General features: G+C 41.2%; 4 protein-coding genes across 5 annotated transcripts; all 4 read right to left on the bottom strand.

Annotated features, from left to right (window-relative positions):
• Nucleotides 1-2,633: 2,633 nt before the first annotated feature.
• LOC142372813 (carboxyl-terminal PDZ ligand of neuronal nitric oxide synthase protein) lies at nt 2,634-56,167 on the bottom strand. 2 transcript variants are annotated; one of them, XR_012768327.1, is made up of 12 exons: nt 55,676-56,167; nt 54,019-54,090; nt 29,236-29,328; nt 29,035-29,093; nt 27,931-28,039; nt 27,173-27,314; nt 24,558-24,733; nt 20,909-21,070; nt 18,998-19,193; nt 17,000-17,312; nt 8,518-8,805; nt 5,443-5,496 (listed from the first exon to the last, which is right to left on the bottom strand). XR_012768327.1 is itself a non-coding variant. In XM_075455791.1 (11 exons), exons 1-11 carry the CDS (start codon nt 55,778-55,780, stop codon nt 4,932-4,934), a joined length of 1,992 nt encoding a protein of 663 aa, XP_075311906.1. In that variant the 5' UTR covers nt 55,781-56,167; the 3' UTR covers nt 2,634-4,931. The 2 variants fall into 2 exon arrangements, 1 of the variants encoding a protein (XP_075311906.1); XM_075455791.1 differs by lacking the exon at nt 8,518-8,805 and having other exon boundaries at nt 2,634-5,496.
• Nucleotides 56,168-60,272: 4,105 nt separating this feature from the next.
• On the bottom strand, nt 60,273-67,715 carry cacfd1 (calcium channel flower domain containing 1). The gene is made up of 5 exons (XM_075455682.1): nt 67,104-67,715; nt 64,532-64,604; nt 63,742-63,867; nt 63,466-63,573; nt 60,273-63,102 (listed from the first exon to the last, which is right to left on the bottom strand). Exons 1-5 carry the CDS (start codon nt 67,210-67,212, stop codon nt 63,012-63,014), a joined length of 507 nt encoding a protein of 168 aa, XP_075311797.1. The 5' UTR covers nt 67,213-67,715; the 3' UTR covers nt 60,273-63,011.
• A 1,022-nt stretch (nt 67,716-68,737) lies between these two features.
• ptcd2 (pentatricopeptide repeat domain 2) lies at nt 68,738-72,913 on the bottom strand. Its single transcript, XM_075455503.1, has 10 exons — nt 72,778-72,913; nt 71,857-71,949; nt 71,622-71,751; nt 71,337-71,454; nt 71,133-71,211; nt 70,961-71,052; nt 70,732-70,845; nt 70,541-70,615; nt 70,312-70,425; nt 68,738-69,658 (listed from the first exon to the last, which is right to left on the bottom strand). The coding sequence occupies exons 1-10, from the start codon at nt 72,911-72,913 to the stop codon at nt 69,437-69,439; spliced, it is 1,173 nt and encodes a 390-aa protein (XP_075311618.1). The 3' UTR covers nt 68,738-69,436.
• A 4,722-nt stretch (nt 72,914-77,635) lies between these two features.
• map1b (microtubule-associated protein 1B) lies at nt 77,636-99,449 on the bottom strand. Its single transcript, XM_075455536.1, has 7 exons — nt 99,053-99,449; nt 96,745-96,846; nt 88,869-88,951; nt 87,940-88,080; nt 81,118-86,302; nt 80,790-81,019; nt 77,636-79,841 (listed from the first exon to the last, which is right to left on the bottom strand). The coding sequence occupies exons 1-7, from the start codon at nt 99,234-99,236 to the stop codon at nt 79,686-79,688; spliced, it is 6,081 nt and encodes a 2,026-aa protein (XP_075311651.1). The 5' UTR covers nt 99,237-99,449; the 3' UTR covers nt 77,636-79,685.
• Nucleotides 99,450-129,797: the final 30,348 nt, after the last annotated feature.

Genomic DNA, 129,797 nt, shown 5'->3' on the forward strand with positions numbered 1-129,797 from the left:
GAACAGAGAATATGAATATGTTCATATAATTTGCAAAAGCGTCAAATATTCAGCGGGGTGTCTTATTTTTTTTTTCAAATTCTCACAGTACTACAGTAATACATCCGGCTACTTCAATAAAACAGTGTAAATGTTGTCATCAGAGGGTGTAGCACAAGGTTCTACCAAAAAGAGGTCTGTACACTTGCCAATTTATTGAAACTTGGCAGATTTTCCCTGGATATGATTTGCACAACGCAAGCCCCGGAGATGCTGATCAGCTGAGAATTTATGAAGAGTTGTTTTCCAAGTACACCTCAAGTCACAGCTATAATAAAAATACTATACTGTATGTCCACGGGCCCCACAACAATCTGGGTGTATTCTGTACAGATTCAACAAATGTTCAACCTGTATGGCACACCAATGAAGCCAGAATTAAAATCTAAACGCGCTATTATTATATATTAATTTATCCTCAAAATACAGTATGTATTTTGTGTTATGTCCTGACACATTTATATGCATCAATACGAGGGGGAAAAGAAAAACAAAGATCACAGAGAAGCAACTACTTCCCATCATTCTGGGATGAGTAATAAGGTGGTTTCTGAGCAATTAGGAGTACATCATTATTCACAAGTAGAAAACGATCGAAGACAGCTTCTAATCTTCCCCCCACTGGATCTCCCAGCAAGTTTACTCTAAGGTCAAACCGTGCAATGCTCAGAGGAACTACATAACATCCAGGAGCTACATTTCAGACTCTACAGGCCTTAGTTAGCATGTGAAGTGTTCAAGTTCATGACAGTAAAACGTATGGCTTGTGCTGCCAGGAGAAAGCTTCTTCTAGCTTAGGTTTTCATAGTTGCATCTGAACAAACCACAAGACTTCTGGAACACTGTGTCCTTTGGACACACATGAGATAAAACCAAGCAAAATGTGCTCTTGATGAAGGCAGGTGCATGTTCATCTGCCTGGTGCATTGTCACTCCGCTGTCAGGAGCGATCCCCTGCTATGAGTGTGAGGATCTGCACTCTTAATCCTGTCTTTTTAATTACTTATCAGTAGCCCTTTGAAACAGCTGGCCAAAATTGCTCTTGCCAAGGAAAGATGATAGAATTATTAATGGTTCCCAGAATGATTAATGCCATCAAGTAAGGCCTTTTACATTCAAAGAATTATGAATATAAAGCCTGAACTAATCACCAAACCAGATAATTAACTAAACATTTAAGTTTAACATTCTGTGCTGAATTTTAGTCTTTACTCCCCTGTGATGTAGATATCGGGCTTAAATTGCAGTTCATAAGCATTTTTCAATCGTTTAGAAAAACAGTAACAAGAAAGCCTCAAGATCTGCCGTTTTATCTTTAGTCCAACTGGCAGCAGTTAAGGGCAGCAAGATTAGTTTGTTCCTGAGTGATCACCAGCCTCACAAAAAAGCTTTGATCGCTAACAAGGCTCACTCGTGACTTCACGCGTTTTCAGCAGCACTAATGAGTACACACAGTACAATGGCCGTGTGTTTAAAGCATCTTTGTAAAACCACGAAGCCAACGTTTCAACGTCTAGCTGCCTCGTGGCTCTTAAGAGCTACATTACCCTGCCTGCAGATCAGATGCAGTTTCACATTTAACAGGCTCACCGAACAGGATGGAAGCCACCTTTCAACAGAGAAAGAAGAGGGGAGGAGAGACGAGACACACATTATCGATCACCCAGTTGGGGAATACCATGTTGAAGGTTGGCACGAAGGGAGAACTGGCTTCCTGTGCCAGAAATAAGACACAAGTTCCTTTTTTCGAGTTTTCTTTCTGCACCAGGTGTGGTGTTTGCACCTCTGAGATCGAAACAGTTCACGGGGAAATGACAGCTCTAATACTTTTGAGTTGAGGGATTTCCAATTTGCCTTTTTTCTAATAACGGCATCCCACCGAGGCCCTGAGGGCATCAAGCCTGTCAGTCACATGTTCCCCGCCTTGCAGCGGAAGCATTTGCTGCAGATGTAAGCTTTGAGGGCTTGGGAACAACAGAGAGGAAACAGCAAACCTTTAAGAAAAAAAAGAAAAGAAAGCACCTTGGGAGAAATTGACAAAGTCTCACCAAACCTAGAAAATGTTATGCCTGTCGGAAAGTTTGACAAAATTTCTCATGCCGCGGGAATGTAATGAGGCATGATTAACAAAGAAAAAAAGGGCAGAGGAGGAGAGTGGACAGATTATTCCTGTTCCCATTCATACTGGAGAGATAAGGCGAACAGCATTTCTTTTTAACAGGCCCGTGGCAGCACTGTAAGACTATGATTTGAACTCAGCTGCGAGCTGCTCCTCGGCTGCACCTGTGAATACTGCGTGTGAATGCTTTACAGCTTGGAAGCCTATCTCTTCCCGACACATTCAACTCCATCTGTGGATCAAATTATGCAGACAGTGCTGCAGTTAAGGGAAATTATACTGAACACTATCAACATGGACGACGAGGGAATAAAGTGCATGAAATGATGGGCAAGTTCAGCAGTAAACAAAGAAAAAGAAACAGTCACCCTGTGTGGAAAGTAGCGTAAATTAGTCTGACCTTGAACTTCTTTGAATATGATGTAAAAACAAGTCGAAAAGAGACACAGTGAAGTGCTGCCGTTTTTTTTTCCAACGATCCCTCTTTATTATTACTTCACCCATGTGTTATTGCTGTTTAGCTCGCTGCCACATGTAATGTTGGGAAAAGCCTCACTTCTGGGTGTAAAACGTTTTGCCTTTTTACACCCGCACCCCAAACCCACCATATCCGCTTCACCTCGCATGTCCATTTATTTTCTACCTCTAATCATCAAAGGCTACACCAGTGCACTTCCTTAAACATCACGAAAAAGCAGCGGAATTTCTTTCAAGTGTAAACTTCAACAGCTACTGCTCTCATGGGCAAATTGCTTGGGTCAGTAGTTGATCTATAGATCGTTTTCTCAAGCATTGTGCTGCTTGATGTGACAAATGTTTGATACTTGAGGTAATTCAGTAAAGTGAATATGTGAAATAAAATCAAATATTCGTATTTGAGAAACTGGGACTAGTACATTTGGGTATTTATTTCTTTTTAAATATATTTTATATTCAGCAGTTTTATTACTGCACTCTGCACATTAAAACTGATGCATCTTCAATCTGATGGCAGCGACGCGTCTCAAAAAGTTTGGGCAGCAAAAGACTGGAGAAGTAAGGGGTACGAAACAGAAACAGCTGGATGAAGACGTTGCAACTAATAAGGGTAATCGAGCACATGTCTTAGAAATAAAGATAGAGAGAGTTTGGGCAATCTGCAAAAAAACGGTGTCTCGTGTCTGAATATTCCATCATCTACAGTACATAATATCATCAAAATATTTAGAGATCCGGGGAGACAGCGCAAGGAATTTGGCCGAAAATCAATATTTGATGCCTGTGATCTCTCCTCAGGCTGCGCTGTTCTCTGGGCAGACTAATCGAAATGACCAATTCTTTTTTTTTGGAAATCACATATGCCGAGTCCTCCAAACTAAAAGGAGAGGCACCATCCAGCGGGTTTTCATCACTCAGTTCAAAAGCCTGCATCTCTGATGGCACAGCGGTGGATTAGTGCCTACAGAACTGGCAATTTGCACATCTGAAAAAGTCCCCATCAAAGCCGAAAGGTATATGCAGGTTTTAGGGCTCCATATGCTCCCATCTTCAGAAGAGGCTTTGCAAATTTGCAAAACATTTGATCTACTTACAGCTAACAGCATGGTTTCGTAGTAATGGTTGTCCAGCAACTGGTCTCCTCAGTTCTCATACGTTCACAGACTGTTGTTTAAAAAAAGCTCTTTGAGACGTGTTGCCGTCCAATTCAAGATGACCTGATATGTTCCACGAAGCCGTAAAATGTCTGACTTTCAGCATTCGATGTTTTCTGTCTTGTTTGTTTAAGAGATTTTCAAATCATTGCATTCTGTTCTTTTTTTTTTTTTTTAACATTTTACACACTGTCCCAGTTTTTTGGGTAATTGGAGTTATACAAACATTTTTGTTTTGTAGGGAATGTATTAGTTCATCAGAATTTTTTTTTAAAAAGAGGCGGTGATCAGAAAATCTCACATAAATCCTATGTCTTTCATCTTTAAATTGAGTTATTTATTACTTATGTAATAAACTTATGTAATGATGGGCAGTAGGTATAAAGCTTGAATAGCTAATAGCTTCTTATATTGATGTTAATAAAAAGCAGAAATCCCAAGGATTTTAACCTTTCAACCAATCAATTTAATACAGAAAACACTACATTTCCCAGACCTTTAAGTCTGAAAAATCCCTAAAAACACGTAGGAGATAAAACTCTGAAACTCCCTTTTCTTCTGACGGCATAAAACCATAAATTACTAGCATTAATGACTGTACATGACTGCTCGCTTCTATCTTCCTTTCATCCCTTCACCGACTTTCTCGTTCTTTCCTTTCCACCCATCATCCTGTCGGGTGCTTTCCAGAAGCGGAGGCTCTTCCCAACATCACCTCCGTCTGCTTGATCATCCCGTTCCCTGGGAAATCAGCAGAGCGTGGCGTTTCCACAGTAGTTTGAACCACAGTGAAGCATCATACAAAATAAAGTTTGGATATTGAGCACTAGCAAAAATAAAACGTGTTCCCATTCACTTTGAATTCTACAGTAAATTATGTGTCATCAACAGTGCAACAATCGCTACATGCACTCTGCTTTGTATTCTAGTCCCTAAAAAGTAACTTCATTACAAAAATACTAAATCTGTCCATTGGCTAATAATTTATACAATTAAGTATTTTTAGTCACAGGTGCACTGTGTCACAAGTGAATGGAACAATTTAAGTCTTGTAATGGAGCCCAGTGCAAATATAGGAGGTTCTGACAGCACGTGTTGGAGTAAAAGCTGATTGAGGAGCATGGAGACATCGACTCATCCTCCTAACTCCGCTGGGGGACATTAGTGTCCTCCTGGTTGCTCTCCAGCAGCTCATCCTCAGAAAAACTGATGTGAAGGCAGGTATCATTCATAGGAGCGGAGAGGGGCAGAGGGCGGTCACAGGTGTCCGAACGTGAGGTCAGGGTGTTGGATGCAGGAGGAGACGCCGCCGATGACAAGAGAACCGCTTCAACTCTCTCCTCCGGGGGACTCCCGCAGCCGCTGGACGCTGTTAGAAACGTCCCGCGGTCCCCGAACAGGTCGTCGTCATCGCGCAGGGGCGACAGCAGCGACTTGGTCTCGGAGCGGACGCCCGAGTCCTCGCTGGCCGAGGAGGAGCTGCTCTCGCCGTTGTTGAGGGAGTGGAAGTCGGCGGAGGACAGGGAGCTGGGGGTGATGTCTGGGAAGGAAAGGCTGCTGCTGCGGCTCGGGGCCACTTCGTTAGCGCCGACCTCTGCAGGCGTGGGCGAAGCTGGGACCTCTGTGCCTGGAGAGAATGTCCTGCTGGCCCTCTTGCGGTTCGTGGAGGGCGGAGGAGGGTCAAGTTTGGGTATCGTCTGTTTACACCTGCCAGTGAGAAAAAAGAAAAAAAGAAAAAAAGAGGCACTTGTTAGTGATAGAATGCCTTCACTGGTAGAATTAGAAGTTCACAATAGATTCATATTCATAGCTTTATTATCCCTATTTTGCTATTTCACATTCAGCATAATTTCCCTACCATGTGGGCGTATAAAAATAAGCCTCGAGCTAGTTTTGCTCTCCATCAGTCATATCATACCCCATTAACCTGAGTGCACCGAGATGTAAGCCGTTACTACACAAGCCACCGACTCTTTCTCTGGCTCCCTGTTGTTCTGCCTGTCGAGGAACTTATCTACATCCCACAGCTCCCCCGTTGTGAAAATAGAGGGGCAGTGGAGGAACAACAGCCAAAGCCTGGGGGATGGGGGCAAAGAAGCGAGGAGAGAGCTGCAGGCTTTGCTACGGACACACACACCAGAAACAGCAGTCAGGCGGTCACTGATTTCGCCACAATAATGCCGCGACAAGCATCAGCGCACACATCCACCCAGAATTACAGTCACTCTGTTGGAAAATGACTCCTGACCCAAACCCGATAACAAGTCTGGTTTCCTCCCTCACTCCTCCCAGTTACACGATGCTGACAGCGGCTGACTTTGTTCCCCCCGTGAGATCCGGTCCGTGGTTCTATCCTGTTCTGAGTAATGAACTTATGAGACTTCATGATGTCTTTACTGTCTGCTTTTGCTGGAAATGATGTGGAAGGCTGCGGTAATGACAGATTTGTAGAGGCGGGGAAAACATCTCAAGATATAATCCTCCATCATTTCCCAAACCAACAAATGGAGCAGCACACAGCACAGCAGGGCAAAAGGCAAGCTGAACTCCACTGACTCCGTTGCCACAAGGGATATCATTAGCTGTTGCTTGCCATTGTTGAGGCGTGGCCCGAAGAAGGCAATGTGATTGATTTTGTTCCAGAGGGAAAAAAAACGCCTCAACCACTGAGTGGATTGGCTCAAAAGTTTGTGGGGAAATATAACAACGGTGACATATTTCCATTTATTTCAGCCAAAAGAGAACCGGATCGGCTTCCTGTCAGAATCAGACTGAAACTTTGGGATTTTAGGTCAAACTACCAGGAGAGTTGTGCACGAAACACGGTAAACAAAACGTGAAGTGCACATTCGGTTAATATCTCAGCAACTTCTAGGCAAACTGCTTTAAGAATTCGTCACAGACATTCGTGTTTTCCCCGCGTCGAGTCGTAATAGATGCGGTGAACCCCCTCATTTTTCCACTTAACGCCATATTCAGGACAACATTTTTTGCCCTGTTTGCTCTTTGCTGCAGCAAAGGTGAAGTTTGCTCAAAAAGTTCTGTAAATGGAATTTCAACAGGAAATTACACTGAGTGCAAGAGTTGCCTACAAAGACACCCTGATGCAAAACGACACCCTTGGGATTCTCAAATGCTCTTTTTGTGCTCCTTCCAGAAGATGTAGCTTTTTTGTGGCTTATGAAGTCAAACAGCAGTTAAACAGAAGATTATGTTGCGGTTTGATGTTATTTTTTTTTATTGTGTGGGCTTTCAACAGTGAAATGAAATTCTCTTGTCATTATCATGACTCTGATTTAATGCACCTCAGTTCTTTCAGACTCACTTGTTCTGCAGTATTATACTCTTTCCATTATTCTGCTCCTCTTTTTAGTATTGTCTCGCCGTCTCTTTTAAAGCCTCATCCAGCCTACCTGCACCTCAGCTTGCTGCTGGTTTTTACCATCAGCCTTTCTTTCCAGTCTAGAGTCAGCATCAGAAAACAAATTTAAAAACAGATATAACTGTACAAGCAGCTTCTGTCCCTGTAATCTAAGAATATATACTGTGTATATATATATATATATATATATATATATATATATATCTTAGAATATATTCTGTCATTTCCTCATCAACATATGAGTGATGATATGCCAAATGTAGAATCACATGTTGCTTTTACATAGATGAGAATGCTTTAGCAGCTTTTAGAGATATTAGATCGTGCTTTGCCAAGAAAAGAGGGATTTCACACTAAATCCAGGCCAATGAGTTAAGACTGTAGTTCTCCTCTCTTGGGTGCTCAGACTGAAAGAGAACTACTTTTGACATGATCCCAAATACTAAAGCCATCCATAGCTTATGAAATCACACGTTTGTAGAACACAAGATATGAAAACTTAAAGGTCTTATTGGGACTATTTTTGGCAGTTTAGATACTGTTTGACTGTCAAACTGTATCTAAACTGTTTGATCAGCTACCGCCTTCAGTTCATTTCAGTGTTACAATTAAATTCAAAGACTTGTATTTTGCTTGAGATGCTGCAAGTAATCCATCATTTGGGATTAGATTAAGATAAAATTGTGGTAATAATGAAGCGGAAACTGCACAGGCATCACATGACACCTATTTGCTTATTTCTTTGTGTATTGTTGTGCTTTTCTTGGAAGATGTAGGATTCTAATAACTATTTTATTTATTTATTTTTCTAAATCAAATCAAAGACTATTTTCATGGCTATCACCGGCCGTTAATTCAAATGGCTTTGTTTTCTTGTGCAGCTCCTCTGGCTGCTGGTGAGACCTCTGAGGCATTATGAGGATGGGTTTATCACGTTCTCCATCTGGAAGATGCATGTGACAAAAACACACCCCTAAACGCTTTAATGCAGCAAAAGTAAGACAGGTGCGTAAAGACGTGCCTCTATTCTGCACAATCTGAACCTCTATTCATAAGTAATCTTGACAAGTCTTCGGGCAAAAGTGCAAGAGGCAAAACAGAGGCAGAGCAGCCATGCATAAAACACACCGACTGGCCGATTACCACAATGCTAATGTTGTTCGTACTCTGCACAACCACATCCGCATGTAAATGGAGGTTATTATGCAGTCATTAGCAGAGAAATCACTGGTGAGACCCACGCACGAGCCGAAAAACACCCACACTGTTCATCCACCACATGCCCGGCACCATGCTTGTGCCACAGACACCAGTTCCGCATGCTGGTTATCACGAGTAATACTCACATAGAGGGAGAAGGGGCAGAGAGGAGAAGAAGAGGAGAAGGAGGAGAGGAAAGGGGCTTAGGCAGTGGCAGAGAGCTCCCCAGGCTCCTAGGGAGAGGCAGGCTGGTGCAGCAAACGATGAGAGGGGCAGGGATGGGGACAGGACCATGAAACGCATAAGCTGTGGCTTTAAAGCGGTGGCTGCTGGCTGGGGGTTATTCTGGGGTTCACTTTGTTTGTTTGAGCTGAGACACAGACTGATGGGATAGCTAGATGAGGAAGAGGACGAGCAGGAGCGGGTCATCACACCTGTACCAAAGAGAGGCAACAGTTAAAGCACACAGAAACGAAAAAGGATCAGGATGCTCGGTTAGGGAGAAGTCAATTCAAAAGCCTGCGGCCAACATATCAGGGAGCTGTGGTCCAGTAAAGCCCCTTTGTGTTGAACATTTACAACTGTGGCGCCCTCTGTGGCGGCATCTAAAAAGACATCATCAAGGTCATGAAGTAAGTGGGCGGTGCTATTGGATTTTCTTTCCCTTTCTGCATTTTAATCGAACCTGCTACACAAAATAGAAACATACACGATGTGTGTGTTTTTCCATCAGTTTGCAAGACACATGATTGAAGCTGCTCATTAATTTGTCTTCGCAACAGTGAAAACTTTGCTCAAAAATCGTACCACTGGTAATCTAGTGTGAGGTTGGAGTTGTTGTTTTTGTTTAATATGAAGACAAAGTTAGGCAGGATTCACGCGAACAAGTTGCTTTTGCTAGCCTAACTTGCATTTTAAGCAGCAATTATATCACTATTTGAAGATGATTTTCAATCTTTTACTGCATTTTCCTTATTGAATGTATTTTATTGCCAAATTATGCAAATAATTATTTTGCCACGAAAGATCGAAGTAAGTCCACAAGCTGAGATGATTCTGTGGTTAAACTGCACCATCCGAAGGGGGCCTTCATGTTCCTCATTGCTGTCGCTACCTTTCTACCTTTTCAAGTTGTCATTACATTTTCAAGCCAACATATAAGTCATACTTCTACTTTGTGGAAAAAAATCAGTGGAGGTGTGCCTGTGAAGTTAAATATACAGCAGCGCTGGTATAATCATCATATGTTTCATTTTAATAACACCAGAGGAGTGTCGGGCTTTCACTGTGGGGAGCTGTTTATTTTTGGACTAATTAAATGTCACAAGAAAGTCAGTGGAGAGACCAGGGTAGCAAAGGTGCTTTGGAGGTTCCAATGAGTCATGCTGTGGTGTTAGATGTACAAATGACTCATGAGCAGAGCACATTTATCAACTCTGTTCAATAATTAAGAACAAAGCTAACCGATTAAAACAACTGTGTGGACACTGCTGGAGCAAGAGACCGAGTGGCAGCTGTGCAGATCAACAGGTAGAAACAAGAAAAGGGTGAAATATGTCTATTTGACTTGGATTGTGTTGCCTTTTCACTCAAGTTTTTGAACAAAGACACAAAGCAAGTTAAAAAAAAAAACAACAACACGCAGTCGGGGGTGGATTCAAATCAGAATGGGGACACTGGGTCTTTGTAAAAGCAGCTTTTTTTTTGTGGAGAAATTAGCGCGCTCATCTTAGTGTGTTGAGTGCAAGAGCTCTGCGTGGGATGTATAAGAATGTAGGTGGGTGAACATGAGATTCAGCAGAGTGTCTGCTAAACTAATTGACTCGAAAAGCACTTCCCTGCCTAACGGAGTCCTCGTCAATCTTTATTCTTACACCAACTTTCCAGCTCTCCAGATTGTCACGTTCAGCCCAGTAAAGGTCTGGAAACACAAGCAAATCTTCCTGCAAGTCCACGGAATTCACCTCTGAACAGCGGCGTGTAAAAGCCTGCAGCATATAGCCGACAGCAAAGGCTCTGCCTAAACACCAGGAAACGTCATCCATCACACTCTCATAACATCCCTAAAATTCAATTATCGTCCGACGAGATCTGCTCTGGCACACAGACCATGATATTAATGATGAAGGGGTAGAACAAAAAAAAGGGGGGGAAGGTTAGGAAGGGAATATCACAGATAACGTTAGGAAATTTGATTACGCAACGTTCAATACGGTCAGAGGGAAAGAGTGGAACAGAATGGAATCTACACTATGCATGACTCACCTGTGAGTTATACACGGCTTAGGATTCATATAAGCTGGTCACCATAAGTGTTTGTCTTTGCTCTGTGTGGGCATGCTGCAGTTTTTAGCCGTACCTTGGGTCCATAAACCACTTTGTTCCAGACTCAGATCTAAAAAAAACGAAGGAAGGATGGAGCTTTTGTGCAGACATGCGTGGCCCCAAGAGCCTGTACCGACTTCGGTCATTCTCTGACTCAGTTCAGTGCTTTAGCCGCAAAAAGTCGCTTCAGCCTACTATAACATCCTGTTTTGATCCCGCTTAGACTTCACTGTTTGTTGTGTAAAGTGTGACTCACTGGAGGGTTGGTTATAGTGGTCGGTGGAGGCACGCATTCCATGGGCGGCCATCACAGAGTACAAACCTCTTTCCAGAAAAGGTTTGGATGCTGTTGAACTATAAATACACAGAATGCGATGCCTTTCAAATAGTTTACAGCATCAAATTGGATCAACAGATTGTTTTCTTTTTTTCTTTTTTGAGAAATTTAAATGAAAAATTGAATTTGATATCCCCAAATTCCTAAAAAAAAAAAAAAAAAAAACACTGGTGGAACATCTCGGGACTAATTAGGTTGATGAGGAACAGTTGTGTAATAAACATGGTTTAGTACAAAATGATTCTACAATCCAGAGAAAGCTCTTTATGGAAGAGAAGAAGGCTGGAACCAAAACTGAAAGACTGTGATCTTCAGGCCCTCAGGCAGCGCTGAATAAAAAAATAGACCAGATTCTGTCACAGGAATCACGGCACGGGCTCCGGAGCATTTCTGAAAACCGCCGTCAGTTCATCACTGCTTCACCAAATTGCAGCATAAACCCCAACCATGCAAGCAGAGTAACATACAAACGAGATAAAAAAAACACTGCTGCTTTTCTCAAGGCAGGAAGGAGATCGCAAAAAAATTGAGCGGCTGGATACATCAGAGCGAAAATATATAAGAATATATCAGGCGAGAATGGAGAGGCTGTTCAACCACAGTAAGCGGTCCCCTCAGTTCCCAAATGGTTACAGAGTGCCGTTAAGACAAGTGACGCACGCAACACAGCAGCAAACATGTCCGTGTTCCAAGTTTCTGAAACGTGTTCCTGGCATCAAATTTAAAAACACACACAATTTCTGAGACATCTTCATTTCCCCCTTATCATTACACCAATCATACTCTATCTATAAATGTTCATTTCTTAAGAATATTAGCCAATATTCAGATCGTGAAATGTCTTACATTCTAAAATTTGGTACCCGCCCCCCTCAAAATCGACTATTCGACTCTACCATTGTTTTCCTTTAAAAATATTTTGTACAACATCCCAACTTTTTTGGAAGCAAGAGTTAAACTCAACAAAGTTGTGAGGGAATCTGCATGCAGTCCATGGCGGGAGCTAACGCGCACGAGAAGGTGACACGCAAGAAGAACAGCCACAATTCCCTGGTCCCGCTTGATGAAGTGTTGAAGGGGGAGGTCAGAGGAAGCAAGACAGGTGAGAGGAGACGGCGAAAGAGTGTCTGCTCGCAGAACATAAAATCTGGCCACTCAGGCGGTAAAAACGTGCTCCAGTGGGGGAATCCAGAAAACAAAAGAAAATGGAAGCAATAAAATGTGCTGGGCGGCGGGGGAGGGCAAGCGCAGGAGTCTGACTGCAGCAAAGGTGATGTAAAGGAGTTCATGAACACAGTAACACAAAGGAGATAAGTTTCCATTCCTCCACAGCTTTTCATCCCCCTCTATTTCCCCTGCGCCGTAGTTGAGGCACTGCATCACATTACCAAGTCTAAAAAGGTCACGATTGTTTGGCAGCAGATTTGCTTCCCAGTTTTCTCTTCAGCTAGAATTTCATTTAGTTTTTTTTTTTTGTCTGTGCAGTTATAACCTGGCATTCCACTTCTCTTATCTACCGTTTGTGTATAAGCTCAGCATACAACTTTTGGAGTAATATCTACGTAAAACGTTTCTCATGAGAGGAAGCAAAAGGAACCAACCGTGGTAGAGAAATGAAAAGTCACTTCGGTGAAAGAACACATAAATGTTCTGCTGGTACTTTTCTGTGCTTATGCATCTTTCAACGCTTTCGAAATGTAAAAAAAAAAAGAGGCTTCAACGGTAGAGCTGTAACAAAATCCGGGTTATCCGGTTTTCAACCCGGATAAATACGTCACCCGGGCAGACCGGATGGTGGCATGCATTTGATCCGCCTTAAAAAAAAATAATTAAAAAAAAGATTAAACCGGAATATATATATATATATATATATATATGTGTGTGTTCCCTCTTTAGTTGCCTACTAGGCTACAGTCTTTCTCTAGCATGGTGTTCAGTCACGAACACAGTCACAGACACACTGAGTGAAACGAAACCTAACTCCCGCCCCGTTTGTCACGAGCCGGTTAAGTGAGCCATGCCCCCTACTGATCCGTCCGGACTTGCGATCCGTCCGGACGGGACGAATCCCCGCTGACTCGTACTGCTCGAACGGCTCGCGGGCCAGTCTGGCGAATCATGCCGGCTCTGGGTGACTCACGGCCAGACGAGTCACGCGGCAGAATCGAAACTTAAAATGATCCGAGTTGGCATGGATCCGCTACTTGCCCGTCTGACCGCTGAGTCACCCAGAGCCAGCGATTCAGCGGTCAGACGGGCAAGTAGCGGATCCATACCAACTCGGATCTTTTTAAGTTTCGATTCTGCCGGCAGCAAGGATTGTCGACTCGTCAACCCATCTGACTGCTGAAGCCTCTGTAGCTCGCTACAGGCTCGGTTAGCGTGGCTTCATGCATCTTGTACAGTCGTTGAAAAATAATAATTTAGTGATATAGGGAGGGCAAGATCATTCCATGTTGTTTACTTGTAGGTCTAAACTCAGCATTGCCTCTCCTAATGCTACCACATTTGTCGCTGTGTAAATGCACACACTAGCTGTTGTGTCTGGCTTTCAGATGAAATGGCGTTGAATTATTACTTGACAAAAATAAATTAATGAAATTGTAGCCGTAGGCTGCTCTTTGATTTATCAAAATGAATTGATAAATGGGACAAAAAAAGGCGAGGCGCATAGCCACTAAACGGCAGAAAGTTTTTTTTTTTTTTTTTTAATAAGTGACTCAAGTGATTCAAGTGATCCGTATAACTCGAATCCCCTCCTCGAAATGATCCGATCAGCCCGGATCACCCAAAAGATTCGAGTTAAGCATCTCTATTCAACGGGCGCTTCAGGAGGAAGAGTGACTTGTTACATCATTTTCAATAAAGGAAGAAAGGGGGCCTGTCACGCAACGTGCATGCAGATTCAACTAATATCCAGATGGAAATGTACAGTCACAGGATGCCTCTCCTTGGAAGAGATCTGAGGTTTCCTTTTGTCTTTCCTTTAGCCTTTTCCTTGGGGCTGTGTCAAAAGAATACACTCCAACATACGTAGCAGGGTAGAGTTTCAGCTTGTAAAGGGATTGGCAAATGGTCAGTGCAGTAGGAAACCTCGGCATGTGAGTTTGGGTACGCTGCAGACGGACAAACACACATCCATGCACAGAGGAGACACATGAAATGACACACTGCTCTCTTCGGTCAAATCATACTCCAAATTTTTCTCCTCGTCGGCTCTGAAATCGTTTTTAGGAAGCGGTCCTTGGACAGTTCACTGTCGGTTACTTTCAGAGAGGAAAAGCCTGACAGCGAGAGAGTCTGAGAAGATGAGGGATATAAAAGAGAAACGGTTTGTCATGCCTGAGAAGTCTTCTTGATCTCATGCGGTACATTTTTTTTTATTATTATTATTTTTTTTTTTAACATAGCCAGTCTCTGTGACAGCTTTAAGAAGATTAAAAGCTCATTAAAAAGCCCATTAAAATGTGATTATAAGCTGTGGCTCCATAGATGCATTTAAGCCATAGTAAGAGCTGCATATTACATGCCACAGAATTCAAACATAAACTAAATCAAAGGGTGAAATATACACAACAGCAAGAAACAGAAGAGCAAACATTGCTAAAAAGCTAAATGCATTTATCATGAACCAGTCCCTCGGAAAAAAAAGAGATTCCATTTACTCTCTATGTGCGATTTAATAGCTTCTCCAAATTAGGTTTTTCCAGAGTTAAAGCCGATGGAGTTCCCGTGTTTCTCTTAAATCTCCTTCCCTTACACACAAGCTTCTCTGATTTCCCGCTTTCAACCTCAAACCTCATCCCCTTTTGTTTGTCTAACTCAAAGCTTTTTTTTTTTCTGTATAATCCCCTGATTACACTCGCTCTTTCATTAGCTGCAGGCGGTTTCTGCTGAGTTGAGCTGTTCTCCAGCAATAACACTAAAAGCTACAGGATGTGTACGTCGATGAGTTGCCTGGTCACCCCAAACACAAACTGACTGCTAACACAAAGGAGCACAAACTGTACACGGACGTTGAAGGGTTTCAACATTTTCTGAAATAACCCAGTAACATTAGATGTGAGGGCTGAAGCCCTTCACGACTCTCCCGAAATACGAAGCTAAGGCAGCAGGTGTTTAGCTTAGCTTTAACATTGGCACTGCAGGCCTGGTTCTGTCAAAGAGATGACAAAATCCACCTACCCGAAACTTAGAAGACCACAAATCAGTATGCTATCAGTAAGTTATATGTTGCCTGTTAAATGTGCCGGTTTGGGGTTTATTTAATAACTATTTCTTCGCTGGAATAAAAAACCTTGGTGAGAGCTAGTCTCATTATTTAAAGAGCATCATGTTTTGCTTTCTTTTTCTTTTTTTTTTTAAGATTAAAAGTTGAGCTTTACTTAGCCTTTAGAGGTGCTGGTGACCTGTTGTTTTTTTTTTTTTGTTTTTAACCTAAGCTAAGCAACCTGGCTGTTTGTGGTAACTTCACTGTATTTACTGAACAAACATACAGGTGTAACGGGTACTCGAGGGCAAGACAGAAATCATTATTTTTTAGAAAGTGGTGAGATGGTCTTGAGGTTTTATGATAGTGCTTGTAGAGGACTAGCATTGTAACTTTGGGTTCCCTGTAACCATGGCAACCTGTCCGACCATTTTACAGCTTTTACAAACCAAACAATAAACTGGAAAAGTAATCAGCAGATTAATTAATGTATATACACGTTGAAGCCCTTGTTTGAGTCCCGGTTTCACATCAATTCAGAAATAATATTAACTAATTGATCCTTTTTCTTTACTACTGTGTACTCAAGTTTTTTGCATTGAGTACTTTTATTTTTTCCCCGACTATACTTAGATTTCTTTTGCTTTGGTGATATTCTCAGTGCTGGACTTCGACTTCTAACATAGTGCTTTGCAGCAGTGTGGTGATTTAGAACTGTTAGATTTTTTTGAGACGATCGTTTTTTCATATAAATAATTGCAATTAATGATCAGTTTCTGTTCACTTTTAGGCCACAATTACACTATATTAGAAGGACATAAACTGTATCCTTCAGTCTATCCTTTCTAGTAAATCCTGAAAAACAAAGTGAATGAGGACCATTATGCCACCGTGACCACGGTTATCTCAAATGATTGCGAATACGCCATTTATTTGTTGACTGTGACATTATCTACACGGTCCAATACATGACCTTAGACAACCAGTGGGTTTTGGACAAGAACAAGCAAATCTGAGTCCTAAACAAAGAGAGCAAAAAAAGAAAGTTAAACCTAACTTGGAACCTTTCATAAATTTTCCAACAAAAGAGTAAAGATGGCTCTGGTACGGTCCCTCCCTTTGTTGGAGGCTTTTTAGCCAAACAAAAGGTATTCTGTGGCAGAACAGACTTCCACAGCGCAGAACACATGACTTCAATGTTTACCATCGGGTGAGAAAACGTGCTCTCTGATCATTGCAATGCTATACAACCACATAACAAAGAGTATTTACTCAGCTTTTAACAAGCATGGTTCGCAAATCCACCATTGACCTGCAAAACCTGATGAGTTACCCTTTAAAGAAGGTGGCCTTGTGGGTAACCCATGTTTGTGTTGTGGGAATTGGGTCCCTCCAGATATGTAAGAGCACTATCAGCATATCGCCACAGTCACAGATAAATTTATGCTTTGGGGTTAGTTTATTTACCGTAGTCGTTTATAATATTCCTAAATTAACGTGCTTTGTGTTGTGTTTGGTGTCACAGAGCAGAAATAAAAAGTCACATGCTCCTGTAAATACAGGTATAGTTCAACAGAAGATGGTTAGATGTTCATACATTCAGCTGGCAATGGCAGATAAACTTAATTTTTTTTTTTAAACTAGTGAAGTTTTGTTCAGGAACGATCAAAATTTGGAGGTGACCCAATTCTCATTGAGACTGTAGGGACTGTACTAAATAGCATTATTTCATGAAACATGAGGACAGCGTTCTTACTTTTCATCTGTGCTGGAAGGGTTTCTGGATGATAACGGGACAATCTCCTTGTTGAAGCTCTCCTTGTTATCGGCAGAACCGTTGGCCCGGATGAAAGGGTCCAGGTCAGTGAGCGAGTTGTTCTCCAGGTTGAGCAAGTTGAGATATGACTCAGCACAGTCCACCTGGGTTGGGGACAGCGCGGAGGTTTGGGGTGGCCACGCAGGTGTGGAGGTGATGAACTTTTCCAGGGTCTGACTGTAGTGATTCTTCAGGTTCAAGGACAGAGTTTTTGCTGATGCAGAAACAGAGCTGCATGCTGACAGTTGGCCATCTGGAGTGGACACAAAACACAAAATGTCACCCATAAAATCAACAGGAAGCATAATTAGTAGTCAACGGCGTCACAAATGTTGTCTTTTTAAAAAAAAAAAAAATTTGGCATCTTTGAAATAATCTCCCCCGAGTGCTGACTTAGCAGAAAGGAAGTGGCGGCATGGTGCCAGTCACTGCACTCAGACCAACCATGTCTGAGATCAGCACGCTAAACATTTTCTGTCTAGAGGCTGACAGGATTAATGCAAGCAAGTGTCAAATTAAAGTGCGCACACACATAAACAAACAAGTGAAAACACAGTCGATATGTAAACAGATTCAAACAAACAGACAGCTCTGCAAAGTAGGAACAAGCATGGGGTTATTCATTATTATTTGGCAAAATCAGCCATTCTTTTAGCTGCTGTAAACACTATTGTCCAAAAATGCTCCTTTGGGGGAAAAAAAAAACGTGTGTATGTGCACTAAAATAAAAACATGTTCACAAAATCAAAAGTCTCACTGAGAAAAAAAAAGCCTGTGTGAATTAATGTCGGTACAAAGCTGTTTTTAAACCCACTGTGCCCAGCGTGAATAGAGCAAGTGCAGAGATGCTATTGTGTGCCCAGAAAGGCGTGGTGTGTGCAACACAATGTAAGGTTGGTTCACAACCCAACATTTTAACTGTCAGGCGTTTGTAAAACCTTAACAATCCTTTCAAATTATAACTCCATCATGATACTCAGTCAGGCTGCCAGGCAGTGAATCCTTTTGACTTTTAGTTCTTGAGGATAACATCAGCCTCGTCTGCAGCTGGTGTTTGCTTCTCACTGGCTAATGTTAGCATGCTAACACCCCACTAACAGTAATCTGAAATTAAAGCTCGCCTGCCTTTCTGTTCCCATTGTGGTATACAACTGACCAAACTCACTTTCGGCTTCTCGTTTGCCACTGCTTGCCACTTAATTACCAGCGCCGACTTATCATTTGTCGGATCAGTAGCTAGCTTCCTTATGCATGTAGCCTCCTGCTATAGGTATATAGCATCTGGCCTAGTGCTCAATACTCCTTTTACTGCACCAGAATGACATCAATTCAGAATACAGCAAAACAACACCACTTATTTTTTGAATAGCACTATGAATATGATACAGCTGAAGCCTCAGATGTCTACTTCGAAGACCATCTTACAAAGCCGCTAACCAGCTAACCTTAACTAAGTGCTTGCAACTTAGAGCAAATGTCTTAGCTGCATGAAAATAGGTTCTATCAAAACTGACAAGTGTTTGAGCATAGTCATTTTGTTTCTGTAATCTTTATCATTACATCGACTAGGACTTTAATTTGGCCTTTATTATCACTTAAGTGTCTCCTTTGACACTGTGATCAAAACATTTTCAGCATTAAAAAAAAGCCTCACTACCATTTCGAGGCTATGTTAAAAGCTTTTGCTACAAGAGAACAATCTTTTTTTCCAAAGTTCTGATAAAAGTGAAATGCTGAAAGTGGTGCTCAGAGGACGCACAGTGGTTTCGTCCTCATAAGCCAGCATGGGATTGTGATTCGTGTCGTGACTGTCTGCTTCAGCCACAGGCCAACAGAGAAGTGAGCAATGAGGGCAGCAGCACCTGAGGAAGCTGACCTGACACTTGTTTGCATGAGGGAATTAGACTGTTCCCACCAGTCAACCCTCCAGTCACTCACCGTGTCCGTTAGCTTGAGTCTCCTGCTGCGGCTGGGTTGTTTTCGGGGAGCGGGCCTCCAGCTCTTTCAGCTGCTGCACCAGGAGAGCCAGGTGCTGCAGCAGGTCCCTGTTCTGCAGCAAGAGCTGGTGGATGCGAGCCTGAGCCTCCATACGAGCAGCAGTCTCTGCTGCCATCTGATCCTTTAACAGCTGCACCTGTAGTGGGAATAAAGGTTAGGGAGTTTGCATTTGAAAATTATATATTAAAATGCCTGCCTTACTTCCTCTGACCTCCCCCGCTTCACAGCACAAGTTTATACAGAATTACTAAACCATATCCATCACCGCAAACCTAAAACTGATATTCATGATGAAATGTGCATCCCATTCAGCGTGGTTTATTTTGCTTTGATGGTAGGTGCAGCTCGTAAAAACTGATATTGACATTAATATTGCCATCTTCTTAAGGACGGATGCTGTATTACATCACGTCTGTTACAAATATCTGAGCTTTTAGTACAGGTTGTGGTGCACCAACTGTCCTTTCATTACTGCATTAGTGCTGCCTCCCAGTGGGGCAGCTCAGTATAAAACATACACCCAAGCAGAGTTTATTGTGCATTCTGGGAAGGAATGCTTGCATGAAATGTGAATATTGTGACGAGACTGCAGCCCACGAATGCATCTGTGCTCAAGGGAAACCTTTAAAGAAGAGAGCGACTTTAGGATTGAGATTTCCATTCCACAGTGACACCACTAATGTGAAATCAGCCTGTCAGAAGAAGACAACGGAAATACTACAGCAAACGGTTCGTCTCGTTGACGATGAGTAAACAGGGACATTTGTAACTCAACCAGAGAACTCAAACTTAGGGCAAACTTCCCATTGAATCAACAAATTGATGGAAAAAAACAATTGATTTCACAATTACTATATACTCTAAATCGCTTACAGATTCAACTGTAATTCTATTTTCAAAGTAAATATGCAAAAGAAATTCTCTCATTCAAACTTCTCAAATGGGAGGAGTAAATGAAAGACCTTACTGGTACATTCTGGTATTTTTACACCTGGAACGTACAGTGTTTTCCTTCTTTTAGGGTCTGAATTATTAAAGGAGGCAAAAATACTTTAAAATGGTTTAAGATTCAGCAAGAACAAAAGTACCCATAGCTGCGTAACTGTACGAAATGAAAGGACTTCTTTTTGTTGCTGACAGGCTCTGACAACATTACGGAGTAGATTCTGACATAATCTCAACATGTGTTAATGGGTTGGTGCTGCTGGTGTTGCTAGTAGAGCATAGCTTAGTGTTAACTAAAAGATAACAGCTGACATCTTTGACCTTAAACAAGCAGTAGCTCCTGTTTGCACATGTGAAATTGCAACATAAAACTGCTGAGCCACACTTTGAAAAGCTTTCATCAGAGTGGTGGCTAGCTGTGCAATAAATGGCTGTAAACACTCCCGTCCACACAGACTCTCATCTGTCCAGCGACCGTTTTGAACAGCCCGTTAAACGGGTAAAGAAATCCGACACCAAAGCACCTTTTCATGAGGAGAAATTTCTGGTCCATGAACTGAGGCACCTGCTGCAGACAGAATGGGAGTAGCTGAAGTTATTTTGGCAAACTGGACTCTGCATACACAAATCCATTGCAAGATAACAGCAGAAACAAGCACTTTTTGACACAGATCAGGGCCCCTTAAGGTGAAACCCTTTTTGAAGTGCTGTTTCAGGTGATGCGGCTCAATATTGGACAAACTTCAAACTTTGATGTCGCTATTAACATGGAAAATAAGACAAAGGCCACTGAACCAGAAAGTTCTGACAGGCACTTTATCCCTCATTTTTTTCTTTAAAATATTCCTACATTTCCGTATGCCCACACTGGATTCTGCGTGCGGTCTGTCTGTGTGAGTTTGTTACCTGTGCGACGGCCACCTGCGTGTGCTGCTGTTGCTGCTGGAGCTGCTGCTGAAGAAGCTGCAGGTAGTGCTGCGATGCCAGCGGAGTGAGAGAGGGAGAACGAGGGCTGCCAGGAGCGATGCCTTGAGATGTCACAGTGAAAACAGACCTTCGATCGAAGTCCTGTTCACAGACAAAAAAACAACAACACAAAAACGAGACATTCTAATCATGGAAAACGACTCAGACTAAAAGGTTTGACATCTCAACAAAGACAATGTTTCTCTGTGTGTAGACAACAGCGCCCACTACCAGCTAGCCATCCTAGCTATATAACAGGACCTATTTTTATACCTTGGACACCAAATGAACCGATTAATGAACCAGTAGAAGAGAGGCTTTCCTCTCTTCCGAGTCTAAGAGGCCTTCACTGTGACCCACTGATCTAAAGCTCCCCGGAGCCTCACAGTAACTACCTACCACAAATGGATTAATCTCCGAGCTCATTACCAAGTAACACATTCTCCTCCATCATCCCCCCCCCCATTCTCCCGACTCTGCAGATTTTCAGAAGATTTTATAGATGATACTAGCACAAATATTTCCAGGAGATATACGACGCTCTTTAAGGAGCTTTTTACTTCAGCCCCTCTCTCACATACTGTACGGATGGACAGGAGTTGCATTTTTCGGTGTCTGGGATGGTACCAAAATGTATCATTTATGTCTGTGTAGATGGCTAAATTGAGAAAACAAAACAGGAAATTCATTTCGACACAGTCACACCACTTCTTTGTGTTGTCATACAAAAAGTGCATCGTTAAAGCCGCACATGGTATAGTGTAATGCCCATACTCAAACACTAGAGGGCAAAGTAGCTCAATGTAAAGTAAAACGCATTCAACTCGCAAGTCTCAAGAGTGCAGCTCCGTGACAGAGCTCACCTGAAATATAATCAAACTAAAAGTTTTAACTTCATCTTAAACTCTAGTGTTGATAAATATAATCTTTGAGGTATAATCACATATATGCCCATGATTATTGCTGTATGATTATCAGTAGTGACGGGATGTTTTCAGACTGAGAACGTATTTTTGCATTGACCTCTAAAAATGAATAATAAGCCTCCGTATGAAAACACATGTATGTCAAAGTCTGTGTCCTTCTCTGTAGTTTTTGAATTCAGTGTCGACTGAAACCTTCTTAAACGGAAAACAATGAATAACCTCACAACTACCTCAAACTACTCGGCACACTAAAATCATTTTAAACTTACAAGGATATCTTGGGAGTATTTACTGACTGTAACAATTCAAATGGATTAGAACCACCAAGCATACATTTTGAAAAAGAAAACTGCTCCCAAAGTCAATACTGAAGTAACTGGCTCAGAAGTCAACAAACAACACAAACCACAAACCATCGCAGGAGCGATATGTTGCATGGTGGTGTAACCATGAGAATCTTAATTAAACCACACTTGAACAATACAAGGATGCGTTTTCAATCACTGACAATTTATATTCCACACACTTTGGAGCAGGACTCTATAATAAAGTGGGCCACAAATGGCTGGTTTTAACCCAGGCACAGAAACCAAATTGTATCAACATATCAAAGATGGTGACATTTCTGTGCTTCTTTGCTCCCATCGGGTGTAGGCTGTGGAATACCTGACATACCAGACAAGAAAATAATGATAATGATTAAATATCTGCTGAAAATCTGAGCTATTTCTCCATAACATCATTTGGTCATGACCAAGTAAGAAATGTTCACGGTTTAAGCTTTAAAAACGAACATTAGGTTGAAGATGTCAGATCCATGTGGGTGTGGTTTGATTCCATTAGACTGACCGCAAATAACTCAAATGTGATTGATCTCTTTCAGCCCCACACAGTTATACAGCTCATTCGGCTTATGTAGGCCCACTTTGTTTCATGACAATATTCGTAAGAAACTATCATTTTCTGCCCATGTGTGCCACCTTCACTTCCAACCATTACTATCTATTCTTCATCATCAAAACAGCATTTTTCCTTCCTCTGTCAGTTTCTTTGCTTCCGCCTCGCACTCCTTTGCTGCTTATCTTCGTACAGCAGATGTCCATGAACTTCACAGTGGGATTATGGTGGCATTTTCAGAAATCAAAGAGAACAGACTGGATTATTGGGATTAGGTGCCCCCCCTTACACAGGCAGCAGGAGCATTCAGGTTCCCCGCTCCAATACCTCTGCCTCGTTTTTAGCAGCATGATAACAATTCTGCCAACCACAGTGGCTCTGGTGACAGATCCAATGGAACACAACACGATGCACCAAAGCCTGTTCATCCTATCACCCGGTCCGTCACAGCTGCAACGATAACAGCCAGGTTTCAACTTCATAAGGAAGCCAGATCTAAAACACAGTTTAGTAAAAAAAAAATTAAAATCCTTTTTACTTTGTGTAAGAGAATCTTTTTAAACACGCGGCCTGCTGACACGTTGGAGCCATGATTAGTCACAGAGAGCTGCAGTCAATGATACGGTCAGGTACTGCAGCAGACGCCGTAGCTGCTTAGCTCAATGAGCCATTTGGCAGCCCTTTGCTCTGATTATGGTGTGAAACACCACTTAAGACAAAGCAGTGAATCAAGAGTGCAGAGTCGATGTCCTGTAGCTACAAAGGCAGAAGCAGTTAGGAACAAAGAAACCTGTGATCATTACGTTGTGGAGGCTGCTGCTGCCTCCATTCTACTGTCAGTGTATGTAATACAAGTGAGGAATGATGGAGGTCAACTTTCCCACGAAGGTGGAGTTTATGGTGCGACTTTGTGCAGGCGAGGATGTTCTTTCAAAATTATTTTTCTGCAAGGTGACAAGTGAGAACGACAAACACAGGCACAGTAAAGAGGCCCTTTGGAAACGACCTCACTCTGCACTTTTTCTGGGTCGGAATAAGAAGCGTTGCGTCTAACCATCCCTGAAAACGGATGGAGACAGATAAAATGGCATCTACGTCCGACTGGCAACAGTGAAGGAGAACAGACAACGATTCTGCGACTCCCAAACAGTCGGGATGCTGTGTGAAAGTTAACAGAAAGGCAGGACAACTTTTTGCGACTCACCGGCATTCAGTTCACAACAGAATAATGTCATGAAAATATCCGCTCATCTTGACTTTGATAGCAGCAGCGTATCTCATGTTGTCATGACAATTTTAACTCATTCCTGTGAAGAAATCAGTCCAGATATCCTCTCTTGGTTCGTGCCGATTTGGGAACTTGGGGGAGCCTACTAGTCAACTGCAGCGATAGTGCTCAATATTTTAGGAGTTTTAACTTTTACAGCCTGAACAACAGTGTAAAAGTATTGTTTTTTTCATTAAAACAGCATCTATGGAAGTGGGCACTAAAAATGCTTTGAAATGTCAAATCAATTCCAAATGCGACTGTTGCCAACTTACTTACTTACTTTCGGGATTTAGCAAATGCCACGACTTCCTTAGAAGTCTTTTTCAGCGACTTTTCCTTTTTGGCAGACTGTTGCTCTTCTGCCTGAAAGGAAGTGCCTAATATATCTCAGCAAATGTGCCCTCTGCGTGCTCGGTGAGTGGGATAGAGCAGCAGCAGGATGTTTCATCAGCCAGATATATATGTGTATGTGTGTGTCTACATTATCCTATCTCACCATAATAGTCTGTCCAGGTTTGACAACGTTCAGTTCAGCCAGGCTTTGCATTATCTCACTGACTGCTCTCTCGCATAGTGAAGCACCAGCTGAGGGTTCAGCTTCTCCCCCTCGTCTTCCTCCATGCTTGCTGTCCTCGTCTTCTTCCTCTCTCTCTGCACCCGTTAGTTTCCGACCTGTGGAGGAACACACCGGGACAAAACACCTTTGTTCGCTTTTGGATTCCTTTTTCTGTGTGAACATCTCATCTCATAGCCCGTCCGAAAGCTCAAAAAGGCATCCAACACAGCAGTCAATTAATGATCAAGCATCTATTAAACATGGGTGGCACATTAATGCTATTTTGAGCCCACAGTCTTTTACCCTCGCATGACGAAGAGGTCTCTGTCACCATGAAACTAATAATCAACTGCAAATTACAGTCTTTAGCGGAAACACTAATGACACTGAGGGTGATCCCACATGAAATATTTAAAGAACACTTTAGATCAACATAATCTCTGTGTTGTACCTTCGATCCGCTTACATTCCAGCGTAACCAGACATCTGTGCTGTTAGCAGTTTGATTACTGGTAAAAAATAAACGAGCTAGCAGACTTTGACGGTTCCATTTAAGCCCCTTAAAAAAAGGTAATGTGATTAAAATAATGACTTAGAGACCACTGATACAATAACCCTCTCAGAACAATGCATCCTATATTTTGGGGTGTTACTGCTGTGACAGTTATGATCACAAGATGGTTTAGGTTGAAAACAACAAGATTTGAAAAAAGATGGATAAAAATGAGCTACGGGGCAACTGAAAAAGCGTGGCCGCTGCTGTTCTTTATCGAGTCTTTGGGGTTAGTATTTTAAAATCTGTGCATGAAAGGGTAATTTCCTCTGTCTTTCAGTCCACCCTTTAGTTTATGCTGAGTTTAGGACGAGCACAGAGTTAGGCAAGCTGCAGCTATAGTTAACAAACCGTAATCTCCTCTGTGGTGATCTAAACGCAGCAGAAATCTAATCTGGGTGTGAGAGTGGAGAAACTGTTACTGTTTGAAAGAGATGAGAGAGATCCAAGCTTGTCAAATTCAGTGTTTCCCATATATCGGTTCATTCGTGGTGGCACTTTGCTTTGTCTCGTTAATATACGCCCAAAGATCCACATGCTCTGTGACTGCACACAAACGGCTTTGAGTTCTAATCTTGCAGTCTCATCATGCCATCTGAGATCAGTATGCATCTACGTTGCTTTGTTGTGTGCTGAATCAGCAGGAACTCACAACGTGAAATGCACGGTTGGTATGTCGGTAGCATAGATACTAAAAAGCCCCTCTTAATGACTAAATGTTCAACAGCTGTGTCTGACCGGATCCTTAAGGTTGCCATGGCAATGGTACCTGTCTGCAGACTGCTTCTCAAGACAGATGGGGAATTAATTACCATTAGGCTTGTTTCAACTCCCGCTATTAAGCAAAAAAATTAAATAAACTATCAAATTAATCTTTTCCACTGAGCAAGCTCCACAATTCTACTGAACAAAATGTTCTTTTTAAAAATCAGGATTTCTGGTATTAAAAATTTGGGGAATAAAATAACTGATAGTTATTTGATAGTCTGTGTTTCTAAATATCTCATTCTGATTGAGTCACTGTTGCTGGTGAATGGTAACTCATCTTAAGGCCTCAAAAACAATAAGTGGAAGTTTTTTGGCTTATAAAATTAGTGATTCTATTAGATTAATGGGCTGCTTTTCTGACATGTTTAGCAGGCTGACAAGGCAAACAGAAAAATGTGTCAATGAATGGGGACTTGTCTGGGATTTGGCTGTATCAGTATGCACTTCCTCTTTATTGTTTTTACAAAGAAGATGAAAAAACGCGTGCGCCTATGCGCATGTGAGTCTAGCACGAGTGATTCGATCCCCATCAGCATTATCCAGCTGCGTTAGTATAGTTGTGAGAAGCTCAAGTTTGTTAGATTTTAGTCTAACATGTTTTCATTCATTCCAATTACTAACACATTTTTTTAAAAAACATACTTACTCTGTTGAAGATTCACTCAAGTCTCACTAAAGTTCTAAATACTTTGTCCATTCATTCGAATGGGTTTTTAAGAAATTGGTAAATATATACTAGACATTACAACTTCATCTTATCATGCACAACGTGTCTTATGAACTCACCATACTGAGTAAATAAAACCAAAAATGGGGCAGAACTTTGGATATAAACCCTGTTAATGACGGCGGAGGACAAAAACACACACATTTGGCAGCCCTACAGCCTCATTCACTTTGTTCAACTTGTTTAAACAAAAACTTTGTCAAACTAACGACTTAAGCCCCAGCTTGTCTAAACATCAGAGTGTTGTCAGCAGCCAGGATTGCACACAAATATAGCAATTATTCCAATAACATCTGCAGGAAATTATGAGCAAACAAATGAGTCGGGGAAAATGACAAATGAAACCCATGACTTTTTCCATCTCTTATCATTATGTACAGGTGTACAAACAGACTCTCTATTGCAGCTACATTGAGCCAGAAAATAGTGACCCAACATGTGCATTTATCTATGTGTGTTTCAATGGTCAAATCAAAGATAACAAATGAAGAACAATCCTTTTCTCACCATTGCTGCTTGGCTCCTCTGTCGACTTGTCGCTCTCTCCGTCCGCCTGTCCGTCGGCATCCTGCTCAGCATGCTGCAGACTGAGCTTATGGCACACCTCAAACGCCTGCCCGACTGTCCGCACAATGCGCATGGCCTGTGTCTGGGAAAGGAAAGGAAGAAGGAAGGACAGCACTAAAGTTTAACCAGCAGAGCGGAGCGAGTGAAAGGGTTTGCCACCAAACAGTACAGCGATTTCAGCAATGAGCTCGTAGAGAAGGGTATGTCTGTGAAATCTTCTGATAACATTAGCGCATGAATTGAAGATATGCGCACTCAGTTAACTCCCCTGCTTTGAAGAAGGGGTATTTGGGAGATTAAACTGAGGAAAAGTACAGAGATGCTTTTCTGAAATGCACAGCTGTAATCTTTTGTCCTTGAGTGCATCTATTTGGTATTCGCTGCAGGCTGTGGAACAGCGGAGGGACTGAAGAGTAACTGTACAACTGGAAATTTAATTCAAAATCAAATTTAAAAGCAAAACCGATTAACTGAGATTAAATAACTGAAACAAAAAAAGGTTGACAGTTTGCTCTTGTTTCCAGTCTTTACAAATAGGAAAGCTAATCCTCTGCAGCCCCTGGCTTAATATTTGGTGTACAGACTGAGAACGGTATCGATTTTCTCATCCAAACAGTAAATACATAAACACGTGTATTCTCTGTAATCCACTGGGCATTTCAGTGGCTACGCAGTGTACGGACTAAATCAAGCTGCACCTTCTTCTTTGATTTGAAGACATTACATCTGAAGGAATTATTGGAGCCGTCTCTTGCAATGTAGCTGAAGATCTTCAAGTCCTGGGAGTCATGAGATACGTAGAAAATCCTGGAGAACATGGCACAAAATGGAAAATACTCAGTAAAAGTCACAAAGACTAAAAACATTTATGATGATCTATCAGGTTCTTCGTCACTGACTTTATACATCACCATGATGTGAGACTGATTCAAGAGGAGAGAACTGACCTAATTCAGAAGGAGTTATAAGGAGGATATTTACAGTACAATGCTATTTAAATGCACTCGTTGTGTCTCATACCGTCCATATGCTGCCTCTCTCTGCAGTAAACTGACAAAGAGAAGGGTCAGAGCTACATGCCCATCTGTAGCTTAACTGCTGTAAAATGTTCCCACTGGGAACCAGGCAAACAAATCATGACCTTCTTCAACTGAGACACACTAACGTGCAAAAACACAAGCAAGGATAATTACAATTTAAACACAAAGTCTCTTGACAAGGCCAAATTACAATAATTCATAATTCACAAACACACACATCTCTGAGTGCACCAGAGACTGGTTACTCAGTAGTTATAATACCACCTGACAATATCAACTAACTTTGTAGTTAAATTGCTATTAGTTGATAAGCAATGATTAACATTTCACTGTCCACTGATGGCTGTTTGACAGGCTCCACCATCACCATGGAAACAGAGCAGTGGATATATACAAAATAGTCCCAAAATAAAATGTAGCAAGTTCGTCTTTCAAGTCTACATATGCTCCACCAACTGCATTCCAAATTCTGAATTATTCATTGGAAATGTGACTACATGTTCCATATAAGATATCATGCAGATCATTCAAGAAAAGAAGTCCTATTTGACGAAATACATTAGAGGAACCTTAAAGTGCAGCTCAGCTTCATGTACAGAAGCTGAATTGGAGGCAATCATTTTCACAGAGATAGTGACACTGTGCCCTATTTGCTCTCACATTCATGATTTTTGGTTAAATGTAACACAGGCCGACTCCCTTTTATTCCCAGTTCCTCATTTGTTCTGTATCAATTTCTCAAAGTTTGACTTTGCAACTGACCTGTATATTGGATCTTGCATGATCAACATTTTGCTCTCATCCCACGTCCATTCTTTCCTCTGTGTATGACACAAATGATAATCATCAAGCATAAATACAAGGGACATACTTTTATCATAACTAATATGCTGACTATGCTCTAAACCCAGTAAAGAATCGAGCCATCATAGTTAGAGTACGGCTTTTCCACCACTGACATACCTTCTGTTTCTTCCTTAGCATCACCTTGACTCCGTCCACAGACACCACAATACTGACCTTCTTCTTCTTGATGTTCTTGGCCTTGAACTCATACTGCAACAACAAAGCAAAGCGTTGTACCGTTAACAACACATTTTAACAGCCTCTTTTTCCCGTGTGAAATGAATGCAGAAAATATCATTCCAAAAGAAGCGTAGCTTTTGGAAAGAGTGACAGGTTTTAGTGTCTGCTGCAAGTTGGTTGATTTCATGAAGGATGTGGTAGCAGCAGATTGCACGTACTGGAAGAAAAATGTGCGCTACAGAATGATCGATCAAAATATCGCAAGAGCTAAGAAACTAAGAACCGAGATAGCTGAGAGGTTCTTCATTTGTTCAATGCCATCAAAAAAAAAAAAAAAAAAAGACTGATTCAAAGTGATTGTTTACACTGAATAACTACATACAAATAAAATTCCCTTTAATATCACACGAGACAAAACAAATAAGAAGATACACTAACACTGGAGAGGCTGATATCAGCCATTTTTGAGAACTTGTTCCTGAAAATCTATTATTAATAAAGTCATCAATGATGCACACTCATTTTTTGTCAACTGTCAAATTTGAGTAACTACTTCTTTCACGTTTTCATGCAGGCATTCACTCTGACATACACACTGTGCACACTTACTCTTAACACACCACTCGAGCTCTTCACAGGTCTGACTGATATCCCACTTTGCCACGGGGACAGAATTAAGAGCACAATCTGACAATTACTGACAATCTGTCAGTATTACAACTGCAATTCAATATATCAGCTCTTTAATAAGTTGGAAGCTCACAGTAAGAGTTGAGGTAATGTCTGCTGAATATTTGTAGCTGAGCCAACTATGAAACTCTCAGATGACAGAGAAAGGTCAGCAGGAAAGCTGCATAAGGTACAAATAAATTTACCTACTTTGGTCAACTATAAGCTATATATAGGGCTATATAAACAGCAATGTCCCAAGAAACTAAGAAAAAAAAAAGTGTTTGTGTCCATTATGTTTCCTGAATGGAACAAAGGCTGTTTTTGCACTGAGTGACTAACATGTTTCCCCTTCGTCAGCTGGCCTGGTGCTCTGCTGAGGACCTTAGCAAGTCCGGCCTGTCAACTCAAATCAGTGTCCGTTTGAAACACAAAGCACAGTTCAACCAGCTATCAAGACCTACAGTGGGACTATCAGGATACAGCTATCTGTCATATCACAAAAATACATCTGCTGCATAAACATTTAATGTATTTAACGAGGAGAGTGATAAATAACGTGTCTGTGTGTTAAAAATGAAGCTATTGTTAGCGGGGAACCAGCTTGGCTAAGCAGTAAAAGAAGGGGGAAGCAGCTTGCACGCTTGTTAAAAAACAAACATCGACCTAGCAGCTGTCATAAAAGCTAAATATTACATAATTTATCTTGTTTGACTTTATCTGAGCAAAAAAAAGTTGTGCTTGTTTGGTCTTGAGTTACATCTTGTTGGATGTGTGATAGTAGACAGATGTTCATTACTTGCTCTAGGCTAGCTGTTAGTTTTCATGCTAAGCTAACTGTTAACTAACTAATGTGTAACTAGAAGCTAACTGCTTCTAGTTACATGTCAGCACTAAAGTAAGATGCTACAAATTTGTGAGCAAACAGCTATTTATTTACAGATCGACAGTTATGTAGTAGCATTATCATTCATTAGAAATTCTGTTTGCATCCTGCTGATTAATTCAAATGAGAATTTAGTCTATTTTAGCTCTGCGACTTGTTTCTACCAAGTATTCCTCAGGAAAACACCTGGCTGTTTGGCTGGTAGATGTACCACTATGCTCCCTAATTGATAAACTGATGAACATGTTGTATTGTATCATACATTTGTGTTATAAACCGAAACGATCACAGTTTAGTATTTTGTTCATCTTTTTTTTTTCTCTCAAATCTGCTGCAGACAAGATGGCGGCACTTCCTTATGCTGCTGACAGTTACCCAGCAAACAAATAATTAACCCTTCATTTACAAAAGTTTGCCAAATGTGACAACACATACCGTCTTCACACAGATGAATAAGTAAGGGGTATGGAGTACAGAAGGGAATGAGACCTGAGAATGCAAAATAAATGCCAGTATGGAGACAAGGAATGCTAAGAATAAGAAAATAGAAGAGAAGACGGGAAAAGAGGTGAGCTGATACAAGGAGACAGGAGAGAAGGTGGAGAGCTGTTATGTATGGACCTCCCTGAAACTGTGACCTTTTTATGTAGCAAAACAATCCAGCACAGCAACAATTAGCTGAGAAATATCAAGTCAAGACCTGCCAGATATGATTTTGAGGTAGTTTGTTTTATTTGTTTGTGCGAAGCTTGGATACGTCTACAATGTTGGTACAGGCTGAGCGCCAATAACAAATTGACAAAGTGATTTTGCCCTTCGTATGGCGTCTTACTTTCTTTCATGACCATTTTCTTCTTGGGTTGATTTGAAATACCCAGCTCTCCCTGCCCTGAATCCATGGTGATTAAAGTTTCCGTCTCTAATTATACAGAACTGAGTCCTGCGAGAGCTGATTAAATGGCGAATAGTTTTAGACTGGCAGAAAAGGAAACACACCATAGATACACAGAGAGACAGATGCCAGGGTTAAAAAGAAGGAATGGGGAACATGAACATGCTGCAAAGTGAAGTAGTGCTGCTGCAAGATGAAAGAAAAGTTTACAAATGTGGGAAATTGGAAAAAAAATTTAATTAAAAAAGGTACTTATATTTGGCAGGTTATGAACACGTGAAAACCTGCAGATTCTGAGGCTTTGATATTTTCTTTGAAGAAACTTAATGAGCTGTAGAAATTCAAGGAAAATGGACTCAGCAGAACAATGTTTTTTTTTATAAAGCACAAACTTAAGGGAAATATCTATTTCATCATTTTAGAATTCAATGTAACATGAGAAGTCTACTTGGTGTTTAGCAGGTTCAATATCTACCAAGTTCATGTTTCTACTTTAACTGACAACACTTGTACAAAGAACGTAACTGATACTGACTGAATCACTTAGACATTATTCCATCTATTTATTCCACCAATAGTTTTAGATTACTTTTATCACCATCTTTGACGGCCTTCGTTTTGCTGCAAATTCGACAAATTGCCTCCAAGTTATCAGGCTTTCTATTATCAAATCGACACTGAAGTGTCGGCTTTGCAATTTAAATGTATGATACCAATGTTAATAGATGATCTATTATCAACTGAGGTTGATGTGTTGTCTTAAATCCAATTTTTCATTTGATGATGGTGGGAGGAGAAACAAAGGATAGGTAAATCCTACTGTCTGTACCAATTATCATGAAAAATAATTTGACAGCCACCAGATAAGATGCTTCAAACAAACAAAAACCACCAACAAAAACAGATGCAAATGTGTTTGAAAGCTTTGCCATGTTATCCATGTGCATTTGCTAGCCTATGCAGTGTCTAACTTGAATTCAGTTTAGTTTAAACACAGTAGAAAAAATTAAATGACTCACAGACACAGATAACAACCAACCAACAATCAGGCAGAAGTCACTGTAAAACATACTTACCTGCTGTCTCATTGTTTTGAGGTCAGAGAGGATGTTTTCTTGATAGATGACTGTGCATAGCTGTTGTGCTGCTGTGTTATGCCACTTCCATTTAGTAAGGAGTGTAGAGCACTGTTTCATTAAGTCTCTGTTTAAACAACTCCCACACATTTTTTGGGGGGGTGGATGTGAACAGTGCACTGCGTTGATAAGGTGTTATGTAAATTCTCCAAAGTTTAATCTTGTTGCATCGATTTTTAAAACAATAAATTGTAAGTGTATTATAATAATGCAACTAAATTCCCAATAATATCCCGATTGTTTAACCACAGCGTCGTGAGACGAAAGCAGCATTCAAGTAACCTCAGAACAATGTCCGGCGTATTTGGCTGCACTCAATTGTACAATCTCCACAGAGAAAGTTAGAGGCGGCAGAATGTCTTGAATGTTTTCTCACACAGTCCACAGCATTGTACATTCTTTAGTCAATAAACCGATTCCCCTCTCTTGCATGTATATTGGGACGAGAATGGTGGTTCAATTAAATGGTCAAGTTGAGCTGTAACCATAGCTTGACTCCACTGCGCATGCAACTGTCCTGCCTGTTGTTATGCAATTGCCTTCAGAGGCCATTCTAGATCCTAAATGGTTTCTCATTCTGATTTTTTTTTTCCATTTCTATTTGATGGGAAACCCATGCATGTGTTACCAGACAGTGCTTCACCATAAAAAAAATAACGTGACAACTAATTTGAATGACAATCTGCTTGAGAAGCTTTGCTATTTGCAGCTGCTGCCGAGACTGGGGCTCCATCATGAGGTATCCCCGGTGCCTGCCATCAGGGAAAGGGGCAAATGGTGCATTAGGAAAAAAAGACGCTTGGCAAATGATGCGAGGCAATGAACAAACCCTAATCACCTGGCTCTTCAAAAGACGTATTACCAAGAGCTTCATCCATGGTTATGTTTACAGCTTTTTTCTTTAGCTGCCCGTCTGTCGACACTACGAACAAAAGGTTGAAATCACATAAAAGAAAAAGGTCTTCTCTGGGCAGCACATTTTCTTTCTCTACTCATGTTTGACCGAAGGTAGACTGGATGTGCAGTGACTCACCATTGCCTCTTGAGACATAAGGAGTATTATAAGACTTACAGTCTGTGGCTACCTGGTTAGCATGCTAACTGCAGGCGGCATCTCTACAATTCAGTACAAATGAATGAAAAACATTGTTATTTCACCACATTCTGTTGGTGAGTTTAATCATTTTTAAAATGCTTCAACATAAAACCTTTCGTACGACGTCTTCAATTAGTACAGTGTTAGTATGCTATGTGAAGATAATAAAGATTAGACTGGCTAAACATTTGATTTTCTTCAGAACAATCACCAACCTCTAGCCTCAACTAAAGCACAAAGATGATGTGCAGTATCAGACTGTTTCTGTACATGCAGCACTTTATACTCTCGGAACAAAAACAAATAGATTCATAAATGTAATGTAAATTACGGTATTATAAAGAAGAGCTGCTTTTTAACCTATGTCCATTATCAGTATGATTAGTACTCTTACTTTTTTATGTCATTGTAAAAAAAAAAAAAAAAGGACCCAATAGTAGGTTGTATAATGCTACCAAAACTCAGATAAAAGATCTAGCCAACATCTCCTTTTCCAACAGTGACTGCAGTTCAAGGAACAACGCTTCAAGTCATTCAGCTGACGTAGCCACACTGCAGATACTGTAAATAAACCCCATGACTCCACATAGTACCAGCCAACAATCTCTTGATCAAAGGCCACTGAGCTATACAGTTAATGTTCCCAGCATTTAATTTTTGCACGAGCCTTAACTGGATGAAATTCCAAAGGAAAAAAGGGAAAACAATTACCTTGTGTTTGCTGAACGCTGTTAATAGATACTTTTAGAACAAATAAATGTGGAGGATTTAGGAATAGCAAGCCACATCATGGCATAAGAAATTGGGGGGAGCCCACAGGACTCTCCAATAGTCCTGAAATGCAGTGGAATGCGGGTGCATTGTGGGTGACTGATGCTCCCTCTTCTACCATTGAATCCATATAGAAATCCACAATAGGCCCTATAGAATGGCACCTAGCAACAACCCCTTCATTAAAATCCAAAGGATTTGGGGAGTTCCAAGGAATTTCACTGCTTCCCCCCCAATTCACAATACAAAGAAATGACTGTTGGAAGCGGGACTGAGCTGGGAAATATAACGGCTGCCCCGACATCTGATTTTAAATCATTCAAATGGGAAACAAAAAAAAAAAGAGGTCATGGAAATCATTGTACTCCATCTCAATCAAAGTTAGCAAATTCCATTTTGTGTTTGTTTCACGCACGGTAAGTGCCCTTTTCTTCGTTTTCCCTTTCTTTCTTTCTTTCTTCAAAGAGGGAAATCACTCAAGTAGCTGCATCTTCCAGCATAAAATAGATATAAAAAAAAAAGGGGGGGAAAAAATTTGCTATAATTCCCGTTTACTCTGCAAGTGTTTTTTTTCCAGACAATGCTCTCAGCCTCGTGCCCAGACAGGGGGGCACAGAGTGATGCCCCCGACTGCAGAAACGCCCAAACCCTCCAGAGTGAACTGGCACATCGCACCATTAGTCAGCAGCAGTGTGTGTATGAGAAAGCAATTACCTTGACAGTCGCCACAGATGACGACCTTGGCCTCGATAAGAGGCAGCGGGGAGTTTGTTTTTCTGCACACTAACTATGTTATTTGTGAAAACCTTGTGAGGAAAAGATGAGCAGAAAAAAGGAAAACAGGTGTGCACCCGCTGCCTACTGTCAACACTGATGGGAGAAGCTACTCCTTGCGTGACAATATCACAAGCCAGCCTCTAGTTTGCAGCAGAAGCCGTCTCTTGAGGGCTCACAGCAAACAGCTCGCTGAAGGCCTGGTTAATGGGGGCTTCTCCATGACAGCAGGATTACACGCAAGACTGGAACTCACTGCAAGAGTGTAGAAAAACTGGGTCTGTAATAAAGTTTTTCTTTATTTTATCTTATAGAGTGTTGCTTTTCAGGGCTTTGTTTTTGTTGAGAGTTTACTGTAATTTGCTTTTTACAGTTCAGCAGCATGTTTTTTTATAGGTTTCAGTGAGCATCTTCAGGCTGACACATGCAGTACTGATGTTGCATTATCTCCATTTGGGAGCTACAGCTGTGAATTTTCCAGATAAATGACTTACATTACATACAAGCAGGTAAGTGGCTGACAGACAGAATTGATCGATCGTGGCCTGTGATATTACATTGGACGAGAAGCAGAGAAGAATCAAGCCATGGCGGTACTGTGATAATGTCCTTCAAAAGGCAGCAAAGTTAGGATGAAATCCTGCCTTGGACAGAAAACTGAAAATGGAAAGTGCAATGAGGACATCATTGGTAAAGAACCAAATACACTTGAAGTTTGCTCGTCAGAAGAAGCAGCTGAGCCCTGCCGCAAGCCCAGGAAGGCACTCCTTTAGCACGGATGTCCTTGGAGTAGGAATGGACCCACGCTCGAGTGAGTCGCTGACAGGCATAGTGAAAAGGCAGCCAGAGCGCCAACGGCAGCTACTCTGGGTTAGTCACATGGGGATTGGAGGAGTACAAAGGAACAACCTGAGCATGCCAAACACTTACACTCATAGACAAACAGAGGAAAGGTGCGCTTGTGGCTGCAATGATTTACATTGTTTCACAACCCACATCCAAAGTGATGTAACACCAGGGCGATAATCTCGTCTGCGTTTTAAATAAAAGAACACCAATGGGCCTCAACATGTTTTTTTTTTTGTTTTTTTTTAAAAAGGAGAATTAATCTTACATGTCCTGACATCTGGAATAATGGAAGAAACACTGAAGTGTACCAACATGCAGTGAGGACAGAAAAAAACGACATCTAAATCCTCTTTCCTCCCATTCTGACAGAGCGAGGGCTTCCTCCAAATGCAATTATAGCTGTTTCGACATAAAAGAAAACTAAGTAAAATATGTACCATGCATGTCACTGTATGTGTGTAGCAGGAAGCACTCACTTAAACATCTACCTCAGTAGGCTGGGTTTGTGTCATTAAAATAATACATATATATACTGTTTATTAAAAAGAAAACTGTCCCAGCCAGAGTCTTTAGTCCTACAACCTTTTTTGTAGTCTAAACTGGGAGATGAGTTGGGGTGCAGTTGTATAAATCAGAGGTCTTCAACAGGGGGTCCGAGGAGGCACTGCAGGGGGGTCGCGAAATCTTTGGTTGATTAGACGATTTTTTTTTTAAAAAATAAACATTTAAATTTTTTCTTTTTTTTTTTTTTTTCCAAACAGTTTTTTCTCACAAATTGTGTGCAAACATGTGCCATCCACAGATGGTTTGAGGATTCATTGTCCCATCTACATGCAAACACTCTGGAGTCTAAATCCCACCGGCGGGATTTTTTTACACATCTCCAAAAACACATCTGTAACTCTGTGAGTTTTTGTCATTGAAACATATAAGTGACACCATTAAAAACCTTGAAACTTCTAGTTTTCAAATATATATATATTAAAATAAATTATATAGGTGGCCCTTTTTAAAGAGAGTGAACAGAAATCTTTGGATTTTCTGTAGTCTCAGACTGCAGCAGCTTCCTAGGCCACACCTATCGCTATTCACATGTAAAGTACCAGGTGATTGAGTGGCTATTCACAGGTGAGAACACGCCCCATTCAGCCAGCATGTGGGGGAAGGCAGCAATGTCCTGCCTGTCAGGTTTGTGTGTAGAGAAGGGGAGGACACGGATGCGGACTTATAAAGAATAGGGTGATTTATTAACAAAAAACAAAGTACAAACAAAAGGCGCGGCTAAGCCGGATTCAGAACACGTGACTGTGGAAAAACAAAAACACTTGGCAGGGCATAGAATAAATAGGTACTTAACTTGGACGAAAACTTGGCGTGGAAACATGACGTGGAAACTAACAGCAACACAGTAACAGTACCAGTGACATCAACAAAGATCCGGCCAAAACTGAAAGGGGAGGCAGGAAACTAAATAGGGAGTGAGAGTGATTGGGGAGTGAGTGCAGCTGAGGGAAAAAACACAGGTGAAGTGAGTGAACTAATGACCTGAGTGAGGGAAGTGAAGGGAAAACTAAACATGGACTGAAAAGAAACATAACCTAAACATGAAAACTAAAAACATGAGTCTCTGGGTGTGACACTGCCAGTGACAGACAATTATCACATGGAGAGTGACAGGGGGGTGGGGGGGAATCAGGGGTGTTACACACCCATCTAATTTGTATTCAACTCTCAGAGACAATGCCTGGAGTCAGAATTACTTTTTTACAGTTTGTGTGAAAACAAAAAAACATTTCTGACTGCACTTTTTACTTTTATGCAGCCAACACTTTTGTTTACAAGGTTCAACCTTCAAAAGTCTTGGCTAGATGTATTTATAGTGTGTTTTCTTGCACTGTTTGAAGACCTCTAAAACTTGTTTTTTTGTACAGTTGTGTTTCCCCTCAGTTTAAATAAAACTTGTTTGTATTACATTCACTTCACTCTCATATTGTTTTTTGTTAGGCTTTTCCGAATACAACCATATGTGTCACTTTTGCATAGATGTTTACAGTTAGATGAAATACTTGAAAATGTCAAGGTGGTGACAACTGCCTCAAAGTCTCTGAAAAGGCCTTAGACTCCAGGGGGTTAACCCCCTGGAGTATTTGAATAGCTCAGTGTTGTATGCAAGATGTTTGTTTATAAAAGGCAGTGGCACGGCCACCCTGTACCTTGCACATGTTTAAAATGAAACATGAATATATTAACCTGTGTATTATTTGAATAGCTTAGTATTGAATGTACAATAACAGAGGACCTATGTTTATACACAGCACTAGGCCCCGTTAAATATAAAACACAATTGTATGCCACATAAATAGTAGGGGGTCCCTGCTCCAACTCTCCATCAGTTTGGGGGTCCCTGGCCTGTAAAACGTTGAAGACCCCTGGTATAAATGCATTATAAACAGTATAAATTGCCATCATGCCATTAAGGATGGAATTCAGTTTTGCCTTTGATCTACAGTGCTGGCAAATATGTTGTTTCAAACTAACTTTTGCATCATTTCCACAGGGATTATTGCCAATCCACTGAGAACAACTGGTCGGACCTTCATAAACATTCCCAGATGGGTCACAGATCTAAGAATTTGCACTTCTTGGATCATATGCAGTGGGACCAGTCAAATTCAATCAAGCTAAGTGAATGTTCTTGAGCCCCGATGGTGCCGCTGCACAGACAAGGCAGCGTACACCGTTATATGTTTCTCATTCAAAGTAAGAATACATTTCTTTTTCTTTTTTGTCCCCGTTGTGTGTCCCCATACCGGTCTGAGGCATGGTAGCTGGGGACCGCTATATAAACATATGCAGTGCTGAGTTTTTTTCTTGGTCGTGTCATGGCATTTCACACACACACGTAGACACAGACTTTCAACATCCACTCTTTCTCTATGCACACATTCTGAACTAAAAAATAAATAAATACATCAAACCTGGTAAGGAGCCCTGTTGACAACTTGCCCTGATGTAGCTAAAATTTCAGATGCCTCCAGTTTATGATAAAACAATCTGGAACTTCTGACTTTAAAAATTGCTCCATTAACAAAAATATCCTTTTTCTGAACCCATGATGACACTAACTTTGAGACCTTGTGGAGCAGAACCAATTCAAGAAATGAGCAGTGATACTCGGTCCTACTAATAAACAACTTCATCTGATGGATGATTTCACCTGCCAGCTATGATCCACGGCCGAGATGCACGCTCTCTCTCTGGGGCTTTCAAACAGTTGCATGTCATTTTCAAATTGCTTAACTCGCTCAGCAAGCGTGGCTGCCCAGATAACAGTTGAGGCTGATTAAGCCAAGGGTATATAATTACAAAAATTAAATGAAAGCAAGAAAGCAAACGCATAAAATCAAACCCAAAAGCAAACTCGGTGTCTAATTGACAGGCTTGTAGAACCAAGGGTAAGGCCAAGCAATGGAGAAAGAGAGCATTCTGCAGAAAGAAGCTGACAGAGAACACAGTGATGCGGAGTGCAGCTTTGGAGTAACAGTCAGAGTGACAGGATTACTGGGACAAATATTGTCAGATCATAGGTCCTAAAGTCCCTTTAACTGCCGGAATATGGATGCAAGCATCATCTCACTACATTCGTATTGTATGAACACTGCTTTATACAAGAGGGGTCAACATGATGTCCCAAACTAGTGGTCATAATTTTGAGGTATTGAAAGGAGAAACATTCAAAGACTGTTCTCATACAGAGTATAAGGAAGAGAACTTGAGTCTTTCATTAATTAAAGGGACACTATGTAATAAATTAAGTCATTTATTAGCTCAAATCAACATATTCATTCATAAGTTAGTCCTCATTGGTGTAAAATGATCTCTGTCAAAAATCTCACTTATCCTCCTGAGTGAAGAATAACTTGTCTGTATCTACATAGAGCAGGTAAGCTCTATGGAGGCTGCCATGTCCTTCCGGTCTATGAAAAATGACGAAGTGCCGAGAGGGACATAAAGCACTTCGAATCGCGATTTCCCCACCAGGCCTACAAGCAGAAATGACGTCATTGTGACGTCATTTCCGCCAAATGGCTTATTACAGCCGCTAATGCTAAATAGATTTTATTCCTTGGCACATATGTCTTTGTGTTCATTAGCTTTCTTTTTGTAAGTGCATCATCTTCTTCTTTTTATTATTATTCCTATGCTCCCCCTGGATATCTTCTTTTTGGCGTTATGCTCACATTTGTAAACTGTTATTTTGTTGATTTACTAATAAAGTTAAAAAAAAAAAAAAAAGCTAAATAGATTTTATCTCGTAAATGATCCCACTAATAATGCATTGATTGTTACCAAACTTCTGCCGTAGTACACATAGGCTCTTAACTCACAAAACGAGGCATTAGAAAGTTTGTAAGTTTACCGGGAGTTTATTTACCGCTGCTAATGCTCCTATTGCTAACGCAGGCTAATGCTAACGCTGCGTCGACGTCACTTCCGGTAACTCCCGGAATATGACTAATTGCATTGCTTGCACACCAAAGGAGATGTTATGTTATCTGACATGTTATCTGTCATCTGTATTCATAGTGTTGTTGTATGTGTGTTATGTAATCCTTTGTACTGTGTGTCTTGATTTCTTTTTGTTTGTATGGACCTTGAGTCTGAAGCTATAGCTTCTTGAATCTTGACACATTCCGCTTGCCGTAGTTCAAGAAGTTGCAGCGCACATTTGAAAACGTGAGGCGCTAGAGAGCAAATTCATTCAACTTTGCAAAATAAAATTGCACCACTAGATGGGGGAAGAAATTACATAGTGTCCCTTTAATTGATGACTGGAAATGAATCAGGAATTACTCAGACATTTAGCTAGTTATTCCAGTCCAGCTGTGAGGATTTGCAGCTTCTCTCTATAGCGCAGAAACAAAACATTATGATGACACAGTCTCTTACACCCTAATCAATCAAGAAAACAATCATGACATCTATCAGTAATTAATGGAATAATCAGCCATTTACCACTACCCTGCACTGCCCAAATGATTTGGATGAGCAGCCAGGAAATAAACTACACCAATCAAGGATTACCCATTCGATACCAGTGCTTTGAGCGAGACTAATGACCACCTCGAATCTGTAAGGAGTAGCTCATGTTCATCATTAACCTGGACATGTTGGCGCATGTATCTGCAGCTTGACATGGCGCCATCACAAGCGGAACATTAGAACAGATAGAACCCTGGGGAGGCCACAGGTGGTGTGAAGAACGATCAAAAGGGACAGATGCAACAACAATTAAGTAGGTGATAAACTATCAAATACAATGTCGGATTTGAGGTCAGCGCCTCACCAAATGTTAACCCTGTTTCAGGAGGGTGCGAATCGGGGTCGCCATCTGTGCCTTACCTCCAAACGCGTTCCAAAAGCCCCTTACAAGAGGCTTTGAGAAGTGTGGGAGAGCGTTCATAAAGCTTACACATGAGTAACTTAATCTGTGTCTGAGAGGTTCCTTATGCACACTAAACACACCAACTGCAACCTGTCAGGTAGAGCAGAATGTGTCATGACACAGTGCTGACTGAGTGATGAGAGTCTGATTTCAGCATTTCTTCCGGCCTCCCTGCTTCCTTCCACCTGACAAGGATCATACATATTAACACCCACGTGGCGTAAATTGTGTTACCGTTCATATGTTATCAAGATAATATCTACAAAGCAAAACAGCAGGGTGTCAAGTGGAAAGAGATTGATTTAATTCTTATTTCGTGTTTTCATTTAATGGCCCTTTGAAGCCCCGGTTTCCCCATCAGAAACACTCTGCAGCAGATTAAGAACATTCAGATGGATCAAAAACAGTGACGTCCGTTGGTGCAGAATCAAAGGACCACCTGGAGATGAGCACTGCTGGGGATGTAGCGCGATAACCAGCACGATCACTGCACCGCCTTTCCGTTATTTCCCTGAGGCAATATAAAGAGTGTACAGCCCTGTGGGATCAGCTGAATTTAAATGTCAACTCGAATATATGCTCACAATGACAAAACAAACGTGATGATGTTTAACAGATCGTGTTAACATGGTCATCACTCTATGTGAGTATAAAACTCATATCAATCTCATGGTGGCCCAGGAGTAAAACTATGAAGTATTTATCCACTGGAGGCCATTAAAGTTTGTGCAATATTTCATGGCAATGCATGTTACATCTGTTGAGATATTTTAGTCCTGACTGAAGTGGGAGACCAACCAAATGGCATCCAGAGGTCCATGAGGCTAGTGTGACTATAAATGTAGTCAGCAGCCTGCATGACTCTGCTGTGGGAATACCACTCATGGACGGATGCTTCGATGTTTGGCTGCCCAAAGGTGTCAGAGGTTTGGTGATGTCTCATTTATCTGTGACTTAACATGTTAGCGAGCCAAAAGAGCCACTGAAAAGTCACGACACCCTCCCGCACTTCTCAAACGTTCCTAAAGTGGGTGATGGCAACAGCGGGCAGATACAAACAGACGGGAAGAAGGACAGACATCTGAGGTACGCGGCTTTCATCAAAGCCTCCGAAGCGAGAAAACAGGCAAGTGACAAGAAAGAAACTACACTGAAATCCAGCTGGGAACAAATTATTCAAACGAAGTGGCAGAAAACATGAAAAAGTAGAGATTTTTGGAAACAGATTTTGCTCCACATAAAACGCAAATGCCCCCAGTGCATATGATTATGGGCTTATGAGCCGTCCCCTCCCTCATTATCCATTCAGTTCTTCTGCCCTGATGGGTTGATGTGAGTAGAGATAACAATGAATGCAGAAGCTTCTAAAACTTTCACAGTAAAGCAGTTTGTTGCACCGTCTTTATCTATATTTCCCCAATCGAATCAAATAGCATCTTAGATTTGAGCTCATCTGTTGAAAAGCTAATGTAATCAAATGACAGATAATGTATGGTTGGAGGCTGAGACATTAAACAAAAGGCAGCACTGAAAAGTTCTTCAGGAGGAGCAATTTGCTGTCATCATTTATCCAGCTGGAGTATGGCAGGAGGTTAATGGTGTCCTCAACTAATTACAGAAAGAAAAATCTCTCTGACTCTCATTTCCATGAAATGAACTAGAAATCAGTCTAAACACAGTTAAACATTTAAAGTGCACATGCTCCGATTCCACTAGATTAATATTTAGACTTGAACATATTCAGTGAATGGTAACACATCCATTAATAAGCGACAACTCGTAACTCGAGGAAACGGTTTAATACAATGTGGTGCAGCAGCATTTAAAACATAGGAATTGGAATGGAATTGACGAGATTCAGTTGATAGCAGTGACATTATCAGTTCATCTAGTCGTTATTGTATTGATTTCCAAACCATTCTAATCCGTGTGTAAAAAGATACGTGTTTGGACGTGTGAGTATCCAACTGCTGGTGAATTTACGACCCCGAGTCCAAAAAAAAAGAGTCGGGACAATGTGTGAAATGTAAATAAAAGCAGAGAGCAATGATTTGCAGATCTCATAAACCAACATTTCATCCGCAGCAGAACACAGAGAACATCAAGTGTTGAAAGTGAGACATTTATCTATTTCAGGAAAAATCCCAACTCGGCCTTAATTTGATGGCGGCAACGCGCCGTTAAAACCGGTTTGCGGATGTTAGGAAGATGCGCCAGCATTTATGAATGGAACTAATCATCAGATGGGGCAATTTCAAAGGGATTTGTTTTAAACTGGAACAAAACCAGAGACCACACACTATCGACACGGTTTCAGCCGTCAGCTACACGGAGAGGATGTTTTTTCACGTGATTTAAACTCCAGCGAGAAAAGTCGTTTTTCGTCTCCGATTGTTAGAAAGCAGCAAGATAAAAATTTAGTATAAACTATTAAAACCAGCTGTGTTAACCTTATGCTGATGCCAACGCACTTATGACAGATGAATGCATTTAATGGCATTAATATTGCACGGCAGACGTGCTTATTCTTTCCTGTTACCATGCAATATTAAATTCGTAAAACTTATTCATGAGTGCCGACAGTTTGAGTCTGAGGGAATTTTCTTTAACATTTAATTTAGTCTTCTTGTTTAGCTGCTGTGTTTGTTTAGTTTTTGTATTTTTTTCCCCACAAACTTAGTCAAACCTACACTTACTTTTGCTGTCATTTTATGGAAAACATGATATTTCCAGGTTAGGGGTATTAAGTCATCCCTCCTCGTCACCAAAAAGCTGTTTCAGCTACAACAGTCCTGTTTAGGTTCATGGAGATTTTGACATCAGGATGTCAACAACGATTTAACATCAACCTGAAGTCAGAGCTTTTAAAGCTCTATGGCCTCCCGCGTGTTTAACGATACACAAACCTGCAACGGGACAGAAAGAGCAGACAGAACAGAGGAAAGAGCGATATTTAAAGGCAGATGAAGGTCACGAAAAAAACAAAAAATAAACCAGAATGCGGGTAGATGAAATGATGCGAATGCAGGAATAACACCGTCGAGCTTTCTATTTCATACGCTGAAGAAGTGAGATGAATACCCATTCCAGCACACACACACACACACACACACACACACACACACACGACTCTTAAATCCCGTTTAGAAGTGGGGCATCCTATCCTGCCAACTCAAAAGCCTGAAGCACTTTCCTCAATCATTATCCAACAAACGATACCACAGTACAGTGAGCATAGCTCATCTGCCTGCTCACGCTCCGAGTGTTCCCAGGCACACGACCAAATCACCCGACACCATGTTTATCTCACGTAAAATATGAAGAAAACCCATCTTGTAAAATGTAGAATTTTATTTTATTTTTGAGTGCACAACTGGACAAAATTTTTTACAGATGGGGAAAAATGAATGTTTGAGTACAATTTTAAGGGAATCCTCCAAAGCAGAAATGTCACCCTGGTAGTTAGAAAACATCAAGCATGCCATCGGGGCTGGAATGGGTTGGATCACTTGAAATGACTTGTGGGTTCCCAATCAGCTGTGATAAACCTGGAAATGAAATTAAACTAAAAAGGTCAGGCAGCAGGACGCTGGGAGATTCGTACCACTTTAAATACCACTCAAATTTCAGGCCTCTAATCTAAAGCTAAGAAAACCCTTGATGACTCATTGGCTGGGACAACAGGTGACTGCAGGTGCAAACACACAAAGAGTATGCATCCAATAAAGTTAGAAATGCCTGAGTTCAGTTCCCTGTGTGTTGAATGGCCGTGTTTGTAACTGTTTTAATAAGCTCCAGTTGACTTTGCAGCAGGGGACAATTCATCACCTGTCTGTTCATCCATCTACACAAAGACTGGCTGTCCAGTTACACATGAGTACTGAATTAAAGCAGGGACAGATGGTAGATGGTGATTTAGTGTTTTAGTAACATTTTTTGCCAGTAAGAAAAAAGGCCTTTTTGATCGTCTTAGCACAATCTAAAGTTTCTCCAGTCTCATGTTTTGCTAAAAGAGGCAGACAGGGTTTTTTTTTTTCGTGCCCCTTTCTGGTGTTACAAAGCCTTAACACGGCAGATCAGGCACTGGTGAATTATGAAGTTACTCTTAATCAAGAAGAATGGGATTCTTTTTTCCCCCCTGTGTTTGGACAAACAAAGAAGTTGCACTTTCTCAAAGCAGAGATCACGTCTAATCCAACAGACATATAGGTCACCTACTACAGTGCATCTGCCATTAAGCTGGCATGAATACAAAGTGAAAACAAAGCCCCCCATTATGGCTGAAGCCTCCCTAAATGCAGCATATGTGACGTGCAACTGCCCCCCACTGTGCTCTCATTTCACCCCTGGTTTTCTGGGACGTGTAATTCAATGATATTTTAGAACTGTCGGTGTGTTGGGTCCTGACTCCAATTCAGATATGTATGGTTATGTTGTGTGATCATCCTCTATGATACAATCCCACTTAGGTTATTGTAGGTTTAAAGTACAATGCCTTGTTTCTATATTTCACATTTGTTCGTGGATATTTGTGTGATGTGATCACTAAGCTGGGAGTGTTTTGTGTCTTCATCAACCTTCAGGGAAAGCATTTGTTACAGCTCACTCCCAAAGTTCAACCATAAAGAATTGATGGGGAACAACAACTGGAAATAAAGCAGGGATATTTCAGGTTATACTAATGGGAACAAGCTATTTCTGCTGCTTCCAAATAGTTTGACAAATGCCACTGTGATATAAAAAGCTGTCCTCACCGGCTGGCACAAGAAATACTTTATTTGTTAGGTCTGACATGTTACTTTGCCACTTTACTTTGAAAGTAGCAGTGACTTTTCCAAGTTTCGATGACTGATCACAACAACACAACAGGGCAGGCTCACTTAGGGTGTTGATGCTTACTGCCTTTCGCTACCGACTGTCCAGAGTGGAAGCAAAGAGGTGAGAGCAACACCTCTTTTTAGTGGTGCAGCACAGCCAACCGTTCATCCAAAATTTAAATCGTAGATCCGTTGTTCTACAAAGCTGCTCAAGGATTCTGAGAAATGCCTGAATCCACCAACAATAGTTCTAACTGAGTTGATCTGAAGCATGCATTTCACTGCTGTGATAAGGACGTAAGTTGGGACTACTGTATGCATTTTAACATCTTTAAAGAACGAAAACCCAAATACCCTTAAAAAAAAACAAAAACAAAACAAGAAACTACCCCAGCAATGAATATCCAGACAGCAGAATAATAGGTTAAACTGCGATTTGACTGTTTCAGAAGGTACGAGTGCGTTCAGGCGTGGCTGTCTGTCTCTGTTACGCCTCTGATGGATTGACGGACCGACAGCCGATCCAGGAAAAGCTTCGTCGGTCACCCTGTGGCAGCCGGGATCGGTTGTCAAAATCCCCACTGGCCCAGACAAATTATTTACTTATTTACTATTGAGCAACTGTCTTAGCACATAAATATTTCTATTTTTCTGCCTGCAGTTTTTTAGTGAAGCGTGGCGACACAGACGTATCTCTGATAGGTCCAGAGTGACTGTCTCCTCGTGACATCCATCTCCACAGTCACATATCCGCTCCTGACTGAGATGTGACAGTTCAGCGAGCTCTCAAGTCTGACACAGACTCAACTGACTCGTACTGAAAACTACCAACAAAAAATAAAGCAAAACATCGGGTTTCCTTTTTTCTTGAACAGGCGGCCTTCTCATGAGATCTTCTACAAAAACAAAGTGAGGAAAGAAAAAAAGGATGAAAGCTGTGGAAATCTGACTCTTGGCAGTCTGTGGTGGGAAGCTGCATCCTGACGGACATGTGAGGGAAGCTTAAAATCCCATTAGAGCTGATCAAAATTCAAAGGGAAGCCTGCATAGCCTGCCCTCTGTCTAAAATCTATTCCTGTCAGCACTGAGTAGATAGCCAGAGATGAGCTAAATTGAGACGGTCTATTTTGGTAGGAGGAGAGTGAGAGGATGGAAAGAAAACAGCAGTGAAGGGAGGGGGTTGGGAATGAGGGAGAGGTGGGATGAGGAGGAGAACAGCCTTAAACTTGGTTCCTTTTGTAGAGACACAGAGGCCTCCAGTAAATAGTACATGTTTGTTTCTCAAGGACATTCCAGGATATACACTCGTCCTTTTATGACGCAGTGAGCCATGGAAGACACTGAATCTTTCCATGTGGATGAAGCGACAGCGGCCTTTGTGATTCGGCCCCGTTAATCGATCGTGGAGGTTGTTGGAATGCGAGAGGTCTCACTATTAAAGAGCACTGCAGCTCCCTCTCTCTCTCTCAACACACACGTCTGTGAGCACACTTTCTAAGCCACTGGTCAAACTGAATTAAACAAATTCTTAAAAACCAGCACAGTGGGACCAGTCAGCCATAATGGGGAAACATTTAACAAAGAGCATCTCTGAAAAGATCCACGGGATACAAAATTGTGTCTTTTCACTCACTCGCTGTGGGGATGGCAGGTGTTTTAGTGTGTGAAAGACTTCACCAGACTAGCACAACTCCTCTGCTCTGTCAAACCGCGGTCTGCCCTCCCTCTCATCTCATGTTCGCTGCCGTTTTTCTTACACTGACTGAAACCGAGGAGATTAGCCGAGGGAGATGAAAACAGTAGGGCTCTGCCAGCCACCACACAACCCCTCTCCACTCTAGGACTTCCTCACTGTGATCAGTTCATTCCTCATTCCCTTTTATCCCACTCAACTCCGTGGAGTCTCTGCTCAGTCCCTCAGCTAAAGTGTTTCTCCTTTAAATTAAAGACGGGGCCTTGCTTGTGTGAAGAAAAAAAAAACAGGGGAAAGTCGGGAAGTCTTGCAATATTCATCTATAAAGTTAATTACATTTGACTTGGCAAACAAGCCTAAACGCGCACGCCAGCCCTTAGACTCTGGCGCGTTTGCATTCACACGGCGTAAGAGGGTTCCACCAGAAAAGAAGTGGTTGCCACAGCACAAACAGAAGGTGGACTCACACTTTCTTTAAAGACTTTAAAACCAGACTGCAGCTTCTGGAAGATGGAAAAACACAAACTTCCTCTCACGGAATTCATATGGAATAAAACACAGAGGTCGACTGATACTATCTTATCACAACAGCTGATTCCAGTTATTCCGAGAGCAGTGCGACTGACCGCGGACACAATGCCAATATGATGCAATTACCATCTTCATTTTGCATTTGATAAAATACAGTGTCTGATAAAGTGAGAGATAAAAATACTGAACTTAAATAAATATTCTAAACTAAGCCAAAATAAGATAAACCATTTATAGTCCCACAGTAGGGAGAACTACTGTCTCTCTTTGCTTAATTAAGGAGAGCAACTCTGCAAATCAAAAAGGTCATGCTTCTCAGCAGCCACGCCGATGGAAACGCAGATGTTTGCACACTTCTTCTTGGTCTATCAACCTTGTAAAACATTAAGCAGGACATGCTGGGAAATAATTGCTCAATGCCAGCCCACCGCTTCATTGATGCAATGCACCTGTTACAGTCGTACTGGGCTGTGTTTCGAATTGTCCATTAGTTCACTAGCTTTTTTTTTTTCATTTCCGCCAAAAAAGCTTCTGCAGACTTCAACCGGGAAAGTGCTAGAATCTCTTTGTCACGCCCAGAGACTCACGTTTTTGGTTTTCATGTTTAGGTTATGTTTGTTTTCAGTCCATGTTTAGTTTTCCCTTCACTTCCCTCACCCAGGTAATTAGTTTATTCCCCTCACCTGTCCATTGTCTCCAGCTGCACTCACTCTCCAATCACTCCCAGCCCTCTATTTAGTTTCCGGTCTCCCCTGTCTGTTTGTTGGTTCCTTATCTACCTGATGTCAGTCTGTAACCCATGCCACGATTCCCATGATTGCCACGTTTTTGTCAAAGTTAAGTATTTATTCCATGCCATGTTCTTTTGTTTTGTTTTGTTAATAGCAACGTTTTTGGAATCCGGCTTTGCCGCGCCTTTTGTTTTGCACTTTGTTTTTTGTTAAATAAATCACCCTTTTCTTTGTAAAGTCCGCATCCGTGTCCTCCCTACACCACACCCTGACACTCTTTCTGTCTGAGATGCAGAACTTGTGCACAGGAACATGCCTGAAACTTGGGTTTTTCCAGTTCAAACAGTAAATATATATTGGGGGGGTAAGATGTAATGTCTCTTTTTAAAGCAACACTAGGGAAGTTTGTGAACCTGAAAACTATATTAAAAAAAAAAACGCCAAACTTTTAAAGCACATTCCAGAAATTGCCCACGAACACGCGAGGGCTGAGATACTGTAATTCAGTTTGGTTCCCAGCCCCTCGCAGCACTGTTCTACTCTGCGGTTGCTTGACATTTCTGTGGGATTTTGATGGCTTCTTTGTGGCCTTATCAACATGACAACTGAGATTTGTTTTTATGGCAGTATTTGCATGCCAACTACAACAATGGGTCCACCGTGAACATGTCCAATTATATTTTGTGAGTAATGTAAATTCATCACTAGTATATTTAAGATTATTATCTAGTCACGGCTGCATCCACCACATGTGTAAGCAGACTTGGTGCAGTTAAAAAGAAAAAAATTGCCCACAGATTTCTATCGTAAAGTTTTGTCGATCAGATGTTCTCCACCAAAAACAGCAAACTTGTTCTGTCCATCGCCTCAGATTTTGCACATAGCTATTCTGTACACGCTGTATATGCAGCACATACCTGAAAGTATCCACTGCCCTCTATGAAGTGAACACTATGGGATCAGCGAGTGAAAAAAAGTGGACAATCCTACCGCAGCCCGGGTCTGGTATTCAGGAGCTAAAGTATGGCTAAAGTAAGCTTGTTGCAGAAAGCAACCTTTAAAGAGATACAGTATGGCTGCTGCCTAACTTACACTTGTTCAGCTACCGCTGCGCTACAATGTAGCTTGGCCTGAAAAATATTTCATGGAGAATTAAATACATTTACTGCTGCAACCTTGATGCTGTTACAAGCCCTGGAAGTAAAAGTCAAGGACAAAGACGACATTTCAATTGATCAGTGGGTTCGTTTGCCAGATCCCTTTCTATGAAAGCTATGCTCCAAAAATGTTCAAACTAATCACTCAGACCCACTAGGTTGAGAGTTTTTTCAAATCTTCCAGTGATGATCCTAATGCATTTCTTTAGACGTGTCACAACCTGGACGTGATAAAGAATTAAATGTCTGCAGACGTCTTGTAAAGCACTTTGGCAAACAGCCTGAAACTGCGGCTAATGAGAAATCGGCAAAGAGGTGGAGATCTCAAACTAGAAGGGAAAGTCTGTTGTTCTTTTTCATTACAAAAGAGTTGTTTTGAACCTAACCTACCTGAGAGCAGGTTAGGTTTATTGTGCAGTTACCATGGCAATGCACCTCAGCAAGAAGCAAAGCAACTTGTGAAAATCCAGAGTGAAACTGTAAATGGCCCTGCTGGGGCCAGGTACATGGTTTTTGTGTCCGCATGCGCCTGCCTGTCGGGACTCAGCCGGTCTTTGCGTCGCGGGCAGACATATAATTGGTCTCCGGGATATTGTGGAGGTGGAGGTTTTCCTGCAAAGTCCCTTTTAAAAACAAGCCTCCACTCCTGGTGGATTGAAACTCCAGGGTTGGGACTGAGTTCCGCCTTAAGTGGAGAAGTTGAAGTATCTCGGAGTCTTCTTCACTAATGGGGGAATAACAGAACAGGGGACTGACCGATGGAGTGGGGAAGAATCTATAGTGACATCCACACCAGGCAGGTCTGTTGTGGTTAAGAGAGAGCTGAAACGAAAGACTAAGCTAAAGCTTTATCAGTCTATCTGCGTTCCAACCTCACCTTTGTTCACGACCTATAGGTAAGTGAATGAAAGGAGACAGAATTTGGGTGGCTGGGCCTTAAAGGATAGGTTGAGGGGCTCAGAATACAGTTGCTAGTCATCCACATCAAAAGGAGCCAAATGAGATTGTTGGTTCTGACATCTGAACAAGATGCCTTCTGGATGAGGTTTTTTTGGGCATGTCCTGCTGGGAGGAGGCCTAAGGGCAGACCCACGACTCTTGAGAGAGAGATTACATCTCTCCACTGGCTTGGAAACACCTCTGCGTCTGGGGAGAGGGAGGCCTGGGGTCTGTGCCCCCCCGACCTGGCCCCGGATGAGAGGCAGAAAATGGATGGATGGAGGTGAGTAGCAAGCTGATCGAATAAAGGTGAAGAAGAAAGCTGGCAGCAAATTAAACAACAGCAGAGGTGAAACTGACTGAGAGACACAGGAACAAGGGATTTAAAGAATAAAACAACATTGCGTGAAAATGTGAAACCAAAAAAAAAAAAACACAGCAGCCCTAGTTTCCCTGCTCCCATTAGACTCCCTATGATGATGTTGTCTTTTCACTTTATATTTAACAGACACAGTAAGACAGAGAAATAGGCTTTGTCAGCTCTGTGAAAGGATCCTTACCACTCTCGTATCTGATTATTAAATATTAAGCCCCAGACAACCAGCCAGCAGCACCTAAAAAGCTCACTAACAAACATGTCACATCTTGTTAGAACAACCTGGATAAACCTACATAAAACAAACAGTGCCCTGTTAGTTTCCCACTTCGGTCCTAAACCAGACTCAAACTGAAGCACTAACAAGGCTGTCATCTAGAACCAACAGTATGCATGGCTTCAGATTCAGTTTGCTGTAATCATGTGACTGCCCTTTGTGCCAAAGGTGGATGCTGCTCTGCAAAAGTTACACAGTATACTCTGGCTTAAAAGCTCGGATTGCAAAGAGGGCACGGCATGGTAAAAAAAAAAAAAAAAAAAAAGATCCAAAGAGATCCACAGACCATGGCGATATCTCCAGTCCATGTCTCATCTCTGTCAGTGGAGATTACATCAAACACACATGACAAATGAATAAACAAAAGGTCGTTTGTATTGACTTGGCTCAGCTCATAAACCAGACCTGGGAACAAAAACAAAAAATGTCCAACGCAACACACTAAGAGTTGCAGCTCCATTCATCTGAAGGGAAGCTAATAGTCACACGTGTTCTAAGATGGCATCGACATAGGTAGATACTGATACACGGGTATTACTTTGACATCAAAAAATATATTATCTTTTTCCAGGGGCAATATCCCCCGCCTGCCTGTGCTTACTCCTGTTTTATCATCCGTGTCAGCCTGCGTGGCATCACCCTGGAGTTCAGCTTTAAGTTACCACCTTATCGACTTGCCAGTTTTGGAACTGCAGCATCTAAACCCTCGGTCCCACCACAAAGGTTACAGACTCCATTTGCCTCTGCAGACGTACTCCTGAGGATTGGTTCGGTCTCTCTCAAACAGTGGGTGTTTCCTCTACTTTTAAACACACACTTAACACGGCAGTCACCTACAAACCCCGTGTTTTACGAAACAGGCACCGGAATACATTTTTTGAAAAAAAGAAGCCGTTTTAAAGACCATGCTTTGAAGGCTTAATGCACATTGTGGCTTTTCGGTTGCTGGAATAAATGAATTTGCACATTTCTGTACTTGGCCAGGGCTGGAAAGCCTTATCGTGTCTGAACCCTGTTAGTCTAGTGAGTCACACTTGGACTACAGGAACACCCTGATGGTCTGAGTCATCTCTGTCATGATTTGGAGGGGGGAGAGAAAAAAAAGCTAATTATTTCTATGATATCATTGTGCGAATAAGAAAGTTCGCAAAAGAGAAAAAAAAGGCTGAGAAGGCAGCAAACAAGTCTTTACCACAAGAATATAAAAGGAGGTTCGTTTAACCAACATAAATAAACCGACAGCTAGACAGAGTGCAAAAACTAAGGAGCTCCAGGCAGCCATAAACACACCCACACACACTTAACTCTCACATTTGCCCCACCATCCACATCACTCTCAGTGCTTTTTTCTTCCCATTAAAATGCATCATTGCATTGCTTCCCTTCATCAGATGTTGGGATCTGTTGTCCAGTGGCCAGCGAATGCATGACTGCACTCTCAAAACTAATCTCATCAGACAGCAGCACCCTCTTTTTGTTGTGTGTTACTGCAAAGGTGGTTTCTGTCCTCCATCGTCGGGCAATCTCTACCAAAGGAGTAGTTCTTTTGGTGCCGATGTCTTCAAAGACCACGCTTGTGTCAGTTCAGGTTTCAGATTTATCTTTCTGAACTTTTAACTATGCTTTAATCATAGATTCATTAGCTTTTCATCACACGTGAGACTTTTATGTTCATCTTACCCTGATCCTCCTCATAGCTGCCACGATCTCCATCCGACTGTTGGGCCTGGGAACGTCAAGACACCCCACGTACTGTTGCGAAAGGTCACACACAGACAACAAAAGTCAGCTACAGCAACGTAGAGAATATTCCGTAATCACGGCCTTATTGACATGCTGTATTCAATCGGCCATCTCTCCTCTGTGCCTGTTAAACATGCTTCAGCTCCATTTTCCTTCTTGAACTTCCCACTGGATAAACAGTAACTCCCACAGCCTGGCCTGCGGCCCACAGAGGCAACCTTGGAGGAAACGGCATCAAAATGAGAAATCATTTAAAACAGTGAACCTCTGTAAAGGAAGACACCGCCAACATCCGGCCTCGAAAACACACCGGTTACCATCTTTGAGCATCAGCACCTGCAGCACATTCTTCTGAGCAGGGATAGATTTCTCTTTACCCTGCAAAACCAATATTTGCGTAGCGCTGTGGCAGCTATGTGTTTCCTATGTCTGTCAGACTTGTTTTAATGTGCGGTATAGATGACACAGCCATGCCTTGTTAGCAAGCTCTGTGGCTTGCATGCATTTGAATTCATCAGAGGCTCCGGGGAACGTGTTGCCTTTGATGTTGCAACTATTCTTTATTCAAGTAAACAGTCTGAGAGTGTAAAAGCAGTACCCCGCCTTGGCAAAAGATAAGGTTATGTTTTGTTGTTCGACTTCGCTACTTTCTTAACCTTTAATCATTCAATATCCCATAGTGTATTTGTTGACTGAGACGGTATCTTCCATAGAAAATATCATATAATGGCTATAATATTCACTTTCTGCTGTTTGTGGAAGTGTTTTATTGTGTTTTCCTTTTATGCAAGAGGGTTGTAAATCCACACCAAATAAGTGAACTAATAACACGATTGTGTCACGTGGTTCGGAGAGACACTGAAAAATTGAGCGCGAACTGACATGATAATAAAAAGACCTAATGAAGTACAAGCACCCATGAGGTTGAACTTTGGAGCTTCTTTTTCTGGGCTGCTTCCTGTTATACACTTGGAGTGACAATGTGAGCACATGCAGTCCAGCAAAAGGCTGCTGATTTGGGTGACTTAAGCCCACCAACAGAAATCTGTGGACTGGAAAAGGCCAAACACATTTCTCCGTTTTAAGCATCTATAATGTGAGCTGCTGCTGCTGCTTTTTTCAGTTTCCTACTTCTCTGGGGTCTAATTATCTTTAAGTCTTATTCTCACAAAATACTATATCTAGCTGTTTTCATCTGACATTTATTGGCATTGTCGCCCCTTATACTGGATGAAATATCTACAATTCAAATGATGATGAACAAATACCATCAGCTGCGCCCGCACTATAAACACTGAGTGCTGTAGAGCTGCACCCCCAAGGGGGAATCACTTCAAGCCTCGGGAAAACCTTGAAAAAGCAGCCATCAAAAGCATCTGCTTCCATAAGATTATCATACACGTGCTTAAAGCGACACTCTGTGATTAACTCGCACTAACAAACCACATGTGTGGAGGTAAGCACTGGAAACGAAGCATGCGTTCCAACTTTATGATGGATCCCAGCTCCTGGGTCCCGTACACCTGCCACTCACAGAACACATAATGCAAGTCTACAGAGTCAGACGCAGTTTGACCCAAGCTCTTGACTTCACCTTGGCTTGGAAACATATCCCATGCTGGTAAGCCTCCTCGTTGTGCAGCGGCACCCTGGAGTCCGCCACATCGTCCACCAGGTTGTACCTGTTCCTGGCGGGCATCCCACCGGCTCCAACCGACCACCCCACCCGAGTCCACACCGACCACCAACTACACGGATAACTGCCCACACGCTACAATCCCCGCGCGTGAGCACAACGCGGCTCCGAGAGGGACTTCCCGGTGGAAACGCGGTCCATTGTTGTCTCTTTGGGCTCCAAAACGTCCCGTCCTCAAGAAGGACAAAACTGCGCGACTGTTTCCTGGAGATGAAATACCGGGAGACACTTCGGGCTTCTCCTCCACATACGCCTGTCGCAAAAGAAGAAGGAAAAAGAAAAAAAAAAGGTGGAACGTGCAGAGGATGTTTGCTTCTGAAGTCCTGCAGGAGCAGCCCGGTGTTGCGTCCCTCTCCGCAGGCGCTGAGCTTATTCCTGAATTCCGTCCTGTTGGTGGCAAAGCTGCAGCCGCCCGTCTACCCGTCTCTCTCTCTCTCTCTCTCTCTCTCTCTCTCTCTCTCTCTCTCTCTCTCTCTCTCTCTCTCTCTCTCTCTCTCTCTCTCTCTCTCTCTCTCTCTCTCTCTCTCTCTCTCTCTCTCTCTCTCTCTCTCTCTCTCTCTCTCTCTCCACAAAGCACAAAGCAAAGTGCCTCATAGGGACGAAGTTCCCAAGCGTGATGCAACACGGAGTTGGAGGACAGCCAATAAACAAGTTAGTACCCCCCTCTCAGGAGAAGAAACAGTGCTCGTTGCTGGAACTTAAGCTGGCGCTACTGTGAGGGGGGGTTCTGCAGACATAAAGAAAAGAAAAGGGCAGTTACGGTAATTGAATGCGTCCTGTTTCAAATATCTTTGTATGTTTGGTGGTGGACCGGCGACCCCTCCAGGGTGCAGTACCCGCCCCTCGCCCCATGGCAGTTTGGATAGGCACCGCGACCCTGAACTCCACGGAGCGGGTTTACAAGAAGAATGGATGGATGGCTTTTTTTATATATATTCTTTCAATGTGGTCCTGAGCAATAATTCTTGGCTTTAAGAATATTCTTCAAAGTTTCTCTTAGGATACTGTCCACCTTTTCAGTCATTTTCAGTGAAGTCATTGTACATGACCACTTTTAGGGATGTTTATTCTGTTAACTAAACAAATCTGAAGCTTGAGTTTCAAAACTTAATCACATTTTAACTAGGGCCTACTGATTTAATCTATTGTTCTTCTTTCTTTCTTTTTTGTTTAAAATTTAAATCGTGCTTTTTATTTCTATTGTTTTAATGTCTCTGTAAAGCACTTTGAATCGCCTAGTTGTTGAATTGTGCTATACAAATAAACTTGCCTTGCCTTACTGTGCAAGAATAACTCTTGGGATGAACCAGTGTCGTGTTAACAGAAAACTTTGCAAAGGACACGTTTTGAATGGTATCATTCGGCACCTTGTTAACAGCAACTTGTTACAAAGATAGTTCATTTATTTCAATTTATTTTGTTGCATCGACAAAAAGATAACACAGTCATGCCTGGTGTGCGGATGTCCTTAAGAGAGATGCAAAAATCCAGCGGAAACCAGTAAAAGGATCTGAGAGATGTATCTGGACCTTCAGTTGTTCCATCTATTATTCATTAAAAGATCACCAGAAATGGTCTCCATGGAAGGGTGGCTGTCATTCTTAAGGAGGGGAAACAGGCAGAAAAGGCTGAGCTATGCCAAATGACACAAGAGGTGGACTGAAAATCAGTGGTTTCATGGAGTGATGATAACTCTAACCCTGGACAATTATTCCTGAAAACTGTCATGAAATTAAATGAGATATTTCCTCTTTTCAGACCTTTCCTTCATTATATCTTTCTGCTAGGCCTTGAGCCTCGGGCTAGATTTCTGATCTAATGACATAGAGTCACACGGACCTCAAAGGGTTGTGCTCATCATCACCGGTCACCCAAAAGGCATTATTACCAGCTTAAAACATTGTCTTAATGACTTTATATCAACATCTCTAAATAGTAAAAAATAGTTTGCTGGGGAAGTTGTGAACTGAAAATGATGAAGGTTTGACTCTCAATCATCCTCAGCCTTAATCAAGCTGCAGCAGCTGGTATGAATGGTATTAATGATTAAGATCATTCTTTGTGCGAACTGTACTACTCATTCATTGCATTTAAATACAAAGATACATTCTAACGTGATACTAAAATGATGCCATGGCGCCCTCTGTTGGTTGCATAAATTGGTGAAGTTAAAATGCAGCTGAGCTGAACTGGTCCAGTTAGCTTAGCATAAAGGCTTGATGAAAGCGAGAAACAACTCTATCCAGCTGCTCCAGAATCTACATCCCATCATTAAAACTTTATGTTTAACATATTATGCCTCATTTCTTTGATATGTTCAAATATAGGTGAAAGCATATTTAGCTGATATTATGCTTTATAAAGTGATTATATCTCACTTTTTAGAGGCTAAATGCAGTGTGGTTTTAGGTGATTTATTTACATGTGATCCTGGTTTTCTTGTCCAGTTTCTGTCTGTTTTGCATTTCTAAAGCTCCAGTTTTGAGTCGAGTAAGTTCTTGTGTATAAATCTTGTTTTAATTGGTAGTGCTTGCTTTCCTAGTTTATTCCACTTAAGGCTCATCTCATTTCTTTGATTCTAGCCTTCTTGCCCCCTCGCCCCTCCGACTTCCTGCTTGTGACCCAGAAATTGTTCACAGCAAAATATTCTGAAGGATGTCCCAAGTTCGAAGATGCACCCAGGAAAATAGAGGCTTGCTGGAGGAGCTATGAGAGAGTATACAGCTGTGTATATTTAGTAGAAGTCTATTTGACTTATTCCTGCACCTTTAAAAAGAAAAGAAAAATCTGTTAAATATAGATTTAATGTTCATTTGACAGAAATAATTAGACAACGTGCAGCTAAGATGTTTTACACAACATATTTAGTAGTTGATGGTTTAAAATGATGCGCTGAAGCACGGACGTCTCATTTTGCTTTACGCCTCTCACCTTCTCTCACGTCTTGTCAGTCGTTGCATCCTCTGCTTACATCTCTGGTGGGAGGGACGAAGATACAAAAAGAGGAGTTGAGCGGAGGCACTGAGTGTGTGTAAGTTGGAAATTAGATAAGGGCTTAGTTTGGCTGCCTGCACTTGACTCACACTGGGTCCTTGTGTGCCAACTGCCACACACCTGTAGTCATTTAGTCATTATCTGCCTCTGTACATTCTCTGGACAGAATCTCTACTCTGGTTTACCTACTTTTAAACACTTTTTTTTTTGTTATAAACATTACCTTTTTTTTCTCAGAGCTAAAATATGCTTGAATTGATTTAGTTCTATGGAGTGCAAAGAGACAGAAATACTAAAACAATAAAACTTTGGGCTGGTGCCTAAGATAATTTAACTTGTAGAAACAATGACAGGCAGGGGGTTAGAGTTGGTCTATTAGTGCTCATGTGTCAGTTTGGAAAAACACTCTATTCGCAGTATGTTGTGCCTACAAAGAGCTTGGCTCATTGAATAGCCCAACACTGTGTACAAACCATACATGAACATGCTAACAAATAACATTGCTACATGCCACAATAACTAATACAATATTAAAGCTGCAGTCTGCAACTCTTTTTCAGGCATAATGCCTGGAACTGTCCGGGGATTCTGAAAGTAGTACATTAAATACCCCAATACAAAAAAAAAAATAGTTCTCTAGGTCCCCTATATGTCCCGCTAGGTCCCTCCAAAGCCAGCAGGTTTGTTTACAAAATTGCAGACCGGACCGGTAAAAGGTAACCAATCAGGTTACGAGCTGGGCTCTGCTGCCTGTCAATCACCGATTGTGCACGCGCGATACAAGGTAGGCTCGTCCCCACGCTTATTTATCTAGACTATTGAACTTCATTACGGGCTTGTCTACTTACTGTGTCTTCCATGATCGCAAATGGCAGGTGAGTTGATGAATGAGGAGTCGTGTAAGCGCATCTGGCGTGCACGTAGACGTGCATGAGTTCTCATGTGTTTTGATGGGGCGGGACAGGAAGTTGAATAACTTTTTATTTTTCGGTTAAAAAATAAGCATTTCTTGCATTTTGCGACTACGGAGGTCACCGTTTTCAACTTCAAGCGTTCTGATAGATCATGTAAACTCTTAAAATGCCAAAAAGTAGGACTTTACGTATGACAACAACAAATCCTGCAGACTGCAGCTTTAATACACTCGACTTTGAAGAAGTTTGTTTCCGTTTAACATGGTCAAAGAACTGAATAAAGTTACATCTAGTTAAAATAAACTGAAATGATATTTATAAATGACAATCATGGTCAGTTACTTAATTTTTTATATTTAACGTGTTAGCATGCTAACCGTGGCTAAATAACAAACTTGTGGATTGTGTACTTATGCAAATAAGACAAAGGGTACCTTTATGTATACAGGACTTGAGTTGTTTTAGTTTTTTTCAAAAACATTCAGAAAGATCAAGATATAATTCATTCTCAAAATAGTTCACCATAACCATGGATTTTAAACTGGGAGCGGTTGATGCAGCAGAACATAAAGAGACCAACACAATGGTGGTAGTAGCAAGTTTTTTTTTTTAATTCACTACTTTAAAACAGTATCAGGATTCACATCACAACACACACTGTACACATATCCCTTACAGCAGAACATACATTCAAAACCTGCAGATGCAAATCGATGAATTCAGAAGTCTTAGATGGACTTTTGGATGGATGGCTGTGGACAAGGAAAGCAGTATTACAACTGTAGTGAAGGGGTATGTGGAGTCAGGCTGTAGCATATCACTGGCGAGGATATAAACACTTTTTTAATGCTGGTTTTTTGCAAGTTTGAAATGAATTACAAATGTTTTTTGAAGGGCTCGAGTGATAAAGAGACATTTCACAGTCATGCTTGTGCCTGAACATATGATACCTGAGAGCTGATGGTAATGTGCGAATAAAGCACTCAGTCATTAACCAGCTGGTCACAGACTTAAGAGAGAAACAGCTGTAAGAGACATGTGAGCAATCGTTTCAAAAGCATCCATTTTACTGATGACACAACAGAGGGCAAGGCAACAAAACACAAATCATACAACCGCTGACCACCGAACAACTCATTTGAGAGAAAACAAGTTAACCATAGCTCTGCCGAATGTGTGCTATACGGCCTAATTAAACTCCTCCCTTCATTAAATTGTGGACTGTTTTTGGTAGAGAGAAGCAACTGCAATTAAAAAATAAACCCAGAACAACAGGAAGATATTCAGTAATGCATTTCAGAAAAAAAAAAAAAAAAAGAAGAAAAGTTTTACAAAAAGTTTTACAAATGGGCGCACGTTCCAGTTGCACCGCAAACAATCTGCTGCCGCAGCTGGTCATTTGATCTCGAAGAAATGCATGTAAACAATTTGAGCCATGCTCTGAATACAACCAAAGGTTTAGTGCAGGAGGCCTCAAGTGAGCATAGACCAACCGAAAATAAAAGAGAGTACAAATAAAGATAACAGGTCTTCATCTTTGGGTATATCAGACACGTTCCCTGATGTTAAAAGGATCCCTTCTGCCTCTCTACGTTTACAAATGCCCTTAAGCGGCAGGTCAGGGTTCTGTGTGTAAAGTGTGTAAGACTGTCATACCAAAACCGCTCTTTCCCTTACTTGGTGAAAGTTTGGTCTTGCTCGTAGCGATAGAACTCAGAGGAGAGCCTTTAAAGGCGGGGTAGGGGATCTTTTTCTGGAACATTTTTTTACATATTGCTTGAAATACTCTTCACACCCCCATTGCAACCAATTAATTAAAAGTTTTGACACAAATATGATAAGTTTTAGTGGCCTCTAGAACGTACAATCTAGGAAAAACAGTATCCAATCATTGTGAACGGACCGTTCACAATGATTGGATACTGATGCCGTCTATCAAACTGCAATCTGCTCCTCCCTCCCCCTCCTTCTCCCTGTGTGCGTACCCTGCTCCGTGAACGTCCAGAAGCTTGGCAGGAAGCTAAACTAGAGCTAGCTTGGCTAGTACCTAGCATTATTAAACGTATAGTTAGCATTAACTAAATACTAAATACGACAACGATCGATGCTTGCTGTCAGAACAGCGCTCGTGCACCTTCGTGCTCGTGCGCGTTCATGTACTCTAGAGGCGTGCCTTCGGGGGGAAAGTGAAGAAAAGGGTTGGGACTTTTTACCTGTGTATTTTCAAAATGCAGCTTCGCTGGACTCAAAATCCAGGATCTCCTACCCTACCTTTAAAGTCTAAATCCTTATCCATATTTTATAAAAAGCCAATGAAATCAAAACCAATCAATGTGTGAAGAAAAAAAGATTCCTTCCTACATCACACTTATTACAGGAAATCAAAACAAAGTAGGCAATTGAAACATTTGGTGAAGCAAATACAACGGAAAGATTTTAAGGGCACACTTGAGGTTCTTTACACATCTGAAGTGTCGCTGAACAATTTAAAAATCGTTCTCCAATAAAAATGAACAACAAACAACAGTAACGAATGAAGCAAAATAAATCAAAAGCACACAATCCGAATATTTATTTGTCATGATCTGGCTGACTGGATGTCGAAAGCTGGTACGAGCCGGCCTTGATTGGTTCTCCACCAATTTTCTTTCATTCTGCACAAAAAGCAACACTTGACCCACTCGGGGTGGAAGGCTACTTAAGTGAAATGAAGTCAGATATGCTCCCCTAAGCAGAAAGGGACAGGCAGTACGTACAGCAGCAAATCAGTGTATTGTTTGATTTATCTTTATGCACTGCACTCCCTGTCACACAACTCTGAGTCACAGCTTTGAAGTGAGGGTGAATAGCCTGAGATCAATTGTGTACATTTCACAATCATAATCATTTCCACTCCAATTTCCTGATAGACTTTGGAGCAACAGAGATAATATCTTCTGCACGGAAAAGGGTTCAAAACAGAAACCAGCAAAAAAAAAAACTAAACAAAACAACAAACAGTAACAGATACAACCCATGAAAAGAGCTAAAAACATTCAAACATACACCTACACTGAGGATTTCAGGTGATAATAATAATGAGAAATCCTTTTCACGCCCCAAGTACCAAATAATGAGCTGAATCCAGTGTCAGTCTGCTTAGATACTGTTAGGTCAGAACAACAAGAAAGCAGCATGTTAAGTAAATAAATAAATACTATAACTGTTATGTAGTGTAGGACAGGAGAATAGAGGAAGTTGTAGGATGGATGGAGTACATGGAGGAAAAATTCCAAGTGTAAGACCTAAAGAAAACAGAGGGAGACGAGGGTGACGAGATCAGTGCCTCACTCTGGAGCTCCGTTTGCCGTTTCCGTCATCCTCTCTTCGTCTCCCTGTTTCTGATGCTGCAGTCTGGCGTAAGTCACGGCATCTCCCCTGTGAGATGAAGAAGAAGAAGAGAGAACGACGCAAGGGAAGGGTGGTGGTGAGGAAAAAAAAAGGTTACGCCCAGGGAGAGGTGGGTTGAGGCAAAGAAAAAGCAGGTATGTCGGGAGGAGAGGAAGCATCAACAACACGGTTATTTAAGTTGATAAGGTGGTTTGCATGAATATATTAGGCTCCTTAGGATCGTTAGACGGGAAATAAAAACTGTGTTAACTCATTTTAATGTAGCATACTGCGTTTAATATGAGAGTCTGTTTAATGGGCTGTAATGGGATTGAAATATCGAGAGAAATGAGTAAAGTTGAGTATGTCGGTACTGTATTACATGATATTAACCCATAGAAGACATCTTACTTTTTGCCTAAGGATGCAAGGCCGTACAGAACTCCTGTGGCGAAGGCGATGGCGTTTCCAAACAACGTTGTGAAGGAGAAACTCAAAAACACTGGAAACAGTGCCATCCTGAAAATAGGTAACCAAGGTGACAAACAAGCAATTTAGTATGAAAGAACCACATTCCCGACAGTACATTCATCCCCTTATGCAATGTCAATCAGAAATTCACATGAGGAAATGTAAACGTACAGCCTTCACTGACATGAAGCGTTTACAGTGAAGAGTTGTTCTCACCCGCAGTAGAAGAGGGCTTTCTGCCAGGGTTTGAGTTTGTCTGCACGGGCGGCGATTGCATTAGCAAACTCTATGAACTGGCAGCAGAATGGGACCTCACAAAGGAACAGCACAAAGGCATTCAACCTTCAAATGGGAGGATGGGACACAAACACAGCAGAGCACTGAATCATTCTGTGCATCTCAGACACAGGAATCCAAACATTTCCATTAGACGACAAAGAGCAGGTCGGTGACGTCAGGGCTTCTACTCTTGCTTTAATAACTAATGCATGTAAGAAGCTCATCTGGCGACATTGGAGGAAAATATCTTAATGTGTGGTGAGAACGGAAAGATCCAAGATTGCCATTTTAAAATCCCGACTAATCAAGACACATGTGACAAGACTTTTCTTTCCATCCCTCCAACACTTGAGCAGTAGGTGTGGCCATATGGCTATGTGAGCCATACGAGACCGCTGCTCACTAGCAATGAAAGCTACAGACAGACGAATGTAAATGAACAAGAAATACAAGAGCATTTTGAATGCAATAGTTTATCTAAATTAAGAAAATATATAGATAGTTTATCATTTCAAATTGGTTTTTAGTTGAGCTGGAACCAAGTAGCAACCTGACAGCAACAGGAGCTTAAATGAACAAACGAATAACATCGTTGCAAAGGATGCTTTTGGGTTTTTTTTTTGCTCCTCAAGAGTTCTCAAATTGTCCGGCCTTGCGAGATGTGAATGAGCAAAATCGTGTGCGCTACATTACCAACAAGAAAAGTGTAGCAATGCTAAGGACTTACACCATCCAGACTCCAGCAGCGATGTTTAAAGGGTTCACGGTGACACAGTTCCACACTCCCGAGACAGCACAGGCTGCGTGTTTAGCACAAAACAAAAGACAAAGCAAAAGGGCTGTTATTGACATGAAACAGATGTCAGGTCATGACATTTTGCCCAAAACATTTATAGCCAACAGCTACTAGTGTTTACTATACAGTAATTACTACAATTACCGATGTGTATATTAAAAGATCCACTTCAGCAAGTCTTATTTCAATATTAAATACATTATTAGCTTAAAAAGCAATTGCCCAGAACACATTTGAAACACTAATTTAAACCCTTTTCAGCTTTTGCAGTGTTTCCGATTTCTTCTGAAGTTTTTAACTTTCACTGCAGATTTATTGTATCCATGATGCAGCGAGTGTTGCTCAACGCACAGGACGGTGGGACCTGTGACAGACCTGCTGTCTGAAATGTACACTCCAATATGAGGTGGCTGCATCGGGTATACCGACACCAGCTCCGGGATTAGCAGACCATTACCGGTGTGTTCAGAAGTTGTGCAGAAGCTGTGAAAAGGCGATGTCAGCATCCTAGAAGGGGGAATTAAGAGATATTGTGCGAGACTTTGCATCGTCTCACATTGCAGAGATGTGTGAGGTAAAGCAATTAGCACGAGTGCAGATAAGTCAGCGACGTCAGATTTAAAGCCATAAAAAAAAATATCAGTTTTATTCACACTAATGGAAAGCAATAAACCATTCAGACAAAAGGTGATGTATAAACACAAATGAGGATATGCTAACAAGAGGTTGGTGTGTGTATAAGACAGCAAACCCAATTTTCAATACAATCGTCGTAGTCTAACAAGAATCAGCGTGGAGAAAAACACCCAGAATTAATTCCTTTTAAAAGCAGAACCAAAAGCAATGAATCCAGCCATATGTCGGGAAAAGTCACTAAACAAAATGAGATCTTTAATAACATTATAATCTGCCAACTACTTTCCTGATTGCTTAGCAGTGGAAAAGGGGGAAATATATACCGAAGACCACATAAATAAGCACTTTCACTTTTGGAAGCATCATAAAAGGTGGAAGGGATGGAGTCTGAAAAACCCTTTTCATGTCCGATGATCAAAACAGTTAACAAATGACCCGTTGATTGACTGATCTACTTTTACCGTCTCGGCACAGGTACCATAGGTGCTACTGGGTCACTGTGCTTTTTCTTAGTTTTACCTGCTCAAATGTGGCACGCATGTGACGGGAGTGTCTGTTAAGTGTTGCAGCAGCTCGGTAAATGAAAGCTTGTTGAGTCATCGTGTGGTATTTACAAGGGACGTGATGTAAAAATATTAAAACACTGGTGGGGACTGAAACGTACACATAAACCAGCAACAAGCTGAAGTCATGCTGTGGTGGAATGTAACTAAGGACATATACCTATGTCCTGTACACTTCTACTTTCTTTACTCTTCACACCACAAGAATTCAGAGGATTGGAACGACTGGTTTAGTCTAATCTTTCATATAAAAGTGCTTGAAACGATGTTTTCGTTCTCCTAAATGTCAGAACCTATTATTTTTTCATCATAAAGCGAATAATTTCAATGCATGTTTAATTCAATTCAGACAATTGGTTGGACTTTTGTGGCTGTTGATAAAGATGATGGATATTAATCTCTGTTTTCTAAATGGATGCAATCGGATATTTCTTCAGTAAAAAATTCAGCAGTGTGAGCGTCAACAGAAAAAGTTAGCAGCTGAAATACGCACGGTTTTCTGTTTTGAAGACTTGTACTTCTATATATGATTAAAAAATCTGAGTACTTTCTCCACCACTGGTGCGACACGCAATCTTTTATACTTAAAAGCCAACACGGAACAGTTATGTGAAGCTATGTTTCCAGAGTGAAAAGAAAGTCTCCATGTGAACTGTGACACCATCACAAACACTAGGAAAAACAGGCACCATATCCTGCTCCTTTTGACCATCCAGCCTTCTAAATAATACAGGAGCCACTGAATATGCAGTGGTTAATGTGATACTGAGACTCTGGTGTCACTGAGCAGGAAAGATGGGTAAGATGGGGGTGGATGGAGGGCTGCAATGCTGCTGGAAAACTGCAAAGCCAGCATTTAAAAAAATATAATTAAAAAAAAAAAAAAAAAATCAACTGACTGGACTCTGACTGGACCCCTGAAGGGAAAATTCCACATATCTGACTCTGTGTGTTCATATCAGTTCACTGAGGAATAGCAAGCAGCTGTGGAAGAGGCTGACCCCGCAAACAGGCGTCGCCCAACAGTTGCTGCTGCAGTCAGGGGACAGTGAGCACTGACAAGGCTTTTGTTTAGCAGCTGATCAACTGAAATGCAGTATACACAAAATCTAACAACCCCCCACCTCCTTTAAAATATATATATATATATATTAATGCATCAAGTATGCACATAAGACAATAAACTTAGGAAAAACAATACAAACTGCTGTAAAGTGCCACGCAGTACAGCTGGAATGACTGTCATTCTCGTAAATATGTCAGGAATTTGATGTTTACGGATGGATAATTCATTAACTACTTACAAATTCCTCCCAGAACACCAGCTATTTTGCAGAGCCATCTGTACCACCAGGTCATGCCATCATCCTCCGGAACGGTTTTGTTGGCCGCTGCAATCTCTTCGGTGTTCATTGTGTTTACTAGCTACGGTTGCTAAAGCTAACTTCAACCAGTTTTCATAGATGTCAGCCTGAGACCAGACAATAATAATATCAAGTTAAGTTCGCTCGTGGCGACAAAACTAACTGCTAACCAGCGTGTTCCGCCACCGCCGTCACGTTAAGAAACCCCAACTGTAATTTAAACTTTCCGACCTTTTAAGATAAAATGTTTATTCTCTTTCCTTTGTGTTCGTGTTGGGGCCAGCTGCAGGATGTTACCAGCTTTCCACACGGCTCCCCCCCACCCCCGTCACTCAGTGCCAGCTAACCGGCTAGCTGATGCTAATGAAGCACCGCCACCAGCTGCCGCTAGGAGTGGATATCACCGCCGCATGTATCCACAACTTTCAACCAGTTTTAGAAATGCGCAAAACTCCCAAAAAACACGCTCTAAGTCAAATTATGACCATCTACGAAAATTGTTTGGGTAAAATCAGCAGCTCCGCCGCTCTTCTCTGATGGAGTTCCGCCAACGTAAGCGGTGCATTGTGGGAGGGATTTAATGTGCGTCATCGTTTGTTTACCTGCGGGGAGTGTTCCAATCTGCAGATTTGGTTATCATGAATATTTCACTACACATTTGTGTAGTATACATGTAAAACAGAAGGGCATCTTTATAAGAGAGCGAGTTATTTTTATGAGAGTGTAATCCAGAGTCCGATTATTTTGACTGTTATACTTCACTACTGTGGTTTATACATTTGATGCAGATACCGTTGTTATTGTGATCAGATTTTTAAGCAAGTAACCACACATTTTCTGACAAACACAGCTCAGTTACATCTTTTAGAGTTTTGGAAGCATAAGAACCTTCAAACTGATAAAAGTTATTAAAAAAGCCAATCAGTGATCGGTTATGTTAGAAAATTAATACACTCATATTTATTATTTTCCTGGAGCATAAAGTCGTTTGTTTAAAAAGGCTACCACTTTTACAAAAACATACATTAAACAATTTAAAACAGACACACTTATTAGTATTAATAATCATAATAATAATAATAATACATGATAGGTGCCTTTAAAACCGATTCAATCCAAAATTTATTTTCAGCTATTTGATATTAAGGTGTCTGGAACTGAGATATCTCTTTATTCGTTTAGTGTGCCACAGGAAAACATTAAATATTGCAGTTATATACTAAATATGGCATTGATCAATATTTTCATTCTGGCTTAAAACGTTGCTTTGAGATAGTTTAATAAATATTTGAAGATTGTGAAAACCTCGCGGCAGACCTGGTCTCAAGTTAATGGGGTTTTCAAAGAGTTTCTGGGTGTACAAGACAAAATCCTGGCTGCATGGCTCAAATGAATTAATTGTAATATACAAAACACTGCTATAGGCCACTATAGGCCGCTGGTGGATTATCATAATCTGTCAGCAACCTATATAGTTTCAAAGCTACTGGATGAATCAAGAAGAGGAGTTTCCAAACTGAGAATCTGAGTGACAAAAAAAAAAATTAGAGCTCGTAGTACCTTCTATTTCTTCCATGTATTGTTTTTTTTATTATTAAATATCCGATTCACCTTCAATCATTAATTCACACATCTATACAGAATATACAAAACACAATCTTCCAAAGTGATCCATGATATTCATGAGATCCTTGCATGCAGATCAACCATTTAGATAGTGTTACTTCTTATATCTTTCAGCATCTTCCTGATGAAAGACAGGGAAGACGGTAGCCCAAAGTCTCTTCTTCAAACCATCTGTGATTAGGAAGAGGTGGATAATCGGAGCCATTAAAGATGCACAATGTATCGGCGATTGCTTGCTATGACTAAGGGCTACAAGCAGTTTAGATTTAAAGGCTGCAACCTTTTCTGAACAGTAGCTTTCAGTACCTCTCGGTGACCATCAAGATATCCAATATGTAGCTATTCTGGTGTTTTTGTAGCCAATCTATGGATGGACGGACAAAGAGATCGGGCTCAGAATGTGATTCATTTACAGATTAAAAAATAAACCATAACAAACAAGTTTACAACCGATTCATTCTTTTAAAGGTGATGAAGGCTCTCTGAATGTTGGCGTTGCAGTAGAAATGACATTTCAACCCTATTTTCCTCCTCAAAACTGTTGGGTACCATCACTGTAGTGCTAACAAAGCGCTCATAATTATGGGATGGGCTGAAATTCCATAGAAGTCCATCACTAGAGATAAGGTAACCGACCAGCTATGGCCTCACTCAGACAACAGAGTGGAATGTAAAGGCCTCAGAGTCCTTCGGCTGGTCCTCCTCCCCTCCTCCATCGGCATAGGTTTCCTCTTGCCCATTGGTGCACGGCACAGCATTTCATCTAGGGTCTGCTGAGTCACCTGACCTGCTCGTTCAAGCTGTGTCACTATCTCTTCCACTTTGAGCTTGTGGGGTCTGCCGTCACTCCGCAAACAGAGCAGATCCACCTGAAACAGGTCACACAAGGGGCCACCGGGTCAACTATTTGAAAGCAGTTTCTCTGAACGACTCAGTATTTGTCACTCCATCTTGTGTTCATTATATTTCTGTTTAATAACCAAGGCAAAAAAATACCTATAAAACTATCTCAATCGTTGAAAAGTTTTTCCAATTGTTCTGTCCACAGAACTCAAGTGTTGAAACTTAATGATTGGACGCAAGCATCCCAAGTAAACTCCTTGCAGCTCAAGTATAGCACTTATTGCTATACTTATTGTTTCCTCCACCACTGGGACCCTCTATATTTTCATTACCCCCTACCCGAACCAGGGTTTGAATCCCATTCCTGCTTTTCTTACCTCTTTTATTTCTTCCCCTACCCGAACCAGGGTTTGAATCCCCACCCCGCTGTGACTGGTGTGCAGTTGGTGAGAGGCTGAGGTACCCAACTTTTCGCACTTACTCTATCACTAGTTTTGCTCTTAGCTGTTTGGTTTTGGAAGGAAATGCACTTATGATTTCTTGTGACCTGAAGTTCTTTTGCCTACCGATGTTGAACGCACTTATTGTAAGTCGCTTTGGTTAAAAGCGTCTGCAAAATGACCGTAATGTAATGTAATGTATATTTTTATCATTATCACAGCATCTGTGTTTTACTTACCACCTCCTGTGAAAACTCAGGCTTTTTCACAAAATTTGGGGTTTTAGGAGACACGGCTGCTGACAGCACAGAAATGGCATCTGCAACGTCCCCCGACATCGCTAGAATTAGAACCTAAAACACGGTTAAAAAAAAAGAAGAAAAAAAAAAAAAAGAACGCTTACACCATTGAACTACGACTTTAAAAAAAAAAAAGAACATACAGCGCGATTCTGTGCAGCATCTTTACCTTAAAATTTTGGCACAGTTTGCCGTCGGTGCTCATAATCTGTGCGTACAACGTCCTTGCCTTTTCTAAGTCATTCTGTAACCAAAAAAAAAACAAAAAAACAATTCAGAAGAAAAGAGATAACATTTGAACATTCTCCCCACGTGTTTCTGCGTGCGTGCTGGGAGTCCACAAAAACAGACTCAACTCACCCGTCGCAGTGCTAATGCTACGGCGAAGCAGTACGCGTGCCTGGGGACGAAGTTCCCTTTGGTTTGCTCCTCTTCCATCAGAGCAGTGCAGATCCTGTATGACTCAGCGGTATTCTGCTCAACATAGTTCACAGTAAAAAAATCAATCAATCAATAAAATCAAGTCTTGGTGCTGTAATGTTAAATCATATTAAAAAAAAAAATTTATAGAAAATATTCAAAACTTTACCAGTTTATAGCAGGTACCACTCGCTAGTATCATGGTGTCTTTGTTGAATGGTACACCTCGGTTTCTCATGGTTCTTAGTACCCCCATAGCACCTGTGATAATCACAGTTTGTAATATTGTGAGCATGTGATCATTTCTGTGGAGAAAGTCAAAAGATTCCTCTGCCACTTACTTTCATATGAGCCTTTAATAAATAACATGTCGATGGCGATGTTAAAAGAGGTCGTGTCGATGAAAAATCCTTTCATATTCTGCACAGAGAAGAGAAGAGAAACCTTATCTGTCCAACCTGCCTTGAAGTTATCTGTTGCAGATGATCAGAACCTACAAATGATCAATAATCGGTATCCAGGGCTTTGGTTGCTGTGATATTTACCTCATCTGTTACTGTTGCAGAGGCCATTTCCTCCAGACTCAGCTCATAGCAGAGTCTCATGAAGAGAGGGCCAAACTTGAAGTCTCCGTACAACAAGTTGCGGTTCTCTGTGTGATACCTTTCACGTGTCAAATAAAGAATATTCACGGTTCAGATATTTGGTAAATGGTGACAGTCACGCACATTTTTTGCTCTGTAAGGATAAAAGGAGGATACACGTGTGGAAAGAGCAGAAGGCTTTCCTCAGTTTGTGACAACAAAAAAACATGCCAATTTAACACGTACCTATAAATGGCTTCTCTGGCTGTCAGCATGTCCTCTGTAGACTGGCACAGGTGAAGAAGGAGCTTCAGTTCATCTCGCAGAATCAGCTCATTCCGTCGCATTTTTTGTCTGAACAGCTCGATAAAATTTCCTGTTAAATAAGGTCAAATATAAATATATTTATGTAGATATATCTAAAATAAGCTATTCTGACACAAAACTGCAGCTCGTGCCAAGATGACAAGACGCTCTTTACCTTCCGCTCCAGTGACAAGGTGAGCCACAGCCAGCTTTCTTTGCTGGAAGTCTTGCAGTTTGACGACATCTTCTGACAACAAATACCTCTTGGCTGACAAGAAAAACATGGGATGGTAAAAATTAAAGTGGGTCACTCCATTATCAGCGACAGGAAAAACAATGGACACCGTGTTATTTCATTCCCCCTGATATAACAAAGCCTTAGTCGTTATCATTTACCACAGGATTTAAATATGAAACTATTAAACTATTCAATGGTGGTGGGGTTACAAGAGGTGGAATTATACCACTTTGGTGCAAATCTGTGGTCCTCTGTAATCATATGCAACTTGAGTAATTTTCTCCACGTGTCAAATGCCACAAATGTTGTTCTTATTACTTCACCACATTTATCTGCCACCTTTAGTGCAGAGCCTTAACTCATCATCTCCATTTGTACTGTCATTGGCTAAATGTCTCCCTGAGAGCCACGCAAAAACAAAACAGAAATGAAGATTTCTGCACACCACACGTGTAGAGGACGTTTTTAGAGTTTTATGAGTCAATTCTCAGCCCAGACCAGGCACGAATCCTGTTGTCCTGATCATATGTGGCATCATCGCAAGATATATTTTCCTTGCATTAAGGAAAGCACATTTTGGTGACAATCTCACATACTATATAGTAACATTTTATGCGCACAACCTTTACGTGGAACGAAGGACTGCGACATTATAATAGTAACTCTACGGAGGTAAAAAAAAAAAAAAAAAAATCTTCCAGGACTGATGCATGGACAAAACAGCTGCTGCACGCATTTGCTCGCGTGAAGATTGTTTGGTGCTTGCTTTGCTAGCTTCTCTCTGTTTGTATCCAGGCAGCTTTCACAGTTTCATTTGTATCAAACAGGAGACTTGCAGTCACGTTTCGTTTCCCTTACCTCCAATGCAGCTTTCAATCCAGCCTGGCTGTAAAACACCACAGAACAACCCTTTAGGGGGATCAAACATCAACGACCGACAACATTTACCAGCCAGTCTCCCCAGTAGCGCCATGTTGCCCACTGACTGTACCATGGCGATGGAAACAAAAGGGGTGTCTCTAAACAATATTATTGAGTTCCAAAATAAAGTTCACTGCCCAAAACCCTAACCATATTGTGAAGAAATTTACGAATGAATATACAAAATAAAAAATATTGACTTGAGAAGGATGGAATATCGAGTAATTTGGGTCAGTGCCATGTTAAATCGCAGTTTGAAGTTGGTATATTCCAACATGGCGCCATCCGATGACCCGGCGTTATACACTGCTCAAAAAAATAAAGGGAACACCTGTAACTCCATGTCTCTCACCTCTAGAGGTAGCATGAGGCGGTGCCAGAGCCCTGCAAAATGACCTCCAGCAGGCCACTAATATGCATGTTTCTGCTCAAACTGTCAGAAAATGATTCCATGAGGGTGGTTTGAGGGCCCCAGGTCCACAAGTGGGGCTTGATCTTACATCCCGAGATTTTTTTTCTCAATGCATTCCACTATGTAATGAATAACGATTTTAAACTGGAATATTTCATTCATTATTTTAGTGTTCCCTTTATTTTTTTTGAGCAGTGTGTATATATATATATATATATATATATATATATATATATATATATATATATATATATATATATATATATATATATATATATATATATATATATATATATATATATATATATATATGTATACCTATTTATTTTTACTCGCCAACCTTTTTTTTCAATTCATGATTTGTCTTTTCAAATTTCATTCCAATTTCATTCATTATTTCATTGCTGAAAACTACATGATATGACCATCATTTACAGGCAGAAATATGTTCATAATCTAACCTGCAGGTGGTGCTGTTGGGCTGAACATGTCTCATAAAGCCTTACATGAACTCTGTTATGAGGCATTAAATGCTGAAATGTCTCTGATTTAGTGTATGTTCCAAATAACATAGTATAAAAATAATTAATCATAATAAATATGATAAAATAACTTAATTAGAGTTATTTTAACTTAATCTTGTAGCTGATCCAGCATTCCCAGAGTCACACTTAAACTTGAAAAAACTGCAATTTCAAAGACATGTATATGTGAGGCATATTCTGGCCCAGCGGCTGGGCTTGAAGGAACCTAAAAACCACATCCAACTTTGTGTCATGAAGAATAGAACCAAATGAAATGTAACTTAGTTCGTCATCCTCTTTGTGCTTTCAGGTCATTTTTGTTGATACTTTGTGGTTTACTTCAAAACGATGTCCAGTTTTCTCTTGCTAAGCAGATCATGTATAATGTAAGAGACATACTGTTTAAGAATGATGTTGAATGAATCGAAGAAAGATGAATGTATCAGATGTTTCTTTCTGAACAGATCAGATTATGATTAGAAAGCATGTAACACCAAATTACATTTTGATCTCACAATCAACACCATTATTCTAATGAAAGATGTGCAGGAATGGAACAACTCAGAGCCATGATGAGCAATTAGAAGATAATGTAGTTTATAAGCAGGGCTGTCACACTGATGTACACCCACTCAGCACTATAAAACAGAGGGCTGCAGTTAACACCATCTTCTGCCACATCATGTTAGTGTACCCACTGACCTACACGGGATTACATAACAGAGGACTTACATCCTTGGATGTAATCTGGATGCGTTTTCTCTGTGAAGGCCACATCTGGGCCATGCCTTCAAAATTAAACTTTATGTCACAAAAGGCTGCTTAAAACTCATTTTTATCACATCCTTACTTTGCAAATAGACGACAATGTTTTCATCGTAAAATGTGTCTGATCACGGGAGGCGTGAAACCTTTTAGAAAATATGTTCCAGTGATTAAAGTGCCTCCGAACTATGATAAACACTCTTGCACAGAGAAAATAGGGCTGGGACAGGGAGGCTCCCGACTGTTGCCTAGGCAACACAATCTCAGCCCATCCTGCCCAGCCAATCGGACACGTTGTGTTGGATAATTTATGCTATACTTCAAGGTGTGCAAGTCTGCAGATTTCTCTATCTTGCTGTAACTACCTGTGTATGCTTGGATAGATTTAAAAAACAGTTTCCCAGCATTCCCTCATTTATAGTCTCATGTGGAGGGTTTGGCGTGGTGGCGGCTCGTGTAAGCTTGCTCGATAATCAAGAGGAAAAACACCACACTGTTTGTGGGGGCTTTTATTTTAACATGCAGTCTCTTCTCTCCCCTGACAAGCAGCCAGGTTCTGCTGACAGATCGTAGCCCTCACATCTTCTTTGATTTATCCTCGCATGCACTTCCCTTTGGTTTTGGAAAGTGCCTCGGGTGCCCCATCATCATTAACAAATGTTCCCAATGAAACAGTTTTGGAACAGAATTAAAACAGCTGGTGCCAATTGCTGGCTGCACCACACTCACTAAGCCACTGCCCTTGAAAGACAATTATAGCTTCAATCCAAAACAAAATTTAAGATGTTTATTGATAAGCAGGCCTGCTCAGCCCGTTACTGATCTCTTCTTAATAGTAAATGCCTGTGGCTTTACCGGGTTTGGATAAATGACAAGGATACTTTCTCATTCGTATTGTTCTTTAATAATGTAACACATCATGAATAGATATATGGAAGCTGTTCACTTACTGTTGTGCAGTATATTTGCTAAAATAGCTCTGACAGCCTGGCTTACAAGGTCAGTGCTCTTGCTGTGAGTCACGAGGAGCAGTGGCACAGCACTGTAAAACAAAAAGGCTTTTAAATTGTGGAGACAAGTCCTATTATCTTGATGTGTTGTTTCCCTCCTGTTGTTCTCTGCTCTCTAAGTCAGAATTCCTGGGGTGTCTGTTAGGTCACTACACACAGGGAAGCTAAATATATGCTGGAAATAAATCAACGCGCTTTATCTTAAATTCAACTTGATCCCTTTGACCTACATCTTTTATGCATTTGATGCACAGATTGCAATTTTCGTGGCCAATTCCAAAATTCCAGTTTCAAAAGATTGATCAGCCGATTTAGGTTTTGTCCAGTTCCATCTTTCTTTCTAAGAGCTCTGTTCGACCTCATACTAAATCATTTATGTAGCTTTTGTTTGAACTGAATTCAACTGTGGAAAACATTGACCATAAATGATTTTGACATTTTATCCCAAACTACATCAAGCTCCAGGGCCTCACTCTACCACTGTCAAGCGTTCCTGGATAGATGCATTTGTTCAAAATTTATCAGAAAAGTAATCACAATACGCCCCCCTAATACGTACCACATTATAGATCCTTGACCTTTAATTTATTTTTTTTTACTCATCCTAAAATATGAAAAATGGATAGATAAAATAGGACAACTATTTTTCTTTTTAACCTAGAAAAACCTGAACTTTAAATAAAAGTGCTGTATTTCAACTGTTGGAGACGAAAACCAATGAACCAGATAATAAAAACAGAGGAATGAAACAACAAGGTACCTTTAGCTTCTTGTCAGCAAACGCAGACCCAGTGTCTGGGTCTGTCATGGCACGAGCAGTGAATTTTCTGATTGGAAACGGGCATTTGCTAGCTATAAATATCTAGAAAAAAAGATTTAGCGTTTTGCTTCTCAAAACAATATGCGTTCAAAAGAGTAATACATTTGTATCATAAAATCATTCTCCAGGAAAAATGTTAGACCTCACCAAGTGATTACTTGGCGCCATTTTCTCTCACTTCGCTATTTTGCGATGCAAATGTATTACTCTTTTGAACGCATATTGTTTTGAGAAACAAAACGCTTTATTTTTTAAGCCCCAGCCAACTTGCCGGACTACCTTTGTGAATGCCAAAACGAGGACGGAACTCGGCTCACGGGACGCAGCAGGGGGTAAGTCAATGTTCATAAATAATATTGCTAATATGGGATGTCATACAGCTTCATGTCAAAAGCGGCGAACTATCCCTTCTTTTACTTTAACAGAAGCAGCAGTGGTGGTTTGGCACTGCGTAGGTCAGCTTCTGTCTAAAGCCATTACAGGTATTTTTTCTTTTGGAGGAAATAGCAGTCATGTCTTCAGGTGATATTTTTCTATTTTTCCCAGGCACTAAGATGTGGTCTGCTCCTTAACAGCTGGAATGAAACATAGACAACGAATCCAGAAAACCTTTTTCAGATGCTTTCACTGAGCATATCTTTTTTTTTTCACTACCGTTTATTCATAGATTTCTGTGATATCTCATATTTTGGGAGAATTCTGCATATTATGATTGTGTGTACATCATAGCAGAATGACGGTTAACACTTTATTTCTAACATCATATCTCAAAGCCTTTCGGTCACAGCTGCACAGCTGTGCAGAGGAAGATTTGCCAAATTTCACAGAAATTGAACTGATTGCCGTTAGGTCAAGCCAAGGCTGAAAACAAACATGGGAAGCCCCCCCCCCCAACAAAGTCAGTAGGATACCTGATGTGGGGTCTATCTATGCCTGTACAAAATTCAAATAGTAATCTATAGTTCTTGATTTTTTTTTTCTTTAGCCTGAGCTAAGTGAGGGACCACTCTCACTCGGCTTCTTTTCGTTTTAGGTTTGTTACATCGCCCCAATAATAAATATTTGCAGGAGATATAAAGGTTTAAATATCTATATTTCACACAGGCAAGATCAAAAATGAGGTTTTGGCTCATCTGCTCAGGGCAGGTTAAACGGAAGATATTTACCAGCCAAAGCGTGTTTTTAACAAGTTTGACTATAACACCTGGCAGATTGATCACCCTGCCCTGAATCTCTGTAGACAGAAAAGTCAAAAACATCAGTCCTTATTTTTTCACAACAGATTTTTATTGTGGTTATTTTTCAATGGTGTTTGTTCTTTAGTAGTGGTTCGTCTTACATTAGATTTGCCGGGTACAGTAGAGGAGGTATTGCACACAAACTTCAGAAAGCACTAATGAATATTTTCACTTGGAACTAATTGCTATAGGTTACATATGAGTTTGGGGAAAAGGCAGAGAGGACGTGAGATCACAAGACAAATATACCACACAGCTGCAGACAAACATTATTAAAGTTCTCCCAAGAGAAAGATGGGGAGAAGAAGGCAGATAAATAGTCATCGAGAGAAAGAGAGGAAATGCAGGGACAGAAGACAGAGAAACAAGAAATGTCAGTCCAAGAGAAAAATGTCAGTTCAGTTTGAAAGTAAGTCCATGGTGGTAATTTGAGTTTCTCCAGCAGGAAAAACCAGTCTGGGGTATCATGAACACCTAACGTCATTTTAGAAATATCCACTGCCATTGGTGAGTCCACTGAGTAGCCCAAAATACCAAAGCCTGTCATCATCATGTGGTAAATTGTTGAATGTTTTCTCCAGAAGCTGACCTGTCAGAGTTGATCTGTGGCCTCTGTACTGTTAGTTTTGTACGTGTCTTGTTTGCTCTTTAAAGTGTCCAGTTTTTGCTTTACATACTTTCATCTAAAAACACACTAGTCACTCACTCTCACCTTTGTGTGCTGCCTCCCTCATGACTACGCCGCTCCTAGAAGCCGACTCGCTGTCATTCTGGCCTAAGTTTTCTCTGTCGGCCCAGAAATCTCCGACGTGATGTACCCCAAAGCAAGTGCCACTGGCAATCACTGAAGTTTGTGAAGTACATATGTCATGGCACAACCTGCAAAAGTCAGAATGCCCCATCCTTTTTAAAATGACTGTAACCCTGTTCTTATTTCTCAGGTCTGAGCAAAATCCCCATTACAAAAAGAGAAAAATCCTAATGTAGCATAACTCATGTGTGTCTCCCAACCACTCTATTGGCCGCAAAGCTATTTATAATTATAGTACAATGCTTTAGAAAAACAAGACATTTTGAGGTTTATGAAAATATCCTGCTTCACCAGCTTTACAGTGGGGAAAGGCAAGCTTCCCAATAGCTCATTGATTACATAAAAAACATTTTTATGAAATCATAACAAGTTTTCTCGAAAGAAAATTCAAATTCTGTCAATAAAGCTGATAATCTGAAAACAAAGGCAGTCATCTAAAACGATTTTACAGATGTGACGAAGGCAAGCGAGAGCGTTAAGAAGCAACTTCCTGTCGCACAGTGTCTGGACAATCAAGAAGCTCAAATAAATATATAACGTTATAAATGTAACGTCACAAATCATTTCAAACACATCAGCAGCAACGTAAAACAGGCAAAAACAGACGGAATAATAACTAAAACTCAGCAAACTGAACAACAGAAGGTAAAGTTTCATTAGCAGCACTCTGACTGGCCTATGAAGAATAAGATGTTTAGACATCATTCCAATGCTCATCAGAGTCAAGTGTCCCTTTAATTTATCAGCACAATTTCACTCCGTAATCACCATTACATTAAGGGATAAACCTCACTTATTTAGAGTCACCTATCAAATCTTCTGCCAGTTCCTCTACATTCATTTTGATTTCCTAAGGCAGTGGCAGAGTGCTGTTCTATTCTTTGGTGTGCATAACAGCCATTACTTGAAAACACAGCAGATGCGGGAAAGATTAGCTCCTTGAATGCAACAAAATTGATTCAAAGCTCAATAAATGTTGATCTGGGGATTCGGGGGGAAAACTCAATATATCAACAACGGCGTTATTGGAACTACACTCGAATTAGCAAACTTGGACAATCATGGGTATGCTGGTTTATTCGATTTCTTATCTCCCTTCTGTTTGATCTATTTCTATCAGAATCCGATCACAGTTCCAGTATCTTTTGTTGCTAGTTAATACTCGGATTTAATATAGTGTTTAAGTGTCTGCTCAGGCTTTATGCTACATGGATTTAGTTTTCTCCCACAGAAAATGGTCCCTCCTGATCCCTGGCAGAGCAGGCCTACATCTCTATCTTACAAGCTGGGAAGGACTCATCCTGCATGACGACCGTGCTGCTGCTGGCCAGGACCATGATGTTCAGTTCCTGCTGCTTGTCGTGGGTCTCCTGGTACCACTCCCTCATCACTTCCGTGTCATGGGTCGGGATTAGCGTGACCTGAGAGCAGACAGAGAGCGGTTTCTAAATTTTAATATTACAAAAAAAAAAAAAAAAAAGAGTTTTACATCATACATCAAAATCATTATTAATGTATGACTGTGACCTCATAAGACGGTTCCTAACTGAGTGAAATGACCTGGAAGTATTTAAGGAGCATGCATGATAAGAGCTGTTGGAAGAAAACACTGCTTCAAAGGAAAGGATTATTATCTCTTTTAGCAGGGTAAACACTGGACCATAATTCTGTCCCACAACACCTGCTGGACTACACTTTCAATGTGACGCCCGATGATATCTATCCAGTAGTACAAACTGGGATTTTTGTAGAGAGCAATGAGGACAGGAGGGTGAGTGAGGGCAGCCCATGACGATATCTTTCACTTGTGTGGCTTTTTCTTTACATTTATACTTACCAAACATGATGATGAAGTAATATTCTATATCATTTTCTTATCATACTAATATGATATAGCCTCTGTGTGACAACGTGATAAGATTGCATTAAACAAAGTATCTAAAGAAGTCTTGAAGAGTATTTATTGAGCATTTCTATTTTATTGGCCAAGTCTTTATTTTTTAAAGCAAAAGAGCTTTGGAAATGCATTAAGAAGTAATTGCTTTGAAGATTCGACTGAAGATTCGGGGAAGATTTGACTTTTATTATTCAGATATTGAACACCTCTTTAAGGCAAGGTTATAATTTCTACAGCTACAGCTGATATAGAGGAATCTGCATCTATATAATGAGATGCAACCAAAAGTAATTAAAATGTGATCAAAGAAGACTAATAGGGTTAATATATGGCAATACAAGCTGACCAGCTGTGTTTGCATCTTTAAAATAAATCTGGTCTCAGAGCATCTAATGCCAAATTCTGATTGACTGTTAACTTTTACAGTATTGGAATATCAAAAGTAAACATTATATTGATACTTGAAACTTACTTGCAGGTTGTTTCCCCACTGGGCCTTTCCTTCCAGCAAAGCGTCAAGGACAGCCCGACTGGGTTCCTGAGCTGTCTGGTCATTGCCACTGACTACATAGTAGGAGGACCTCACACGCTTAAAGAACTCAGCATCCACATTTTTGGCACTGCAGTGATTGGGGATGTAAACCAAATCCATGTACATGGGAGGACAGCTGGGCAGAGATGATACTTTTCCGCTACCTGTGCCTGAAAAAATGATACATACGATGACCAAAAAATGATAACATTTCAACAGCAATAGAAACAGAGGACATTTATGTGAACAGTGTTTAAAAAGTACTCACCTAATGTGGTGCTTTTCACACCTCTGGACGCAGAGGTATTGGTTGCATTTTTGGCATCTTTCCCTTCTCCGACACCCTTCTTAGGAGAGGCAGTTTTTGAGTCCTTCACTTTTGACAGACCAGCCTTCCTAGCAGGTGATGAGGACTTTTTTAAGAGCTTTTTCTTGCTTGGCTTCTCTCCTCCATCTGTATTAGCATTGTGAAGGTTTTCTTCAGCCTTCAGTGCCTCTGGGTCCACCATGCAGACATCATGGTGGCCTGAAGATGGAGCAGAGTCCCTGAGTGCCACTGGAGGAGGATCGGCATGCCTGTAGGTCAGAGTTCTGTCGGTGGGCAGGGTCTCGGAGTCATCCTCAGAGTCAATGTTTGCATCTGCTGTGATGGAGGGGCACTCTTCTGTCCCTGGTGGAACATCTGAATCTGTCTGAGAGGGGGCAGATTCACTGATAGACGTAGGCGGCGTCTCCTCACATTGTTTAGCACAAAGCTTACCTCCTGGGGGTGGGGGCCCTCCCCCTGACTTGACCAAAGGTCTTTCATCATCTAAAGCCTTCTCTTCACTGATGAAATATTCAAGAGGATTAGGGTTGATGAAAGACGGCGACAGTTCGGTCTTGGGGTGACGGTACTCACAAGAAGTGACAAGGCAGAGGTCTACATCAGTTTTGGACACTGCACAGGGGCTCCTCTTAATGGATTCTGGGTCCCTGGAGCCACAGGCAGAATTGTAACTGTGTGCATCAGAAGAGAGAGGTAGACTAGATGGTGAAGGGAGTTTGGGTGTCGGTGGGGATTTTTTCTCAAATGCAGAATCCTCACATTTAAAAGGATTAGTCTCCTTGGCCGGGGAAAGAGTTTCTCCTTTCGAAAGATTTAAAGAAAGGGATGGGGAAGAGGCTTTGGGAGGTGAGGGTGACATGTCACATTTCTGCTGTGGGTCAGATGTAGCTACACTCTCCACAGATGGTGAAACTGGGCTGGTGCTTTCTTTAGCTGGGGGACCTCCTAGCACAGGAGACGGCTCATTAGAATGGGGAGAAAGGGTAAGAGACGATGCTTTTGGAGTGACTGGAGACTTGTCTGTTTTCTCTCCCACAGCAGGTTGGATCTCTGTCATTTGACATGGGGTTGTGACTGAGGGAGTTGACTGGGATGCATCTGAGGGGGTTGCAGAGGTGGCACGGGCTGAATCACTCTCCTCAAAAAGCAAAGTGTTCTCCACTGCAGATTTGGGCTCTCCAGATGCTCTTACCTCAGTTCCATCTGACGGACTGTAGTCAATCTCAGTTGGTCCATTCGCTGTAGCATGTGAGCTGCTGCCTACTGACTGTTGCTCGGGTGACTGCTTACTGAAGTCCAGTGCTAAGGAGTGGTCGGGGGACTCCTGGCCAAACTCGATTGACATGGTGGAATGCTCTGGAGATTTTGCGTCTTGTGTCTGTGTCCTGCTTTTTGCCTTAGGTGAGATGTCTGGGGAAATAGACATGGGCCTCGGACTGTCTTCCTTGGTTGGAGATCCCTCAGCCTCCTGGAAAGTGGTTGGAGTCTGAACCATTGATACAGACAAAGAGTCATCTACCTCTGTTGAATGAGGAGAGCCAACCTCAGCATGAAGAGAAGGAGAATCTGTAGTTGGTTCTGGCAATGAACTGGTGGCCAGAGAGGTTGTAGATACTGAGGCCAGACGTGAAAATGTGTCTTCTGCTACAACTTCCTCCAGGGGAGTTCCAGACTTGTCTGAAGCTGTGCCCTCTGAAATGGACATCTTACTCTCTTCTTTAAAAGCTGTGGAAAGATTTATGTCGGATTCTTGTTTGGTCAGTGGTTCTGAATACAGGAGTGAATTGCTGTTTTCTTCAGGTCTTTCAGGATCTATATCGAAAGGTGACTTTTCCTTCTTCATTGGGGATTCAGGCTCAGGCTCAGGTGGGCTCTTGGGAGGGGACACAACCCTCTCCACTGGAGAGGAATGTTCAAGCTCTGGCTCATCTGGCTCAGGGCTGAATCTGATGGAGGAATCTTCTTTATCACTCATGACCTCCACAATGACCGGACCCTGTGCCTTATCTTCAGACACAGGTGGTAGACCTCCTACTTTCTCATCGACTGGTGACTGATAGTAAGGTGTATGACCTGAAGACTGAGGTGAGTTGGTTCCATCCAGTGTCTTGTCATCTGGGCTCATGGAGGAATCAGCTGCTGTTCTGGTGCACCCTGTCAGCGTTGAGGAGAGTTCAATTGGAGGAGCAAAAATGGAATGAGACTCAAATGTATCTTTACATTCCACTGAGGGAGAACGAACAAGAGGTGATGTTGTGGATAATGAGCTGAGTCTGGCTGAGTCAGTGTCATACTTCTCATGTGACTCTTGAGTTGTGGCAAACCCTTCATCTTTCTCTTCCTGGGGAAACTCCTTACAGAATTTATCCTCCTCTAGTGATGAAGGGGGAGATATTGTAGAAGCAGAATGGTTGTAGTCTTGGCCCTCTGTGGCCGCACTTTGAGAGCGATCGGACCCCGGCATATCCTGAAGTGGAGAGACCTTTTTTTTATCAAACTCTCCTGACACTGATTTCTCTAACCTGCCAACATCCTGTGATGGAAATTCTGTATCGTCATTGATGGCTTCGTCACTCATGATGTCCCTTGGAGTCAGCATCTCATCCATGGGAGTAGGCACACTTGAGATTTCAATGGTGGACTGAGTGTAGCCAGATGTGACAGTATAATCCTCAGGGGGTTCATCTCTGTTCTCATCATCAGAAGCTGTAGAGCTCTCAATGCCAGGTTGAAGCATTTCAAAGTGGATAAACGCAGCTGGAGAAACTGGTGAGGACACTTTGGGTGAGGCTGAGACAAACAGATTCTGCTTCTCGGTTTCTCTAGGACTTAAATGCTCCTCTTCCACATTTTTATTTGCCACATCATCTTCCTCAATGTGATCTTCTTGTTTCACTTTGGCTTGGTGGTCATCTGTACTGGAGGTGGGATCATTTCTATCGAATTCCACTCTCTGTGGCTCATAAACTTCTTCTATCTCTCCCTTCTCTTCATACTCCCCTCCCTCAGAGGTCTCCTCCATTACAGTGCCCTCATCTTCAAACTTCTCAGACACGCTACCATTGATTTTCCCCTTAAGTGCTTGCTCTTCTGGAGTCTCTCCATTCTCTCCTTCTGCTTCAGTTGTGGTTATACCCTCGTCCAAAGACTCTAAAGCCTCTGGTGACTCTTTGGTCTGTATCATTTCTTCATGGTGGATCATCTCAGCTTCTGTCTCTTGATTTTGTTGAACAGTTGCATCGTCCTCTATCAGATCTTCTGCTTTGAGCTCCTCAAAGTCTTTAGTGAGGTCCTCTGGTGAGGACATTAAGGATCTTTCTGCTTCTGGATCCGCTGTGACAACAGCAGCACTCACTGCCGGAATGCTACTATCCACCTTTGTCTCCTTCTTTGTCAACTTCGACTTTCCTTTCTCTTTCAATTTTGATGGAACTCCTGCATCTTTCTTTGAGGTGTCCTCTCTCTTCAGGGGCTTTGGTTTTAGACTTTTTTCTTCGCCTGCAGAGGTCTTTTTAACGTCTTTAGAGATTCTTTTGACATCTTTCTTTAGCTCTTTCTTTTCTTCCTTCTTCTCTTTCATAGGCGAGTCTCTTCTAACATCCCTTTTCATAACTTTCTTTGCCTCATCTTTCTTCACTTTGTCATCCTTTTTAACTTCTTGTTTGGATGCGTCCTCCTTTTTTGCTACATCCTTTTTAACCTCCTTTTTCTTTTCCACGGATGCCTTAGCCTCCTTTTTAACAGTCTTTTCAGTTTTGGGTTTTACTTCAGACTTCTTCTTTTCTGGAGTTTCATTTTGGGCAGTTTTATCTACCTTTCCTTTTGACTCTTTCTCAGATGTTTTTGCCTTTTCTTTTTTCAGTGGGACCTTCTCTTTTTTCTCTGTCTTTTGTGTTTTCTCATGAGTTGATTCTGCATCTATCTTTGCCTTTTCCGGTGTTTCCTCCTTTGACTCTTTTCTGATGCTTTTGCTTGGTGATGGCTTTGGAGTAGATTTCAGGCTCTCTTTGCTGTCTGTTCTGTGTTTCATCTTTGCTTGCTTTAGTGTAGGCGTAGATGGCAAACTAGAGGACATCATTTTTTGAGTGACAACTGGCTGCCTCAAGAAGTCCAAGTGCTTTAGCTTCTCTAAGCCTTCAAAGATGTGATGCTGGGTGGCATTTCCAGGAAAGAGAACTCGCACTACCTTATCTGAGGGATTTGCGGGGTGCCACACAATGAGAGACGAGACAGAAGTCAAGTAAGAAAGAGGGAACTCAGATTCTTTTCCATTTGGAAGCAGGATGGAAGTTGTGTCTTTTTCACTTCCTGTCCACTGCTTCATAAAGTGCTGCATCTCCTTGCTGTTCTTTGATGGATTAAGCACATACATCTCAAGCTTCCCCACACCCATCTTCTGAAAAAGTATGATTGGTTCTATAGCGTTCCCTACTGGCCTTTGCAAAGGTTCAATCTTCAAATTTAGCTTGTTGAGGAACTGGTGGGTGAGGGCTGCCTCCTCAACATTCCTGCGAACTCTGTAATTAGGTTCAGGATTATCCAGGTTTTCAGGAAAATTCACAAACACAACGCCAATGTCTGGTGAAATCATATTTTTCACCCAGTCACTGTTAGCTGTCGAACCCTGTGACTGCTCCTCCTCCAGCTCTGCAATCTTCCTCAGCAGCATGCTATTGACGCCTGGCAGATTGTCGTCACCGATGTGGGTCAGGAGGATAGAGTCAACCCGGTCTAGATGTCTCACCAGCTTCCAGAAGCATGATTTCCTGTCTGAGCCGCCATTAATGAGCATGTTGAAACCATTTACAGCAAAGAGAGCAGAGTCACCATGACCACCAGGGAATATGTAACAGCAGGGTTTGGAGAGTTTGAGGAATCCACCTGAGGTTGGAGGTTCTAACATGTCAAAAGGAGATGGGATCTCAACTGATTCAGATAGATACTCTGTGAACTCTGAGAGGCCCTCCATTTCGGGGAGGATGAGAGTGGAGTTTAGTTTCATGTTAATGAAGTCTTGAAGGTTGTGTTTGTCCAAGTTGGAGTTTTTCCAGTCGCCTTGTTCAGGGCAGGAGAGTGTAAGGTTGGCTTTGTTAGCTGGGTTAATGGTGCTGAGCAATTCGCCAATCTGTTTAATGAGAAAAATCGAGTGATTCTTCATTTTTAGCATTTAGGAGTTATTAAAAAAACGAATACAATTTCAGAGTCATAATTTGCCAGCAGTTCTTAAAGACACAGTTTGTAAAAAGGTTGTATGTTCCTGTAAAAGTCGCTACTTCTTTATCTAGATAGATTGAAATTACATTAAATTCAGACAGAATTGGCTAGACTAGTAATAGTTTAGGGTAAACCGCAATGCCTACTGAAATGGGAGTGATCAACAAGATGATAACATTGTCCAATATCAATTGTTTCATGAATGAACCTCTCTCAATAGAATTGACAAGAGATGAGAAATTTAAACTCTTTTTCTCATGTTGGACTGAGGGCAGACTGAACTTTAACTAGATTTGATCCCTTTGTGAACCACTTCTAAAGAATTTTGAATTAGATACATTTCCACTCATGGGTTCAAAGTGAGTAAACTAGGCTGCCTAGTCTTGCCAAATGATAGCGGTGTAGGTGACGTTGCTTGGGCAGAAAAATTCTGTTGACAAAGTAGCTGTCCCAACTGGAAAAAAACCTTGAGGAGTAAAAAAGAACAACAACGGTAGTGGAAATCCACCGAATTGCAGTGTTTCTTCAGTAAGAAATTACGTTCATCTCTGGGAATATCTGGGAAGATGCCAGCAAGTGTTTATCATTTGCAAACTTAGATGGGAAACTGCTGGTGAGTCTTGTTTTTTTTTTATATATATATATATATATTTGCCAGGTCAGATGCGATTTGCAAAGTTGTTTCCATTCCCCCTCATGTGTATGAAGTCTTAGAAACACGACAAAAAAACTCAGGCACGATCATAAACTTTCTTGTGAGTTTTTTTTAAATTTTTAGCTTTTCCATTCACCTTTTACTATTCTCATCTTTTAAATGTGAAAACAGCAGGAAGACACTCACTATTACTTCTAGAGATAAAGAGTAGAATTACAGGTGGGCATTGGACTCACAAGCTGGTTAGCTTCAGAATATCTCAAAATACATAATGTCTGAACTATTGCTTCTTTATCTCTGATAGTTACATTTCTTTTTACATCTTGCTCCTTTTTGTGTGTTATATGATACTCTGCAATAATCAGTGGCATAGTGCAGCTTGTATGCAGCCATATAGAGTATACCAATCTATGTTTAGGCCATCGAAGAATATACGTACTTCTAAATCTCAGAAAGTGAATATTTTTTTCATATGATGGAAAAAGACAAGAGCTGTTTCTGTCTGCTTCTCACTTATTTTTGCACTGATGCCTACTGATGTAAACTAGCACATTATATGCGACAAGGCATGAATACTACTGGTCGATTCTTGGGTCAAATCAATATGGCAGTACTCTTACATGTCACTGTTCCTGAGAGATGGTTTGCTAAACAGGTCGCTAACAAAAATCAGTGCAGGAATTAAGAGTTCTCCTTCAGGCAACCCCATAAAAATGGTCATAATGTCATTGTCTTCAGAGTTGGCCATAAAACATTTTTGACTCATCAAATAGAACGGGTTCAGCAAATGAAAAGGGATCCTGTTTTTAGACCATACTGGAACTTAAACCTTAAAGCTAGTGTTTGTCTGTAAACGTTTTGTCATCACAAGAAACTTCTGCATGTTGGCTTACCTCTGGATCAGTAAATATGTCTATGAAATTGAAGAAAGAGAACGATCCAGACTGAAGAATCAGCTCCCCAGTGTTTTCAGAGCATTGCCCTGACAGGACCAGAAGTTTGTGCCTGGCTGTGTCTGAGACCATCAAACGAGACTGGAAACCAAGGGGAAAATAACATTGATTTCAGTGTTGTGATGAAGGCAAATAACCAAAAGTAAATAAATAAATAAACATTTAAACACAGAGCATGGCATTCATGTGAACAAAATGAAAGCATTATTAATTCATGGCAGCTGCTTCAGAAAGACTAGAAATCCTGTATTCTGTATTAGCGCTGCAGCAATCAGATTAGAGATTTAGTGTATCTGAAATACCACGGGTTCAGTGTCACTCAAATCCATTAGCTAATTAGCCAACTTGCTCTCTTGCTGTCCACTCTGCAAAGCTTCCTTCCATCCTCATTCTTCTCTTTCTCTTCCCCTCTCTGCTGGTCGTTATTTCTACTTCAACAGCATCAGCTGCTCCGGGCGACCGGCCCAGTCAGTCCTGCTGTGCTCTGAGTTATTATTAATGCGCAGTTTGACTGCAGACATGTCTGGGGGGGGTTGGAGGCAACAGTGAAAAGGAGCGGTGACACAGAAGAAAATCATGCATCACCTTTGCTCCTGATCGTCTCTCCCTTTCTTCATATTAAATTGTGAAAAAGATAAATGGCTGCACTTGTTGTCCTAGCAGTAAATTGAGCATTTATGTAGTCCATTAAATTTAATCTATTCTATTTTTTTCATCCAGCCAGCAGCATCAAGATGAATAATAATCCTGCTCTGGATTGTTTGTCCTAATGAACACCCTCTCAAAAGAGGGATAAAATATCACTTTGTGAAAAAACAGGAGAAGAAACAAAATCAGAGCATATCGACAATAGTTGGAGCTCATTTTACCTCAGTGCTGACGGCGTCATCTGAAGGGTTGATAAGCACCACCGTCTCCAGGATATTACTTTTATGATGAAGAATTCTCTGCCCTAAACACACATACACAAAAAAGAAAGTAGAATCAGTGCTCTTTTACATTATGACACCACAAAACAGGGATTTCAAAGCAGCAGCGAACTTATCTCGCTCCTCTGATTCTTGTGAAAGTCAATGCTCAACCAATTCATCAACTTATTAATCAAACGCGGACAATCTGGCAGCTGCAATATGACTGTGTAAATGTCAACAGTCTCTGCAGAGTAAAGCTCTTTATTACTAAGATGGATTAAATCTCTGGAGGGTGAAGGATAACACCTTCTTGAATCAAGCTCCTTGACATTAAATCCCATGTTTGAATCCAGTTAAATTAAAACGATCCTGTACCCTCATTTGTTAAAAGACATTATTTATCTAATCTGTATGCCGCTGCATTGAGGGTGATGACAAAACAGCAAGATTTTTTTGTTGTGCTATTCGATTCATTTACTTCAGTTGATTTATTTGCTTTTTGTTTGAAAAGGTTGGCAGCTAAAGGTGATGTCACTTACTGCTTCTTCACAAAACCTTTTCAAGCTAAAAGTCATGACTAAAACATTTAAGGAAAGCTTTTTTAAAAAAAAAATACTGACTATTGTTTTTTTAATAGCTATCTGGCAAAAGACATACTCAAGTTACTTCTTTGCACTCAATGCATTTCATATCCTCTCAATGCTTTATATTTAGGATACCCTAGCTTGTTTTAAATGTGTTGATTTGGAATTTAAATGTTTAAATCTAAATATGTCACCTGTTCTTTCATGAGTTGTTTTGGCCTATTTTCATACTTGCTGTAAATCTTAATACAACTTCGAGAGAACCTTCAGTTTAATTCAAATATAGATTTGAAATCCATTTTTAGCTTACTTTTAAGGTCTTCCCCCGAATACTTGCAAAAGCATATCAACTTATTAATAACTTACAATTACATAGACTCATTATTAGTGCATTAAAATGCTTTTCTATCATATTAAATCAACCTCTTTTTATCGTTTAACTCAAATATCAATCTTATAAACATGAATGATTGAAAATAAATGTCAGATGTCAGGAGTCACAGGGGGAAAGTTCCGATTCAAGCCATAGAATAACAGCAAATATTTATATTTCATAAAGTGTAGGAACATTTTGTATCCGTGTTTTGAAAAATGTTAAACAGTGATTAATTCATTATTAAATTAGGGAATTATTTGACCAGCAATTGACTTTTTAGCTTTTGAGACAACAATATCATGAATCACTGCAATATAAGGTGGCGTTTTCCCATAATTAACATTTTTATTTCATGAGACTGGTCTCACAGATGAAAAAAAGGTGGGGTGTGACAGGCTCAAAATCAATCATCTTAGGTTTTGAGTGATTGATTATGATAATGACTATGATCCTGCTTTATGTGCTTTGTTAGGGGGGATTAGGAAAACCGAAATCAGACTACACTGAACCAATTCCACAATGCCTCTTTGTTTCTCGTCAATCTCAAACATATTTCCCCTAAAACTCTTAAATTAACATATAGCTAAACCTAGCCAATTTATACATTATACACATGAAAATAAGGTAACGGTGCCTGTAGACTGAAAGAAAATTAAATGTAGCCCTGGTCTGTGTGAAGACTGTGAAGTGTTACATGGATATAATCTTATAATACGGAAGCATTGAAGATAGACAGTAAAGGCGTGACAATGCAGCAGCTGTATGGCTGCTCGGCCGAGTCCCCCGTCCATATTTCATACAGCAGATTCTCATCATGTTGCACACAGCCAATAACTCCCCCCTCCTTCCCTCGCAGGACTGTCACTCCCAATGAAAAACCCCTGTATTCACTGCTGCTGTTTCCACACAGCATATGACCATTAGGCTGAAATAATGACACTTTATTTCGTTATCTCCCAGGCACTTGTCAACCCGTTAGCAGTTTTTATTACACTCTGTTATAAGTTGTCTGGAAAGAAAAACATTCCTGGTGCGTGTTTAATTTTGAGCTTTCATAGAAACGTTATACCATGACAGATGCTTGAAAGACATATAGGGACATTTTTTTTGTCATTTTGGGTGGAGGCAGTGCTTTCCAGTTCTTTTCTGCATGTTTAGGTATTTTTATCTTAAGGTGAAATTAGTGTCAGTATTCATTATTCTCATCTCACTTGTATTTATGTTTTGTAAACTTGCAACAGCCTCCAGGGTTGAGAAATGAAGCCAATGCCAAGCCAAGTAAAAAAAAAACAACAACTCGTGACTGACCACTTGGCGCTGCCTCAAGTAAAAATAATTCCAGTATAACCCAGGCTTTTCATACTCAATATTCAACCTCCAGAAGTTATCTAAGACAATTCACCCTTGGTGCAAAAATGTATGTCGTAATCCAAATGATAATCTCTTTCATAGCCCAACCAGGTAGTTTTGGTGCCTAAACCTAACTGAAGATAAAGTGAAAACAAAACCTAGGTCCAGAGGTCAAGTAAAAGGTGAAAGACAAATTATGGTAAGAAACTCAGTTGTCCAACATCAAAGTCCTAGTGGTAAAATGGACGCCCCTGCTCTAAACAAAATGATTTTGTGCCTTCTTTAAAATGGAATTGCTGACATGGTTTGTACCAGATGGTTGGTACAACCAGGTGCCCATTTCGACTGGAGGACTGGCTCATAAACAAACCAGTTATGTGATTGTTTTTGACTGATTTTATTTAAAACATGAGTGAAACTTTGTATACAGTAGGAAAGTTGTGACAGACATTTTCTAAGTATACATTGAAATGCCAAGTCATTGCCAAACAAAAGAAAGCAACAAGTTTAAAAATTATTTATCCAGTAAACACGTCGTGCCGTGTAGACTCTGAATCTAAATGTATCAATATCATAATGCTTAAGAATTTTGCTCTTTGGGGAGAACAGCCAAAAGATCACAATTCAGGGAAAAATGTCCTTTCAGTGATGAGGCTATGAATGATTTTACCTAAGACGTTTTTGATTTACTCTGCGTTCTGCCTGTTCAAAGACAAAAATGTCAGCTGTGATATTTTTCTTTTATAACAATTGTTTAATTTGTATGTGCATTACACTGTAAGATTCAAAGAGATTTTTTGTGTCGGCCCGATACCACAATCACTCAAACCCAGTCGACCGGGAAGGAAACCAGGTCCGCTGAGATTGGATCTGAGGAGGCAGCAGTCTCAAACTGATGACCAGAGCTTCTCTGAGAACTCTCTTATTGCTGGTCTGTGAAATAAGAGCGCAATCAATCACTTAAGTCTATTTTTCATCCGACTCATGCTTCTGTACACAAGCCATATCTGTGACTGATAATGTAATATAGAAGAGTCCTGTTTTCCTTTGTGTCTCATTGTTGGTCCCTCCCTCCTTTCTGGCCTTTCATGTTTTAAAACCGAAAACGCAGCAGTCCTTACACATAAAGTAACTCAGCAAAGCAGCCATGTGTCTGAGCTGACATGTCAAAATTGACAGATGCAGTCGAGCTTGCTCGATGCTGACAGAGACCCTGATTGATATAAAAACCCTTAATGCTCAGCGTGGCTCTGTCTCAGCGGGAGGCGAAGTAATGCGACATGCATCGCCAAGCATTCTCTTACTGGATGAATAGGAAATGAAAGACTGGCACAACCTTTCTGAGATAGACTGAACCAGAAAGCAACATCAATGTGGATGGCACCACAAAAAAAACTAAATTAAAAATGCATATTTGTTTTCCTTTAAATAGACCGTACATGTTGGGGTTATCATTCAATACCCTCATTTGGATCTCCCTTATGTGTCAGCATCTTTTCTTTTGTCTCATCCTTCACCCCGGAATAACAGCAGTGACTTTCAGCAGCAAAGACAGAGGCCCCTGGAGCAGAACAGTTAGTGTCACATGGTCTGGTGTCCCCACACAGCAGGGTTAAAAAGGGAACCGGCACACATAACATGTCTGAAAATGGAGCTAATGGCACTACCACCACTTTAAAGCAGGCTGACTCACTGATCGATCAGTGACCAGTGTCACGTGGTACTGATTCCCATCAACAATGTTCAATTTTAAGATCACTTTCAATCATAGCCTTTAGAGATTAACTTATCAAATTGAACCACAACCTGTTTGGAAAATGTGTTTTCCCAAAATCTACATCTACAGATGCATGACCAATCAATGGACTTACTGATTTACAGATACTAAACCAGTCCATTGGCATGTCTAAAGAGCAGTTTGGATGAATCAAGAGAAAGCATGAGGAAGATTTTCATCTTGGTCAAATTTACTGATCAAAGCCTGAGATTTTAATCACAACCGATCATAAGTTATTATGTTATCTTCCATCTCGAAAGCAAGTGCTCTTAATGGATTTGTGCTTTGAGTTTTAAGGATGTCTGTACTGAAGGTGCCGTGCTGGGAAATCTAAATCAAAAGTATCACATATCCATCAGAGAGAGACTGAGGGTCTCCAGTTTAGCTCACTTGCTGTTGGGTCCAGGCTTCCTGTGCACAATATGATGGATGGTATGTAATCTATCAAGCTGACAGATAATTGCATTTGAGCTCCTGCGTCTGACACCACTGAATAGTTTCCTCCAGACAGCTCTAGCAAAAGGTAAACATACTAACAAAAAAAAAAGCATAGTGTGAAGTTATTTATTTTGAATTTTCTGCAGCTGCTGTTGAAATTAATAATACAGCAGCTGAATGATGCAGTCATTGTCTGCTTGGTGCAGGCCTTTGTTTGAAATTTTGGTACATATTCTGATTTACTTTCTAGACTGAAGCTATTCTCATTAGAATTTTTCTTAGTTTAGCAAAAAGGCTTTTCAGCAGTTTTATGTAGAATATAGGCCTCTGTCAATTTAAGTTGTCAATGTCAGTTGAATAGAACAGTCTGCTTTTCAGGTTCTTTATGGCTGAATAAATTGAACCCTCTTGTCATCCTTTGAAACAAACAGCTGCTGGCTGTAGGCTCATATTTCACTAACAGACATGAGAGTGGTACCAATTTTCTCCTCAAACATTCGGAAGAAAGATTATTCACCAACATTTTCAAAGTATATTCCTGTAAAGGGGTCTAATTATGTTTCATGCATGAAATCATTGCTATTCGAAGCATTAAAAGCAGTTTCAATCCAGTTCAAGTCCAGTTCTTGCATTTCACATTAAGAAGATGATTTATGACAAGTGAAAAATTCAGCTTGAGAAGGACACTTGTCGAGACACACAATACAAGAGAACAAAAGGATCCCAGTCAGAAATCGTTGACTTTATGATATTTGAACTATCTGCATCGTCTTCCTTCCCCATGATCGACTGCATTTCTTTTTCAGAACAAACCCCTCCCTCGCTCCCTGGTTCCCCTTCCTCCCAGTTCTCTTTCATTTACAACCATTCCCCTCACCCCCTCATTTCTCCTTAGCCTGTTCCCCTCCCTTCTTTATGTTTACGGACACACACTTGCCACCAGGGACCCAACGATGCTAATTACTCCCAAATCAACTGTGCATCTAGGCAACAGCACACCAGAGGAAGATGGAGAGTGAGAAATGGAGGATGGGAACAAGGAAAAGGCAAGGTGAGATTAAAGGGAAAGAGAAACTGGAGCTTCACCAAATGTCATTTTATATCAGTCATTGTGTTTACTTGAGTCTTGTTCTGTACATCCAGAACGGAAATAATTAATAGCCTACAGCAGCATTTATTTGGTGGATCAGTCTGTAATGCATCTAAGCAAAGCAGACCCAAGCAGAGTGTTTGACTGCTGCTGACCGTCAAGGCCACACTGCCTACTGACAGACCACATGTCTGACCAGACTGAATCTGTTCCATCTTAATAGAGCTGCTCCTTCACCTTGAAAACGATACAGCTATAAAAGTGCCAAGCCTTAAAACGCTGAGAGGATGTATTCGGAAATAGGTAATGAAACCCGCATGCCTGTATACCGAAAGGAAGTTACAGCTGACAGTGATGTGACAGCATACACAAGAATGCAAGTATGTTCTTATGAACAGTTTTTAGGTGACTGGAAATGAGGTTTTCCAGGAAGTGCTCAAATAAATGCACCATTTAAAAATCAGACTCAGTTAAATGGATCTTGAAAGCCCTGTGTCATGCTCCTTTTTGGTTAATAAGTCTAACTAACAGCCAAAAAAATGCTGCATGGATTGTGAAATGTCTCGCTTTTTATTTTGCATGTTAACATGGTTGTAAAGGGTTGGATTTGTTTCATTTCAAACAATAGAAACACATTTTGGCCTTGGTTCAAATTCCATTCACTAATTTTCTTTATGAAACATATATATATATATATATGTATATACATAATGAGGGCAGCTGTAACTCAAGAGGTAGAATGGTTGTTTTTCAATCAGAAGATCACTTGTTTGATCTCCACCTTTCTCAGTTTACATGTCAAATCTTCCATAGAGAAGATACTGAACCCTACATTGCTCCCCTAATCTGTTCCTCACTTGGAGGAATAAAAGTGTCTGCCAAATGAATGTAATGTAAACGGTAAATGAGAAGAGCCTTACTGATAATTTGGCTGTTTCCTGAAGCCTCTTGTGTGTGCTCACTTGTAGCTTCATCATTTCAGATCTGAGACAACGTCGTTAAACTCCACTTTGTATTTGTCTCAGTGGCTCACCCAGCAGAGACGGCCAGTGAGGGGCGGGGCTGATTCAATTCTCAGCTCGTCGCCTCTTGGGCACCATTTGCGATGTACAAAATGGATACAGTTCGTACAGGCTCATGAAGCTGGAGAGTGATCCAATTGAAAGGGGACTCGCAAAGAGGTAGCAGTAAGAATTCTAATTTTCACAACATGCGTTGTCACAAAACACGATCAAACCTATTTAATACGAACCTTTAATACGGAATGTAAGTTTTCTCTCAAGCAGAAATATATTGAACTCATATCATATTGTCTTTTGTAATTCAAACACCAAAACTTGCCTTATTCAGTCTCATCCCTGGACACATTCACTACTGGAACCAAATCAATTTATTAATAATGTCTTTTGGTTTAAATGCGCAATAAAAAAGTACATGGCATTCATTTAAATAAATAAATGTATTCGATGTGGATTTGGATTGGACTTCTAGACTAGAGATAGAAAAAAAAGGATTCTGCTTGATGTATAAACTATTTAGCAAGAGATACTTAAGGTAAGCAAGACTTTGTATGCAAGATTTATATAGGCAAAGTACGTATCATATCTACTTTAGCAAATAAATATCTTCTATCTCTGAAAATCTGCATTTCTTGTCTTTTTGTTTAGCGTGCAGTGAAGGCTGTTACATATTTGTGTCAGTGAAAAAGCAAATAACACCAATATATCAATTGGGTAATAAGTCGCCGTATGCTATCAGAACAACCTCATTGCACCTTGATATCGAATTGAGAAGACCTTCGATCTCAACTGGAGGGATGGAAGACCACAGAGTACATTGTTTTTACAAGACATATTCTGATATTTGTTGTTTTGATGTTGAAATTGGGTTACTATGAAAGAGGAAAACCCTTCAGTGACCCCTTGTTCGGAAGTTGTCCAGACAGAGACCACTCCCATTGAGATAAAAAAAAAAAAATAAATAAATCAGCACTCAGAACAGCTTTGTAATGATCTGCAGGGACCGTTCTATCTAAGGGGACAAATGGACCCCAAACCATGCCAGCAAAATGCCCCAAAGTACAGAGTCGCCAGATCCCCTCAAAGTGGGGGCCCCAGTTGAGGTTTTTTTTCCTTTAATCCATCCCCATCTATGTAACACTGTGTAAAAATGATCCAGCATGAAATTATCAGCACAAATGTCTTTTATTTCCGGTTTACCTCTAACATCTGCAGAGAAACGAGCCGAGTGTCTTGAGACAAACAGCTTGAGCTCCTGGTCCAGGTTGCAGTCAATGAGGTTGGTGTCCCATGAACGGATCCCTGCAACATACACAAAAGCACAGGCAAATACCAGCAAAGAAAAAACAACGTTAGCTTTTCTGTTTGGGAATCAATCAATACTCACAGACATTACAATTAAAACAGGTCTTAAAGGTCTTCCAGTCACCCGCACAACTGCTCTGTTGATCCTCTGCTTCCAGTTCGTAGGAGAAATTTAAAAGTGACAATGTCTAGACTTGTCACTGATTTGGCATGGGCAAAGAAATCTATAATAGGAAATATCTATAGTACTTTTTGTGTTTAGCCGTGGGCCAAATGCACTGTTAGCCTCTGCTGTGCTGAGTCACAGTATTGTGGACTCCATAATTACGTAGTGTCATAGGCTAATGACCGCCTGAGATGAAGCCAGTTCAGGAGGAAAGGTGCCATTTTTTCAGGTAAACTGAACCTAAAAGGCAGACAGACCTAAACTTAAAAAGCAATGGAACTGCTGTTATTCGTTGTTTAATTAACAAGTCAAAACAATGAGGAACAAAACAATTTATGTGTAGATTAAATCTATCAAGAAATGGAATCATAAGGTGTTGTCTAATATAAAGGAAAGTGACACCCAATACAATTCTGACATCTGGAAATACTGGAAAAGCCAATTGTATGTGGGCCTATCCCCAATCCGATTTTTATGAAATGATTGTCTCTCTGTGTGTGTGTGTGTGTGTGTGTGTGTGTGTGTGTGTGTGTGTGTGTGTGTGTGTGTGTGTGTGTATGTGTGGTGGTGGTGGTGGTGTGTGTGGGGGGGGGGGGGGGGGGGGTGTATGTCTTTTTAATTTACTGCATATTCTTATCTGGACCTTGGGTCTGTGAAATAAAGTTTATTATTATATTGAGCAGGGAAAAAAATCATGGAGATTTGAAGAACTGATAAAGGAAATGAAAACAAAACAGGAGTTAACCCCAATCAAGAAGATTTCCCCTGAAATGCAATGTAGTCTATGAGCTTTCATTTAAAAGATTTACCATCCACAATACTCACCATTATTAATTCAAATGGGAATTTAAAATGTGCAGAAGCTCTGATCGATTAAATACAATCCTAAACAGCAGTGATCCTAGAAAGAAAACTCAAATCACTCTTATCTGTATGAAGCAGCACATTCAACCTTTAAAATAAAATTAAAGTCTGCATGTCCTCTTTAGGAGCTTTCTCTTTGCTTCATGGGTAAAAAGAACCTTTATTTGCAGCCACACCGTCACTGCGCCATATTCTCCTCTTCGCACTCCTCCCTAACACAAGCGGTGCACTCTAGCCTGGGAGGCAGGCCTCAGCAGCAGCTGTGGCTCTGTCTGAAGATGGGTCCTTGTGGCTTTCCGTAGGGACCGCAGTGCGGACAGGGCCACGCCCACAAGCCGGTGTGGGATGAGAGAACTGGATGCGGGATGATAATGATGAAGATGGAGATATGTTCCCACGGGATGAAAGGGGCGTCGATTTATTTTTGTTCCGCTATTGCAGACAATTAATCATTACAGAAAACACAAAGCGTTATTTTAAACAAAACAAAAAAAAATCCAGCTTCGTAGCTTTGTTGCACTTGAGTGCCACAACCTTCCGCCGTCGCCCCCTCGAATGTGAACTGTGGAACAAAAGCCTGACGCACCTGAATAATCCCGTAAGATGCGCTGGAGTTGCAGATATGCGAAAGGCTGCATTATTGACGCATTGTGAAAATTTGATGCTGAATCATTGCTGCCCGCTTCACCGGGACACGAGACCTGTCTCACGTGTGTGCATGACAACAATTGGGCCTACTGATATAAATATGATACCGAAAAAATTACACTCACGAGCAGCTCTAAAAGACAGTGGGTGGGAGGTGAGGAAAGTACCTGTGGGTTAAAAGAGGTGGGAAATGCGACCAGCCCATTTGGATATAGATAGCTTGTAGTGATACATCTGGGAGTGGATGTTCTAGAACTCTATTACGAGCAACATCTACTTAAAAAAAAAAACATTTAAAAAATGCGCATAGATTTCAATTACTCATTAATAAGCTATGCGTAATTGGCCGATTGCGCCGCGCCTAACGTCCTGGGCTGCGAACAGGTGCAGCTTTCAAAGCCATGTAAACAAGCTTTAAAATCTACAAGGCGAACTTCCAAGCTTTACATCCTTGCTCAAGTAGTTATTAAGGCGTAAAGTTCAGCTCTTAGTGGCCTACATCCACCTCACAAAGCCCCATCTTACCTTTCTCTATATCCGCAATGGCACACTTGAGGTGATCCTCTGTTGGGATCTCCCCGATAACCACCAGCAGGTAGAATTTGCTGTCGTTGAAGTGCTGCGAGGGGCTGGAGGATGTCGGGGAAGCCCCGATGTGGCTTTGGCCGCCTAAAGTCTCCATATCTGCAGATTCTACCAGCGTGGCCATCCTCTCCTCTTCCCTGTCTGGCTGTTTGTCCTTCACGTTTCACCGTAGGCTACGTAAGATGTCAGGATCCCAACAGAAGCCTGCCTCCTCCCCTTATTCGCCGCAGAACGCCGGGGTGGTTCTCCAGACATACAAGTGGAGCCTGGATAGGAGTGGCCCTAGCTTTTTATACCGGCAGACATTGTGTCATGCTCGGTAACCGGGGAGAGATGAGGACGTCGGGAGGGTTTTTCGCACACTCACTCCACTCTGATGTCATCCGCAACGAATCAAACGCCTCCGGAAGAAGAGATGCGATGCTTTTCACTGTTTGTGTTCACCAGTGCTGGTCTCCTAATCACTTGTTACTCACATGCCAAAATTGTACTGGCAAAGTATCTGCTTTCGAGTCAAGGGAAAAGCCTGATTTCAGGGGTCATTTTGTGGTTGTAAACAACATTCAGAAAATGCCTCCTCGTTATTCCCAAATACTCTTAGTCTTCACAAGGATGGGAACTAAAACCATCAGGCCCAGAAGGTTTGACCCTTTGAGACATTTAATTTGAAAGAAAGCTTGTTGTGTTGAATTTACAAAAACAAACTGTACAGGACAACTTTTCAAATAGAGCAAATATTGGTAGTTTGGGCTTGTACAAGACACAAAACCTGCAAACTCGAGTTGGATGCATGATGGAATTTGTTTTCCTGGGAGGGTCTACAGAAAGATGTCGTTGATTTGAATTGTGGGAAATGTAGTTTCCAACATTTATTTAAACAGACAGTAAAACAGATTTGTTTCGTATCCTTATTTATGATCTTTTTGTTTTGTATCCTTTTACCTCATAGACTTGTAATACAGAATTGTCATTTACCTTTTTGCTCCCCATTTCATTTCTGTTTTTAATTAGTTTTATTATTATTTTGTGCATTTACATAGTTAAAATGACCAAAACAATGCCCTGTCGTAAACATTTTATCCTGTTCTTTTCAAATTTCAAATTGTTAACATTTTCAGAGTATTCAGAGAAGCACACATTCAGGATAAGGATTTATTGTTATTGGGCACAGAGTTCATAAAACCTCAGTGCTCACACATTTCCTTCCAAGAATGACCACGGTAAATTGTGTGTGTGAAAAAACATCTGTGGCGTAACTTTAATTATATCCGTGTAAAGCAATACATGTTGGACATATATTATACATATTATATAGGCCTATGCTTGATTGGCTCAGGGAATACGTTGTTTGGCATTTAATTCTAAAAGCTTCCTTCATGTGGAGGTAGGTGTGTTCGTCTGTTGTCGTCTTTGCTCTCCTTCACAGTCTCACAGGGAGTCTCTCTTTGATTGTGGAAAGCTTCCACCTACTGTAGCATCAACAACAGAAAAAAAAAAACTTCATTTGCTGCATTTGTGCTCCTATGAAAGAAATATCCGATCCGACAGGGGGTTAAAGATGGACAACTACAACTGAATAGCAAATAAAAAGAACTGAGATCACAGGATTCCTGTCTGTCATGTTTTATTAGAAAAGAAGTGAGTGTGAGTGTGCGTATGTAGATGTTAAATGGAGTTGGCAGTGGCATTCTATCCTTTGATATAAACATAAAAGATGTTTACTTCCCTCAGGAGGAAAACCTTACTGCTGAAAATTTCATTCCTCTGAAAACTGTTGTTGAAACAACAAATGTGGCAGACACAGAATGAGATATGCTCACCAATCGACCACAGGATTAAAACTACCTGCCAAAGACTGCGTAGGTCCTCTTTAATTTAGGAAACAGGGGCATAGACATGGTATCTGTTGGAGACATTGACAGCTCATCCTTTGAATCCTCTTGGTTGTGGGATGGGGCCTGGATGAATGCCCGACCGGACTGGGATCTTGAGAGTTTAGATGCAAAATCAATACCTTGGGCCATTTGTTTTATTCCGTGAGCAGTTTTTGTGGTGTCGAGTGGTACATCGTCCTGATGGGAGAGCTTATGCAATGATTAGGGGCTGTGCTTGGCCTCAACAATATTCAGTTTGGTGTTAAAGTAACAGGACTCGTGGTTTTCCAGTACAGAACATTTAACAGTGACAAGGCTAAAAAGCGATTCCACTCACGTACAGCATTTCTGGTGTATGTGTTGTAACATAACAGAGTCAACACAAAAAGATGCACTCACGTGGATCTTGACTTCTACCCTGGATGTCCCTCTGGCCAGCTTCATTGATGTATGTGTATGGATGGGGGTCACCGTGGGTGTGTTATTGACTTAGCAAGCTGCTAAATGTAAATATTTCAGAGCCTTTGTGGCCTGGTGGGCTGGTTTTGGTCATATTCTCCCAAGGCCATGGGGGGTCGTATCAAGCATTCATGATACACCACTGGGAAAGAGGGAGGGCATTAAAAATACAACAAGGTGCCACCAGAAGTCTCTCAGACTCTGATAAGGATGAGGTTGCTGCGAGTGGAGGAGGTGCTGTTGCTTTTTGGGAGAGATGATGGACACAACCCTGAAGATTTTGCTTGCGCACATACATTTGTGTCTTTGTGTGGACAGGCAGTCGAAAACTGAACATAGAAGGATTTTAATAATTCAGAATACTTAAATCCTTTTGGGTCTTCTCCAAATCCTTCTATGCCCGGGTCACATATAAAACAACAAAGAGGTGAGGCATGCATGACGCTCTGAAAAAAACAAAGAAATTCAATAGAAAAGCAAAGGATACAAAAAGGCTCTTAAAGGAGTAAATCATGTCTAGATTATATCAAATTTAAGAGATTTACAGCCTTCTATTCACAATATTAATTATTTACTGCGTCTGACTGGCACTTATACTCATTACACGCTGAGTCATTGTTTTCAGCCGTTTTGAAAAAAAAAAGAAAAGTGCACCTGCTCGGTCAGAGACGCTTTTGTTCTCCAGCCCTGCTTTGATATTTCCAATCAAAGTGCCACGTGCCGCACCTCTTCCTGCTTAAAACTACTGCTGCCTGGCATTAAACCAGATGTAATGCTGCTTGATAACGGTCAGTATGGATACATGCACAGTTGAATTTAGCTGTGCTTAGAGCTCAACTAGGCCACTTAATTGGACATTTCTCCTTGTTCCAGTTTCTAAGCGCAAAACGGGGGTCGATATATTGATGGAGAGATGGCCAACTATGTTACAACTGAAAGCAATGAATCTCTTCTCAGATTGTTAGCATTGTGCTTTCCTGGGTGCCCTATTGGACTATGTCATGATGACCAAGTACAAACATTTTTTTGTGTAAGCCGAGTTGTATATTGGTCAACTTACTGTCCAATTAACTTTTTTTTTTTTTTTCAACAGATGAGACACATGCTACCCCTTGGTTTATTTGTTTAGATAATAATGATGATAGATAATAGAGTCTTTAAAAATTAATTAAATAACTTTTAAAAGAGATATTTTTGATAAATAGGAAGAAAAAGAAGACAGAAAATAACCACAACAGCTAGCAAAACATAGTATGAAAATGGCTGGCTTCTTTTTCGCGCTGAAACCCTGTTTGTTAGAAGAAAACTCAAGACTTATTGACCACTTAATTCAGCTTGATTTCAGTTCTGCAGTTTTGTTTGAATATTTGGAATTGTGAACCAGCACTAATGATACAGTTCTTGTTCTTGACTGTGCTTTCACCAGCTTTTTGTGATGAAAGTCTGATCTCACCAGTTTCGTCCTCCTGGGGTTCATCTTTGGCCCTCCCTTAAATTGATGAATTATATGTTACTGTGCCGCCTCCTTTTTAATGTCAATACTAAAAACACACAACCACTTGTTCGAACCTTAAGGTGCAGATGTGGTTTTCAGTTGTTCCAGTCCCTTTTAACTCCCCCTATTAAAAGGTTTTACGTCATCTGAAGCAGCCGATAAACTTCTCACACTTACTTATCATTGTCTGACATCCAGATACCCCGGTTTGTAAGGTAATGCTAACCCAATCACTTGAGTTAACTTGTTAAGTTGTATTTCCACCTGCTTAACAGCAATTCTCTTTACTGTACATCAGCTGGTCTACACATTGAAAAGGTAGGACATTGACAAAGTCTGGGAAATTAGAACAGTCTTAGAAATCTAGCTAAATCCACTTTTATCCTTGATCCACTTTTATCCTTTATAACCTGGGAGTTATAGTTAATCATGTTCTGTATTTTTGAGCTCTCAGCCGGCTTGGAAAAAGCTACAGCAGGTGGCTGGGGAAAGGAAAGGGTGTCTGTTCAGACTGCTGCCCCAGCAAGCTGGTCCTAGATAAGTGAAAGAAAATGATTGGTTAAATTGCTCTGTTACTGATTCCCTATTTTGAGGTTCCATGCCTGAGCAGTTGTTTTGTAACGTCCCCATGCCAGTAATGTGAGAACCATGCATTTGGTTTTGATGGTAAGGCTTGTGACTTTATTGTCGGATGGTTTATAAAGTGGTGTGACGTTTCTGCTGTGTGCAAGTTGTTGTTTTACGTGGAAGGGTTAGCAGTTGCCCCTTAGCCACCACGTATTAGCCTCGCATGACACGCTGTGCGAACAGCGCGATCTCCACACAGGGAGCGCAGATTTTCACCTCTCTGTGTCCTACTATCAGTATTTGACAACCTCTAGCAATGGAAACACGCTTCAAATGCCCCGGAGTTCCCCTTTAAAGTACATGTTTCTTATTGAATTTTTAAACTTATTCATCCAAAAACGGAAGGCTGCAGAAAGAACAAACAAGCACAGCTACAAACCAGTACATGCAAGTGAGCGACACGTTTTATTTTAATTTGTTTATTTCTTGAAAGCTAACACTCTGAAGATACAATACTGTAAACATTATTAGACTGTAGCTATCATGCGTGTCCACCATTCTTTCAGTCTGGAACTTGCACTTGTCAAACAACATTTAAAAATCTCATGAAAAGGTTTTGGTTCCTCGTGATTTCTTGGCATGGAGGCATGGATCTACTCTCAGCTCTTGTCAGCCCAAAGTTAAGACCATGAGAGATAAAAGGATTGCGAGTGAAATATCTTTTTACCGGCCACAGCTTGCCAATTCCTGTGCGGACCTTGCACGTTATCTTCATAAGACCCTCGCAGTGTTGCAGCCAACAGGCACCGTGTGTTTGACTAGATCAAAACTGTTCACCTTAAGAAAGACCAAAATACTAACATCTATCAGACTACCGCTGCAAAGTTCAGCTGCAGACACACTTGTTACGTTCCAAAGTAATCAGTGCACATCTGGAAAGAGAATAGGATAGGAATAGGAAACCAGAGTAAAAAAAACGGTTTTCCATATGGGTCAATTTCTTCCAGCAAACACATGTAGAAAATGCAATCCTAGACTCACGAGTGAAGAGACTCTCTCTGCTGTACCAACTGTCTCTGTTTTTTTCTTTCTGTCCAGTCTGCATGGCGCTAAGCTGACGGGACCAATATATCACTCCTGGATATATGCTTTTGCATTTGTGTGTGTGTGTCTGGGTATGCGATTGAGGCTGAGGGGAGATGTGCAATCACTGATTGTCATGGAAGCACAGAGCTGTAAATGCAAGTAAGATACCACATTCAGTGAATCCGATCGTTTAGTAACCTCTTTTAGAATGGCAGACTTCATATATGTCCATCCCTCTCTGTCCAGACACTGAATAATTTAGAAAAGGAAAAAAAAAATCAGCCTGACCCGTTTTTGTCGACATGCCCACACAAAGACAAGCTGTGTACAGCAGGAGTGTGAGTGTGTATGAACCAGCTGAACCCTGTTGTGTCTGTGCTGAACGACTGCTGTGCAGAAGAGAGCCTACATACACAGCTGGCTACATTTCAGACTGCCTCAAACATTCCCATTAGGCTCAGTCGCTCCATACATTCGCTTCAAACTGTTGATTACGAAGCGCAAACATAGATGTTTCTCCGATGATGAATACTGTTACGGTTTTATATATGCATGAAAAATAAAATAATACAAAATGAACAATCTAAAAGGTAAAAAACTGCACTCTAGCTGCAAGTGAAAATCTTTTAGAGTTTCTCAACAATTTACCAATTTGCACATTAAAAGGGACACTCACTTGACTTATACCCTTTAATATAAAGATTGTAGGATCAGCTGACTTAAAGCAATAAAAAATATGTTTTGTTTTTATTGTTCTTCTTCAATAATGAAAGGGACAGTTGCTGAAAATGATCCTCCCTGAGCTCCACGGCTTGATTTAAAGATTTTGGGTATTGCGTAAACAGCAAAAAATTTATTTTTTTCTAGATTAATTTCTTTCTTTTTTTTAACTTCTTTTTTTTATCAATTTTTCTTTCAACAATTACAGTGTCAGGTCACATCGTACATACATAGTTAAACAACCATCCTTGTATCAATGTCCTTATTGTCCAGTGGTAATGGTGGTGTCCTCTTCTCGTCCTCTATAATCAGTCCATTTTTCACATTTATCCTCAAATTGTGCCTCTTGTAGTCTCAGTTTGTGTGTGATTTTCTCCATTACAAAAATTTCTTCCACAGTACACATCCACTGCTCCTCAGTCGGTGGGTCCACTTTGTACCACATTCTCGTAATCGTTTTTTTACTGGCTGATAGCAGCACTTTAACAAGATACTCATCCTCTCTTTGTGTTATGTCTCGTGTTAAATTCCCCAAGTAGAGTATTTGACATGTTTTCGGTATCTTTCTAGATTCATTTCTAAGATAGAAATCACTTGTAAAAACACACCTTTGTTGTTTGGATAGAGTAAATGAGGAGGTAAATGATTTAGGGATGATTTATCAAATCAAAGGTGAGGACAGAATCATGGCATAGACCTGCTCAGTGCTGTCTGTTTTAACACTTTGGGCTGATTTAGAGTGAGTCTGAGAATCCCCGACAATCATGTCAACGCTGCTTTAATGAGCAATTAACAAAAGATTCACCACCACTTTGGCCACAGCAGACAGTCATGACATTGGACAGTACATTTAAAACTCCACAGTAATCACTTGTTTTCTTCTTGCTTGGTGAATTGATCACCTACACCAAATACAGAGGGTAACAAAAGTGCGAGAAAACCAAAACACGGATTTTATCCAGTATTTTTTAAAAAAAAATTCATCTAGTGGCAAACTAAGCTAAGCTAACTATGACAAGTTAAACATTCAAGTTGCTAAACAGTAACTTCCCTTCTAATGTGAAGGTGAAATTAGCCCAAGGCTTTAAAATTCATAAAATATGACCCAGTATGCTAAAAGCAGATGAAGAAAATGAAGTTGTAGCTTTTAATTCAGTGCATAGGAAAGCAATACCCCTGCTCTACATTTAGAGATCGATGCTTCCCTGTCTTTCCATTTGTTTTGTTGTTCTTGTTGCATTGGCTCCGGATAAAGCTCGTTGTGTATTTTACTGTGGCACTCATGTGGCGTGGACAGGCACAGGCAGTCATTAGCCTCCCTCCACAGCTTTCTCATCTGCACTTTATTAAGTGATCTCCTGCTGAGATGGCTTTTTTTTTTTTTGTATTGATCCTTGGAGACTTTTTGATTTAAGGGAACTGAGCAAGCAACTTCAAAATGTGAAAACTACACACAAACTATAGTGAAATGCAGAAATCCGCACAGCAGTAGAAAAAGCAGACACATTTCATTATGTTATCTACTTTTAATGTGTACAAAAAATGTTTTTTTGATGATAGCGCCACTTAATCAGTGTCCTGCAGATGAAGGTGCAGGTTAAGTTTTGCCATCATTGGACGGACGTCTCCCTCTTGTGGCGATTCTCAAGAATAAAAAATAAAGAATTACGCAGAGTCAATAGTTTTTGGAAAATAATGTTTTTAAACACCAATATTTTTCAGTTTTTACTTGTGGCACTAAGGCACTAAGGTTCTTTGTAGACAGCTGTCATTTACTTTATTCATGAATTTTTGATCAACCATGAGAATCTCAACTTTATTTCTGTTTTATTTTCTATTTTTTCTATTTAATTTCTATGGATTTCATGCTACTTGCACTTTGGCCCTCTTTACTACTAATCTTGCACTTTTGACCCATCACGCGAAATGTTCATCTCTGCTTTTTTCAAGGCAGTTACGCTCTAAGGTACAAATAAAACACTCAAAACCCCAGAAAAAGTGTGTAACATGGGCAGATTTAGAGTTTAAAAGGCTGAAATGGACTGCCTGGTTTCAAGCTCAGTGAGGCAGTGTCGAGACTCTGCAGACCCCTGCGAGGATGGAGCGATGCAAGTAAACATATATTGTTTGCCTAATTTACCCCTTTGACCTCAGTGGAAATGCAACAGACCCATGGCTGTAATAATCTTTTAACTCTTGAAAATAAGTGAATAAATAACCTGGTCATTTAAGTGGCTGGTTGCACTTTACCTTTTGTGTGCTTCTGCATTGGCTGGGTGTCTCCTTTCTCTTAAAACTTGAAGGTTATCTGGATATCCAGGCTTTTTCATTATGCAGAATTCAAATGGAGTATTTGTTCATAGGTAGAGATTTTCACAGAAAGGGTAGATGGAAGTGGGTCAAAACCTTTTGTGACTGAAAAGCTAATGTTGCAATTCTATGTTTAAGGAAATGTGGCAAATATTCGGATTTAAAGTATGGAGATGTCCAATAGACCCAAATAACGCTTTTGACATTATCGCTCTACAAATCCGACTGAAGACCTAATGTGCAGGCTTATTAGACAAAAATCTCTCTGTAGTGTCTCATCTTGAATAAACACACTCTCAAAGCTGCTCCTGAGAGTCATCATTACACCACTCTCAATCCTGATAAAACCAGGACCATTACGACATGCACTTCCTCTCTGATTCTCAAAGAAACCATTCAGACATGTCAGAACCTGGTATTGGCAATGACCCCTCCAGAAATGATGGAGCGCACAGAAACACAATCTGTGAGGTCTTGCTTTTGTGCAATGCTACACTTTCGTTGTCAGCCAAAATGTGTGTCATCTCTTTTTCCACCGGGGTCAATTACATGCAAAGTCAGCCTGCTTACAGTTCTGTAGCAGCCCCTGCCTATACTTACAGCACAGCCAGAGAGGGGAGCTGTGGTGCCACAGTAGATGGAAAGAATACTCCTCGTATTTACATCATATATTAGTGCTCCCTGCCAGCTCACACACTTGGAATACCTGTGAGACAATTATTTTTATTGTGTTTCATATACCTGGTAAATCCAATAGGAATCAAGTGCCTAATATGACTCCATGTGTTAAAAAGAATAGGACACATTATGAAGATATGAGTATTTCATGCAGTACTTTCACTGTGGTAGAAAAAAACACCAACATTTAGACAAGGAAGCATTATTGTCAAAGTATCACATAATTTCAGTGAAGAAGATCATTTTCAGTATGAATTTTTAAAGTTTCAATAAGTGCATCAAACTTTTCAATCAGAGGTGAACAGATGTTAATATTTTGTGATAACAAAGAGTGGAGACTATGCCAAAAACTTGCAGTGTAGGACCCAAATGGAATATGATGAATCGATGTCATAAATCATTTGAACTTCTTATTTAGGTCATGAAACCATCCTGCAAAGGACTGAACTGTTGTTGTGAAGTCTCATCTGGCAAAAGTGTGCATCAAGTGTGGGTCAAGTGTGCTGTGTACGGGTATGTTTCCAGCATGGAACGCGATTGTCTGCCATCTGGTGGCACGTGTGCACACACTTAAGTGCTCTACTTCATTGCATGCCAGTTCTGATGGTCTTGACTAGCTGCTCTGCATGTATTAGATGTTTCTGCTCCAGCACATCTGATTCATATGAATTGGTCCTTATCAGGTTTCCACAAAGATTGATGACCAGCTAACCCTTTCATCTTAATTATGTGTGTCAAAGGGAAATTTCCCAAACTTTAATAGCTGTGTGTCACCGGGACAAGGACCAGAAGAACCATTGCAGAGCATATTGTGCTATTGTAAAATACTCTGTTTGGGTATAAATGTCTGTGTCAGAATGAAACTGACTGATTGAGAGCATAGATGTGATACGCTGCTTTTACTTCTGTTCACGTTCATTTTAGCATTTGAGTTTCAGTTTTGAGGACGAAAGGAACAGTTCTGTGACGCTTTTAGAAAACGTGCTTATTTACTTCCTTCCTGAGAGCTCGGTGAAAAAAAAAAAAAGCAAGATCCCACTTGTGTCTGCAGCAAATACAAAACAACAGCCAGCTTGGCTTATGGAGAGGAACAGGAAGGTTCCAGGACAAGAAGTACTGGGCTGTTTTTTTTTTCTTTCAATAAATCTTCTGTGTGTATTATCACCTCTTCAGCCTCCTTGTGTCAACTTTGTTGCTATCTTGACACCAGGAGGCGATTGGTAACAGCTGATAGCCAAGTTTGCTTAACCCTCCATACAAACAGGGCACTGGGTAAAAGAGTCTAAAAGTCTAGCTTGCTAACTAATCAACCAGCAAACTGCGCTTTGCTTGTTCGCCTTTCAAGTGCCAACTTATAATTTAAATTTAGGGAGGATGTTTACCAACTGTAGCCTTTATTTAGCATGAAAATATGAAGGTGATGCATTTTCCAAAGAGGTAGTTTTCTGAGGTAAAAGTAATCCTTTTCGGTTATCAATTTTACATGTTAAATTCGGTCTTCTTTATGCTTTATCCTTCCATTTCTTATGGGCATTAAGATGACTCTTGCTCACTGAAATTTAGCAGACATCTTGTCTACTCTAGTGGGAATATTTTGCACCTGCAGCACACCACATGTCAGAGCCTTTCCCAACATTTAACAGTGTGCTTCGTCTGCTGTGAAGGAGGTGAACCAGAGAAAACAGCGACCACCCGTCATACTTTTCTCAACCAGCACCACACACAGGCAAAGATTAAGAAAATATAATTGTTCTTGGATGGGTGCGACACAATATATCCTGATACAGTAAAAAGGTGTTTTTCATTTGGTAGATGGAAGAAAACATTGGAAGCATTATTCAGCATAACTTGAAACATTTAATCACTGTGCCTAAGAAACCAGTGTGAGAAACAGGTTCTTGATGATAACACTACGTATTTACCATGAAATGAAAGAGAGGGACTGAATACTTTTTTCTTGGATTAGATTTCTTAAGAAAATAAAAGGCTCCCTTCTTATCTATCCAGTCCTTCCTTTGGTCAGCTTTGTACATTCTCCGTCTTGTTTTTTAATGCCGAATCATGATGTCCTGTTCTGGGAAACCCTGCAGGAAACATACATGTCCACACTGTGCTGCTCGCTGCTCTGTGGTTCTGTCCCGGTTCGTGTCAGTTTGAAAGTTCAGCCGTGTCTTATCTGACCCCTTATGTTGTCCAAAAAGAAAGCTGACTGATGTTCATCCAGAGCTTTTGAACAGACCACACGCACGTGGTCACAATCAAACAAACATTCCTTTGGCTGACTTCATTGCATTAACCTGCCCTGTGTGTGCTAACAACTACTGATGGAAAAGAGACACCCCTCTCTGTAACAAGCAAACAACAAACATGTCATAGTCTTTAGATAGCTTGATAGTCGAAGGAGCTGATAGTTTAACAGCGAACTGAAGGGAGATTTAAAAGTTTGAGGTGTAGAATTATTTCTTGGCAATCAGTTGTTAATGCACTGATTTTACAGGAATCCTCCACCTTCCCTGGACATTCAGTTCAGAAACAGATGTCCAGATGTTTTGTTTAGGAATGCACAGATATGATTCGGAGTTCATTTTTTCCATCAATATAAGCATATTGTCCTGCATTTAAAAAAAAAAATGAAAAGAAACACAATAGAATAAAACAAAACAAAATGAAAAAAGCAGATCCACATCAAGATGCTATTAAGATCAACTAATGAAGATGTATCAAAGACGGGATGCGGTCATTGAACCATGTGTCCTTTTTTCCGTGAACATGATGCCTTTAAATCAAAATTCTATTTTTGGTCTCATCTGTGCATAAAACAAAGTTTAAGCAGGGATTAATGGGATTTTTAGCAAAGTGCTAAAAGGCTGCAATGATAGGGGGCAGTGACATGGAGACCTGTGCACACAGTTGTTGTTCATAATATCCCTGATAGTGGAATCATGAACGTTTACTATAGCCCATTTAGCTGAGTTGCCTTCTCACCTGGTGGGCTAATAAACTCTTTGCTCCTTGATGTGATCTCTGTTGGTTCAAAACTCTAAAGAAGCATAACAGTGGTCCTCAGTTTCCTTACTTCCCTGACTGTGGATTGCAAGATTCCAACTCCTTTCAAGCTAATTCCTCAGACACCAATTTATTAAATATATTCACGTACTAGAACTTCCTTAATTAAATCCTTCTTTAGCTGCAGTAGCACACTTTATGTTCAAATGTTCTTGTGCTCTTAGTTGTACTGTTGTAACTTTGAAGGAACTACATTTTTTATCTAATCTGGCGGTGTTAGTGGTGCGGTATTTGGACACTTATCACTGCAAAGCCTCACCCTTGTATTGGCTCTCAAATACACTTGTAACTATGTTCAGCTGCCTGTCCAATGGCACATGCACAACTGTTTGAGGTTGACTATAATGGCCTCAATTCAGTGTTTTGACTTTTCTCTAATGGAGACACAATGGTTGCTGAAACGTTTGTACGTTTGCTAAATTCAAAGCTGTAAGAAGAATCGGTGACAATCAATAGCCCCTTTCACACTGAGGAAGAACCCGCGTTTAATTCGCAAATTTAGCGTGTCCGCTGTTCCTTTTACACTGACGCTCCGGGCTGGCGTGTCAACTACATGGCTTGTGCCTACGTCATTGTACACGCCCAGCATTTTATGTGTTTCGTGTGACGCTCTGCCACTAGGCAACGCCCCCTGAACTCGGCTTCAAGCCTGGTTTATGGTCAGTGACGCAAGACGCAACGCAAGATGCAACGCAAGATGCAACGCAAGCCCTTGCGCGGTTGCAAGCCCCCCCTTGCGTGCTTGCGTGTGTCACCTCAATTTTCTAAACTTCGCGCAAGACGCGTGAGACTTGAAGAGAGGCTTGCCGAAGAGGTCTGCAGGTACGAACATCTTTACAACCCGTCCTTGGCGGAATACAAGGAAGTTGAGATGAGTGCCAATTCGTGGACCGAGATCTCCGGCAACCTCGACATGCTGGTCCCGGACTGTTTGAAGCTGTGGCGGAAAATCCGGGACAAGTATGTTCGACAGAAGAAGATCATGAAGGGCAGTAGTGGTGATGCAGGGGGGCAGAAAGTCCCTGCTTTCTTCCTTCAACTGTCGTGGCTGGGACATCACATAAAACACCGACAGACGTCGTCGAACTATGACAAGGTAAATATAAAGATCTAATTCACAGTTATAATATACAGCCTCTTTGGTTTGAGCTAGCACGCTAGCAGTGCAATAGGAGTGGGAGAGCCCACTGCAAATAGACATGTTGACATATCGCTAACGGGGTTAAAGAGTGGTAAATGAGCCAGCCCTGTAAATGTGAACAATTGCCTGAAACCTTTTCCTTTGTAGAGGTTTTCCTATCGCTACCTCAATGTTTTCTATGTCGTTGTTGCCGTTTGTAATCTAGTCCATAACCAAGTCCATAACCAAGCCATGTGTGATTTGCAGATTGTTAACCAACTCTCTGTTCTTTCTTTTGTCTTGAGCAGCCCTCCCCATGCAGCAAGGACAAAGGACCGTCACCATCCACCTCTATGCCTGTGACCAGTCCTTCACCATCCACCGCCATGCCTGTGGCCTGCCAAGTGCCATCCACCTTCATGCCTGTGGCCTCCCCTGTGCCATCCACCTCATCCGAGGCATCCTCATCCGAGGCATTTGCTCTGTCCACCCCTTCCACCTCTACTTCCAGTGTGCGGCCATCTCCTCGGTCCCGCTCAAGCCAGAAGAAAAGGCGGAGGGAGGAGAATGAGTGGGATGAATTGAGGATTTCGGGGCTGAATGGGTGCTTCTCAAGGCTGGAGAGGCACACAAGATCCACAAGATTTGGTGACACTATGGCTGACCTGTTGAGGACTTTTCCTACAGAGGACATTACTGACACCTTCCACACTGTGCACACCATGATCCACGATCTGAAACGGCGCAAGACACAGAACTACACACATCTAAATTACACAAATCTGTGAATGGTTCTATATATTTTGTTCTTTTTTGTTTGGAGTGTTTGCACTGTTGTTTTCCTTTTTTTCACCATTTGTACTGTTCTTGTTTATTAAAATAGCATTTGAAATAGCTGGGGTTCTTTTTCCAATTCTTCATTCTTCTTCAATTTACATTGTTAAATCTCAGCATAGCAGCCAAGTAAGATCATCAGGCCGTCATTGTTTGCCCTGGTACCACTCCCTGATTGATGCAATTCTCTGGCAAAAGGTACAAAGTCTAGCAACAATAGGTCTAGAAACAGTTTAGGAATTATTTGCAAGTCTTTATATTGCTATGAATGTGCTCATCAGGTTGTTAATGGCTCATCTGGGGTCACATTGTTATTCTGCAATGGTACCAAAGTCTTGCATCAATTCATTTATCACACCAGTAGCAGCTCTGTTGGTCAACAGGTGTTCATACAGCCAGCTTCATACTATGTAAATAGTATTTGAATGGTTTGTGTTTGCAGTCAAGATGACACAAGTCAATTTAAATTGCTAAAGGTTTGCTCATCAGGCCGTTATCGGGTCATCTGGGGTCATCTGGGGTCAAGTGTGCAGCGAGACACAGTTTAGGAATTATTTGCAAGTCTTTATATTGCTATGAATGTGCTTGTGTTTGCAAAGTCAAGACGGTAAGACACCAAATAGGTCTAGAAGCAGTTTCGGGTTTATTTACACAAGTCACACAAGTTACACAAGTTTACATTGCTGAAAATTTGCTCATCAGGCCGTTATCGGGTCATCTGGGGTCAAGTGTGCCGCGAGACACAGTTTCGTTCTGCCATGGCACCTCTCCTTCTGGTGTCAGAAAGAACTGCATGAAGTCATTCCTGACACCCATAGATGCTCTGGTGGAACGGCTCCTGGTACTGGACATCTCTGCTGGCATAACAGGTCCTAGACTGGAGTGGCCTTCCACCTCTGTGCGCCACTCACCAGGCTGAACTGTTCCTCCAGAGTGTGCATCACAGAATACTGGTGGGACGTAGCGGCTCCCACCAGATTTGCCTCATCACAGTAGGCCAGGTAGTTATGGAGAACTACACAGGCCTTGACAACATCCTCAGCTTTGTGTGGGTGAAACTCCATTGTCCTGCCTAGGATTCGCCAACGTGCTGCCAAAATGCCAAAGGCATTTTCAATTACCCTCCTTGCTCTTGAGAGTCTGTAATTGAAAATTTGTTTTTCCCTGTTCAGATTGGCCCCTGATAATGAAACGAAGAAAGAAAACAAGTGTTAATGATAGGACATGGTATTATCATTATTATTATTGTTGTTGTTGTTACAATTATTATTAATACAGGGTTTGCGACATACCTGGAAATGGTCGCATAATGTTGTTATGCAGAGGGAAGGCAGCATCTGCAACGATCACATGGGGAGCAGCGTTCCTGGTCCCGGGAAGAAACGAAGGCGGCGGCAGGTTAAGCTTGTAGTCGAGCAGCTGTGACCCAAATGTGCTCTGCTTAAAAATACCGCCGTCACTCTCCCGTCCATATCCTCCGACATCCAAGTATGTGAAGCGATATCTGGCATCGCAACTCGCCATCAGCACAATGGAGTGATTGCCTTTATAATTGAAGAAGTCACTCCCGGCATGAGGTGGTGCCTTGATATTGACATGCTTCCCGTCAAGGCTTCCAACGCAGTTAGGGAAGTTCCAGACCCTCCAAAAATCCGCTGCCACCGCTGCCCACTGGCTGGTCGAAGGACAGGGCAGGTACTCGGGTTGTAGAGCTGTCCACAACGCCCTACAGACTTCATTCACGATACCAGACACCGTGCAGGACGCGAGTTTGTAGCTCGCCGCTACAGCCTGTTGGCTTCCACCAGAGGCCAAAATGCGTAATGTCACAGCCACTCTCTGTGCGACATTGATAGGCATTCCGTGTGTGCCCCGATGCTGTATGTGTGGCTGAAGACGAAGAACCAGGTCATCGAATCTGCCAGCCGACATTCTGAAGTATCTGAAGTGCATGTCTTCATCCATCTGCTTCAGAGGGAGCACAAGAGATGCATATTCGCCCGTGCTCGGCCTTGATTGATTCAGTGGAATCTTGTTCTTGCCGTCTTCGTATTCTCCTTCGCAATACTATAATCTCCTCTTCAATTAGCAACATTTGCATCAGCCTCAAACGTTTGTCTCTTGCGCTTGGCATGGTTCACAATGTGTGTGTACAGAACAAGACTGGGTAAATAAACAAGCAAACTGCCAAGCCCACAGATGTCAACGTAGTAGGCCATCATTGAAAAAAAAACATTGCTCCACCTACTGTCCTGGCGGTGAATTGCCACGCAGCACACGCAACCGCCGACAAAGCAAAATGAAGCATACACATCTCGAGCCATTAACACAAGCGCAAGACGCAAACGCAAGGGCAGTTAAAAGAGGTATAACTCAGCCTTTAGGCGACACGGATCACCTAATACGCCAAGCTTTCACATTGCTCGATGCGGGACGAAGTGGCAATTTGGACCCGCGAAGGCAGCGGATCTCAGTGTGAAAACAGCTAGTGACACATTTCCATAAGCATGCTGTGAAGCTCAGGCTTTGACCCACCCCCGCGCTTCAAATAAAAACAGGACGATCACTCACACCTGACTGTCATCCCACTGATTGGCAGCTGACTCTAACTGCAACTTCAAATTTATTGTTAACCCAGAAGGTCCCATATTTCTGTCACTTAGAGAATCCTCTATAAATAAATGACCAAATGTAGTGCTTTTCTGTCCTTTGTTTAATTGGGCTCTCGAGGATTTCTGTAAAAATCTGACGAATTAGGCCAAATTTAAACAGAAAAGGTTAACAATCATTTACAAGTTTATGTGTGAAGTTCTGTCTACATCACCACTCTTTTAATTCCTCTGACGGTTCAGTCACAAACTAGCCAGTTTTTCTGTGTCTTCATTCTTTGTTCCCAGCGGGATAAGGAGGAAGAGATCGTTATCTTTGTCGTTGCCAAGCAAAACTAGTAAATGAGTAAAACGAGGCTGAAGGAGCGGATCATTGAGCTTATGATTAATTCAAAGTTAATTATTTTTTAATGATTTAATACTTTAAAAAATAACAATTGCAGTCGGGGGTGTAGTGCTGCCGGAAGACGTAATTACACTTTAAATCTCTTGACTTTGGATGCAAATCAGAGTATACAGAAATGGGCATAATGTGGGTGCTGACCTTCTCATGTCCTGTACGTCACCACTGGCTACAGACAAGCAGCTGTTATTAAAAATTCTGTTAAAACATTCTTTTTGAGTATTTTTTTTAAATTCTTAAAATTAATTTGAACTATTATTTGTGGACAGCATTGCTTCATTGAACCCGTTTAAACTGTTGTCCTTTGCTATGTGATGAACGCAGACACCATCTCTTAAAACATCAAAAAAGATTATTTGCCATGGATGCAGTGGGTTGCAGTGTGGGCTGCAACATTAGCCCAATTTTTAGCCTGTATTTGTTTACCTTTTGGAAAATTAAGATAATTATATAACAGTTTGTATTTGTTGTGTGCTGCTGGCTTGACTGACACTTATCAGTTGATTATTTCTAGTCAAGCACTGAATCATATCGGCTCCTTCTTTGTCTGACACACATTATAATGTATTAATAGTTGATACAGTATGTTGGTAATTCTAGCATCAATACTCACTAAATTCAACAGAAACTCATATGATCTTCCTCAGGCTAGTCACAAGGAATCATGGAGGAGGGGGATATAGGAGAACCATCACAATCCACTCTTTCATTTTTCAAATAATCTCCAGGGGCCTCATGTACAAAGACTTGCGTGGATTTCCTACTGAAACATGGCGTACGCTCAAACCCAAATGACCTCCAACGTCAGATGTATGAATCTGTGCGCACGCATCAATCCAAGCACATTTCCTTTGTACATCCCAATCAACGTGGAATTGAGCACACATGTCGGAGCACCCGACTCCTCCCTGTCCATGCCCCTACTTAAATACGCAAATCATATTTAAATGAGCCTTGCACCTGCGATTCCCCTCTCTGTACGATCAGAAAATAAAGACAAAAGACTGAATACCTCCCCGGTGAGGTGTTCCGGGCCCGTCCCACTGGGAGGAGGCCCCGGGGAAGACCCAGGACATGTTGGAGAGACTATGTTTCTCGGCTGGCCTGGGAACGCCTCGGGGTCCCCCAAGAAGAGCTGGAGGAAGTGGCCGGGGACAGGGACGTCTGGGTCTCTTTGCTTAAGCTGCTGCCCCCGCGACCCGATCCCCGGACCAGCGGAAGATAATGGATGGATGGATGGATGGATGGAGACTGAATAAGTCGGGAAAAAAGAAGAACTTCACGGAAAGCGAGATGTCGGTGCTACTTTCAAAAGAGGAGGCCCGCAAAAATGTGTTCTTTGGCACGCCGCCCTCCGGCATAAGCAGCAAACGCAAGAGGAGTGGGTGGGAGAGCCTGTGCGAGGCTGTTAATGCTGTGGAAGAAGCCAACCATCACGCACAGCGCCACCTTATACAGTCTGTTCCCAACGATGCTGTTACTCAGAATGTATGAATCGTGCATTGAACCAGGCCACCTCGCCACAATGTTGGTTAATTGCAGTTGCGCATCACCTGTACATCGATCTAATGAAAATGTTTCCTGTTAACACACAAATTCATCATGTGATTGCGCTTTTATAGCAATGTGTGCGCAGTCGATAGCTCCGATTGCAAAACTTTCGCTTCAAATGACACTTTAATGTTGGCCTGTTCAACTGCATTGTGGGGATTTGATATACGTGGCTGAGATGCGGGTAATTCTGTCCCACACGCTGGCATGGCTCGGCTCAGGGTAGACTGGCACAGTCCCAATCGGTTGGCCAGTTCCAGTTGGAACTCCAGTGTGCACATCACCTGTGAGCACAGGCAGCGCATGGCTCCTCGCTGTGTAGCAGCTCTGAGCACAGTTCCAGGAGGATTTCACTCAAAACGGCTAATGAGTCGCCATCATGTGCCAGCAAATCCTCTCTCTTGTAGTGAACACACGCTCTCTTCAAATTGTACCATTTGCAAAGTCTTCTAATACTGCTAAAGCAGCCATTGTTTTTAATGGTATGCATTACTTATTGACGCTTTGCGGTAAGACGTGTTGCATCACTTCCTGTTACCTTGCTTGTGCACTGTGGAATTTCTTGCTCCGCTTGGAGTACTGATAATCACTTTATTTCGATCTATAACTTACACAATTTTGCATAGTTAAACTCTATAGCTTACCGTTCTGTTCTAACACACTCCTACAGATCTTTATTCTCACTTTTTAACGGTGTGTCTGGTTCTCTAGCGTAGCATGGCTACCGGTTCTCTTCCTCCTTCTCCTGCTTTCACCTGCTCCGTGTGTCAGATGTTTAGTTACTCCTCTGCCTCCTTTAGCGATAATGGTACATGTAACAAATGTAGTCTTTTTGTAGTTTTGGAGGCGAGGTTATCTGAATTGGAAGCTCGGCTCTGCACTGTTGAAAATCAACCGAAAGCGAGCCAGGTCCCTTTTGCCAGTGTGAAGCCACCTAGCGTAGCTAGCTCAATTAGCCTCCCCCTAGAAGAACCTGAGCAGCCAGGATTACAACGTGGCTGGGTGACTGTCAGGAAGAGGCATAGCTCTAAAGTCAAGCCCGTTGTTCACCATCGACCTGTCCACGCTTCAAACAGATTTTCCCCACTCAGCGACACACCCGCTGAGGAAAAAACCCTGGTAATTTCTATAGTCAGAAACGTGGCATTAGAGACAGCAGCGGCCATTGTCAAATGCATTCCAGGGGCCAGAGCGGGCGACATAGAATCCTATTTAAAACTGCTGGCTAAGGATAAACGTAAATATGGTAAAATAGTTATTCACGTCGGCGTTAATGACACCCGGTTACGCCAATCGGAGGTCACTAAAATTAATGTTGCATCGGTGTGTAATTTTGCCAAAACAATGTCGGACTCCGTAGTTTTCTCTGGACCCCTGCCAAATCTGACCAGTGATGACATGTTTAGCTGCATGTCGTCCTACAATTGCTGGTTGTCTAGATGGTGTCCAGCAAACAACGTGGGCTACATAGATAATTGGCAATCTTTCTGGAGAAAACCTGGTCTGATGAGGAGAGACGGCATCCATCCCACTTTGGAAGGAGCAGCTCTCATTTTTAGAAATATGGATGAATTTATTTGCCACCCTAAAACATGACAACCCAGGGCTCAGACCAGGATGCAGAGTTGTAGTCTTACACACTTCTCTGCAGCTTCCCACCTGCTGCTACCCACCCAATCGATTAACACAAAAGGAGCAAATCCTCTTGTGCAAAAAGAAATTATTAAAACAAAAACTTTAACTGAACAAAAACATCAAACTATTAAATGTGGTTTGCTGAATATCAGATCTCTCCTTTCGAAGTCTCTGTTAGTGAATGAGTTGATTTGTGATCATCATATTGATATATTTTGTCTTACAGAAACCTGGCTGCAGCAGGAGGATCATGTTAGCATTAATGAATCAACTCCCTCTGACTGTTTAAATGTTCACGTTCCTCGAACCACAGGCAGAGGAGGAGGAGTGGCAGCTATTTTCAGATCAGGGTTACTCATCAGTCCCAGACCCAAGATTAGTTTGAGCTCTTTTGAATCTCTGATTCTCAGTTTTTCCCACGCAAAGTGGAAATCCCAGAAACCTCTTGTGTTTGTTGTTGTGTATCGTCCACCTGGCCCTTATTCTGAGTTTCTGTCTGAATTCTCAGAGTATTTATCCCAGTTAGTGCTGAGTACAGATAAAGTCATTGTAGTGGGTGACTTTAATATTCATGTAGATGTTGAAAATGACAGCCTGAATATGAACTTTAATTCTATATTGGACTCTATTGGATTTTCTCAGAGTGTTCACAGACCGACTCACTGCCTTAATCACACCCTTGATCTTGTGCTGACTTATGGCATTGAGAGTGAACAGTTAACAGTGTTCCCTCATAACCCTGTCTTATCTGACCATTTTCTGATAACCTTTGAGTTTACATTACTTGACTATACAGTTTCTGAGAAGAAATTTACGTATAGAAGGTGTCTATCAGAGGATGCTGTAACCAGATTTAAAGAATTAATTCCATCATCCTTTTCTTCACTGCCATGTGCAGATATGACAGAGGACGACTACCTAAACTTTATTCCAGCAGCACTTGACTCTCTTGTTGACAGCACTATAGTTTCAATGCGTACAGCACTGGACAATGTTGCCCCTCTGAAAAGGAAGGTAATCAGTCAGAAGAGGTTGGCTCCTTGGTATAATTCACAGCTGCGTGCTTTAAAGCAGACTGCAAGAAAGCTGGAGAGACAGTGGCGTTCCTCTAATTTAGAAGAGTCTCAGTTAGTCTGGAAAGATAGTTTAATAATGTATAAGAAAGCCCTTCGTAAAGCTAGAACTGCTTATTATTCATCATTGATAGAAGAGAATAAGAATAATCCCAGGTTTCTCTTCAGCACTGTAGCCAGTCTGACTAAGAGTCCGAGCTCTGCTGAGCCAGTTATTCCTTTAACTCTCAGCAGTGATGATTTCATGAGCTTCTTTATTAATAAAATTGTTTCTGTCAGAGAGAAGATTGATGGAGTCCTTCCCACTATTATCAGTGATGTATCATCAAGTACAGCAGCTTTAGAAGTATCTTTAGAACCTGATTTATATTTAGACGGCTTCTGCCCAGTTGATCTCTCTGAACTAACAACAGCAATAGTCTCTTCTAAACCATCAACTTGTGTTTTAGACCCAATCCCAACCAGACTGTTCAAGGAGGTTTTCCCATTAATTGACACTTCCATATTGGATTTGATCAATCTGTCTTTGTTGACAGGATATGTACCTCAGACTTTTAAGGTTGCTGTAATTAAACCTTTACTTAAAAAAACCTACTCTTGATTCAGAGGTGTTGGCTCATTATAGACCTATATCCAATCTCACTTTTATGTCTAAAGTTCTTGAAAAAATAGTTGCAGTTCAGCTTTGTGATCACTTACACAGAAATAATCTGTTTGAAGCTTTTTAGTCAGGATTCAGAGTGCATCATAGCACAGAAACTGCACTGCTGAAAGTTACCAATGATCTCCTCTTAGCCTCTGATAGCGGACTTGTGTCTGTGCTTGTCCTGTTGGATCTCAGTGCTGCATTTGATACGGTCGATCACAGTATCTTATTACAAAGACTTGAACATGTTATTGGGATTAAAGGAACTGCATTAGGCTGGTTTAAGTCATATTTATCTGATAGATTTCAGTTTGTTCTTGTAAATGAAGAGTCTTCCTCACACACCAGAGTAAGTCATGGAGTTCCCCAGGGTTCTGTGCTTGGACCAATTCTTTTCACTTTATACATGCTTCCATTAGGTAACATTATTAGACAGCATGGCATACATTTCCATTGCTATGCTGATGATACTCAGCTGTACTTATCTATAAAACCAGATGAACCCAATAGGTTGGTCAGACTACAAGCATGTCTTAAAGACATAAAGACCTGGATGACTCAGAACTGTCTGCTTCTAAATTCAGACAAAACTGAAGTCGTTATCTTTGGACCTGAGCGCTTCAGGGAGAAATTGTCTAGCTATATAGTTACTCTAGATGGTATTTCCTTGGCTTCTAGTTCTACAGTGAGGAACCTTGGAGTTATTTTTGACCAGAATTCATCATTTGACTCGCATATAAAACAGGTTTCTAGGACTGCCTTCTTTCATCTTCGTAATATTGTTAAAATCAGGAACATCTTGTCTCAGAGTGATGCAGAAAAATTAGTCCATGCATTTGTTATTTCAAGATTGGACTACTGTAATTCTTTATTATTGGGCTGTCCCACATATTCTCTGAAAAGACTTCAGTTGATCCAAAATGGTGCAGCCAGAGTTTTGATGAGAACTAACAGGAGAGATCATATTTCTCCAGTTTTAGCTTCTCTTCATTGGCTAGAAAAATAGGTCCACCAAATGCTAAAACAACTGTTAGAAGGCACATTTCGCTGCGATTTTCGGGTCAATTTCGATAAATTGACCCGAAACCAGGGTTTGCATCCCCACCCCGCTGTGACTGGTGTGCAGTTGGTGAGAGTGAGTTGTATGGCTTTGTTTTTGCTGGTATTTTTAGTGAATATAGGACTGTTTAGGTGAATTTGTCTGCTGTATCTGCTAGTGTGTCTTGTCCTGCCTCCACCTCTGGCACCTTCTATACTTTCATTACCCCCTACCCGAACCAGGGTTTGAATCCCATTCCCGCTTATCTTACCTCTTTTATTTCTCCCCCTACCCGAACCAGGGTTTGCATCCCCACCCCGCTGTGACTGGTGTGCAGTTGGTGAGACGCTGAGGTAGCTTGTGGCTGTAAAAAGATGGTTGTTGTGGTGTGAGGAGCAGATCTATATAGGGAGTATAGGGAATTACTCACTGAGTCTGGTCCTTTATTTATTTATTTATTTTTTCGTTAGCACAAGTTTCTTGTGTTTACCTTGAATAGGGATGGCTCAGGTAATCCTGAAACATCCCATAGTTAAGCTGCTATAGGCCTAGACTGCTGGGGGGCCTCATCTGTCACACCTTTCCTCACTTTACTCTCTTTATGTATATGTGATATTATTGTGGTCATTAACTCGTGTTTCCCTGTTCCAACAGATATCCTTTGAATGGTGTTACAGTGCCGCCGCCGCGGCACTGGGCAAAGGGAGTCGTTTCTCTCCACAGTCGCCTCAGGCACGCTCAGGACGGGAGACTGGACCGAAAAACAAAAAGTTTTCAGTGTAATCTGTTGGTTTTCTTAGCTAGGAAATTGTTTTTGAATTGGCTCTATATGAACGATTTGGATTATTTTATGAATTATGATTATTATTAATTAATTGAATTCCAATTGGCTTGAATTGGACTTACTATCTAAGTGCCTTGAGATGACATTTGTTGTATTTGGCGCTATATAAATAAAAATTAATTGAATTGAATTGAATTACACCACTTTGCGCATGCTTTTATATCCACTTGTGTCATTGCAGACACATGGGTGTGTTAATTGTTTATCAGTATTAATTGTTCATCTATCTCAAATGTGCACATCACAGTCTGAGGACTAATTGTTTTCACATTTATTTATTATAACAGTTTCCCAACATCACCTTAGATGTCGCCAAAGAATCAACAGCTGCAGAAAAGTGCGTACGCCAGCCCTGAAGCTGGCGTGAGGCACCGCACATTTCCACGGTCTTTTCGCTCTTGATTAGAGCTGTCCCAAACGATTAATCTAGAGATTATTTTTTCGATTAGTCGACCAATCTAACGACCAATTTTACAATTAATCTAACGATTATTTTTTCAGTTACCGATTATTTCACATTACAACTTTTCACACAATATGGATGTGAAGACATCTGTTGTTAATATATAAATTTTTATTAAACATACCACTTTTTCTTGCAAACATGGCACTTATATTGTGCAAAATGCAAAATAATGCATTCTGATGCCAAAGGTAGCATCTCACAAATTAACAAAATAAATAATAAGTTACCCAGGAGGAATATACCAAATAAAATAAATAAAATACTCTTCAAACTCTACTACTCCTTCCTCCATCTCTCTTTGTGCAAACATGGCACTTATACTGTGCAAACTGAAAAATAATGCATTTCAGTGCCAGATGCAGCATTTAACAATGAATTTCACCCAGGAGGAACATACCAAAATTAAATCAACTTGTAATGCGTGTTTACTACTTGGAACTGGTTGCTACTAGATCGTGGAATTTCAACAGTCAACAGGTAGACTAGAACTACATAATGGCAGAGTATAAAATCCACCGTCCGGTGTTAGCAAATAGATAACACAGAAGAAACATGTCGGGACTGGTAGCGCTGACAGCTTTAAACTAGGCAAACACGGGACCTGTTCTAGTCGTAATTAAAAGAAGTAAATTTTACGCCGGGAATATAACTAGACAACAACTCAACAGCCTAACGTAGCGTTTATTCAGAGAGGATCTTTGGTTTAGCCAACTGCAACTACTGCTACTGCTTGATAAATTAACATAAACGAAATCAACAGAACTTGCGGTGTTTTGCTGCCATCCTGACATAGAGCTCCAGGGTGCTTTCGTTTCAAGTGTTCGCTGATGTACTGCTGTGGTACGCCAAATTAAATTTGCATAGTCTGCAAACAACCACATTGTTAGCAGCGTTAAGGGTGAAAAATTCCCAGACTTTGGAAGACCATGTGCGTGTTTTTTTAGCTATATGCTCTTCAGTGCTCCCACTACTGCTTGCCGCTGGCATCGTTATGAATTCTTCTTCTTCCGTTTTAAACTAAGGCGTCTACACCGATTGGCGACTCTGGTGCAGTTTGATAGACGGCATCAGAGTCCAATCATTGTTAACGGTCCGTTCAGTATGATTGGATAGTGTTTTTCCTAGATTGTACGTTCTAGAGGCCACTAAAACTTTTCATAGTTGTGTCAAAACTTTTAATTAATTGGTTGCAATGGGGGTGTGAAGAGTATTTCAAGCAATATGTAAAAAAATGTTCCAGAAAAACATCCCCTACCCCACCTTTAAGTGTTTACCAAACTCTACTGCTGAGGCAAATGGACGACGTTGACATAGGTGTGATGCTAGTGTTGCGGTACATGAGAAGTTCGCCCAACATTGGCAGGATTTTAAGGCAGAGAAGGAGGAAAAGGGCCATTGCATCCTGTGCACACGCTGCAATTATTGCCTCCTCAGCTGTTCAGAGGAGTGTCTGGGTGCGAGACCGATCCCAGGACTGGTGGGAGAATGTTGTGGCGGGCTTTGATGAAGAGCAGTGGGTCAGCAATTTTACAATGAGCCGACAAACTTTTGATATGCTGTGCGAGAGTTTGTCCCCATTCTTCTCCTACCAAGACATCACATTTCGTCGGGCGATTCCACTGACAGTACGTGCCCACGACAACGGTAACGACAGATAAACGCAGAACATTTCGACAGATGTGCCTATCTTGCACACGGCGACGGCGTTTTTAGGAGTTCAAAACGGAGAAAACGCAAACGCCCTCCAGAGTGGAGATCTTGAAAACGATCCAACCTCTCGTCGCCGTAGGAACAGTTCAAAACGCAGAAGTGCGTTTTTTGCACACGTTAAGTGGGTAGTTCTCCATTAACGACTCACATATCTCACTATATTTATTTTGGACACTCTCCCAATCCACATTATCCACTGCCTTCCTGGCTTTGTAGTTCAGTGTCGTGTTCAGGAGCAACTGGACCTCATCATCTGTCCAAACAAAGTTTGAAGGCGTACTGTTGTTGCTGCTGCGCTTCGCCATTTTCTTCCAACTGACGCGGAGGAAGTAGCCACAAAACAGGCATTTCTCATATTTATTATAACAATATAACTCATATAACAATACCAAAGGTATTGTTGCTACTGCCACCTACGTCCAGGTCGTGCATACTACATCGGCAAACTGCGAGTTTTATTCGTTTTCCCTGTTCCCATGGGTAGACAGATATCCACCCCAAGACGCTCGTGAGAACGCAGATAAATTGTGGAGGAAAAAAACGGACATCTGCGTTTATGCTTCAGAGCGTTGTCGTGGGCACGTAGCCTGAAAATGCGTGTTGGTGTCGCTCTTTGGTGGCTCGCAACAGGTGCAGGCTATCGCACATTGGCTCACCTATTTGGCATTAGCAACGCATCAGTGTGCCTGATTGTAAACAACTTCTGCCAAGTCGTGCGAGACGAGCTGTGGCATCGGTACATACAGCTTCCACGAGCTGATGAGCTACAGACCGTCCTCCGAGGTTGACGTGTGGAACGCAATGTGTAAGAATATCCGATCTGCCTGTTTACACGGCGGTCGCATTGTCACATATCCGATTCGTATCTGATAAATTTCCACATATGAAGGAGGCCTGTATCCGATCTCAAAATATCATGCGTCCTTGTCCTGTTTACATGGTCAAAAAACATCCGATCTGTGACACATGAGAGCAAAAAATCGGAATTGGGTAACACTTAACTGACAGTGTAAATGTAGCCTAAAAGCCCTTGTAAAAAAATCAAGTGCTGCACACACATCGGGGCCATGCTCTGTTTTGCATACGTACAGACGTTAAACTGAAGGAATTTGTCAGGAGCAGGAGCCCTCATCCAGTGAAGTCAGGGGTCCCAGACTAAAACACCCTGTGATGAATGTTTATGGTAACAAAAACACTGCATCTTATAAGAGAGGCTACATTTACATTTCAAAAATGTTTTCATTTTAAAATGAACTACAATATACCCTACAGCTGTTTAATTGTTAAAATCAGATGTCTCAGATGTAAATTACATTAATCTACCAGATGTTTTGGTTCAAAGTAACTTACAAAGGAGGAACACATTTTGGGTTAAAGGTGGGTTCAGCATCTTGTTCAAGGACACTTTGACATACGAAAGGGAGAAGTTTCAGACTGACCAAGCAACCTTTTTATTTCAAAACAACCTCCCTAACCCTGTATAAGCTCCTACAGTTACCAGATAAGATCAAGCATGAAGTAAAACAAACAACTACAAATATTATTGCAAAGACAGGGTACAAAAGAGAGCTCTGCAAGGCTCCACTTCCCAACGATTACCCTGTTGTTACTGTAAATAAGAGCGGCTTTTCAGCTTTTTTTCCACATACAAAAAAAAAGATCTGTAGCGCTTTTAGCCTGATTGTTCCACACTATGACACCTACATTCTCTAGGTTCAGAAAGCTGGCACTCAAATAAGAGAACATGAAGTTTACAGTTGACAATTTATTGCCACACCCAACAGGTAAATTATTGCAATGTATGAAAAATAAAAAAACAGAAACAGAAAAATAGAGCTCTTTCAAAAAGGAAAAATATCAAATAAAATCAAAGTTCAAATAAAAGTGTCCCGCTTCCTTATTAGAAGGTCCGAGTTCAGTTCAGTTACATTCTGTGTGAATGTGTGTAATGTTCTGTTCGACTGTCTACTACCCAGGTAGATTTGTTTTATGTTATTATCTGTATCACGAGTGAAGTGAAAAGAATGTCTGGAGTCCTCTGGAGCGGATCCCACGGCTGGCCACACCGTGCACCATTCTGTCAGAGTTGCTCGTCTTCCCTGGCTCGCCACCAAACCTCCACGGGTTTGGAATTCCAAATTCCGAATCAATCCCTAATCCGGTGAAGTGGATAAAAAATCCAATCTACACATAGAGTGCAGACATCATAATCATTATTATCTATCCATTGATATAGCATCCTTCTACTTTCACTTTTCACTCTAATTATCTTCCATATCTATACTCAAATGCAGGATATACCATTCAACCATTTTAAATGAGCCTGTGTACATTTACAGTACAGAATAAGTATTTTTACCATGACAATTACCCATCATGAACTTATATTTTTAACATAAATGCACTATTTATATTTTTATACAGCTCTTTGAATCAACATTTATCTTTTGAACTCTTTTAACCGTAGGCCTAAATGAACTAAAATCACTCTTTTTAACCAACATGAATATTTTAACCATCTTCAGCACAGTAAACACATTATGCACTCAGATATCAAACAAAATAATTATCACAATTTAGCATATAAACACAAATGTGCATCATATGCGAGCTATATCTCCCTCAAATGAAAGTAATAGCACGTCCGGCTACACTGTTAGCACTCACATTACAGAATTAGCTCGACGCTAACCCAGTTAGCGATCTTTTTTAAGTTAGTTTTTATGGTTCACAATGATACGGAGAGAACCACGGTGGTTCAACACTAGCGAACATATCAGTGACTCCGACTGGTTTTATGAAACTCGGCTCAAAGTGAGATCACGTTCGAGGATCATACTGTACACTGCTGATGCGCCACCTTGTGGTGGGCAAGGGTACTACATTCAAATAAAACAAATGGGTCTAGAAACCATGTGGGTTACAGATCAAAATGACATGTCAAACCATGTATAAAATGCATACAGTTGTGAGTCCAACTGTTTGTTCAAAATTGAACAGATCAAGTATTTAATGTGACTCTGTGATAACAGAGCAGATGTGACTGAGCTTGCCTCCGACAGAGATCAGGATGGATTCCAATACACTCAGGCCCAAATCAATCCCCATTTCTATCCTGTTTTCATCCCAGGACATCAAATACTGTCACCTTTGTCCCTTTAAGCTTTGCCTGTAAACCAAGTGCGTCTCTTGTTGGTCGGCAATGTGGACGCCTCCTCTCGTGCTCTCTTCACTGGCTTTTGGTGCGTGCTTGTCGCTCCGACATTTTGACATACTCGATCGGTTCTACAAACGGCTCAGTTTGTGCTAGTGTCACGCTGGTTTTCCTTAGGTACAGAGGTGGATCAGATTACAAGTTGACCTATGTGGTCAAAATCCACCTTTAAACTAGCATTGTCAGGGATTTAATTATATCAGTAAGATGTCATACTTGATCAAAGGAAGGGTCAACCTTTTGCATGTCTGCCTCTCCCAGCTCTTCTGTCAGTGTACCCTTTGACCCCCTTGACTGTGGGCATGGCCTTCATGACAGTGTAATGTCAAAGGTCCCCCTTGATTTGTGTGGCTGTGTTATCTCTTGTCATTCCTTCACATGCTGTGTCTGTTGTATGTATCCTGCTCTGTTTAGCAGCAGTGGTCAGGCCCGGGAAGTGTCACAGTCTTCTGCCAACTGAGATGCCAGCTAGTTACTCCACTGATTTAACATCCGGGCCTCCATTGCATATTTACAAAAACCAAGAGAGGACAGCTTCTAAAAGGCCAAGGCATGAAGATCTTTGGGAATGCTTTTAGAATATTTTTTTGGAAAAAGTTCAGCCTCAAGGGAGAAAGCCGACATCTATGTGAGGCTTCTCAAGTTGATCCTCAAGAGGAGCCATTAAGACATTTGCCATTTAATTTCCTTTTGATAAAACTGAGTGGAGCCATACAGAGAATCGCTGTTAATCTCCTTGGATTTTTCTGTGGTTAACATGACCAAGTCATTTGATTTTACCACAATTCCTTCGGTGAAAACTACATTCAAAAGAACAAGTGGGACAACAGTTTTAGCTGATTTATATATATATATATATATATATATATATATATATATATATATATATATATATATATATATATATATATATATATAAAAAAATCTAAAATAAAATAATAACATTGTATCACACTTGAAATTGTGGTGTTTAGTATGTGCTGTAGAACTGACAGCTGATGTGGTATCAGATATGTATCACAATATGCTAACGTCGAACTCTTGTCCCTCTGGCACACAACGGGGTGTACGTCATAAAGTGACTGGGAACTCAGTTGTCAGACTTGACATGATTGGCCCAAGTGTCATAAGTGAGGCCTTAAAAGGTTTTCTCTGGGAAAGCATTTATCTTCAACAGATCACAAACAGTAATCAGCTTGGATTCTTTGGTCATGAGTACACCAGAGCTTGGATCCTGATCGTAGACATAGGCCGGTTAAGGCCATTCAATGTGCTGTGGAGCTCTG

The sequence above is a fragment of the Odontesthes bonariensis genome, chromosome 22 (genome assembly GCF_027942865.1).
Source record: "Odontesthes bonariensis isolate fOdoBon6 chromosome 22, fOdoBon6.hap1, whole genome shotgun sequence".
NCBI classification, from domain to species: domain Eukaryota; kingdom Metazoa; phylum Chordata; class Actinopteri; order Atheriniformes; family Atherinopsidae; genus Odontesthes; species Odontesthes bonariensis.

Bases quoted from the DNA above. Each gene is read 5' to 3' on its own strand.
- cacfd1 (XM_075455682.1), bottom strand. From the start codon at position 67,212: ATGAACACCGAAGAGATTGCAGCGGCCAACAAAACCGTTCCGGAGGAT. The intron at 64,605-67,103 runs GTAAGTAGTTAA...CTAAACACGCAG, and splicing joins TGGTGTTCTGGGAGGAATTT to CCTGTGCTGTCTCGGGAGTG. The intron at 63,103-63,465 runs GTAAGATGTCTT...TTCATCTCACAG, and splicing joins CTTGCATCCTTAGGCAAAAA to GGGAGATGCCGTGACTTACG.
- map1b (XM_075455536.1), bottom strand. From the start codon at position 99,236: ATGGCCACGCTGGTAGAATCTGCAGATATGGAGACTTTAGGCGGCCAA. The intron at 88,081-88,868 runs GTAAAATGAGCT...CTTGGTTTCCAG, and splicing joins ATGACGCCGTCAGCACTGAG to TCTCGTTTGATGGTCTCAGA. The intron at 86,303-87,939 runs GTAAGCCAACAT...CTCATTAAACAG, and splicing joins ACATATTTACTGATCCAGAG to ATTGGCGAATTGCTCAGCAC.
- ptcd2 (XM_075455503.1), bottom strand. From the start codon at position 72,913: ATGGTACAGTCAGTGGGCAACATGGCGCTACTGGGGAGACTGGCTGGT. The intron at 70,426-70,540 runs GTAAAGATGCTG...ACCGTGTTTTAG, and splicing joins AACTGTGCCAAAATTTTAAG to GTTCTAATTCTAGCGATGTC. The intron at 69,659-70,311 runs GTAAGTAAAACA...GACCTGTTTCAG, and splicing joins CTGAGTTTTCACAGGAGGTG to GTGGATCTGCTCTGTTTGCG.
- LOC142372813 (XM_075455791.1), bottom strand. From the start codon at position 55,780: ATGCCCGCCAGGAACAGGTACAACCTGGTGGACGATGTGGCGGACTCC. The intron at 28,040-29,034 runs GTCAGTTGCAAA...CATGTTCTCCAG, and splicing joins ATGCAAGATCCAATATACAG to GATTTTCTACGTATCTCATG. The intron at 24,734-27,172 runs GTGAGAAAAGGA...GTTCCTCCACAG, and splicing joins AGAGGAGCCAAGCAGCAATG to GTCGGAAACTAACGGGTGCA.